This window comes from Corvus kubaryi, unplaced genomic scaffold (assembly GCF_017639235.1).
Source record: "Corvus kubaryi isolate FWS band 111438036 unplaced genomic scaffold, C.kubaryi_AGA036_p1.0 37341, whole genome shotgun sequence".
Lineage (NCBI taxonomy): Eukaryota > Metazoa > Chordata > Aves > Passeriformes > Corvidae > Corvus > Corvus kubaryi.
The window spans coordinates 8,121,376-8,265,554 of record NW_024581112.1 but is presented as its reverse complement, the minus strand read 5'-3'; the positions used below and the strand labels follow the sequence as shown (position 1 = coordinate 8,265,554).

Below are 144,179 nucleotides of genomic sequence, written 5' to 3'. Positions count from 1 at the left end.
TGCATTTCTCCTGTGGCAGCAAGGAAGTTAATGAACAAGCCACCCAACACAGTCTGCTTGGGATAACAACAGACTCAGGTGCTGAACTGCCTGGCAGATACTGCAAGGCCAAGTGCCAGTGAACACAGGAGCAAAGCAGAAGATGTGCCTGGTCACTGAGGGAAATGAACAAGGCCTAGACATGGTTGGGGGAAGCAGCCTGACTGAAAGCCATCAAAAACCAGGTGCTTTTATTAGCCTGCCAAGAAGCAGCTTGGTGAAAGCAATATGTAAAATGTAAATGTCAGTGAGCAACATGATCGATGGAGCTCTGTGAATAGCCTCTAAAGACCAAGCCTGATGTGCCAAAGAGTCTTTATTTGCAGAGATCAGTTCTCTCACCTGTCAGTGAGTAGGGAGGATGAGCTTTCCAAGTCCAGAAAATGACATGGTTCCTATCAAACCATTTTATTCTGTGCATCCTTAGGGTAAATCGTGCCTCTCAATGAGCATAGCACTGGTCTCAGAGAACTACAAGCACTACAGGAGAGCCCATTGGTCCTGCAGAGAAGATTGATAAGGATCACAACAAACAGAATTTTTCTTCCTGAAGCCTAAAAACTGGGAACAAGACACCAAGCACTAATGTAGGGCTTAAATCCTCCCTGGTTTCTCTCCTGGAAGAATGGGTTTTTGCAAGCTCAGTAATCTTCCTGTATCATGCTTGGTCCAAAAGCTGACAGATATTCTCTTGCTCTGACAAATAGATAGGAACAGCAGGCCACTGAGCCCTGTATTTTCCTTATTGTGCCTCAGCACAGGACTGACAGAAAAGAAATATCAGCATGGAGACTGCTCCATGCTCCATTCAGCCATGAGCCTCTCCACTGAGATTGCCAATGAGAGCGAATGTAGCGAGCTCCAAAGAGCTGTGGTTTTAGTGGTATGGGCACCTGTCCACTAGGAAGTGAGCTGAAACCTCCGACGCATTTCACAGGTCCCACCAGAGACCCATCAAACACTAATAACATTCAATCACTGCTAACCAAGGCTGATTTTGGACCAAATGCTTGGAAGCGAAATACTACCTGTCCCACCACCCGCCCCTGCCATAAGTCAATTATACATTGGAGTATTTGAAACCAATAAAACAGAGCTTTTTACTACATGTCATGGCTTTCTTTGGAAGGTATTGCAACCACAGTTGAGTTTGGAAACTCCACACATAGCTTATTTTATTTTCTTTAATGACTTTATACATATATATCTCGTTACCAACCTTTTTATCCACATGATGTTGCTAATTTTTTTTTTTAAATTGCAAAGAATATTTTGTTTCCTTGTTTCAGTCTGGCAATGAACTATATAATCTTGTTACTTATTTAGATGCATTTGCTCAGACAGCTTTCGTACTGCCCACAGTTAGAACCCACTCTAATTCAAACACCATCACTTATCACATTCCAACCCACTCAATACAGTGCAGTGGCAGAGATGTTGAGGTATCTGTTGAGAGGACCTAATGCCAGAGTCTGAGCTGCGGTTTGGTCCCATGCAGAGACCTGCACCAGCTCTAACGGTGTCCAGTCAGTTTGGTGGGCAGACAAATGCCACCAGATGCAGATCTCTTACACATGACCTATGGGTCACCAGGGATTTGTAGTGATACGGCCTAATCCAAAGTTAGTTTCGCACAGGGACAACCTGCTGTTGGGTTCAGCTGGCTTTGAAAGAGGCCCTTAGATGAACAAGGCAGATCTTGACTGGAGCTCTGTGTGGTGAATAACTTTATAAGTCTGATGTTTCCCAAAGAGAGAACATCTGTCAGCACCCCATTAACTCTGGAAAGAAGAAAAATTTCAAGACCAAAGACGAAAACTGTTGTTTTAGTTTCAGCTGCATTCATCAAATGAGGTATATCTACAATTTCAATGCTTCAGTGGGAAAGAGCAACAGTCCTTAGAAATGAAGGAAAGCAAAAAATAAGAGTGGCAATTTTTTTATTAAAAGAGGAAAGGGATGAAGGGTGAGGTGATAATTAAGTACAAAACAGTATCATGTGAAAGCACACTAAATAAAAAGATATTCTACCTCTGTCCTAGAGAGGTTAAAAACAAACAAGCACACAAACAAACACACAAACAAAATCAAGGGAAGCCATTTAGTGATTATAAGGAAACACAGTCCTTGAGGGACAGGGAATTGTTTCTCTGTGGCAACATGAGGACCAATTCCCACCCCAGGCTCTTCAGTGCTTCCTTTGCTTGACCCTCTTGCCTCCCTATCCCTTCACCTCCCCCTTCACCAGCCTCAGCCTGCCATCCCTCTGCTGCTGCTCTCCCCTCATCCTTTGCTGTCTTTTTGACTTTTTGCAGTTCCCTAGCAACAGCTGTTTGCAGCTGACAGGAAGAGCTGTGGACATTTTGCAGGCATATTAACGGGCAGGGCTCGGCCTCAGCTCACAGGTGATGGCTGACCCCAGCACCAGGGGACACACAGCAGCCCCAGGGCAACAATTTCTGCACCAGTCTCTGGTTATGACCTGAAACAGGGGGGCATCACTTAATTCTTAAGCTTCAATTGTTCTTCTTACTGGTTAACAGAAGGTTACTCAGTCTGTTTCATTGGAAACACTTATTCCCCCTTGCCAAACACTGGGCTTCACCCAATGGAAAAGCCTGTCAGACATCATCAGTGGCAATCCTGTGGTAGGGACATATGTATTCAAACACGGTACAGGCATCTTCATTCCTCTCATTAAAAACAGCAGCTCTGCTTTTCATGAGCTGGATGCTGCTCTGACCACCCTGCTGTCCAGCCCACCTCGCTGCTGGAGGCTGTTACCTCTCGGGCAGCACTGGGAAATGTGTGCTCACAGCTCAACTCTGAATGTGTTAGCCAGAGCCACCATGGGCTGCGTACGGGGACAGCCAGGGACCTGGACACGTGTCCCCTTCCACCCGCTCGGCTTCTCTGACAGCAAGGCTCTGTCACGGGGGAGGATGGGCAGCTGAGGGCAGCAGCATCACTGCAGTAGTTACTGGAGCTCAGCAAAAAGAGTGCTACCCTGTCATTATTATTGATGATGTTGTTACTATCACTGATAACTATTGTTATTAACTATTATTATTATTGTTATTGTTGTTGTAATCCCCTTTTAATTTGCCTCAAAGAAACCGAACTTGTGTTACTTGGTACAGCAGCCATTCCCTCACCACTCACAAACATCTCCTGTCAGAAATGCTGGAGCTACTCCGGGAAGTATGATAGAAGTTTTTAAACCACTTGATAAGGTGTTTTGAAAACTGGACTCCAAATCATTACACTGCAATAATTTAGTTACTCTGGAATGGACTAGTACACCAGCTAAATTTGTAAGGTGGGCGCGTACTTACATCAACCTATAATGCCAAGTGATCAAGGCATCTGAAAGAGCACCCAGAGTAGTTATTTCAGTGTAAAACAGAAGAAGAAAAGAGACAAGGTTTTCTCCATTACTCAACAAAACAAGTGGCAACATTTTTTATCACGCAGCCACTGATGTTTGAATTCTGTGATAGTGCCTCGATCAGAGGTTTTTTCCTCCTGATTATTTCCAAGCTTCTTAACTATCATGTTGAATAAAGGTGCAGAACTGTCTTGCATGATGGAAATTATATGTCTGGCTGTTGTGAATCTGACCTCATTCTCAGCCTTGTCTTTTTCCACAGTGGTCTTTTCTCTGTGCCTTCCTCATCCCTGGATGGGCAGGGGTTTGGCAGCCCAGCCAGCTGGTGCACCTTATGCATGAGACACACCAGTTACCCCACCTCCCACCACCTGGCACAGTGTCCACATCTCTTATTTTCCCTGTTCAGCACTCCTCGCAGTGTCCCTCGCTGGCACCCTGTGTGTCTGCCAGCCAGCTGTGTCCGGGGTTGGGGGTCCCATGGCAGGAGAGAGGCTGCAGCTTCCACAGCTGCTACAGGGAGTGTGATGTCTAATGCCCACGTGTGTTTTGGATAGGAGCAGACCTGCCCCTGCCCATCCCCAAGTGATCTGGCATACTACAGTGACTTAGACTGCTCTAAGGTAGGCAGCAGTATTAAGACAAAGCTTCATAAAGGATAACCAGGTGCCTTTTCTCTCCTAGCCTGCACACTGCCTTTGCTGCCCTCTCCATCAGCAGCAATCATCATTTGCACTTGTAACCCATTCTCCTTCCTCTACCATTTCCACCTTCCTAGCTCTGCCCCTGTGCCTCCATTTCTATGACAGCAATCTCTGCTGCCTGGAGGAGCTGTTTTGTAGAGTGGGATGGAATACAGCCGGATGATAGATGGGACAGAGGATACATGTGGGCAGAAGGCTGCTCAGGTAGAGAGAAGGGATTGTGGGGTTTAGGGAAGGTAGCAAACTGGAAATGGAGCCCACATACTCCAGGGAGTAAGAAAGGAATAAAGGGCATTGGGAGAGAACTGGCAAGAGAACTGCAGGAAAGGTGGCAGACCCTATCACCTATCTGTCATCTCCTATAAATCTGAAAATCCCACTGCCGGCCTCTCTTGTTCACACACCTCCTGAAATCTACTATCCTTTCCATCAGACTGATGACACCCAAAGTGCCACTGATCTTTCTCACCCTCCCCCACTTTTCAGCCTTTGGAACTGCCTTCCTTGCCTTTTTCCACTGAAGAAGAAAATCACTTTTCTTACCCAAAATGTGCTGGCAGCAGGAAAATTCTCTGAGGCTGGAAAACCTCGAGGTGCCGGGGTTGTGACCTGATGGCTGGGAGCTTACCTCCCAGCTTTTTATTTTTTTTAACACCAGCCTCACAGAAGCTGAGCTGTGCCTGCTCCCACACCTCTGCAGACAGCATCTCCCTCTCTGGTCCTACCACCAGCCACAGCTGAGACCTCTCTATAGGGGTGAAAACAAGCCCATGTCCTATGGCCATACATTTTTGCCTTTTTAATTTTTTTCTGGTCTCTGTTCTTCTGTAAATCTATGCTCTTTTTGTTCTTCAAGCATTTGTTTTTTTTGGCAATATTCATTTTTCATCTTATCTCCAGTCCTAAGCTTGTCTCTTTGTCAACCCAGCTTAGCACCAAACTAGTTAAGTCTAAATGCCCTCATTAGACTTGAAATGAGATAAGTGGTAGAGGACAGAAGTTTGCACTTCTCAGGTAACGTTTTACGCTCTGCATTGTCTCAGGTAGAGAACACTGCTTTATTTATACAAGCTTGTATTTTATAGCTTCTCTCCCAAATCGGAGGGAAAACTACTTTTGTTTCCAAAGAAATTCTTGTATTCTTAGAACTTGAATATGCCATTTGGGCCACATAAATGAATGTTGGCCAGATGTTTAATATCCTTGTTTCAATGTGTTTTGCTGACACTAAAAGAATAATGAATGTTCCTGCAGGACAGCTTGATGTAGATTAGGATACAACAAATGCATTTTGATTTTTGAGAGTGAAGAAACAGCAGAGACAAAAAAATGAATGAAACGTAAATTCTGTTCTTATTTTTCCTCTGTGAACTTCATATTTTATCCATAGATCTGAGTACAACATGCATTATGAGTTGACCAGCCATATACTGTAAAAACAAGGCAAATATACACCTCAAGCCAAATCACAATTAATGCCACATAAATCACCCCATATAATGGGTCTACAGAATCCGCTCCTCCTAGCTATACTCAGTGGATATCTTCAGCTGCCTTCCAGCAAGGCTGAATTTGGTGAGGTAAGTGACAATCTGGAGTGTTTATGTGTTCCACCTATTGAAAAGATGACACTACAAGGGATCAAATTTTGCTGTAATTTATATATCTTAAGATTCTCCAGGAGTTACTGGGTGTTTGTTGGTGTACCTGAAAGCAGCATTAAGCCTACGATTTATGGAAGCAGTTTAGTACAGCGATAAGCCTATCAGAGATTAACACACACACACAGAGTTTCTGCATTTTGTAAACTGCCATCAATCCCCTCTACTGCCACCAGAGAAGATAATATCTTCTTGTCTTCAATAAAATACACTCTTTCTAAATCTGGTACCAGAGATATTTATTCCTTGCACAGCTCAACCATATGAATAAAGAAGTCAGAACGACTAGATCAAGTCCAACACAAATCTGTTGGTATGCAGTGTATTTTATGTCATAAGGCATTTTTCAAGTTCCATGCTCAAATATGACATGAGACAACATATTGGGAACTTGGAATATGAAATCCTGGTTCTGTTAAAATCCTGGTGGTCTAGTCATGTCACTGCTTCCAAGAGAGTTTGTCTCTGGGCAAGCCTCAGTTGTATTAGTGCTGGTATCCTTTTGCAGAGCATGGACTTCAGATGAAACTGGGGGATGAACACTGGTGTACTTGAAATGTATTGTGCAGCTAGGGCTGGTCCCTAATGGTGTATTATGCTCTAACTATTCACCTCCTTCAGTCCTTAATGGCATTGCAAAAGGGAAGAAAATGGTCACAGTAATATAGAACAATAACCACCACCAAAAGCTGAGTTGTTGTCCAGTGTCAGACAGCAGTGCATTTGACCAGAGGAAAGGGCACTCAGCTATGAAATCAGGAAGCACTTTTCAATAAAACAGAAAAAAATAGCATTCTGATGAAGAACTTAAAATGAGCCTGGGACTGGACCAGGTGGCATGGTATGTGAGGCTTGTATGGCATCATTTGGAAGTTGAGAGATGTGAAATATTTTTTTAGCAGTTCCAATGGGACCAACTTTTCTGCAACTGGTGTTCCTTCTCTGTTCTGCAGTACCTCTTCTTTGGTTTATCTTCTATTTTTGGCAACTACTTCTTGTGAGGAACAACTCCTCTTTTTTCTAATAAGGTACTGCAGTATACATTATAATAAAGGCCTGATCTCTGCTACAACACAAAGATCATCCAGCAAATTATATAAAAGATAAATGGGTGAAGATGGAAGTCCCATCTCTGGAATGAGACATAGGGATCCAGTACCATTAAAAGCTGATGTCACTAAAAGTCTCTTTAGGAAAAGCCTCTGTTCCCTGAGGGTGGGATTTCCCTGTGTGGAAGTATATAAACCTAGAAGACTCTAGTCTCATCCTGCATTATGTAAGATTATATAAAACCAGCAACAGCAGAGGCAACCATTCTGTGTAGCCCAGAGTCCTCTCTCTGATAGGGGCCAAGAGTGGTGCCCTGGTAAGAGTAGAGAGCAGGGCCAGCATATAGCAACCCCTGCCCTGTATATTCTTCCAGTCTCAGCAAGTTTTGGCTTAAGAACTCCCTGTATAATACAGCAGCAGAGATGCATCAGGTAGCTTCTGATGTTTGCTTCTTCCAGGATTGTATTGGATTAGTTCTGAAACTCACATGAAGTTCCAGCATCCCTTAAATCCTGAGGAAAGGTACTCCAGAGCTTAACTGTGCATTACATAAAGGAGCTGTTTCTTCACTCCACTTTGAACCTGCCACCTGCCTGCCTTGAACATGTGCTGTGTGATTCCAGCACAGTATTTCTGGCCTCTCCTGCAAGCTGAGGCAGAGGAAATCATTATTTGCAGACTCAGCAGTGTTAGGTAGCGCACAGCAGCAGCAGAAAGCCACATAGGAGATGTTGTTATTTTCACACCACTCCTTTTGGGCTTTCAAGAACCCAAATACTCCTGGTCTTCTCGTCCATCTTATTGACTGGATCTGACTTTCTGGGTTTTGTGGATGGATATACATGATGGCAAGCCTTCTTGGCAAAAGGAATGTCCTGGCTATCCAAAAGGAATTTGAAGTCTGTTAGGATTTTCTTCTTTCCTCTGCTTCACAGTCATGTTTCATTTCACCAGTTAAAAGCCCTGATGTGACACAGGAGGTTATTCAAGGCCATCCCATGGCAGTGCAGCTGAGTAAAAAGTATGGTTTACAACCCCACTAGCAGCTGAGCATGCTAAATACACAACACTCTTGCCAGCATGAAGAAGCCATGTGGCTCCAGAAGCTATTTCACTGTAAAGACGATGGAATAGATTTTCCAAGCTGTGCACAAAACTGTGCAGTACAACCTCCTTCCTCCCTCTGAATCACACCGCAATGAGTGTAAAGTAACACAACAAGCACTTATAGAGCCTTCTGATTTTCTGATAAAGGCTGTTGGTATAAACCCCACATCCATTACATACTTTTTCAGACCAAGATACTGTTTATTGCACAAGGGCAAATGCAGGCTGGGGTCTGCCAGCACTGTGCCGGGCTTAAGGAGATGAGAGCTTTGGATTGTGCCCTCTCATGTCCTCTCATGCTCCTTGTCCCAGTACGGGCAGTCCCCTGCAGTTAAAACATCAGGCAACAGCAAAAACTGTGCACCCATCTAGCATTACACTCTTAATGGGCTTTGTTGACCCTCTCCCAAAATGATCTCCATTCCTCTCTGAAAGAAATTAGGCCTCTTCCCTTCTTCCTCCTGAACACCACCAAAAGGGGAAAGCACGCGTGGTAGTAAAAAAGTGTTGTTAAAGCACACTAGAGGTTCTAGCTGCTCTGGAATATCTGGGGAAATGTGTGAATATAGAACCAAAAATGACATTCTACAGGTTTCAAATATCACACACAGGATTGCTGCACAGAGAGTGAAAGAGGGTTGTATATTTGATGGCTGAAATACTGCCAGTCTCTCCCCCGCCACGAAACATGTTCATGATGCCTAGACATAAAGTTCAGTGTTTCATTCCATCTCAATAGGGATTTTATGACTAAAGTGTCGAGGATAAGAAAAGACCAATTTGTAGTTTTATTGATCAGGCTAAAGGTCAGGGGCAGACGTGTAGGTCATGGTGCTTCCTCTGAAGAGACACAGGACCAACAGCATACCTTCTGAAAGCTGAAGAATGAGGCAGGGAGGGGGAACTTACACTGATGAAACATGTCAGCTGAGATGTCAATCATCACCAGATTGGACAGGCTCAGAGATGGGAGGCCTCGCAACAACCACAGCTTTGCCCCCGAGCCTGCATGCTCTGGCAGAGGGGCCTGTGTATGTGTTTGCTGAGCTGTGATGTGGTGTATGGGCAAATGCCAGGATGCCATTTGATATAATAAAAACATAATTCATGCTGACAAAGTTTATGAGATCAGGTTTCCCAGTCCTAGCTGAACCACATAAAGCATATACTGTCACTACAGGCATTTTGGCTGAAACAGCAGGGGCTTCTGCTTCATGGAGATAGCCTGGAAGGTATTTGTCACCATGGCCCACTCTGGGCTGGCTGCAATAGTAGAATAACACAAAACTACATTGATTCATTGTCAGGAATTTAGTTTAGGCTTAAAATGCCATGGAGTGAAATGGTTTCCACAGCAATGTCAGTTTTTCTCCCCTACTTACATTAATTTTGTCCTCATTTGCTCCTGTGAATCACCATGGAAAGTGAGACTTGGTCTCTGCCGTATGTGCTGTCCCTGGTCTCTCTGTGTTATGCCTGAAGGGTAAAGCTGCTTGTGGCTGAGGCTGTGCTTGCTGTGCACAGCTTTCAGTAAAGATGGTTTAAGCTGACTTTTGTTCCTGCTGCTTCTGAACTATGCCAAGAAGTCATCTTCATGCCTCTGGAAGGTCCCACGCCTGTTCTCCCTGCTTACCCCACCAAGAGTAGCAATAGAAGGCGGCTTTCATACTTTCCTACCATTTAGGATAGATACATGCAGGCCAGGCAAACATTATTGTAAGTGACTTCATTTAGGTGTTGCTTTTCCTGACCTTATTTCTTCAGATGTAGTGTGTACAAAGAAAAAATGGGTGTTGTTTTATGGCAAATTCAATCTTCATGTACAAAGAAGAATGATTCCTAAGTCACGAGTGACAGGCTAACACAGCTAGGCTCTTTGAAGGGAAACAGAGAGCTAAACCCTTCCCTTTTGCTTCTTTTCCCTATAATATATTGAAGGCAAACTAAGACTGAAAATACGCAATGCTCCAAGTCCTGAAGAAGATTTATCACTGCATGTTCAAAACATCTTAGGTATTGGTCCCATCATCCAGACTGTAGGATGGCTTGATTAATATCCCACTACTTCACTAAATTTGTAATGAAGGGAACGATAGTGGTCATTTCTTAACATCTGATCCAGTCTTGTGGCAGGGAAGGTAAATGACAGCTGTGTCTGTGTACTAGTAACCATTTGAGCCCTGTTTTCTCTGAATTTGGAATTAACAGAGCCAGTTAAAGGCCCTGAGAAGTATAAATTTAGGAATTGTGTATGTTACACACCAGGTCTGTCAGGAACTAAGATGGTCTAGCATACACACTTGTACATGCTGAAATGGAGAAAAGGCCTACTTTCATTCACATTTTCTTATTCCAGATCTCGCACTGGCTGAATTTTTCTCTGCCTGTATCATCTTCATCCTGATGGTTTTTGAACTCCAGACAAAATATGGCTTTATCACACATATTCCTTCTAGCAATCTAATTCCTTACCCTTCTTTTCATGCTATATTTCTCTACCTGTTGATCAGCTGAGTAATGAAGTTCCATCATTGGTTCTGGCAATTTTGAGACCTGAGTTCCCATCTCTTGAGGCAGACAGTGGTGTAGCTAGTTCCATAGCTCGCTGCTACACAGCTTGGTGGCTTCTAGGTGCCTGCTGCACTATCAGTCAATTGGAGCTTTTTCTGGCCACAGCGATTTCATGACTGTGGTCAGCTGCAAGAGTCATAAAAACCTGGATGTCTTGTCTAAGAGCTCATTTTAAAGAAAGAGGTGCAGTCATGTGGTAACACAAAATCAAATAATAGTTATCTATTCCTCAGATGCAATCTTTATGCCTGGCAGACTTAAGAATCTGGTGTAACTCTTAGCACTCATCTCCCCCGATCCATACCTTTTCTCTGAAACGTGGAGCTGGAGAAATGTCCTACCCTCCCATAACAAGGATTGAACAGCCTAGGCTCTGTGTGTATTCAAATTATAGCCTCAGTGCTCCATTAGTGTGCATTTCTATCACCTTCACTACTTATATATTTGAATGTCTGGTAAATAGGTTGTTCTAGGAAAGAAGAAGAAAGGGTCATATTTACTCAGTGTAATAAGAAAATAGAAGAGGAGCAGAAAATTGAGAGCTGCCAGCAACTCTGCCCAGCATTTTGCAGCTGAGGGAGTTTGCATTTAACAGCCAAGCCTATTAGACCACATCAGATCTTCTAATTAGCTAACAGCAGACGGGGAGAGACATTCCCTGGGTGAAGCCAAACAGCAGCTACAGTGTCTGTGCTGTATCATATTGGGGAGTGACCCATCAGTGTGAGGGTCTGGGAGGACAATATCAAAGAAGGAGATCCTACACTGCAAATTGGTCAGACCATGGAGGAGATGGGGTAAGAGACAGAGATCATTAGAGGGAAAACACAAGGAAGGAAAGCAGGGGGTCAACAGGCATCAGTTTTATTTAGTTGAGCAGAGACAATAGAGTAGCCTCATGTACACAGGCAAAATTCTAGTCTCAGAAGCATCTTATTGGTATGGAGAAAGGCTCCTTTTGATCTCTGATGTATAATTGCTGGTTAAGGACACAATGAAATATTACAGAGAAATTGGGCAGAAAGATTTCAGCAGCCATATAATCAGGGACACAAGAGATCAGGATGAGATTTGGGAGAGTTGAAGGTGAGGGCAGAAGACAGTTTTGGGGCTAGGAGAAAAGAGAGTTACATAAGACAGTCAGGTCCAAAACTGGGGCCCTACTTGCACCTTTTAGGCAGAGTAGGTGTAAAGAGACTCTCAGAACTGAAACTGGAGATAATGTTTTGCTAGCCAGGACAGTGCATTTGAGATAAGGATGGTAAAAGAAAGGACATGATTCACTGTGAAGAGTAAGACATTGTAAATGAATTTCCTGTTTTCAACCTACTTTCAGGACATATGCTTCCACCACCAGGCCAACTCTCCAGGCTGGCACACAGATGAATGCAAAGCCTGACCTGTTCCCACACGACCTGCCATCACCTGTGCATTTTGTGAGGGCTTCTGGAGCCATTCCCCCTACTCATGCTGTGCAGTGCAACTCTTCCCCAGGGACCTGTGAACAAATTTGCCTGTGTGGGCACACATGGGAACAGTGCAAACGGATCTTCAGTGCAAGAGGCTTGGGTGGGCTAGTGACAACTTTTGCTACAAAGAGGATGTGTTACAACCCCAAGTGAAAGCAACTTCCATGTCTTGGTCTGTATCTTGGGGTAGGTCAATCCCACCTCATTAAAAAAAACCTAAAAAAACCCCCCAAAATAAAACAACAAAAAAACAAGCATTGGAACCCCCCCAAACCCAAGAAATAAATGCATGTAAGAGATTTTCCTCTTTTCAGTGGATGAAGGACAACTTCATCTCCTGAGGAAAAACCTGGTTCGTCCCCCAAGAGAAAGATAGCCCTCACCACAATATAAACCTGTAAAATGTAGACAAGCCACAAGGGTTGGCAATTACAGTTCCAATGCTTGTCCATCCCTTCAGTCAAGAAATTTTTCCTAATGACCAATCCAAACCTCCCCTAGTGCAGCTTGAGGCCATTTCCTCTTGTTCTGTCGCTTGTTACCTAGGAGAAGACACTGAGCCCCAGCTGGCTACAGCCTCCTTTCACGTAGTTGTAGGGAGCGATCAGGTCCCCCCGAGTCTCCTTTTCTCATGGCTAAACAACCTTAGCTGCCTCAGCTGTTTCTCAGCAGACCTGTGCTCCAGACCTTTCACCAGCTTCGCTGCCCTTCTCTGGACACGCTCCAGCACCTCAATGTCCTTCCTGTCGTGAGAGGCCCAGAAGTGGACACAGGACTCGAGGTGCGGCATCACCAGTACAGGGGAACAATCACCGCCCGAGTGCCGCCGGCCACACTACTACTGATCCAGGCCAGGATGCCCAGCTGGCCTTCTTGGCCACCTGGGCACTTTCCGGGCATGTCCCAGCCCCTGCTCCCCGCTGCAGCGTTGGGACGCGCCCGCTTCCCGAGGAAGCAAATGGGCTGCGGGGCCGGGCCGCAGCCGGCAGCGGCTCGGGGCTGGTTTCCATGGAGACCGCGGGGGGAGCCCTGGCGGAGGGGACATGGCTGCGGGGACGGGCGGGGGGAGCGATGCCGGCGAGGGGCGGCCGCCTTAACCCTTCGCTTGGGAGCGAGAGGCTTCCCCGCGGGCCCAGCGGGCCGTGAGGGAGCCCGGGGGCGCTGGGGCGGCTCTGGCTGCGGCTGGCACGGCTCGGCGGGACACAGCGGCTGGGCTGCGCCCACAGTGCAGGGCAGTGACAGCGTGTGCTGGGGAGGAAGGGGAGGATGAAGAGCACGTGGGGATACTGCTGTGCCCGGCTGTCGCTGTCATGGACGCCTGGCCGGGTGACTGCTCAGCAGAGCCATCCTCCGTGGAGATTTCGCGCAGCAGGCTCAGGGAAGGCACCAGCCATTGTCCCCGTTAAACATTTAGCAGTTTAACCCAGCGGCATCCTCTGGTGGGAGCGCTGACGGTGCCTGTGGTCCCCCTCCAGTGTTGGAATACAGGGTGTGGGAAGGTGGTTGGGGAGCTTGGGGCAGTGGGCAAAGCCCCAGCAGGGCTGCACATGCAAAGGGAACTGCCCCTGTGTGGGTACACGGGCCTGGGCTTCACACAGGAGAGAGTTGCACAGTTCAGAGTGGTGGTTATGAACAGAAAAGTGCTTGTCACCATGGTGACCAAGCAATGCCGCATCTTCCTGGGAGTGGAAAGCGCCAGTCCCAGAGCTTTGCTGTGTGAGACCAGTGGGTTAAATGCAGCTGGCTTCACCTTTTGAAGGCAGGGATCACAATCTCTGTTCGATTTGTATATATGCCTGTGATGCAAATTGGTTGGAATCAGCCTGATGCCAACCTAGGGACAATATGTGTACAAGAAGGACACCAGGAATGTGTGCTGGTGTCCACTGCAAGCTGTGTCTTACTGAAAGAGCCTTGCAAAAGTGGAGGCTGCAGCAGGGAATGCAGCAGGGCACAAGGGTGGAGGTGGCAAAGCTATTGTCTGCCTGGTACTTTGAATAGTAAACTCAGTTTTATCTGAAGGTTAAGATGTGTTGGTGTCATTGGGTAGGGGCTGGGACTCACCAAGTTTAGCTAAGGGTCTTCAGGCCTACAAAATGTTCAAAATTATGTTTTAGGTAGTTATAAATGCATCAGTATATACTTGCGTATCAATTTAACATAAATATTTTGAATGTTAAGCCCAAAAGCATCTGATCAAACTTTTTTTGGCTGGATGCTAGTTTGTTTTTTTTTCAATTTTTTGTGATGCATTCAAGTAACACTTTTAGCTATCCATCTTCAGACATACCAAGAGCTTTCCTGGTATTTTGGAATTTGGGGTTTGGTTGGGGTTTTTTGTTTGCTTTTTTTTTTTGTCTTTGGGTTTTTTTGTTTGTTTGTTTTGTTATGTGGTTTTTTTTTGTTTGTTTGGTCGGGGTTTTTTGTTTGTTTTTTTTCTGGGGGGAGGGTTTATTGGTTGATTGGTTGATTGGTTGGTTGGTTGGTTGGTTGATTGGCATTTTGGGATGGTTTTTTGTGGTTTGTTTGGGTTTTTTTTGATTTTGCTACCAGCCTCCCTTAATTTGATAAAAGTTATTACTGCTCCATGCAAATTTTGGTTCTTTTCAGGAAGGCCTAAATATTCATTCCAAAAGAAAAGTCTTTAAAAGCCCTTATCATTAGTGGCTCCCAAGAAGGTTTAAAGCAAACTCCCCTGCCCCTCTGGTACAATTCTCCATTACTACATGTCTCTCTAAGAAGAGGGTAGCTCCTGAACATGATCTAAGAGACTTGTCCAGTTATTCACTGGTTCTCATACATGGGAACTCAAAGGCTTTCAACCAGAAGGAGGGAAAACAAAAAACAAAACAAAACAAACCCCAAAACAGCAAAAGTGACAAGGACGGGAGGGAAGGAAGGAAGGAAGGAATTAGGAAGGAATTCGGAAGGAAAGGAAGGAAGGAAAGGAAGGAAAGGAAGGAAGGAAAGGAAGGAAGGAAAGGAAGGAAAGGAAGGAAAGGAAGGAAGGAAAATGAAGGAAGGAAAATGAAGGAGTGAATTCATCCTTATCTGCGTCTCCTTAGGATCATGGAGAATGAGGTTTGGCTGATGGAAGTAGTGGCAGATTCCTGAAGCATTCGGGGAGAATTTTGTTGCAGATGAGAGGGACTCTTGAGTCCAAGAACTGCTTGCACTTAAGAAGAAAATGCCCATTAGAGAGGTGAGAAACACCAGTCCCGTGTGAGCTCCTCACAGTGTGTTCAGCAGTGCTGTGTTGTGAGTATTTGAGCATGCCCCAGATGAGCTGGGATATCTGTTTGTTTCCAGGCAGAGGCATGATACCCAGAAGGAAATTAGCCATATTAGCAGAGGGTAACATTGAGGTTAATCTCCCCCATTTCTGAGCAGGATTCGCTGGGTCTCAAAGCACATGTGGCTATATTGTTTCCAGCTCTGTAGTTATTTGGGATACAACTGCCCATGACCAACTCTGGGAAAAGTAGGCAGTAGCTGCACGAGGTACTGAAGCACCACCAACCCTGCTGTCAGCTCTGCCAAAGCTGGGCTGGCAACACCCCTTACAGAAGGGCTGAGTTGTGTACCACATTCATGGCTGAGGCTACTGGTCTCTCAAAACACCCTTGTTGCCTCTATTTCCTTACTTCTGGAGTCTTGAGAGATTTAATTCCAGTTCCTTTCTGCCTTCTTTCCTTTCCCAATCCTTTTACTTTCTTTATCCTCTTCTTGCACAGGAATAGTGCAGAGCAAGTCTCCACATCAAAACTGAATTTTGCCTGCACTCCTCAGAATCCACCAGCCACCTCTGGCACTGCCTTGGGAGATCTCTGCTTGGTGTAGCCACATCATTTGAGACCACCCAGCTCAGGTATGTTTGCTATAGCTAAACCTGGCAGAAAGCCCTGCTCCCTGTCACCCTTCCTCCCTTCCCCTTCCCAGGACACTGTGGGAATGGCAGCTGCAGCAGAATTACCTGGCTGCTTTTCAGAGGAACGTATCCCAGAGCAAAGTGAGGCAGTGGCCTCAACCACTCAGTATAATTAAACTCAAGCATCATTTTTGTGTAGCCTGTGCCGTGGCAACCACAGCAGTTATTCCCATTCAGCTGGAAGGTTTAGAAGGCAGAGCCGTGGTATTTCACAAAAGATTCTCCTTGCAGGCAGGGCCTTAAACCATTTCATTGAATGAAATACACTCAAGAATCAAAGAGTGCCAGAAGGAGGGGAAGTGGGATGGAGAAAAATGCACAGGATAGGACCATACTATTTCTGGCTGTAGTTCAATAACAGTTCTTGAGGCAGCACCTGATATACTGTTAGGGTGAAAAAGGCTTTTTATACCTAGTGCTTTGGCATCCTGATAGCATCTCTGTTTTTTCTCTCATTCACTCTTGAGTTCCTTGGAGAGGCAATATACTGTCTTCCCTCTAGTTAAAGGGAGAAGGGGCTAATTGCATAGACAGGTCACTCTGTTTCTGCTGAAGGTGAAAAGCAAAGGGCTTGTTAATTCATGCACGCAGACAGGAGGATACAGCAGTGTACTGTTAGCCATTCCAGGTACCATCAGTAAGGCAGGGTGAAGCAGCTTGGCACAATGCATGCAGCACTTGCCAGAGCAAACCTCTGGGACAGGGTAGCAGAAAGAGTAATGCTGATAAAGAAAAGCCAATCAGAAAGGAAGGGAAAACCAGAATAAAAGACAGGGGGTCAGATTGATTGGTTGTGATATATGACCCTAAATTCTTCTAGCACCATTATGGGGAAGGAAATGGTGTGACCAGGGTATTTTTGCATCCCAGACATTCTGGACTCTTAACACACTCAACATACAAGCCAGGTAATGAAATTGCCAAGGACAGAGCAGAAAGTACAATCTGGGACATGGCAAAGGGACTGTGAGATCCTTTGCCACCCAGGATGGGCTCTAATGTATTATGCTGGAGGTCCTGGGACAGACAGCCAGAATGTGGGTTATGATTTGCTGAAGGGAGCAGCAGAACTGGAGAGCCTAGAGTTGGAGTTCCTGCAATCCAGGCTTGGACTTCTTCAGGTCTTAAGGTTTGAGTACTGCTGCCAATGAATGCAAAGGAAATTTGACAATCACCCTCAGCGAGTGAAAGAGAATATCACTTGAGTCTTACATGGTGCTTTCATCAAGAGATCTCATGTCTGTGTCGTTACTGATAGTTTTTTATGTCTTAGGAAACAGATATGTGGAAAAGGCAAGCAAAGTTGTCCAAATTTGCCCAGTAAACTGGTGGTAAAACAAATAGGAAACCTGCTGCCTCACTCTGCCAAACTGAGTTCACTTGTCACACACAAGGGAATGAAACATAAGGCTGCTGTCTTCCTCTCAGTCCTTCTGAGCTACAGCAGAAAGCTCTTTCTGAGGCTGTGGATACTGAGGTGTCCTGTGCCAGGATGGCAGATGCCTGCGCCGTGTGGGTCCCATGCCCTGTGAGGATCATTGTCCAGACAGCATGTCTCAGTTTGCAACTGGTCTGAAGTACTCCTTCCTCACGTGGAATGGCAAATGGTGGGGAGGTAACTAGATTGATCTCCCTTGTAGGCCTTTCCCTGGGACTCGGTACACAGGTTCCAGATGGTACAAAGCCCCTGCTGCTTGGATCTGCACAAAAACCTGTGTCTTCTTCAACCTATTTCACAACAGATTTGGCTCACTCTTGGTCGGTTGCTATTTGTACAAATTAAGCTGAGCTGCCAGGAACGTTTGCAAACAGTGAAAAGCAAAGTGGGATGCACAAAGCAAATCAAAATAGGTCTCAAATCTGGCAAAATGCCTGCAGGTGCTCATAACATTTGACTTACTCTAGCTCATGTATTACCCACCCACACACTCATTCATCCAGCTTTCCCCTGCCCTCACACCCACACACACTCACCCTTCACAGATTCATTCACCTTCTCTTCCTATGGTGGCCGGTGAACATATATTACAAGGGACAGAGAGTTTTCAGTAAGACAAGTCCCCAGTACCACAAGAACCACTTTATATTAGGGTGACCAGAAAGGCTTCTCGCAGGATGCGTGTTCTGTTATGTTAATCTGTCCCAGTTTGAATTCCCCAGTTGGCTGTTAGCCTCTACCCCCTCGTCACGCCCCCAGAGCTCCCCATTGGTCCCCGTTCCCTGGTCCCGCCTTTTCCCCGCCCCTGGATAAAACTGTGGGTTTTGGGGTCATGTTTGTATTTGCCTGTGCAACCTTCAGCGGTGTGGGAGCCATAAATGCTCCTGCTGGAACACACACAAATGCCCTTCTCGACTCTTTGCTACCGACTATAACACTGAACCCACCCATGTGTCTGTGGGGGCACGCGGGACCCCACGGAGCGGAGCTGGGCAGGGATGGTATTATCTTCCCCCCATTTCCTCTTCCAAACACAGTCATTCCCACAGACAAATATACCCTAGGCACACTCTTTGTTCCCCACATACAAGCACACACACATTTTTGAGTGCTGAGTGCAGTGACTGTAGGTGGTGTATATACATTCATATCGCAGATGATGCTGTAATCTTATACCTATGCTGTGAAAAAGCCTTTGGGATTAGTGAGCTGAGAGCTCTGATTGTTCTCACTTTCACGTAAAATACCTCTAATCCAGTTTATGGGGCGGACTGTTTCCATCCTTCCCTGAACTCTGCCATTGTTTTCTAGGGAATCTTTCTTTGTGTTCATTTTTGTCTTGCTCCACTTTGCCTCTTTCTCCCAATGCTTTTCCTTTTCCACGTTGCTGCCCCAGACTGCAGCGTTTCAGAGAGCTTGGCCATCCCTGTATCTCTCCATGACCTAACACTGGCCCTGATTACCTCACTGAGAGGATGAGCAGGGATGAGCAATGAGCCTGCCATGCAGTGTGGGGCACAGGGCAAGAAATCCTGCAAGGTATGGTGAGATCAGAGGCAGAGACGGTAAGTGGTGGGGTGGATCTTGCTGCCATCCGAGCAGCGCTGCGTCCGCCTGGCATCGAGCCTGCCTCTAATGGAATGTGACCCACCGCTGGGAATGAGCTCATCTGTAATCCACTTAATTGAGTTTTATGAGCAGGACTCTCACATCAGGGAGCCAGCCTGCCTTCTTCCTAGCACTCACCCTCCTTCACTTGCTGCCTGGGGAGGAGAAGGGGAGTGGGGGGTGTGTGTACTGCTCCACTGAGCTAGTGATTGTCTGGCTTCTGATTTACTGTCTGCCCTGAAGAATGAGCAGGGAGCTGGACAGACATGCTCTTCAAGACACCCACTGCCTCATGGTGTAATGTTGTTTGCTTCTGCTGCAGGATGCACAAATTTCCATGTGACTATTGGTAATGCTGTCAGGATTGCGGAGTCTTAAGTTTTCCCAGCATTTTGGTCTCTGTGCAAGTACTGGGTACTCAGAGGAGATGCTCTAATGTATGCATGAACCATCTTACCTGTGAGTCCAAGTGTAGTGGGGCAGAGTCACTCTGATCTCACTCCTGCTTTCAGTGTGCAGTGATCTAAGTGCTGTAGCTGTCAGGATCCTGTAAGAGCCTTTGTTTACACTGTAATGTCTTGCCATCTTTAGCATTTGCATCATCATTTGTTTGTACTATGTGCACTGGTCACATAAGAACCAGCTAACAGAGAAATCTGGCTGCTGTCTGCCAAGGGATTTGCAGGCTTGACTCTGTCTGGTGAAAGATGCAGCCTTTTCTCTTGGTGAAGCAGAACAAAGGGAGAAAGAGAAAGTGAGGGAGGGAGCCTTCTCCCCAAGGGAGTGTTACTCTCTTTGGAAAAGGCTAGTAGAGCCCCTCTGGCATGCAAAATTTGGGATATATTCCCTTCAGTGCTGGCATAAATGTCTATATTTGAGATAAGTACTGGCTACAACTACTGCTGCTTTTCTATCACTTCTGGTCTACTTTGTAGGAGAAGACTTTTTTCATGGTTTCAGATCAAGTGTTGCATACACATTGCAGAGCAGCAGCTCAGCAGTTCCACAAAGCTGTAACTTTAAGGAAAGTTCATGGCATATGGAAAGGGAAGTGTACTGACATGTTAACACAAAGGTTGTAACAGACCTGTGCTGGGCACAACAGTGTCACCACTGTGTATTGAGTGATTCCTCAGGTGTTCCTTAAAATCCCCAGACACTGAATTCATGGAAATACTTGATAATAAAAGATCTCATTTTTGTAAATGTGTGCTTTTCGTCTTCACGGTTGCAGACAATACTGAAAAATTGGACCAGAGGAAATCTGAGGATTCAAAACCCAGAGAGGAAATAAAAAAAATCCTTATTATATGGGATGTTTTTTGGTTGGTTGGTTTTGTTAGGTTTTTTTGGAATGGCATGTTTTTTAAACCAATCTCACAGAGAGGTGCAGTGACTTTCTATTGAAATCCCAATGCTGAGCTGCTCTAATGACTGTTCAGGATGGTTCATTTTAACTGTACTGCAGATGAAGTGCTTATTTTCTTCCCTTCTGCTTTCTGAAATTCAGGACTCCCTCAATTATAGAATCATAGAATCATTGAGTAGTTTATGTTGGAAGGGACCTTTAAAGGTCATCTAGTGCAATAAGCAGGGACATCTTCAACCCGATCAGTCTATTCAGAACCCAGTTCACGCTGAACCTGAATATGAGTTCACCCTGAACTCACCCTGAACCTTGAATATTTCCAGAGATGAGGCATCTACCACCTCTCTGGTCAACCTGTTCCACTATTTCACCACCCTCACTGCGACAAATTTCTTCCTTGTATCTAGTCTACCCTCTTGTAGTTTAAACCCATCACCCTTGTCCTGTCATAACGGGCCCTGCTAAAAAGTCTGTCCCCATTTTCTTACAAGCCCTCTTTAGGTACTGAAAAGCCTCAATAATGTCTTCCTGCAGCCTTCTCTTCTCCTGACTGAACAACCCCAACTGTCTCAGTCTTTCCTCATAGGAGAAGTGTTTCAGCCCTTGGATTGTTTTCATGACCATCCTCTGGACCTGCTCCATCAGGTCCATGTTTTTCCTGCACTGAGGACCCCACAGCTGGATGCAGAGCTCCAGGTGGGGTCTCATGAGAGCAGATCAGGGGGGTAGAATCACCTCCCTTGATCTGCTGGCCATGCTGCTTTTGAAGCAGCCCAGGATATTCTTGGCTCTCTGGCCTGAAAGCACACACTGCTGGCTCAGGTCCAGCCTCTGATTCACCATTACCTCCTTCTTGGCAGGGTTGCTCTCAATCCCTTCATTCCCCAGCCTGTATTGATACCCGGTTGCCCCGACCCAGGTGCTGGATATTGTACGTGTCTTTGTTTAACCTCCTGAGGTTCACATGGGCCCACTTCTCAAGCTTGGATGCATCGCATCCTTCGGGCATGTCAACCACACCACTCAGCTTGCTGTCATCTGCAAACTTGCTGCGGGTGCGCTTGATCCCCTGATTGTATTGATGAAGACATTATACAGTACTGGTCCCAGAACAGACCCCTGAGGGATACTACTTGTCACTGATCTTCACCTGGACGTGTGCTTGTGCTAGTAGTTGACTACTACCCTCTGGATGGGATTATCCAACCAGTTCCTCATCAGCTGTTGTTTTTCAAAGAAAGTCTTTTTGTCTCACAGTCACCTAGAATGTGAATCCAGCTGGGTCAGCAATTCTAGTGTCTTTCTTCTTTTTTTCCAGACTTTTGCAAAACAAGCACTGCAGGAATAAAACATTCTTCCAGTACCCAGCATCTCACTCTCGTATTTCCCCTATGTCCCAGCTCCACATACACATACGTGAGGAAGGGCTTTACTCACACACAAGGACTCTACTACTCTACTGCTACCAACGCAACAGATAAATTTGTTGGAAATTGCTGAAAGACTGGTATTCAGTTGGACAAACTTAGACAGAGACTGCCTTGGAGTCAACAAAGATACTTTTTTTTTCTTTCATACCGTTTACTTTAAAATCCGCAAACAGTCATCCCAGCATTATGTGAAGTCTCCAAATGGCCATGCAATCTGGATAGAGGTAACACTGTTCCAGTGAATCCAATCCTGGAAATATCTTGTCCCAACTTAAATACATTCTTCTGCCATGTCCTTTCACTGTGAAACTCCTGACATGATGTTCAATGCTATTTTATCCCTTGAGTAATACTTAGTTTCAAAAATGGCAGGAGACCCTTGGTATTGCCTCCGACTCTTTCTGTTTGTAGGATCTGCACAAAACATATGGTACATGGAGAAAGGAAGAGCTGTTAAAAGGATGAAAGCTGTTCCAGTAAATGTGGTAGTTAGGAGCCAGTGGAATATCTGTCATCGATGAAAGCAAAATATTTTAGGGTATTTGTACTTTATGGCACAAACATTTTTTAGAGAAGTTTGGTAAAAATAATTTTTTTGAGAAGTACACTGTCCAGGAAATTTCTGCTGTCATGTCTTGTAGCACTAGAAATGTCAAAGTTTCTGCAAAGATCTGCACAGTGTTTCACTCCGCTGCCACTTCAGTCCCCAAAAGAAACTTGTATATCATTTCCTACCTGTCCATAATAGCTGGGCTAAGAAACAACCTTCTCCACAGCATTTGCCTCATGTTTAGATGTTCAGGCAATAGCAGGAGATATCTTGTTTATCTGGAGAGAGGCAATCTTAAAGTAGCTGAGACTGAAATAATTGCTGCTCTTTCCTCTTTCTTCCCCCACTAAATACTCCCTTCCATGGTGATTTCCCAGGTTTGCTGGTGTGGCTGAGCTAAAAGCAGGAGACAGAGTGCTGAGAGGGGCTGTGCTATGCTGTGGAGGTCCATAAGGCATCAGCTGTGGAAGGTCGTGCATCTCTCCACTCTCAGTGATAAATACACAGCTTGGCTCTTCAGCCTCGCCCTCCCCCAGTGAGCTCTGCACATACATCTACAAAACACCCACTCACATGTATGCCTATAAACAAGCAAACAAATCATGCCACCTAAAAAAATTAATTGAACAATTCCTCCTACAGCCTGGGAAGGAAAAGAAGAGAAGAGTATGCTGTTTTTTTCTATTTCTGAAATATTGAAGAGCTACTTAACTACTATTGTGACAGAAAGGTAGATAACTAGGTTGATTACACAGTAAGAAAGGAAGAGGAAACTGTGGAAGACAGAAAGAGAGAGGAAGAAGCTTTGTGTTGTGTATCTGTCAGCTTGATTAGTGGCTTTCTCCTGAATCCTCAGTAGAGTGGCCTCCATGGGTCAATCTCATTAGAGATAAAAATGGAAGAGCTACAGGAGTCCACACTGAGCTTTACCTAGAAAGTTTGACAGCAGGGCCACTGCTTGGGTTTGGAGGAATAACAACAAGGTGAGGAGGTGACTGAGGTGGAGATGGCTGTGACAAAGTGACCACCGCTGACCAAGTGACCTGTGGAAATCTATTTGTTCAGGAAGGCACCAAAACCCAGGTTTGTTCCTAACAACAAATCAGTGGCAAGACACCTTGACAAGTAGATGCTGAGTGGACAATTTTCCAAATAAGCTGGCTAACTGTCCTAGGTTACAATGTAAGATGTGCCCGCAAGCATGTATTGTATCACCGTCTTCATGAGCTGTTAAAACCAGGTGGGGCAGTGCTCCCTGCCTTGTCCTGTTAATGGCCCATCAGTGCCTTATCTCATGACTCATCATTCCACTGTGAGATGCTCCACCCAGAGGGAGAAACCAAGCATCCCATCCTGGGATATAAACTGTGATTTTTGAAGACCACAGGCAGCCTTTCCCACTGGATTTCCAGAGGACAAGAGCTACATACCTACCACTGGACCTTCTGAGGAAGACCAGATCTTTCTACACAGGATCACCGCTGCAAGAGAACCACATCCATTCACTTCAGGAGGACTGCACCCACCACCTTATTGGACTGCTGCTGCTACCCTGACTAACAGGGTCAGGTCGTATCTGACTCTGTCAGTTTAAATCAGTTCTTTCCCTGCCTTGTTTTTTATATATATATATATAAGTAAAGAACTGTTATTCCTATTTCCCATATCTTTGCCTGAAAGCCCCCTGATTTCAAAATTACAATAATTCGGAGGGAAAGGGGGTTGCATCTGCCATTCCAAGGGAGGCTCCTGCCTTCCTTAGCAGACACCTGTCTTTCAAACCAAGATACTAACCCACAGGTGACATTTTCCTACAGGTCCTCAGAGAGTGCATCAAAGGTGATTCTAAGAAATGAATCTGTTCCACAATCAGCAAGCAAAGTTTGAAGGTCAGCAGCCCTCATGGGGCAGCGTGAGGCCTACAAAATTGTCTCAAGGAAAGACATCTAAATAGCATTCAAAAACATCAGGATCCTTAATCTCATGGTATTTGATATCACAAAGAAATTGTCAGGAAAGAGGAAAAAGTCGAGAGTTTCTTAGGGCAGCTGAACTAGTATCCCAGTTTATTTTCTAGGGAATATTTTCCATGCAGAAGATTATCAGGTGGCCATCACAGATATCAGGAAGGGAGTCAGGAAACTCATGTGCTGTATTTGGTCTGCAGTAGTTACATGCAACTGCACTGGGTTTCTCACTGTAGAAAGGGGCTGAGTGATGCTTGCCTACCTCAGGGGTGGAGTGACATTGGGTCCTGTTTGTTAAATGCTCTTTCATCCTCTAGTGCAACACAGAATACCAGTGCTGTGAACAGAGTTATAGATGGGATTGTGGACACTTGGCATCTGCCAAGTGGAGGCAAGGAGGGGAAGAGGCACATGAGGGTATGTGGTGTGTGGGAGAAGTTCGTAGTGCATCTGTTCCCACTCTACCAATTCTGTGGAGAGAAAGAATCTGACATTAGCTATAACTGCATGGATTTTGCAAGGTCTGTGGTAATATGAGCTTCCTGCAGTAGATTAGAGTCAATTTCTGTATTGTCAAAAGTGGTCATGTACTTTGGGTTTAGGTATTTTTGTCGTAGCTGAAGGCTGGTTGGCAGTGTCAGAAAACCACTGCTTCACACTTCCAATGGGATTACAACCTAAGAGGGCTAAACCACTGCTGGGCATGGAAGTTTCCTGTGACTTCTTCAGTGCTGCTTACAATGCACCTGTGCTACCTACAGGCGTGTCCCGGTTTGAGACAAATTCGGAGGAATGTCCGAATTTGAACGTCCTCTGATAGAAAGCAGGTTGCAGCCACCCCTCCTCCAGCAGGTTCTGGAAAGGAATATTCCTCGCAGGAAAGTGAAAGAGAAAAACCCCTATTTATTTAACAAACACACGGGAACAGAATAATGCTCAATAATAAAACCTCTCACTGTGGAGAGAACCTGGTAAAATTCGAAGTCCTTCTGTAGGTGTGGTTGTTCTCCCTCTGGAGCTGCGGTGTGGCCCCTCCAGGCTGTGGCCTGGGCCTCCCGGTGCTGGTGATCTGGACTGGAGCAGAACAGTCCAAGGAAAGTTCTTGCCTCAGCTAGCGAGCTGGCTAAACAGCAAAGAATTTTAACTCTCTTGTCTCTCTCCTGAGAAAAAGCCAAAAAACTTGGAAAAAAAAAAGGAAGGGTGCTTCCTCCACTCTTGCCACTGTAGAAGCATGCAGACGAGTAGCAGTGACCTTGGAGCACAAAACTGCTTTGAAAAGTTCGTCTGGCTTTTTTTTTCTTCTCTCACACCCAGTTTTAAAGACACAGAAAGGTACAGGAATCATGTCTGGACATAGAGCGACGATGGGGGATACAACATCATAAAGTCACCCCAAGACAAGGTGTCATAGCCAGGGGTACCACACTTCTACCCTCAAACTCTCTGAGATGCTCCTAAAATGGGATCCTGTGTCTATCCTGTTCTTTGCCGACATGCCTCCACTCCAGTTGCCTGTGATCCCAATTGGTCTTGGCTCAGCAGTCCTTCTGTTTGCAGCTGTGTGGCCTTGTGGTGATACAGGCAGTCAGTGTTCTCAACACAAGGTGTGGTTTATCAAAGCAGTATTGCAGGCCATTAAAGGAAAACCTTTCTTTTAGTCCCCTCTGGTAGTAGGACAGCTGCTTTTGCTTTTCCAGTCCTTCAGTGGATCAGGTTTTTTTGTAAGTTTGGGCTCCACAAAGGTATTTCCTTTCTCCTGTCTCCAAGGAACGGGTCTTAAAGCCATATTGATGCTTTGGTCCAAATTTTTATGCAAAATTCCCCTCATGATGTAGAAGTAACATTTTTCCAGGAATTATAGCAAGTTACTCTCTGTTAGGGACCCTAGTTGTGTTCACATAAGGTGCTTATTTAGAACTAAGACAATACCTCTGAAGCTGATTTACTGGTATTTGTTTAAAAATAACTCTTTCCTCTGCAGTTTTTCCTGCTCTATGGAGGTAATAAAAACCCTTGTAGCCCAACATGACTCTGTGAAAAAATTCCCAATTACATGCCATATAATATCCCTGATCAACTCCAAATCCTCCACTACATTTTCATTTTAATACTTTGTTCTGTTATGAGGTAATGTGGAGAAATCAAATGAGGATATGAAATTCAATTTTGCAGAGGTCCCCCCAAAATTGCCAGCCAATTACTCTGGCTCTGAATCAATAGCATGCAAGAGAAGTGCTCTGTGTTGCATCCTCTAATTCTTACTGTTGGCAATCTCCATTGTATAGAGAAGCTCGCAGAGGCAGACATTCATTTTAATATTCCCATTAGAACAATCCTGCTAATACAAGTGATTTAAGCACAGACTTTTGTTGTAGAAATAATAGCTTAAGTGGAGGTGGAACCTCCTCTATACATCTTTCTTTTTTTCCTTTGAAATCTCAGGGCCTACAGCATATTATATGTCACAGGAAATATCGGTGTAACTGCATATTGTAATTTGCTTGCAGCACGTATTTTGGAACGTATCAATGAAGTGTTTGACAATGATAACAATGCAGAAAAAAATCTTTTTTATGATCTAGCAGACTTTTTTTTAATCAAGCTGTTTAAGTCTCTTACTATTTGTTGGTGGTGTAATATCATAACAAGAAGCACTGTGTAACTAATGCTGCATCCAAAGTGAAAACATTGCTTAAAATGTCTCCTGGCTTGTAAAATAAAATCTTGCCAGAAAAGGCCTCTTTACCTAAGAGACAGGCATTTACGTGATCAAGGACTTCCCTCCACATCCTCCCATCTATGCAATCAGTTGTGTAGTTGTGAATGATGGAGTCTACAAATGGAAATGTCAGGCAGAGGGTGTTTATGCAATTTTGAAAATAATGTAGATACTGTAGTTGAATCTCAGAGAGATAAGATTACACTGTATGTGTCTGGTTTTGTGTCTGTGTGTATGAAAGAAAGAGCAAGAGGGAGATTACATTGTGTTAGAAAAAAAGAATGACAGTGTGTATTAGAGAGAGATAAAATTGTGTTTCAGGGCCTCTGTGTCAGAAAGATTTCATTGTGCAGGTGTGTGTGTAGCTGTCCTTATGTTGAAGAGAAGGTCTGTGTGTGTTTAGAGGGTGAGATGATGGTGTCTGTGCATTGTAGGCATGCAGAGTGTTAGAGAATGTGTGCATGTGTGTGTATGCACGTGAGCAAGAGGGCCTATACCGTGCATTAAACATTTAAGAAAGTCATACCGTGTAACTCTGTTGCAACTTTGTTTACAAAGGAAATCACTGTCAGAGTTTTATAAATGTTTTTCTGAAATTCTGAATTTCCTAGAGCATCTTACACTTTTTCACTCAAAGCAAATTTAAAAGTTCCTATTAAAGTATTTGTTGAAGAGGCAAAGCTGTATCTAGGGAAATAGGAATGATAAAATTCCATCTGAAGAAAAGTCAGTTGGAGTAAATGTTCATTTCATTGATGAACAGCACTTGGAGTAAACAGAAAAAACCAAAATTATCAGAACTTGCATTTTGCCCAAAGCAAATTTTAATGTCACTTGTTGGGTATTTAATGATAAATTCGTTCAAAACAGTAAGTAACCAAAAAACATGTTTCCTTGCAGGAAACATGAAAATGTAGTGGTGATTCAGAAGCTAGGAGTTGTGATATGTACCTGCATTTTTAAACAGAATGCATTCTATCCTTTTTCAAAATTAATTTGTGAATTTAAACTCCCGGATAAAAGCACTCTTTTTTTAATTTTATTTTTTTAATACAAAAAGTAGTCATGTGAATGGTGTATTTTTCTTTGCTGAGAAGAGGCAACATTTTGGATATGCTAGAGAAAAAGTGTGGCTGACACATATGATGGGGAATTAAGGTGTGCTGATGAGAAAAAATGGACTTCTACTATCTTCTCCTTCACTTGGACTTCCCCTGCATCTTGACAGCAATGCCTCTGCTTCCCTATATCTGAGTCATGGCCAGCTCTCAGCACCAGACACCCTCTGTGTGTACAGCTCTGCTGGGGGCACATGGCCCCTCTGGATGTGCCCACATTGTGTTCTGCTTCCATGGCCGAGGGCTGAGTCTGTGAGGCAGTGTGGCACTGGGACACACAAAGCAGAGCCCACTTTCTGTGGCCTGCACTTTAGTTGCTTTAGCTATTGTCACCTTACTCAGGAAAAAAGTTGAAGTGGACCACTGATAAATGTTAAAAAGGTTTAATCTCACCTTAGCTTCATCATTTAGGTGATTTAGGCTGCTTGTGTTGCTGTGGTTTTATACTGAATGCGTACATGTAAGAGGAGGTCTCCCTGATCTCTCCTGCTTACCATCCCCAAGGGGACTGGATACTCCAAACTACCTCACATAGTAAGTAGGTGAGAGCTGAGTGGTCAGGACTTGCTTCTGCTAATCTGAATGCAGCATCTGCATGTAGGCTGGTGTTCTCCACAATTGTGATTCATCTGCCCATCACTTCCATGTGATGGCAACCTTAGACAAAGCTGTTCGACTGCCAGGACTGTCACCACACGGGTTTGTAGAGAAGCATTTGGCATCCTTCACATCTGCTTCTAGCAAGGGGGAAGAAAATCTGCCTTGGAGTGGGTAGAGACCTTTCAGTCCTGCAAAGACCTGTGCAAGAGGCAGGAAGAAGGTGGTAGGGTGCACAAAGGATATTTATGTTCGGTCAGCAATGGTTCTTGTCTGCCTGGGATGGAGTCCAAACCTTAATGTTGGCAGCCTTTTACTATCAACAGCCATAAATCCACAAACTCCATGTTATTAATTGAGATCCCTTTGTGTTATTCTGTAGTGTCGGCCATTGACAGACACAGACTGGCAGGGAATCTGAATCATTTATTCAAAGGAACGAGCTGGTTTTATACACTTTTCCAAGGCACAGTATTTCCTTATATGGTAATCCTCACTACATGACCTATCCCGTGTTGCCACATCAGCAACACACTTTCCAGTTGTCCTATTATGGGATGATCACTTGCTGTTCACCCGTCTGTCAGCTCCCGGCAGGCCCCTCTCTGGAGGGGTCTCCCGTGTGACACCTCCTCCTCCCAGAGTCTGGTGGAGACAAGCCTCTCTGTGCTGCCATGTGCTTTTTTGTGCTGCCATGTGCCTCTGCAGGCAGGTTTTACAGCCCACAACCTAATTCTGTCTTATAATTACCCATACTGTAGGACCCTCATTGCAATTCAGCAATGGTTAACTTCTCTCCATAAGTTTTCCTTCTTGGTCTACAGCAATCTCAGTTCTGGCTGCAAGTTTGATGACAGGCTCAAGGCATGAAGAAGGGTGAGACTCTGAATACTGAAGAGAAGGAAGTGAAGACAGCTCTTTCATCTGTTTCAGCACTAACCCAAATGGAAGCCATCCTGCAGCCGTGCAGGGTAGCCATTAAACATCTGCGCCACTTTGTGCTGTCACATGTGAAACTTTCCCTATCTCTCATGCTCAAGTAAGATGATATGCAGACATCTACTCAAACAGTTAACCCTCTCTGTGCTCATTCCCCAAGAGAGCTAGGCTGTGTAATTCGGGACCATGCAGGTTTCAGTGGTCATGGAATGTGGGTCTGCTATGCTTAGACAACACCTGCACATCTTGTCTTGGTGGCCGTGTCTCTCTGTACAGTAACACCCAACACATCCTCCCCTTCATACTGTCATACACTTTGCTGCTTCTCTTGTGTCCTCTCATGTTTATGTGCACTGCCAGGTTTGCCACCTGTCAGCACCTTCTTGTGATTCTTCTTATGTTTTCTCCTTTTTTGCAAAGCCACAGCTCCTAGAGTCAGGTGGTTGCATGTAAGTGCTGACTGTCATTTAAAAAAGGATGCAGATTTGTAGCTTTTCTGGTTGTGGAAATGTTGTGCTATAATGGATTAAAAGAAACAAAATGAAAATACACACTCTTTCTTGTTTATTTGCTTGATTTTTATGTCAATTTAATGATTTTTTTTTGGGGTGCACAGCTCAGGTTTTTATTTACCCATTGTAGATTTTGGTACACCTTTGTATGCACATGTACCTTCTCAGCTGTATATATAAAAATACACACGCATTTGGTGTAGATATACATGTGTACACCCACACCTACCAACTGCACATATTCCCTTCTCACAGAAACCTTCTCTCCTACTCTGCCTTTCTTCCACACATTTCCCTTTCTGCAGTTTCTGTCCACCACCTTCCTCTGAGTTATGGAATCTCCACTATTGCTTGTACCGAGTAACCTTCTCCCCCGCTCTCCCTCCCTCCTCTCCTTCACTCCAGGAAAGCTCTTTCTGATTCTTTTTTCACCGATGTCTGGCATTTGTACCTCTGTAGACAGAGAATGGCAAGAAGACAGTGACGTGAGCAGACAGAATAACCGGGGAATAAAAAGGAGTTGGTTGAGAATCTGTAATTAGAAGCCCAATTTCCATTTCCTTCTCAGGCACTTTAGAATCCCTTTCAGGGGTTTCTTGACTGTCTCAAAATTGAATGTCATTGAGATTTTTTTTTCTTCTTCTTTTTTTTTTTTTTTATTTTGCATCCTCTTGTTTCCTTGGCAACAAGTTGGTGATGCAGGAGCTAGAAATGTGCTATGTCTCCGTGGAGATGTTGGCGTGGGTGTGCCATGGTGACATCCACAATGGACGCACAGCTCTGCCAATCCTACCCCACCCCTTGCAATAAGCACCATGGGCCCAAGCTCAGGGGTGACGCTTTTATTTTTAGCTCTACAGGTGTTAATGTGCTCTCTTTTCATGACGATGAGTCCAGACATCTCATTAGTTACATCAGCACAAATTGACTGACTAAAGGAGGGCTTTTAGGGCCAAGCCTTTAGGTTTGTATTCAGGAACTTCATAACTCGGAAGAAATTACACTCCTATCATGGACTGTACCCATTGCAATGATTTGAATCCTTCCCATTCTCTTGGGGAAGAAAGTTACCAGTCATCAATGAATAGGGCTGTGAATCAGAGTACCCACATTTAATTTTATTCTAAATGAAGTTGTTTCGCTCTTTCATACCTCAAGGGCTGTTCATTTGGAATGCAAGGAAGCAGCTATCACTCTTGGCCTGGGACACGAGAGATTAAATTTCACTGAGATGTTTAGCTGTGAGGTTCCAAGGCAACTTACTTGTATACTTCCATAAGACAAAACTGTCTCATCTGAAGAGTCTGTTGCTCAGATAGCTTAGCCTTCGTCTAGGGCTGCCCAAATGACTCAGTGTAATATTCTCACACCCTCTGGTCCAGCACACTCAACATCTTTACAATAGGTTTTTTTTACTGTGCATATATCCTGTTCAACCTTCTTAATTCTGTATTTTGTTTTCATCAGTGTTCTGGCTGCAGGCCAAGACCCAAGCTCTCCTTTGACATAACTCTTGATACATACAATAGTGGAGTAAGGGCTAGCCTCAATCGTATCAAATATCCAGGGGTCCTGCTGCTTTTCTTGTTTTATTTTCTAGGAGGCTTTATGACATCACACAGAAACTGTGATGTCAACAAGGAGCCTTCCGGGTAGGCTTTTGAGAGGTTGCTATGGATCTTGCTGCCAAAATGACTGTAACTTTATCCCAATGGGATTTGCAATGGGGCTCATCCATGCAGCAATAAAGCCAAGTATCAAATTCTTCTTGCCAGAAAGACCAATTAAAGGATTAAATGTGAAAAGCTAAAACCCATAACAACCATAGTGACAGGGTTTTCTTTTCCTTTTCAGACTGTAATCATCTTTGCAGCATGTTGTTCTGGGGTCAGCATCCTCAGGGATACATTGGTGCAGCAAATGATGGAAAGAAGCTGGAGAGGAAAACCAAAGTGAACCCAGCCAAGGGAAGATAAGCTTCTCTTCCAACCATGCCGGCAGATTTCTTTTGCCTTCTTTCCTACACTTAAAGTTTCGAGCATAGACTGAGTTTATTCATCTTCCAAGACGTGTGCTTGTTCAAAAGGTGTTTTATTGTGTGGAGCCAGAGGAAACATGAGGAACAATCAGGAACCAATGGCACATTAAGAAGATGTGTCATTGACACAGCTTGTCAATGAGAAGTGAATCCAGATTCCGTTTTTAAGGACATTATGTTCCAAGAGAGACACATAAATCTGACTAAAATGCCTTGTTCATTGAATCTGAATCCAGCATTTAGTCCTGACTGCCACTGAAATCCGGGTCAGATTTGCCTTTTTATTTGCGCTCGTGTTAACAGATGAAAGAAGCTGACACATCTGTCTCACACCAGCATTGTATCTAATGCTGGCTAAAGGAGGTCTCCTGCCTCAAGGAACCAGCAGCCCATAGGTGTGATCTGATAAGACGCAGAACACCATAACAGAGACACTTGCATTAAGCTTGGTGGGGGAAAAGGCTGCATGTTTGGCTGCATGTTTGCTGGGAATGGAAGTGATACAGCAGTGCCCACAGCCTAAAACCTATTATGTGATGAACTACCTGGAATAAACAGTAAAGGTAGTGGGAGCTGTTGCTGGAATACTCGGTAGAGGGATTGTGTCTAAATCGTGTGACTAAAACTAAATAGAGAGAAAGATGAGCTCAAAAACTTAGGCAGAGCAGTTCTATGGGACTTTCCTTTTTCTTTAGTCTCTTTTTTCCCCTAAATGCACTAGCAGAAAGTATCTGCAGTCTGCAGAAAATTTTAATTAAAACGCTGCAGTGTTTATGTTTCCAGCCCAATAACTGTTACTGATTTTTCAGGAAGAATCAAGTTTTTCCCCAAAGAAAAAACCCTCTTCTTCCTCCCCATCTCCCATCTCTGGAGCTGTGGGAATGAACTCTACACTTACTGGGAACACTGCAAAGAAGATCCTGCCAGCTCAGATTCTTCTCCATTTTGAGTAGCTGCAGGGAAATCTCAGAGCAGTTTTACCCATACCAAACAGCAATAGATTCCCCATGTCTTTTGAAAAGAGGGTATAACATGAAATAAAGTTCAGCCCAAATTCTTCTGGCACCTTTTTGTGCTGTGTCCTTCTTGCACTTGTTAGCACCCCTTAGTGCTAGGCACTGTGCGCACAGAACACATGAGAGACCTCACCCTATCTCGTGTCCCCCAGAGATTAGACAAGTATGCACCAAGTATGGGATTGCTTTTGATTTCTCGTCTCTTCCCCTTCTTCCCCTGACTGAGATTCAGCAGCTTCTGCAGTATAGCAAGTTCCTGTCAGCTGTCAGGGCACTAAAAAAAAGCTTTATCTTGTCTCCACAGCCCTGAATGACAGGGCTGGCAATAGGTGCACTTCAGCCAGGCAGCCACTCCTGCCATATGCTCTTCCAACCTCACTGCATGCTAACACAGCAATCTGTAGCCTGGCAGGTTTGCTGTTTTCCCTTGCAAGACGTACAAAAGGAGGCAACCCTGGTTCCTGTCTCCTCCTATTTCATTATCTTATTAGGCTGGATTGCAATCCAATTTTTTTACCCTCTTCCTCCAGCCTTGAGTGAGAGTCAGACCACCAGTCCAACACTGAGAATGAAAATCCTGCTAATTCTTTTAAACTAGAATTGACTGGAAAAAATGGCCTTGGGGCACACATCCTAAATTGAGTTGAAGCCATGCACCATGAAGTTAGACAGAAAAAAACCCAAACAACCAACCTATCTTCCTTTAGGGAGAGAGGACATTAGGTATTCACTCTTCAAGCATGCCAACTAATCCTCCTTATTCCACAAGGCTAATTTCAAAATAACATTTATATGGCATGGTTTGCTGGGGAGGGCACTGATGAATCAGTTAGCTGCCCTTTATAATAAACACAACTGCTTCCTAGACTGCTCTTTTCTACTGCCTTGTCTGCCAGTCATCTCTGTGCCACATGCTCCTTATTCAAAGGGCACCTGTTGAATAACCATGAAGCAAAGTTACAGAGCAGGGGCAATAAAAAGGGTGAAACACAAATACATAGTACAGTTTAAACCACTGTATTTCTATGGTCTTGCTGTAGGGACATGGGGATTCTGCTGAATGACTGTGCTGATGCTTGAATAATAAGCCTGTAATTTACTTGCATGGCTGTGAGACTGCTTCCTGCTGAGTAGGAAAGCCTAGAAGGGTGTTTTTAGCCCCAACAGTGCTGCAGCTCAGAGCAGTTCTTTGCTACCACAGGCATCACACACATCATGGTCTGAATGAGCCCTACACCACAGCATTTGGTTAAATATTGCTGGCCAGTAACAGCTGGGAAGTCCAGAAATTGCAGGAGGAATATGTTTGCAGCCAGCTGCTGTGGGAGTAGCTTCTGATGGGTCTGAAATGCTATTCATTGATTTGGAAACTCATCCGTGGAGCAACTTATATTAAAAGTGCACTACATTAGCAAAAAAACTTGCCCAACATGTTGGTGATTCTGCTGACTCAGAATGTCAGTCTGTCCCTGTCATGAGGAAACTTCAACTCACTATCTCATCCCACCCATGTCTGACAACGAGGCAGCAGTCACAAAGATAGCTCACCCTCCAAGAGTTTCATAAATATCATCTCTGGGTAGATGGCAGAGATTCAAATTAGGGAAACTCAAGTGTTACTCAGTCTCTTTAGCAGCTTGGGAATGACCATCTTTGGATAGACCAAACATCCATCTAGTTCACTCTCTTTATTCCGGAGCCAAAACTAGGGATGGAGAGAAGCAATAAAGAAACAGCAAAGATGCTTCTCCCAGACACTTTTCCTGCCTCTAAGAGTTTTCAGCTCTGATACTTTCTGAGGTAGAGAATGTCTGACTAATCAGCAGACATTTAATTCTGAGAGAGCCATGGCAAGTTCTGTTTCTTCCCTTATGGATAGGCCAAAAGAAATTATTCGGGGTTGCAGGAGTCAAACGAGAGACCCATGCAGTTTCAAGGAAGTGGCTGTGTCAGGAGGGTTTGTGAAAAGTACAGTAGAGGGGAAATTTCAAGACCATAGGGGTAGATTTGGGGATAATGTGTACCACAGGGTCACAGAATAAGAGTTTTTCCACATATGACTTCAAAAGAATCAGATTTGAGACATTTCAAAAAGTGTCTTCATCAGATGCAGTCATGTTAATTACCTTAACTGTGGATATGTTTGGCAGTGACTAATAACAAAGATGAACTATGATGTATTTCAAAGGGACTTGAATAAAGATCAGTGAGGATTTTGTTTTCTCCTTTAAGAATGTGGTAATTGAGAAACTGAAGTAAATTGATCAAGGTCCCAAAGTGTGTTAGGAGCAGTAAATATATCGCTGCTGTGAAAAACAGATATGGAACTATTTGAAATTGTAAAAGAAAGGAGTGAGTGCTTTCTAAACACTGCAGTGAACGTATATAGCTTTTAAATAATACGAACTCTGGGCTAAGCCTTAGAAAAATAGAGAGTGCTGTTGCCAGGGCATAAGTGTACACACATGGATAAAAGGTTGTTGTTGCTCAGCTTTATACATGTTCCTGTTAAAGAACTGTTTCCTGAAGTCTATGAAAATGTCCATTTGTTTCAGGAGATAATGTTGATTTACTTTAAGCTTTACTTAAGAGCAGTTGAACACCAGGACCAGAAGAAAGCAGCAGAGTCTATTAGGTCCTTGACTGGGATGACTGAGTAGAGAACAAAGTGTGCCTAAAGTCAATGATAGTGTAAGTGAATTGGATTCATTAGGATGTTGCAAAGAAGTTTGAAAAACTGAAAGCAAGTGGTTCTGCATCCAAATTTGAAATCCACTTGTAAACTAACGTTTATCAAGGCATCTTTTGGACAGTCTGAGGACTTCTAACTTTGATCCTTCTGTGGATTTATCTCCTAGGAAGAAGGATCTTAGAAAGACAGGATCCACAGCACATCCAAATATTTCCAGTGAATCAAAATAAACAAACAGGCAAAAACCCCCAGAAACCTAACTAAAGTAAGTGAAAAAACCCACAACAAAACAAAGCAAACAAACCCCCCATGGTTTTATGACTGGAATGCTTGGATAGACTTTACAGAAATGCACGATTGCATTGGATATAACGAAAAAATTTTAAATCTTCAGTAACGTTACTGAATTTTGCTTTTGGGGGTTGAAAAGCAGAGTGTGACTACCAAGTAGAATTTCTGTCCACTTAACAGCATTTCAGGAGAGGGTAGAAAGACTTACTATCTTGTATGCCTTTTAATAATGTCTTTGTAAAAAATTCTCACTATTAGGTGAAATGACATGTCCAGCACAAACAACTTTGATATGTAGATTACCTCCCTGCTACAAGAAAGACAGAAAGTATTGTACAATAGAATGTTGGAGGAAGTGACAGTAAAATAGGATTTAAGATCAGTTTTAATTCAATGAAGATAAAATAAATGCTTCTTAAATTTGTTGTGTGTAGAGGAATAGGGCTTTAATGCTGAGCATGACATAATTTTTCGAAGTACAAAACCATCCTTTAATTTTCCTGGGATGTGACACTTGTGTGCTTACACAGAAAGGACCTGTTATGTCCTAGGAAATGACGAGACAAATTTTGGGTCAGTGAGGTTGGACTGCATGTGAAGAAGATCTAATAGGAGCCTGCAGGAGTTTGATAAGATGGTAAAAAGGGAGATCTAGCAAAGTCCCGTTTTCACTGGGCACAGTATGATCAAAATTAAGTCAGACAGAGTAGCTCAGCATCCTTTGGGAGACCATTTTGACTTCTTGGATGACTAAACATACAAAGGAGGCAGCTTTTGCCAAAGATCTGAGAATTAATAACCTTCACTGGCTTCCAAGCAACAATATGAAATGAGCTCTGTGTTTCAGCAGCTTTCGTCTCCCTGTTGAGCTCAGTGTTAGCCTGTTAGTTCCCAGGGGTTGCAGGAAATGCTGGAAGACCTTGAGGGCATCACTATGCCTCAAGCCATGGCTTGGTGACTACTGAGCTTAAAGCAAGAATGAAAATGCCCATGATGCCATTTTAACATTTAACATTTTAACATTCCTTGTTAATGGCTGCAGCTAAGCAGGGAGGGGCCTGGCCTGTGTCATGTGCAACATGGAGATTATCTGACACTGTTCGGGTTTTGTGTTTCGTGTTGCCTGAGGACTCATTGTTTTGTTTTCCCTGTTTTATTTTTCTTTTAAGCTTTTAGCCTTAAGAAGGAAATGAATGACATATAGTTTTAGACAGAACTCAGTACTGTTCTTGAACAGAATCATAGAACATTTTGGATTGGAAGGGATCTTAAACATCATCTAGTTTCAAATTCATGACATGGACAGAGACATCTACTAGACCAAGTCGCTACAAGCTCCATCCAGCCTGGCCTTGAACACTTCCAGGGATGGGGCATCCACCAGTTCTTTGGCCAATGCCTTGCTGTGCCTCACCACCCGCACGGTAAAGAATTTCTTCCTAGTACCCTGTTACAGTGCAGATACTGCAACACGCATATCAATCAACGAGGCCCGTGGAAAGAAATATCTATGGACCGATTCTTGATAGATGTTTCAGAGATGTTTATTTCGCCAGCTGCATGGCCGGGGCTCTGCCGAGGAATGGCTGCTATCACCGGACCCGAGGGTCCTTGCCCGCGCAGGGGAACACAAAACAACCAATGGGGAACGAGGCTGACCAGGGGCAGGGAAACCCCGTGCCTCCCCCCCAGGGCCCCTCTCCCAGGGCTACATGGCGGGGGGGGAGGGACCCCAACATTTCACCCGTTCATTTTTAACAAAAAGAGATTTAAAACTTAACATTGGAAACAACTGGATAAACATAACAAGAACAGTTTCAAAACAAAACAAGCCACCCTCCTGAGTCTTTAAATGTCCAGACAGATTCTCTGGAACATCTTAAGGCTGACAGAAGGGAGACAGGACTCTCTGGGCATGTCTTTTGGGGAAACTGAGGCAGGAGATGGTTTAATTTCTTCCCTCCCCCTTTTCATCCTCCCCTCAGCATCGGAGAGGAGTTGTAGGGAAAGGGAATTGTATAAGGAAGCCATGGGGTGAAAAACAGATTAGGAATAAACTGGGGATGGGGTAAACTTAGGAAAGGGTTCATATTGGGTATAGGGTAAAAGGGGAAAGTAGGCTGTGGGTAGGGAAATTGCTGGGATGGATATTGTTTATAATTTTGTGCATAATGGCTGCCTTTGACTGGAATACCCCCAGGCCCAGTAACATTTGCTTCTTGTAGACCCTTCTTTCCTTGCACTATATCAAATTGTACAACTTCCCCATCTCCTACACTTTGCAGGTAATTTTTAGGGTTATTCCTTTTAATGGCAGTTCTATGGATGAATAAATCTTCCCCTGTATCATCTCATGTTATAAATCCATAGTTGTTTTTGACATTGTACCATTTCACAGTTCCTGTGATTTTCATTGCTACAACTTCTCCTATCATGTGCTTGTGTGTTTGTCGTGGCTGCTGGTCCCGCGTGGCTGCTGCCTCGCCAACTCCAATGTCTCGGCCGGGCCCCCACGTTGCGGCTGCTCCGCGCCCTCCGAGCGGCGCTGCTCTGGCGCGTGTCCGGGCTCTGCGCAGCCCCGCGTTGCCATCGCCGCCGGCCCTTGCCCACACGCCGCCCCTCTCGGTCGGGCGTTCACGGGGCTCGCTCCACCACGCGCTGTGTGGGGCCGGGCGGGCACGGCCGTGTTGCGCTGCTCCCGCTGCGCCTCGCTCTGCTGCTGACACTGCAGCTCGCGCCGCTCCACCCGTGCACGGGAACTGCCTCGCTGCTGCTCGCAGAGGGCTTGGTGCACGTGGCCTGGGCCGCACGGTCCCTGAGGCACGCTTCCCTTCGCCAGGACACAGCTGACATTGCTCAACAGTCTCGGTAATGAAATAATATTCACAAAAATATTCTTCCATCGGCATATATTTTGACTCAAAAATTAACTGTGTCCAAACAGTGTTCCAAAAGTCTTTGGTAAGAATTAAATCCCAAGAAACATAGAAAAAGTTCTTAAACAACCATGCCAGGAAATGTTTCAGTTCTTTTGAGCTTGAATTAAGCTAAAATTTACAAATCGCTGTTCAAGAATCTTTTCAAGTTTAAGATAAATGTTCATATGCAGCTCTGAGAGCCAAGAGTCTTTCCACGGTTCCTCCATAATTTAGAGAGAATATCCAAACCAAGGCGAGAAGAGAGAGATCTAGAGTGGTTTTTACTCACAAACTTTCTGTCCTTAGGGATTGGTGTCTTGCCCGCATTACCCACCATTTGTTACAGTGCAGATACTGCAACACGCATATCAATCAACAAGGCCCGTGGAAAGAAATATCTATGGACCGATTCTTGATAGATGTTTCAGAGATGTTTATTTCTCCAGCCGCATGGCCGGAGCTCTGCTGAGGAACTGCTCAATCATGGGACCCGAGGGTCCTTGCCCACGCACGGGAACACAAAACAACCAATGGGGAACGAGGCTGACCAGGGGCAGGGAAACCCCGTGTCTCCCCCCCAGGGCCCCTCTCCCAGGACTACGTGGCAGGGGGAGGGCCCCAACAGTACTCAGTGCAAACCTACTCAGTTTGAAGCCACTCCCCCTTGTCCCGTCACTACATGTCCTTGTTAAAAGTCCCTCCCCATCTTTCTTGCAGGCTCCCTTCAAGTACTGGAAGGCCACAATTAGGTCACCCTCACGCTTTCTCTTCTCCAGGCTGAACAATCTCAGCTCTCTCATCCTGCCTTGAAGTAGAGATGTTCCATCCCTCCAACCATATTGGTGACCCTGTCTGGACTTGTTCCAAGGATCAATGTCCCTCCTGTGCCGAGGACCCCAAAGCTGGGTGCAATACTGCAGGTGAGAGCAGAGTTAAGGGGTAGAATCCCCTCTCTTGCCCTGCTGGCCATGCTGCTTTGGATGCAGCCCAGGCAATGCCAATGTTATTTTTGAACTGTGACTAACTTTGGGAAAGCTGGACATATATAATTTGCTTTTCTAACTTTATAAAGACTTACACAGATCCCTGACTTGAAAAGAACTCTAAAATGAGAAAGCTCAGAATTACACTTCCCAAAGCAGATAAAATTGTATTCTCTTGTACGTGTTCTTAACAATAGAACCTTTCAATATATGATGATATGATACAGATAAGATTGTCAAACTCTCCATCATTTACTACGGAACACTGTTCATATTTGAGCTTAGCTTTCATAACAAATAGAGAATGAACTTCTTTTTCCTCCTCTCTAGCTGAATAAATTAGGGCAACAAGGAAGTATTACCCTTCAAATTTTATAGCATATGATATTAAAATAAATTTTAACTTGACCCCACTGAGATGAACACACATGAGAAGACCATCAAGGTCAGCATGCTTATCTTCTCTGATGTAGGCAGTAAACGAATGCCTTTTTCCTCCTTTCTCCCTCGAGCTGAAGGAGACCTTTCCACCTCCACTGAGCCCTCCATCTGCTGTGTCATTACCAGAGCAGGCATAAAGGTCTCTGTGTGCTTGACTGTGGGTCCTCATCACCTCCCTTGCTGCTTCCTGCTGCCTTCTGCAGGCTAAGAAACCCTCTCTGGCCTCTACTTGTGTCAGGTTGTGCCTCAGCTACTGGACAGAGGGGACTGACAGCTGTGAGTGGCAACTACACCAGGGACGAGATGAGTGAATTGTGCATGCAGGTGGTAGGGCAAAGAAAGGGGGGTTGCAGGTGGGAAACAAGACTGGCTTCTCTAGCATGTCACAGTGCCAGGTGTGCATGAGATATGGCACTTTGTTGTATAAAACAGTTCTGTCAGCTAGTGAGTGGGAATGCTTTGAGAAATTAGGCTGCCCCTCTCCAGAAAGTTTCTCCTTGCCACCATAATAGCTTGGGGAAGGAGCTAATCTCTCAGATTTACACAGAAAACTCACCATTGTGCTTGGAGCAACTCCTAAACCTCCAGAAAATCACAGTCCAGAAACACAGCTCTGTGTCCTGTAGAGCTGAGCTAAAATAGGGCCTTTTGCTGTAATGCAGTTTCCATGCACGGGGCAGCAGATTTGGATTCCCGCCTGCACAGACGTGGACTCTTAATAAAATTCCATCTGTGTTTCCTGCCCTCTGGGGTGAATTCCTTTGGCTAACAGTGAGGTCTTGGAAAAGAAATAATAATTGCTGTACCAGGGCACTCCTAAGAAGGTTGGGTATGGTGTGCGTCTTGTAATGTAGAACTCTTTTAATGCATGCATACAGAACACAGCTCTGATGCTGCTGGATGATAATCTATGGGAATTTTAGTTAAGAATTTCCATTCTCCACTATTGATGATTTTAGCAATGAAATGGAGCACTTTTTAGCATGTAAGAGTGTTTCAGTCCCAACCTAAAATTCATATAGATTTGATACTGAATGCATCAAAATCACTATGGGCCTATCTCCCACTTGTAACAGCATTCTAATTAAAGGGAACTGTAACAAAATTTTAGCTGTGGTGAGACTGAACTAGGACCCATTCCCTGTCCAAGCCCTGTGCTCTGCATTTTGTACTGGGGTGCTCTTCCACTTTAATTAGATGCAGTGAGTTTTGTGTTGAGGATCCTACTGCAAGGGAGCAATCCTCTGCAGATACCATGTCTACCTGGCAGACTGAGGGATGTGGACTTTCCTCTCAGTGGGTATTTTGTGGCTAAACGAAATGAAGTCAAGGCAAGGAGAGAGTCTTTTTAGAGCCTTAAAGGCAAGTGGATGTTTACAGTTTTCCTGCTCATTTAATTCGTGGTAAATCTTTGTTATTCTAACTCTCCCATGTGCAGCTGTGGGTAAGTGAAAGGGTCCTGTGAGCTCACTCCACCGTTTCTCCAATACAAATACTTCCTACGTTTTTTAACAGTCTCTGATTTGGAGTTTGCTGCTGTGATCCTGATCAATGGCCTGGTCACCATATGCCTGTGAGTGAAGCATGACCATGGTTAGAAATTTTTAACGCCCTTTCCTGAAAGGCTAAGGCAGATTTGGCCTGTTGGATGTTCTTCATCTCTGGAAACTTCACAGCTGACACTGGAGTGCCAGTTAAGGGCATAGGAAAGTCTTCTTCAGCTTTTTTCCTTCTCATTCAATCCCTGTCAGGGTCCAGGGTACCCCATGTACCTTCCCTCATGAAGGCTGTTTCAGCTCAAGTCAACTCTTTTGCTGGAAAGAAGAAAGAGTCTGGTCAGCTGAGGGGACAGCACAGGAGAATGAGCCTGTTCCTGCCCACTTTCCTTCCCAGTGCTGAAGCATCCAGGTTATCATCCCCAACGTGGCATCAATGAGGGGTGTTGTGGGCACATGCAGAGCAGGACCAGGTGGTCCAAAGAAGGCTCAGGAAATTGTACCTCACACCATAATACTGTCATGCCATCATACTGGTATCACTGGGCATCTCCCATATTCACCCCTGCAGTGTCAGGGGAATGGCAATATATCACCGGAAGAAGCCAGGAGGGGAGTAGAACAGAACTGAGGGTGGACTCTTCTTCCCCAGTCGTGTGTGCAGGCAGTGTGTAGGACTCACCCCTCAGCCCTCTCAGCCCCATCACACCCCGCAGCACGGAACAGCGCAGACAGCCCCACGTGGCACTGTGAGATGGTGAGCCTGGATGCTGACAGCAACTTGTCACAGCATGGCAGGACTTAAAAAGGGTGGAGCCAGCCAGGGTAAATTGGCCCATTCTGAGCTCCTTGGTGACACCGATTCTCATTCAAAGCTTGCTTTTCTGAGCCTGTGCTACAGCAGGAGGGACTGTGTACAACAGCACATGTTGAAGGGTCCCTGGAGAAGAAGAAAGGGGCTTCCTGGGTCATCCTGTCTCACATTTGGTTTGGCTTGTAAAGTATCACGTTCCCCCATGGCAGACTACAACTGCACAGAATAATAGCTGATAGGTTGACTGCTTTCTGTGATGACATTTTTCTTTTTGACAGACAAGCAGATGAAATTTCATTTTATTGAAGAGTTACAGTTTCAGCACTAAGCTGTGCTGGGATTTAACTGTTATGTTTGTATTTTTGATGATTCTGAAGCTCAGTAATAATTAACATTGACCCAGGGGTTGTACAGACCATTCTTTGTGCATGTTAAAATTATTCTACCCTTGCTTGTAGCCAGGTATTCCAGTTTGTATACACCACACAATTTACAGAAAACACCTTTTTTCTAAAATGATGAAAACAGGGAAATTATTGAGGCAATTTCTTACTATGTGTGATATTTTAAAGTCAGGTGTCTTCAGTGCTGTGAGCCCAGCTGTGCAGGCATGGGAAGAAAAATGGAACTCACGGGGAATAAATGCAGAGCACCTGTGCACATCTCTGTGACTGGCTTGATGGCAACAGGTGCTAATGTCACGTGAATTCAGTATCATGCAGGATAAGTAACCCAGCAGTCATTAAAGACACTGAAGGAATTAGAGCATTCCTGGACTGGTGTTTTCTGAAGCCTTCTCTGCAAGAGTAAGTGGCATTGTGGCTTTTGAAAATCATGGCTTTAAAGCCTCTTACTTCAGTCTTAGGTCAAAATAAACTAAGCTCTCCCTTTCTAATATTAATAATTCAGGATTAACTGAAATCCAAGGTAAATTGATATAAGTGATCCTTATACTGAAAAATGGGTACTCCTCCAAGGAGATTCATGACTATGTCTAAGTCATTTAGAAAAGGAGTTTGGTTGTAGTGTTGCACTGCACTGTTTTTTGTCACTAAGACACAGATGACTGAAAGTGAGGCCAAATGAGACCAAAGCTGCAAAGCTACTGAGGAGACTGCAAATGCAAGTGGTCCCATGGTGGGATTTTCAGGAATGCCTATTCAAATGAGGATACCAAAAACTCTTTATAAAATTGGCTTTTTTCCCTCTAGCATGAAAGTTGGCTAACAAAAGGCAAGGCTACCACTATATGTGGAACATATGAATAGAGAGAAAACCCAGTCTATCTCCCAATGAAAGCAAGTTGCTCACTTTAGAGCTGTTTTTACTGAAGCTTTAAATATCCCTAGTAACGGGACTTTCACAGTACTTCTCTCAAAGAGACGCCTCTTCAGTTTAGTATGGTTACCACTGGGACAGCCCTTCTAGGCAAACTGTTTCCTTCTTGGTTTCATTTAGTTTTGTTTGGCCAGGGAATCAACCTGATTACAGTCCCAGGAGCAGGTCGGAACTATGTGCTTCTTCAAAATGAAACTGAATCTGATCTCTTGAACCTAAATTAGCAGCTGGACTGAAGATGCTTTTTCTTTCAACTTATAGGGACCTCAAGCTGCTGGGGTAACCTTGCAGCAGAACTCAATAGACTTAAAAAGCACGGTTTTGTGTCTCTTACTCCACCCAACTTATTTTGTAATAGCCACTAATATGTCTCGTTACTTTGAAATGATCTTTACCCTTTTAAATTAAAGATGTGACTTTGAATAAAAGGAGTCACCTTAATAATTACTTTATATGAACCATACCCTCCTTCAGGGTGAAGCAACATGCAGCATACACCAGAGTGTATATATCACTCCAAATGATTTCCTTCTAGAGGGTTATAGCTTTTGAAAATATCACACTTATCTACCTCCTTAGCTGTCATTCAGTCAAGTCTTACAGATAAAGCTTTTTAAATCTATGGTCATTGTTCACCCCCTTCTTGTAGCTCCCTTCCCTGGTCCCCCATTCATGTTATTCTTTGGAACTGCTCTTCCTTTTAGTTGTGTAGATTCAAAAGCCAAGGTCAAAGGGGCCTTTCAGGGCATGTCTATACTGCATGATGCAGTGTTATCCTGCAGCTCCGAAGGAGTGCTGAATGAGCCAGAGTTGGAAGTGCCCTGGAGAGACAAAAGTGTCATTTGGATGAAAGCATCCCATCTTGACTTGGGCACTTAAAGAGATGGAGATTCACCTGTTCTTCTTCCCTTAACTTCTGCTTCTGATTTTCATTGATTCCCTGGCTAAAGTCTGTGCCTTTATTTCCCTCTCATTCTCTTTGGCCTTTTCATTGCTGTGGACTTGTCCCTTCTTCCTTCTGTGTTTCAAAATAATTTACGTTACAGCTTCAAGTGAAAACAGCTGAAATGGCAGGGCAAGGGAAGCTGGGATATGATTTTCAAAACCATATAATTTGCTGAAGAATTTAAAAGTCCAACTTTTAAATATACTAAAAGGGTCCTGATTTGAAAGACAGCAGTGTTAGGAACTGACCTGCCCTGAAAATTCGGGTCTTAATTTATGGCTCTTCTATGTAACAAAATTAATTCAGAGGAAACTCGGATGTGAGTCTACAGTGGACTGGCCACTCACCACTAAGTCTATAAGTTTGGGGAACATATTAAGGAGATGTTGTCTGTGTGCCAAAAATTATTTGTGATAAGCTGGAGCATACAGTGCTCGTGGGCTGGGTATGTAGAGAGCTGGCTCTGCCTTTGGCTGTGACTGATGGTGGTGAGCAACTGCCCCGTGTGAACACAAGAAAATGGCCTGACCCTCACCAACTGCACCAGCACAGTTCTGCTGCCAGCCTGCTCCTCCTTCAGGTGGGTGTCTGGGAAAGATGGGGGCTGGGAAGGCTTTCCTCGTCAGGGCTCCCTAGCACTCGGAGGTTCCCTAAAAAGGCCTTGTCAGTGGGAAGAAAAAAAGCTTCTAAAACACTTCTGAAGCGTGATTTGTCTGACCTAGTTTAGGCTCCTACTTTAGGATGATCTGAGTCACACCCTCAAAGTTCCCATTTCTCTTCATTGTCACCAAAGGGAGACCCAGTTGAAGCTCTCAGACATGTTTTACCAGGGGACCCCCATCTCCCAATGGCATGGGGAACAGCCGTGTGGGTTGGCAAGTGCCCGCAAGCTCATGACACACTCTCTTCATCGTGGAGATGAACCCTCAGCAGCACTGGGGCCAGGGCAGAGGCTCCTAAGTCCCACAGGTGTAATTCAAACTGCCAGTGCACTGCTCCTCAGTGCCTTGGCATGGCATTGCCAGCAGTGACGTATGTCACAGAGATCCTTTCCTCAAATATGATGTCCACTGCTTTCTACTACTCCACTTCTTACCTCTCTTCTTTTATGATTGCACAGTTTGCCTTCTTCTCTCTGCATGCATTTTCTGAAGCTGAATCTGATTTTCATTACTTAATCCTTTGGTCTGCTTCTGTGTCAGCTGGTACTTGCAACTCTTCCCAGTTTAGTATCTTCTCTGAATGTCATTACCATCTCATTACTTCCCTTTTCTAGTCTGTAACCCAGGACCAACACTGATACCTTCTTGACCCCAAAAGGCACTTCCCTTAAACTGCATACAGATGTAGAGAGCTAGCTAGATTTTTTTTGAAATGCTGTTTGCTTTTCTTAAAATAAATGGTGTACTGGGAACTGCAGTGATATCATAGCAACAGGATGTGATTATGTAGGAGTCTGTACTGAGGGGTATTCCAAAAACTATATCTATATACATATGCATTTATTTGTATAAGCATGCACACATGCATGAATATTTGTGTTAATAATGTAATTAGATGTAATTAAAGAACAAAGACCTTAGTAATAACCTCAGACAATTTTTTTCTCTTTTACAGGCAGTTTTACATTAAAAATAAATTAGAAGTAACTCCATGGTGTGGCAGAGAAGCTGATGTAGTGACATTAGTGCTAAATAGAGAACAGCATCTGACTGTGCCTCCCAGACTCAGTAAGTGAAATAAGCTAAATTTGAATTTCGGTAGATGAAATCCTAAAAATCCAGCAATTAAAAAAAAAAAATATTTTTAACACACTCAACATTGTCACACTTTGGTTTCACTGTCGTCTGGGATATTTTTTCACAATGACAGATACAGCTATCCAGCTCGTGTATATTCTGAGAAAACACAGCGTTATAACTTTCCAGACGCGCGCTTGGGAGCGAGCGCATGTGCGCATTAATGCTCGCTGGGGCTCCTGCATCGCCATGATCTCCTGCGCATGCAGACCCATGCACTCCCGCTCCCACACGTGCACGGGGGCTGCCTCCGGGTGTGAACACGCACATCTGCCTCGCAATAGTTCACAGCAATTTGCAGGCAGAGATCAATAGGTGTGGGAATTACTTGGACGCGGAAATTACTTGAGATCTATACGGAAGGGAAAGGGATGATTTCTGTGGGTTTGGAAGGTATTCTGCTTTAAAAAAAAAAAAAAAAAAAAAAGAAAGTATCGCAGGAGTATCATTTTCTGTGCCTGTGGAAGGTCTGTGGGATGGACTGAGGGAACAAGGGAGAAAGTTGTCCCGTTCCGTGCTGCAGGACATCACTATTCAGGGTTTATGCCTGCACATACAGGGAAGGCAGCACGTGCATATATGTTTGCGAGTGTGCTGGGCAGAGGGGTTTCCAACAGCCATTTTAACATATTTACCAGCTCCCGTTTAGCTCGCAGCTCCCACCTACGGTACTTCACCTGTCCGTGAATATACTGCCTGCCGTGGCAGTACCTCCATTCCCTCTTCTCCCCTCCGTGCCCACCCCACCCCACGCTTTCTTCGCGCATAAATCCCACTCCTGGCCGTGGCCGGGGGCTTCGGCTGCTCCCGTGGGAATAGGGCTGGGGGCTCCCCAGCCGCCCGGTGCCTCCCAGACACACTCCAGCCCACCCCACCCCTCCGCAGCCCGCAGTGTCCCCTCTCCCCTGTCGCCTCTGTACAGTGGGAAAGTCGTTGGGTAATTGGGTCCAGATTGAAGATTTTAATTATTCATGAGGCTGGCGAGGGACTTGGGGGGGGGTGGGGGTGGCTGCCGGTGTGGGGGTGGGGTGGGGAGGTGACGAGTCAGGGAGAGCTGGTGAACAATTCTGGGAAGGGTAGGGAGGGAGGCAGGGAGAGGCAGCGTGTGCATGTGTGATGAGCAATAGCTGTGGACCTTCCAGTTGCTGCTAACTGCCCTGGTGTGTGTGTGTGTGCGCGTGTGCTCGTGTGTGTATGTGTGTGTGAGCGAGAGAGAGAGGGAGAGAGAGAGGGAGGGAGGGAGGGAGGGAGTGGAGAGGGTGGGGGGGAGAGATAAGAGAGAGAAGAGGAAAAGGAGAGAGGAGAAGGAAGGAAGAAGAAGGAAGGAAGGGGACAATACGATCATGCTGTGCTGTATGAGAAGAACAAAACAGGTAGAGCTTAAGATTTTTGTATTTCTTTCTGTTAAGAATTCTCCCAGGCTGCTGGGTGTCCGTGGGGTGCGTGTCTGCCTGAGTGTGTGAGGGGCTGGGGTAGGGGCTGGGGTAAGGGGAGGAAATTTCAGCTGCTTTCAGCAGACGTCTCTTTTGCAATTCTTTAGCATCTTGCGACTGAAGGTTCTTTTCACACCCTGCAACGTGACTGTTTTGCCTTTACGGGGCTGGTGATGTGGGGAAGGGGGGTGGCCTACATGTACATTTGGGGGAGCTACCAGAATCCCCCCTCTATTCTTCTTCTTCTTATTTTTTTTTTTTTTTTAATAGGGGCAGTTATATTGCCTAGGATTTTCTGTCTGTGGTTCTGAGGGTGTGGATGGGGCGGGGGGGGGGGGGGGGAGGGGGGGGGGGGGGTTGCGGCTGGCAGGAAATGTGATGAGATCTGGCTCTACCTTGGAGATAAAGGAAGCAATTCTTCATCTTATGCCAAAAAAGAACGGATGCCCAGTGAGCCTTGATCCCTGGGCAGAACGCTCTCAATTGCTCCCGTTTCTGATGAATGGGAGATGCTTTATGTGCCTGTGCTGTGAGGTGGCTCGGAGGACAGGTGTATTCATTTTTTTGTGTTACAACAACCTGAGCAAGAATTAGCCTGAAGGAATTTTTTTTTTTTAACCTATTCTATAGTGAAAAATCCAATTAATTAATAACAAAAGCATTAGCCTAAGGAGGGGGAGAGTCACCCTCTTTGCAATACCCTTCATAGTACAACCAGTTAGACAACTGTGCACCAGCTGGTAAAGAGACAGAGGACCACGCCTCTGTTAGCTCCGAACTCGGGTGGGATAGAGAAGCTCACGGTGTGAACCTGTTGGAAACCCGTTCATTTTCTTTCCTGGTAGCGCCCGGCTTTTGCTATAAGGGAATTGGGATGATGAGAAGGTTTGGGTGGTGGCTAGTGTTCAGTGTCAGAATTTTTGTGTCCAAAATGATAATGAAATTAGGAAAAAAAAGCTACTTAGATCATTTCCCTCTCACCCTTCCCCCTTTTATTTTGTGTGAAAGCCCAAACCTGCTCCTGATTAAGAAAGCCTGTTTTGGCTGAATCTCTTGGACTTCCTCGGGAGGATGCTGGATTTATGCAGTTGGAACTTTGAGGCAGGAACTGACCCTAGATATCTTTGTAAGACATTATAGAAACTTCCAAGAATTACGGATTTGTAGGAGCTCTGGTCCTTGTTCTGAGCACAAAACTCAGTCTTTAGGCACAGCACCATTCTGGTTACTTTCTTTATATATGCATACATTTCTGTGTCTTTTACAACGTAGCACTGCAGTATTCTGTTCACACGCTGACGTGAGTAACTACAGCACAGTGTTGAAAGAAGATTCAGGTTAAAGTGTGTTTCTGAATGGGGATGTGTGTGTTAGCAAACGAAGGAGAAATTTGTAGAATAATGGGGAGGGGCAAGTGATTGGGATAGAAAGAGACCCTGCGTCATCCTGTGTTTTTCCTCATGCAGGTTTTTCAAATGCTGTGCAATTAATGATATGCTCACTAAAATCTGGAAGGAGGGGGTGAAGGCTGGGGAGGGGGGAACACATTGCAGTCAGACAGCAGAGCTCGTTCTGGTGGCAAATACGGGATGAAAAGAGCAGAGGAGGAGAAGAAAGGCAGACGGAGGCAAAGTGACAGAGCAGTGGGTGGAGGTGCACTGCAAATTTTAAAATAAAGTAGGCGCTCTGGGGTTCTTTGGAGTCCGAAGAGAGCTACTGGGGAAGAGGGATCATTCTGCCCATACCGTCGCGGGTTGGGCATTAAAGCTCCCGAATGACGTTCTGATGTACCTGCTCTTTACATCCGTCTGGGTTTACTCCTGTCGTTGTGTATTCTGTGGTGTTTAGCGATGCGTGGCATGCGGGTACCTTGCTCGCACAGAGCCCTCTGTCCCCGCTCCCACACGAATCCACCGCATGGTACACACCCCTTTGCGCGTGCACGAGCAGCTCGCAGCCCCGCTCTGCGCGCCCTCGCGTCCGTACTACACGGATACGCACGGGCACACCGTGCGCTCGCTGCACATGCTTTCCTGAGCCTCACGCAGCCACACAACCCGATTGTGTCTGCCCGAGCGTATTCGTGGGTATTGCTGGGCTCGGAGCCCAGCTGCTGCCCCTGTACCTGAATACACACCGCAATTGCCAAACTGGCAACACAGCAGCTTGCTCGGGAAAGCTGATGATACACCAGAGAAAGCTCTGATTGGGAGAAGAAAAAGACCTCAGTTTTCAGCTTGTGCTCTTCCTCTGTCCCCACCCAGACTCTTCACAGAGAGAAAAAGACGGAATGGGTTTTTCAGCACTGGCAGGAGTTTTCTTCCCAAAATAAAAACAGCTCTCCTCAAATTATTTTTCAGGGGAAGTCCCTGGTGTCCCACCTTTCTGGCAGCTAAAGAGCAAAACGTTGAAATTACAGGCTTGGGCGTGGAAGAAATCTCTTCACATTTGTGTCTAGGTGTGCCTGTGTGTGTCTGTCCTCCCACCCCTCAGACACAAATATGTTCACACACTCATACCTTGCAGATTATTCTTTCTTGTGGGTGCGATGCCAGTGTGAAGAGTGAAGTATTTGACTGACTGACTGTGCCCGCCCATGAGAGATGTAGATAGCTAAGTGTTGTCATTTCTGCCTACAGCTGACTGCAGCTCTGAATCTGAGCCCACAAAATATTCAGCTGAAAGGTAGTATAACTGAAAGGCTGGGTCGAGCTATATCTGAAAAACTGAACTCAACCCTTACTGCCACTGAGAGATGCAGTCAGTAACACGCAGGGCTGGGCAGTGAGATAGGTGGCTAGAAATGCAAGTGTTGCATGCACTGCATTCTAGAACAGATGGACGTTATGGGGCTATGTGCTCGGTATTGGATTGCATGAGTGATTAAACAATAACCCGCAAGCAGGTTTCCCACTTGTGGGTGAGATGAGTCTCATTCATCACCAGCCATAGACGATGGCTTCCCTCCCATTCCGTCTTCTCCTCCTCACCCCAGCGCCAGAGAGCCAGCGGCTGCAAAGGTTTAAACCTGCCACACCCAGCAAATCAAAGGAGGGAGAGGGGAGAAGAGGCAGTCTGCGTTTCTTCCCCCTTCCACACGAGCAGCATGAATAAACAGGGCTGTACCTCTAAAGATGCAGTTTAATGCAATTGGAAAAGGCAAAAGCATTAGGGAACAGTTCTAGCAATTACAGCCAGCCGGCGAAGTGGCTTGTCATTCCAGGAACTGCAGAGGTGTACAAGAAGGAGGAAATGGAGAAAAAGAGAGAGAGGAAGATGCATGCAGAGTTAAGGTTTTCTTGCCTCAGGATATTAAAATGTCTCAGGATTCATTTAGAATAACTTAATTATACTGCACAATTCAGATGCTTCAAAACTTGCAAGGCGTGGTCTTACCTTTAAACACTGCCGTGGACAGAGGAAAAGGGGTATTTTAAAGGAGCCATACCTCTCCTCCCACCACTTGCCAGCATGGTGTAAATCACCACAGACTACTGACTTCAGGGCAGAGGCACTTCGTGTGCACCAAGGGAGAGTCTAGCCACTGCCTCTGCCTTTCTGAGAGACACTGAGCAGCTTCTCTGCTTCTTCCAGTAAACAATTGTGCCATGGAAGTTTAATTACTCCAGGTCCTTACTATTTCTCTTCCTGGGGCAATACCCCTGAGATTTCTACTGAGCAGGGTATCTCCAGAGAAACATCCCTCCCATCACCCTGTCCTCCACTGCCTTTGCTAACTATTAGAGACATTGATTTCTCCTAGATCATGTAATGTTCTTAATGGCACAGACAAGCCCCCCCCTCCTAGGGAACTAATTGCAGGCAGAGATTCCAGTGGGAGAAGGACAGCCGTAGTGCTTAGTGGGAAAGAAACCGGTCTGTGGATCCGAATTGTCTGTAGCCGCTTGCTCCTGAATCGAAGTCCCAGCAAAAACCAGTCAGGCAGTACCTGCTGGTATACAGAAGCATCCCTGTCTAGACGGCTGCAGTGAATCTTCTGTGTGACCATGCCAGGCTGGGGACACGTGTGCAGCCCAAGGAACCAACATGTATTATCTGAGGACTTGTCCTGGCCCAGTGCTGGGGCTGCCTGGATGATCTCAGAGCTGTTACTGCCTCAGGGTAAGGAAGTGAGCTGTAGCTCACAGACTCTGCCCATGCCATGCTGAGAGGGTGGTCTTGGGGATGAGGATGAGAGGGACTCCTCCTTTTGTCATGTGGCTTTGACTGACTACAGGGAGAAAGTGCAAAGAGTTTTCACCTCAAATTCACTCTAATTTCAGGCCAGCTGTCCTGGACCTTGAGATTAGCTCAGTTGGTTAGAGCATGGTGCTGTTACCACCAAGGTTGTGGGATCAATCCCTGGGTGGTCCATTCACTTAAGAGCTGGACTTGATGATCCTTGTGGATCCCTTTCGACTCAGAATATTATCTGGTTCGGGTTCCGTGATGCCATCCCAGGATCCAGTACCCGTCCTGCACAGACATTATATTTCCCTCTCCTCATTTCCCAGAGAGCAGGAATTTCTCACTGCTGGCAGCTGCCAAGTTGCAATGCCTTCTTGGGCAGGTGAACCAGGCCCATTGCCCCTTGCAAGATGAAGGCAGGCTGATAGTCTTGCATGATGCAAACAAAGGGTGTGTATTCCTGCTTGGATTTGCTGTGCTTGTGCTGTGAGGCGTGTGCTCCTCATAGTGACTCGTGTGCTCCATGTGCTGTCCACAGCAGAGGACATGGGGCAGAAGTGGTTTCTGCCTGATCTCTAGCAAGCAGACAAGTATCTGCTGAGGGATCGGTGCATTAACCGGTAAAACAGCAGCTATAGCCTGAAGGTTGCCTCTGCTTTTGGCTGAGATAATTTGAAACAAAAGCACCAGAATCACAGAATATTCTGAGTTGGAAGGGACCCACAAAGACCACTGAGTCCAACTTTTAAGTGAATAGTCCCTGTAGGATTGAACCCACAACCTTGGTGTTATTAGCACCATGCTCTATAAATGGAGGCCTCTGCATGGCTGTGGAAGGCTGGTGGTGCATTGCTGACTGCCATTTGCTCAGTGCATGCACTGCTGGCCCATGCCTCCTTCCTTCTGTACAACTCTCCCATTGTCCTTTTCCTGAACATAAATGACTTGTGATTACTTTGTTGTTTTGGGCTTCCTCCCTACACTGGGAGGGCTTTATTTGGATTTCAGAATGAACAATAACTCTGATGACAGTGCCAGGCTAAAGGCACCTGAGGATGAGAAACCTTTTGATGGCAGGTTTCTTTTTTGATGCCCTTTGGAAGTCACTGTGTGCTTCCCCTGTTTGCTGTGAATCTGACAAGTCTCATAGGTAGATTTGGCAGCAGTCCTTACCTGTCTGCATCTAAGTTTTGAAATCCCAGTAATCAGTGTTGTAAAGAAACAATCATAACCCTGTAGCTCTACACAGAGGAATGTCGGGTTGATAAGAGGAGGTTGGTGATCCAGAAAGGTGTGGTGGAAGGTACAAATGCTTGCTGGTAGAATATCTTGCTGTGGGAGTACCAGAGCAGGTATCCAGATGAAACACCTTTCAACATCTGAAGTCCAAAATCAAAGTCTGGAATCCATCCATGTTCATTTAATCTATAATTCCAAGATCCTCCTGAGCACACCAGGAGGGGACATGTAACCTCAGAGCTCTGATGGCCTCATGTGGAGAAGGTGTTTATATTTCCTTAGGGCTCTCTCTATCACCTGCTGAGTGTGTGTGTAAAACTTGATGGCTTTTCATGGTTGTGAGCACCCCAGGACAGTATATAGGAATTGGTTTAAGGAGAGCTGGTTTCTCTTTCTGGCAGGGCTATTAACCTGCTTTCTGACTTGATCTAAGCGTACATTCTCTGACTGTTATGGCCATCTCTGCAAGATGCTTCTTTAATTTGGAAACTAAACAATTAGTGTGGGGAAAAAAAAAGGATTCAGAAGCCCTCAAGTGAGAGATGCTTTAGACAGGCAAAGCTCTGCTTTATCCATCCTCAGTCACTCCTGCAGTGCTAGGATGTTTATTAGCCCCTTGAGTTCCTTTAACACAAACCATTGATTTTCTTCCCAGACGCAGGCTTTATTATAATGGACCAGAGCCTGAGAGTACGGCTACAACTTAGTTTTCTCCCCACTATTCACCAGAGTGGTAGCTCCTCCCTGACCAGCACAGTGATCCAGCCTACAATATGTGTGTGGGGTGAAGGAATAGTGTAATGAAAATAGTGATTTGTTTTTAATACAGCAAAAGGAATTTGTGCTCTTGGAGTTACACTGATCCTGCTGTCTCCACCTGTTACTCATGCTGTCCCTTCTCCCCATCTGTTCTGCTCCTTGACTTCCCCCTGCTCCCTTGACCATGCAGTCCTCCTGCCACTCCTTCTCTCCCCTAGCTGGGTCCCAGCCCTCTGTTATGCTGTGTTTCTTGGGGACTCCTGCTGGCAGCATCAGCCACTACTGCCAGGGTCTGGCTCCCTTCACCCTTCCTGGCACCAGTATCCGAAGGAAAACTGGGTTCCTTCTTTGTGCTCCAGTTGCTTTTGTATCTGCTCCAGTTCTCCACTTGGGCAGGAGTTGCAGCTGCTACAAATGAGCATCCCTAGACAGAGACAGCAAAGTGGTGCATCTTCACCTCTCACCTTGCTGTTGGCATAGGTAGAAGGTTGCCCAGCCCCACTGGCAGCTGGGAAGGCTATGCAACAGAAGCAATGCAGTACAAACTAATGTCAGCATTCCTGCTTTCCTGATGGTTCATGCTCCTTCCAGGCTTGTCCCTTGGCTTCTAATGCCACTGTTGGGTGGCAGGCTGTGCTCCAGCTGTATTGTTGGCCCAAGACAGAATGTCCTGAACCTGCCAACCAGGGTTGGTTGGCATTTATGTCTCAAAAGGGAGGCCAGGATGTACTTACAGTCTCTTAAATTATGACCAATAAATGTCAGTCCCGTTCATTACTCGTCTTGCAAAGGAAGTTTCTTGAATTAATTCCAGCCGTAATCACAGTATATCTCTATTTATAGAAAGCTGGGACATCTCACAATATTTAGGCATTCTCTCTGGAGGATACACCTTTCTGTAAGAGCTGGTAATTAGTAAAGCTAAAAGGCTCCAAAAGAATATCACTTACTTGGTTTGAATGCCCTTAAAATTCAGGGGTGCAGGGGAGTGTGTTTGGATCTGGACCCCTTCTCATAATCACCTAGAAGTGCTACTGTGCTCTCAGGAACTTCAGTTTTTTTATTAATTTGGATCATTTCTAGTAATTGGTAATGTACAGAATAATTTTCAGTTTTGATTACCCTTATAATTGTTAAGACTATTATCAATTAGCATTCAGTTCATCAGACTATTGAGTGGAGTCTAATCCATTTATTTTATTAATAGTATCCAATGACCTTATAAATCTGCAATGTTAAGTACTCCAGGGTGTGCAGGTTGGGCACCATGGTACTGTGCTGTACTCTTTTGCAGAAGAGGCCAGTCATTTATATTAATTCAGATTGAAATCATCAGGATGTAAACCACAATGGTTTTAATCTGACCATTGTTCTCCTTGTATCATTCCACCTTCTGTCTGCCCGCAGCTTTAGGAGTAAGGCATTCAGTGGTGGATTTATAAATAATTTAACAAAAAGTCACCTAGGTTTGGAAGGGTAGACATATAGAAACAAGTGTCAGTTGCTGATTTGCTGACAGTAAAATTGCAGCCATTTGGTTTCATGTGAGAGTGAAATCACCTGCTGAGCAAATGCAAGGAGGGCATCACCTGCTCCTTTGTGCCTGAGAAGAGTGGTGAAGCTGGGACACAGTACAGGAATGATGGGGAACTGAGGCAAGGGGGCTTTTAGAAGCTGGACCAAAGTTTACCCCCAGCAGGGATGCTTCACTGTCTTCCCTAGAACTGGGGACACCTTTCACCTTACCTAGTGTTAAAATTTTAATTCTTGGCTTGTTATGTTGGAGAAGTCAGACCGGCATGTTGCAACAACCTGGATGCACAGGCTGAGATGATTCTGTCAGAATGGAGGCTTTGCCTGATCAACGGTGAAAAACTGTGGCTTTAACCCTTCCTGCTGTTTGCATTTCCAGTGGAAAACCCAGAAGAATTTCAAGGCCTGCATAGAATTTTGAGGACTGACAACCAGAACAGAAAATTGATGTTTAATATTGACTGTTAAAATTGCAGTCAAAATCATGATAGGGATGCAACCAGTCCTGCCTAAAGCACATCACTGGCAAATGGCCTTTCCCTTGTATCCTAAATTCCACTCAGAATACCAGCTAGAAGAGATAAAACCCTAAGGAAAGGACAAATGGAGCAAGGAAAAAAAGATCTCCCCCCAAAATAACTGAAGAACTGAAGCCAGCTGAAATCTCCATGAAGTAAACAGAAGTTGGATAACTTCAGAGAGTAGTTAGCAGAGTTAATATGTGAAACAGTACTTGAAGCTCGCTCTTATATGGTAAAACTGGATATGCAGCAAAAAGAACCCTCCATTATGATGCTAGTGCACAAGATTCTGTAGAAGACAAAAAAAAAAGACAAATTAGTGAAAAATGACCCCCAATGACTCATAGGAACTTCTAGCAAATCTTCTTTTAAAGCTCAGTTAATTCTTACTTATATTCATTGTTTTCTTCCTTTCAGTGGTATGGTTCCACAAATCAGGAAGAGATACTATGAGACAATGCCTTATCTTGTAGAATTTCATTACTCTTTCATCAGGGTGTGACTGTCAAGAGGAGTCTGAAATGTATCACAGTATTTTACCATTGTTCTGAACTGAGAAATAAGGGATTGTTCTAAACTGAACTATGTTCTTAGAGGTGTCTGTCATAGGCTGTAGAACTTTAGAGCTTCCTTCCTTTCTAACTGTGGAGGTGCCTAAAGCCCTCAGATAATTACACTTAAAACTGTAAAGTCCCCGTCACATTAAAAGGCTGCATACTGGCATGCCTAGATGATCCTTAGTTTTATAACCCTCAATCAGCTCAATACACAGACAAATAAAATATTAATTGAGCCAAGCAGGAGAGTGAAATAATATCATCCTGACCCTCTCTGTTTATGATGCTCATGGAGAGGAGGGAAGAGCTGTGGTTGAAGCTTTACATCAAGCATTGTCAATAAGGCCAAAGTATTTTATGCCCATTTTACATATCTTCAGTAACATGATCAGCTGCAAGCTGATGGTTAAGACAGTTAACAGGAGCCACAAAGGAGGAAGATCAGGATCTAGGAAAAGGGCAGGACAAGTCAGGATGTACTGATGTAAGATCGTTCTTTCAAGTCATCCTGGCTTATTTACAAAGGTGAAGGAAATAATCTCTGAACCATAAGCTTTGAATGCTTTGAAGACTCATGAGGGCTGGATGAGGTGTCAGAAGGCTGAAAACAAGCAGAAGATAAGAAATTGCAGACTACCTGGTTTAACTTCATTCCTGGGGAAAAAAAAAAAAGGTGGAAATAATCAAATAAAGGAGATTATTAGGAGCCAGCACAGATCTGTCAAGAACAGATCACGTCAAACTAATTTAGCTTTCTTCTGTAACAAGCCTTGTGGATACAGAGGAAGTAGTTGTCATACCTTGTCATTTGTAAGGATTTTGACATTATCTCACAGTCTTTTATCATAAATGAAGCAAAGAAACATGTTCCAAAGGAAAGCATTACAGCAGGGATGCAGAACTGGTGTAGATAATTTTACTCAATGAGCAATTCTCACTGATTTCCTGTTGCAACGGAAGACTATTGAGCAGGTTGCCACAAGCTTCTGCTGTGGCCTGCTAGTGCTTCATATTTTCATTAAATACATTGTACTTTATATTACAATTTTAACCTGGATAGCTGTCTGGAGGAAGTGTTTTATAAAATCTGCAGATGGCATAGACCAGGTATAGGCTGGGGGAAACAGCTATAATTCAAGAAAAGCTTGTCAAACCAGCGACCTGGTTTGAACAGCATCAGAGTGAATGTGAAGTGCTCTCTCTGGGAATGATTCATAAATTGCAGCCAGTTGTGCATGGGAGACCACAGGCTGTCCTTCAGGAGGGAAGACAGGGTCTCTAGAGGTCCACAAGTTCAGTCTTAGTCTAGAACATTGTCCTGTTGCCAGGAAGGGAAACAGCATCCTACCAGGCTGTGCAAGTGGGAGCACAGGCTGCAGACACATCTCAGAAGCCTTCAGCTCTGATGTGCACATTTAGGACTCAGCTGAAATGTCCTGCCTTAGTCTCATACTGCACTCTAAGGAGGTATGGTCCAGCGAGAGGATGTGCAGACTGGGATAGTGAGAATTGCTTGAGGTCAAAGGAGAAAAGACTGAAATAATTTGGGTTGTTTGATCTAAGAGGAATAAGGCCAGAAGTGGTCCAGATGCTAGTCTAGCAAGCACAAGAAAATAGGAGTAATCTGTTCTTCCTGCCCCTGATGTATAAAACTAGGAGTAATGGTCTTTAATGGGATGTCCAAAAAGATTGTGATGCACTGGGATATATTGAGTAAACTGTGGAAGCTCCAGTCACTGAAGGGCTGTAAGAAGTACCTCTGGACCAGAGGATGGACTAAATGGTCTCTTGTGCTCTTCCAACACTATTTCATATGATTATTATAAAATATTCACCAAATCAGAAACTGGACCCAGCCTGTCCTCTTGCAGATGTGTGCTTAAGCAGTAGGATATAAAGTGATATTTACTTCTGTATGCTCTCTGTCTCTGGCCTGATGCTTATTTAATTCTTCCATGAGAAAAGCCAAGGAGCTTAAGGAAGAAAAGCTGGGAGCAGCTTGCTCTAAAAAGTCATTTGTCGGAGGGAGGTAAGGGTTGAGATCTTTTCAGGTACAGTAGAGAGTTGAATCAACATCTTCAAAAATTTAGGGAAGCTAGTGTGTCCACTGAGATAGTGAACAAATACCTATCTACTGCACGCTGTCAGAGAGGAACTAGAGTTGTTTCATTCAGTGCAGAGACTCTGGGTTTGGAATCCAAACCGGAAGGTACCTCCCCAATAACCAGAGAAAGGTGTCTAAACCCAGACTGTTTAGATGTCACTCTGTCTTCAGCATTTGTTATAGGCAGGTTCAAAACTTGGTGTGTTATGGTACTGAGGTGCCCAGTTCTACCCATATTTTCTAGTGGATTTAAGACTATGGCATCAGCAAGACATCTCACCTTCTTCCTAGACTTAGCTCCAACATCCATCTCCTGAACCCAGACATCTGCTGGAACTCCACACTGAAGTGCCCTTTTCATCATCTTCATAAGAGAATTATTACAAGGGTTTATCAAATGGTGGCTTCTTCTACCTGCCTGACATGAATTGTCTCAAAGCATTTCTATGGCAGTCACTCAGAAATTGCCAACCGGAGTGCTGTACTCCTACTAGAAGTCACCTTCAGTGCTTAATCCCCTCTGCTGCCATTATGATGTGTCCTAGTGGTTGCTGAGAATACAGAATAAAACATACTGAGATAGAATATTCACCTTCACTGGATGTATTCTCTTGCAGGAGAAGAGCTAGTGCTGCATGGGAATACAGAAGAACTAAAGCTGATCTGTGGTATCTTCCAATATCTCATGCTAAATCCATACAACCCTTAGGAAGATATCCTTTGTTTATTCCTAAGTTTTTTCCCAACACAAGAGGGGGAACAAGACACCCTGCCTATAGTCAGGATTACCCAACTTCTGGCAGATGAGATAAATTGCGATAGTCAAAGACAATCTTTTCATCTACATTAAACTTTATTGAGCTTTTCCTGTTTGGACAAGAATTTTCTTGGTAGGGGTCTTCTTCAAATAGGCACTGTGGTTTTTTAATTTATTTGTCTGTTGAGATTAGAGGAATAAAGCTTTGAAAGTGCAAAGAATTTTGCAACCATTTAATAGGTAACAGTTGCACCTTTATAATACAAAGGAGAATGTTATGATTTCAAATGACATTTCCTATTTTCTCCCTTTTTAGTTTACATTTTAAAAAGAAGATTAAACACCTTTATTAAGCATACATTTAGTTTTCAAAGTCAAACACTTAGAATGCAGAAAATTAATTAAAAGGGTTGCCTATCCATCTTTAATTTGTCTTCTCTCATGAATAGACATAAAAATGTGGCTCTTAATTATAAGATCAAACACTAGTGCCTTTTTTTTCCAAAGGATCCCTGTCTCATTCAGTGCATGGAATGGAATATACTTCGGGACTGAATGAGTTTTGCCATAAACGAAGCTGATTTCTATAGGTCTCCTGTTTCATTTACTGCCAGTGATGAAAGTTATGTATTGAATTGGGCAGGGGGCTGTTCAAAACCAGCAGAATGGTCTCATATTTTGGCAATTGAATACTGCCCTGAAGAATTAGGCTTTTTCCTGCCTTTTGTCACAAGTTCCTCTGTGATATGAAAAGACCACATAAATGAGGTTTTCCATGGGTGGCCACTAATTGGTGTGTTCTCATTTTCTGGGTTCTCAGTTTGAGACACCTGGGGTCTGACTTGCAGAAGTGCAGAGCTGTTATTGTACGGAGGTTTGCTGTCAACACACACAGAGCTGGGGAAATACTAATCCAAGGCGTCACAAATTAGGGACCCAAAATTCATCGTTGCTCTGGCCATTTTGACCTTAGCTGCTTTTTGTTTGATTTTAGTGTCTGCAAAATAGAGATAACAACCCTACCTATCTCTGTGGCTCCATGGCTACCTATCCATTAAGGCTCGTGAAGCAATCAGATATTCTGGCAAAATAGCACCACAGAAAAAGACCATGAGGAAATCAGTATTCAGTGATGGGTTTGAGTGGTGTGCGGCAAATAAGGCACTTTGGTGTGCTTGAAATTAGGATAACAGGAAAATACTGAATTGCTACCCACTCTGTGAGCTCGTCTGTCCTTTGTAGTCGCTGAGGTGGGGGGGACACTTTCAAGGAAAAAAGATACAATAAAGACTATTGAAAGGCATCTGTGCAAGGAAGTCAAAGTGGGGTTTCAGAGGTAATCTCCATTTTACATTTTCCTCTTCCACTTTTAACGTGTGCCCAGAAAGATGCTTGTAAGGCAGGCTTTTTATGTAATACATGAGTCACATTACTTTTGACTTGTGCCTGTGAATGATGGGTTGCAAAATAATTGGGAAAAAATGGGCCAAAGGTGTTATCACTGAAACTAGTACTACACTTTTCATTGATGCTGGAGGATGTCAGCTTAGATCCTTAACAAACCAATCCTGGAACACTCTTGTTATTATTCCATTTGTATGTGAGGAAACTGAGGCACAGAAGAAAGTGGAATAATCTGCTGCAGTAATTCTGTCTGTTTTCTCTGTAGACAACCAACAGATTTTAAACTAGCATTCACATTCCTTGTGAATGAATTAATGTAGAAAGGACAGAAGAAAGATAGGTTTGTTCCTCCCTTCTTCCCCTCCCTTCTCCTCACCTGGAATAAGTAGTTTGATTAATGAAAATAATTTGTTTGCTTTATTTGCCAGTTGTTTTTTATTTGTGTCTGCGGGACATGTATCTGCCTGTGGGACTCTGTGGGAGGATCTCGTAAGGAAGAACTGACCATGAAGTAGTGGAAGCAAGCAGGTCTGTGCTATCCTAGGTCTTGTATTCTGAGCTTGTGCTGTGCTCATGAAGTTCAGGCTCTTGGTTGCTGCCCTGGAGGATCTCCAGGTGGGGAGGGTGTGCTTGCAACAGGGTCTGGATCATAAGCTCCACAGGAGGATGGGCTTAAGAAAGAGATCAGAGCCTTCAAACTGCGCTTAACAGGGAGCCTAAGAAGAGGCAAGAACCTTGGTGGTACACTGTCATACACTTTTATTGATGAGACCCTTCTCCGTACTCTGAATATGCTGTTGCTATTGTGGACACCATGAATATTTGCATTGCCTTTCTTAAATCTCTGGTGTATAAGATGGGAGACAATTTTCTGGTCAGGCACAGGTGGGGAGTTTTTCCTGACGTGGTTATATGTGCTGGCTGTTGCTGAGCTGTTGTGTTGCCTCCTAAGTGTCTATGTCCATGAATTATCCCCAGAAGAAAATTTACTTCTCCAAGACGTGCACAAAGCAGCCTAACATGCTCAAGGGAGAGTTTTTCTTAGGAGAGACTGAAATGGAAATACAGAAGTCCCAGTACAAAAATTCATTAATCTTGGGGGGGGGGGGGGAGCAACTCTTGGGCGCTGTGTAAGCATGGAAGAAGAGTAATGACTATGTCTGTTGTCCTGAAATGTGCCAGCATGGCATTACACTGTAAACACACCAAATCTAATCCCTGGTCATGGTTTGAAGCCTATGCCTTATGAGGACACCTTGTCTTTTATTTGAGGACCTTCTGCTGAGATTTCCTCTGTGGTAGCTTAAGAGACTGTCCTCCTGCTCCTCTGGAGTTAAATCTCTGTCTGCCAGGACTGGTGCAAAGCTGATAGTCAGGACAGAGTGATCAGAAGAGAGATTTCATGCAGGCAGTGTTGGTGGCCAAAAGAGACGTTCTTGTTGGCAGGTCTGGAGGAAGGACACTGTCCCTCTGCCACTTCACAATGGAAGTGGAGAGGCTGTCAGTGTAGGGAAGAAAGCGACCTTGTTGCCAAGTGAAAATGTGGTTGTCTCTCTGGGCCAAACCTGATGCATGTTTTCCAGGAAGGCAGTGGAAATGTAGATCTTCTGTTAGCTTTTGTGAGATGGTGGGGATTTTATGGTCCCTGCTACTCCCAAAGCAGATGGGATTTTGGTCTAACTTTGCAGCAACCCTTGTGGAAATATGCACTGCCTCAGCCCAGGAATGGAGGGGGTGGCAGAAAACGCACCGGACTAGGTCAGGAGATAATTTTAGTGGAAATATCTGTGACCATGGGGCTTCACTGGCTTCTTATCCCTCTAGAAGGAGAAGAACTGACCACAGCAGATAATACTGTACCTTGTATTACAACTTCCACCTGCTCTGGAACTTCATGAAGGGGCTTTACCAAACTAAGGTCAGCCGTCCCATCTCACAAAGTGCAGTAAGGGCCCCATTGGCAGGGCTTGCTTGCTTCTCTTCTGTGGTTTTGACCTGTCCCTGCAGAGGGCAAAATGTGCTTCTTGTTGCTCTGCTTTGCTAAATCCATCCAGTTCCATCTTTCACGTACGATTCATTTTCTCTCAGCTTCACACAGTATGGTATCATCGATGCTGATATCCCCAACCTGGAATTTTTCAATTTGTCTTGGGTACTTGCCTCTAAGCTCTTCTTGCTGTCAGGTGCAGCAGACAGCAGAGGATGCTGAATACCTCTAAGGGGTACCATACAAAGCAATTCTGCTGTTTGGAAATCCATCTGTGAAAGCTGAGCAGCACAGAAATGCCTGGAGAAGTTAATCAGAATTGGAAATAGGCACAGTTTTTAAAGAAAACACAAGCTTCAAGTACTGTGATGTAAGCAGGAGGTCATTTTACTGCCAGTGGCAGTGAAATAGTGCTCAGTTATACAGAGCATGGAAAGTGCTAAACAGGATTTCTGCCATTCCTTTGCTCCACTTTTATCAACGCCCTGTGCTTCTGCCCTGCAGCAGCCCTGCTATTCCAGCTCTGATATTCCAGGGTAGCTCTGGAGCTGACAAAAACTAGGCAAGGGTATAGCTGATACTTTGAACAAAGTAATTCTCTGTTCAGTAGCTTTTTTGTACATATTAAATGATTAAATCTTCAGGGGGCTTTTCCCTGATGCACTAATTGTGCATTCATTAAGTTGCCAGATAAGATGTACTTTCTATTAATTTATTTTTTGCTAAGAAAAACTCTTCATTTTCCACTGATAATCCTGCCTCACCTAATTCAAGGATGGACAACCTGTGGCTTTGGACCCAGAGGTAGCTACTGAGCGATTGACATATAACTCCCACAATGGAATCACAGAATCATTTAGGTTGCAAAAGACCTTTAGGATCATCGAGTCCAGCCTTTGTCCAATCAGCACCTTGTCAACTAAACCATGGCACTGAGTGCCACATCCAGTTATTTCTTGAACACCTCCAGGGGTGGTGACTCCACCACCTTTCTGGACACCCCATTTCAATGCGTGGCATCCCCTTCTGTGAAAAAATTCCTCCTCACGTCAAACCTGAACCTCCCCTGGCGCAGCTTGGGGTTATGGATATATATTGTATTACTGCCAGCACACTGCTGATGTTAGGACTGCTTTTTTATCAGTATCTCCATGTAGGAAGAAGTTCCCAGGGTCTTCTGAGGCCACTAGCTTCCTACAAGCACTGGGACTCAGCTGGGCACCCAGCCTTATCCCATCCTACACTGGATGCTGGCACCCTGGGGAGCCATTGCTTGTTTCTGCCTGGGAGCTGCTTGTTGAAAAAGCCCTCACCTTGCCTAAGGTACTGGATAGGAGGTTGACACCTCTTGGAAATTGAAAGTTGTTTTGGGTTTTTTGTAAGATACTGATGAAGCCAAGAGGTTTGAGCTCCCATGATGTAGTTGATTACATTTTAAAAAGTGAAATTTGGGTAAGAGTTGCATTATCCCACATTATTGGGAGCGGAAATAGACTTCAGCAGCAATACGAGCTAATATATGTGTGATAAAGACCACAGAGAAACTGTGTTAGAAGAAAGTTATTAAAGATGCTAAAGCAAGTATAAAAAAAATAAACCAACACTGGAAATGTAGTTGCCTGTGCAACCTCAGTATGGTCTCCTCTTGTGAATGCATTTCAGTACACTTCTAATAACAGGAACACATTTTTCTTTTCAGGGATTCTGACTGCATTCAGGTCACAGAATGGAGAGTGCTCACTTAATGAGCAGTTATTCAATATTTTGAATTCTCATAATAAGTCAGTGTGTGATCCCACATAATATTCAAACCTTGTTCTGAAATCAGAAATACTAATTTTCTCCTGAGCTGTCTTGTGATTCTGAGCACATCCCTAACATCATTTAGTAAATCTTTGCAACAGCCATGTGAGATAACTGAGTATTTTTTCTCCATTTTTTCAGGTGGACAGCTGAGGCACAAAGAGTTTGGTCAGCAGGATGCCCTAGTTTTATGTCCTGAATTTCAGAAACAGGGCCTGACCTTTATTCATAGTTTTTGTTTTCAATTGCACATCTCTGAAAGCATCTCCCATTACTGTCAGCTGCAGCTCTGAGTGCTCGGCACTGCTCCAAATCAGACTCAAGGTGTTTGAAGTCAGCTACTCAGAGATGCAGAACTTGTCAATAGGAATGACCCCATGATAAGCATGGGCCAAGGTCACCGAGGAATCAGCAGCAAAGGTGGGGCAGGGGTGTAGGACAGCCATCTGTCAGCTGCCCCTGGGATCCTCTGTTCTCCTTTGCCAAACTTTTCCCTCCTGCATTTTAACTTTCCGACTTCCAACTGCAAAAACTAGGACCAAGATTTTAGTGTAATCCCTTTATACCCCAGAGTTTCCTAAGCTCCAAATATCCAGATTTCCTACTAACGCTTTAAGTCTTCTTTAAGCTACTTTGTTTTACTTTGCAATCTCGCAGCAGATATTTACAAGCCTTTTTCCAAACAGTGGAAGGGTGGTATTAGGTAATTTACAGAAGTGTCCTAACAAATAAGATTTATATAGGCAGGAGCCTAGTAGGATTTTCAGAGAGCCTTGGTGTCTAATTTGCACTGGTTTCAATAGGATTAAGGCAATGAGGTATTTGTTAAGATCCCAGCATTCCTTCCTTAAAACCTGGCCCTTTAATTCTTCTTTCAGCCAAGTTTATAGGGAACCACTAAAGCTAAAGCATAGAAATGTATACTAAAATGTTAATAATTCATGGTAAAGTTCTGTGAGAGTACAATCTGTAAAGCAGGCGTCTTGGGGGAACGTGTTATATTTTCTTCAGGCTTCAAAATAATTGCTTCTGCAACCAAAGGAAATTACATGTAGAAAGTTTTTTCTCTGCTTTGCACTGAAATCAAAGTCTTAGTCACCTGAAAGCCCCAATAGGTGCAATTCTACATGAGTGTCCTCAGATATTCTAAGAATCAGGCAGATTCCAAAACCTTGGTGTCTGGTTTGAGAGAGTACAGAAAGTGATTGTACATTCATAATGCATTCTTTCTGGAAAGGATCAAATGAGTCTCATTGAATTTAATCTGTTTGAAAGTATTCTCTATCTAGGGTTCATTTCTGATTTAATTTCAGAAGGATTTAGTGAATTCATTATGCAAACTGACAGGCAGTGTATTTGTTGCAATTTGCTCACTTACTCCACTATGTTTATCCATATGTGTGTGTTTGTGACATGCAGTTTGTGATAGTTGTACAACGTGATTTCCCCTCTCTGACTGGGAAGGAAGGGAAAAAAAGAGTTCCCCCCCCCAAAAAAAACCCAAAACCAAAACCCACCACACTCCTGGGCTAAAATTTTAGATAGATAATCATTCACTGTAATGCAATTTGCATGATTTGTGCCTATTTTCCTGACTGAGGGACCAGTTAATCTGAACAGTATAGTACAATAAATGACATGGCCTGGCCACATAATGTAGACATTTGCCTACCATAATCTGGGTTGTTTGAGCAGACCTACGATTTGCTTGACTCTAAAGGTGTGCCTTATGAAGGACTTGGTATTTTTATTGTTAACAGGTCAGTAAATTGATCTGGCAAGAACCAACCTTGTCCTGTGATTTCCTGAAGAAACAGAATTATGTCTTTCTACCAAGAAATAGCACTATATTTTAGGTGGTGCTAGGAGAAAACAAGCTGGCTGCTGTAGTATCTGAATTGTTTTTCTCTGTAAACCAGGGTGCTCCCTATGCCCTTTCGACACACTCTCATTGTCTTGTCTGCCATTGCTTGTTTCATTGCTTCCTTTCCCACACCACAAGGGAGATCCATCCATAGGATGTAGAAATAATAATGGTTGTCAGCATTATAAATCCTTATGCGTTTCGGTTTTTCTTAGAGTGGGCACCTCTTCCTTCATGTGGAAGGAAGGACGATAGGAGTCCTGATGGAAACTCTTGGAAACCACCAAAGAGGGTTTGACATTCTTCCACTCCCTCTTACTTTTCCTGGCTGCTCCAGCTGCTTGACATCCTCAGAAAACTCATAAATGTGCTGAATAGCATTAGAGGGGAGCTGACAGGAAATGGAGCAGTCAGGACAGTGTTTACCAACCTGTGTGGATTGCTAACTATCTATAGGACATGGCCATTCAGAAGTTCCTTTAAGCTATTTTTTTCCTTTCTTTTTCCCCAAATCCTTAGCTATTTTCAGCTCCACCTATTTTAATGGCTGTAGCTTTTCCTCCTGCCTTTGGGAGTCTGATCCACACATTGGTTTATTTTGAGCTATATTGCTAATTACTATTTTTGTAAGTATAGTGTTTCATTATTCATTAAAGCTGGGGAGACATTTTAGTAATTTCTCCGTAGAACAAATGTAATTTAGTAATCAAGTAAGATATCTGGTTAGAGCTTAAGAGGGCTAGGAGGAGTGATCTGACAAAGAAGGATGGTATGACAAGTGAGAGCTATTGATATGTGGAGGGGTGTTACTAAGAAAGCAGAAACAAACTAAAGCATAGACAAGATACAGGGGGCTGGCTGAAACTCTGGGAGCAATTCTTTAGTTCAGCAAAGGAATAAACTGCCAGAGGAACCCAGAAAGCCATTTTTGGAGCAAATGTCCAAATACTGGTCAAAACCACTCCTGCAGGGTGGATGAACAAAATCAGCCCTGCTGCACTGTACAGGGAGGGTCTAGAGGACCCTGGAGATTTTCAGTTATTTCCTCTTTAGTGTGTGACAAAGCTGGTCAGTGTGAACTGGCCCTTACTAAGAGAAGAGGAAACACTGCCCATTTTCTGGTATTGGATCATCTGTGCAAACTTCTCAGTGCTTTCTGTCTGGTTTTGCATGGGTTCCTGAGGGAAGAAGGTTCCTATTCCAGAAACCCATACATCCTTCTGAGGAAGAAAACCGTATTTCCATATCAAACCTGCAGCAGAGTAGAAAGAAGTGGAAGTAGCTCTGTGCACTCTGCCTTCCCAGCCATCCTAGGAGTCCTTACCAGGGTCCCTTTTCCCTCAGCTTCTCTGCCAGGGGGTCACTAAGTAAAGTCCCCCACAGGCTGGGCTTCAGGGGTGTCTGGATGTAGAGTACAGTTCTGCTACAGATGTACCACACGCAGAGTCATCCAAACTGTGTGCCTGGGGAAGAGACGTTACAATATGCAGTGCTTTGAGGCTACTGACACGCTTCTTGATTGAAGAATGGAAAAAACCTAGAAGACCTGATGACCAACATATTAAATACCTATTGAAGCCCTATTTTAATAACAACTTTAAAATGGGAAGCCCAGGGGGTGAAAGAATTGAAATAAATAACAGTTGTCCTGCAGCAAGAAGATCAGGAGAAGATCTGGATGACTATTTGAATGTGGCTGTGATATACTAGCCCTTGTAAGTGGTGGATCCAAAGACTTGTGGCTTTTTCCCTCGCACATCTATTCAGCATGTTCCCTTTGGCTGGGGGTCTTTATAGCACTAAAGTAGCAGGGTCCACAAAGGGTTTTTTGCAGCAGGCACTGCAGGCTTGCCTCCCCCTTCCCCCTTTTCAATAGGGTTGAATACAGTAAAGGAGCAAAGTAGGAAATAAAATGGCTCAAAGCCACATGTGCATTTCCCATAGCTCAGTGCCAGGGTCTAGAAAAAGTGACTAAGCCCTGGGGCTACTGAGTCTCATGTTCAGGATCTTCCCAGTCAAAACCATGCCTGTACTCTGGTGACAATCTTACCTGAAGAGGGGAGAGGGGTGCCACTCAGGAGTGACAGTTGCAATCACAGGCCTGATTCATCAGTTTTACAGACCTTGGGAAGCACTGGAGTTACACAAACTGGGCAGCCAAGCCCAGATTGTTGGGTGAAAGAAGCTGTGTCATACACGTCCCCTCTGGAGACTTTTTCAGGTTCTGGCAGACACTTAAGCCCCCTTTCAGGATGTTCTCATCCTCCACTGACAGGAGGAAGTAGGTAAGATAACTTAAATATTAAATATTGCACAATACTTTACTGAGTTACACACCGTGCATTTGAGGTTCTTGCAGCACTACAAATACTAATTTAATTATGTTCAGAGTCCTTCTGGAACTTAACAATGTTTCCAGTGGAGCAGCAGACCACAGAGGTCTTGTAAAAATTATCCCTAATAAAATGTCATTGGAATCAATGAAATGAAACTCCACTTTCATCATCTGACATTGCTTTTGGCACTGGACTTCAAATAAGATTTTCGTACAACCATTTGTTAATAAGTTGTACAAACTTTGGGATAGAAGGAATAGAAAAAGATGGTCTGGGTCTTCTCACTCTTTTCTGTAAGTCAGCAGTATACAAGAGCTCTTAGTGGGACCAGTGACCTGTCTCCTGTATTTGGTATCTAAAGAGTAACTCTTCCTGTTCTCACCTGTACTGGTGCCTAAGCAGGGAGGAGATACGGATCTCTCTCCTTCTTTCTCTGTTTGTACTGTAAACACATATGAGAAATGAAAACTAAATGTAGACCAAGAATAATTTCCCATAAGGTTTTCTATAAGGTCCCTGACATCCAAGGCATGGAGTTGCTGTGAAGAATTCAGATAAGAGGAGTCCATGTCTTACCTACTGCTTGTGTTGAATTCATACACAGGCTGTCACGACAGTCCTATCAGACACCTTGTAGAAGATCTGTGGGGCAAATGTCAACACCAGTGGTACAACTGAAGTAAAGGTGGGTGGAGACAATGGCCAGGGCAAGCCAGAGGATGCAATCTCTGGGTCAGTCAAGCCCTAATGGGCATGAAGATCCACAACACAAATTAATAAACTGAGCATCCATGAAGATCAGATCCATCACTCAACACCCTCATTCTCTGCCTTCCAGAACACCCTGTCCTAGTGAAGTTGAGGCTGGTGTTAACAGGGTCAGGAAATCCCATGAAGGGATACCCCAGTAGGGCTAATCCTGACTGGTAAGGAGAGGCCATGCCAGTGAGACCTGTTGAATCCATCAGAACCAGAAGCTGAGAAAAAGCCAGCTGCCCCAGTGAGAAGATAGAGTCTATACCAGTAGGTAGAAGCCTTTGCAATGGATTGCTGTGGTAATGGGGATACAATATCATGGTGGACACTGAGTTCAGCTCTGCAGTGGGGTTGTGGGATTGGTCTATTTGGAACAAAAGCTGAACAGGCTATGAGAGAGGATGTCTTAGGCAGAGCTGTTTTAAAGGCAGTTTATCAAATTGCATAGATCTGCAACTCTGATTTTTTGGGTTTTGCTAAGAGCAGCTCTGATGACTTGAAAGATTGTATGGTGCTCCTCAGGGAATGGGGAAGCTGTTGGCTAAATGTGATGCTTGAGTCTAGGCTCTTGTTCAAGACTTGAAAAACAAAAGGCAAAGGTCTGACCAGGAGGTTAACAGAACAGTAAGAAGGGCAATACTTACTTTACCGGCCTTGCAAGATCCCAGTCAAGAATCCCGGTTGCTGCCTTCTTCAGCTCACCCTATAATTTCAGCTGGGATATACACCTTTGTCCCTCCTGAAGTTTAATTGCTGTGTGTGACTGAAGGCACAGGTGGCAGCCACAGGGTTTCACCCCAGCCATAGCTGCAGTTCAGGAGGAGAAACACCTTTTCTTCTTTGTGAAGGTGCTAGGTATAAAGCAGTGGTGGTGGCACAAAGGGCCAGTCCTGCCTGACTAACCTAGAGGTTTTCTCTGAGGGAGTGACTACACCAATGAATAGGGGAAGGGCTCCAGATGTCGCCATCTGGACTTCTGCAAGGCCTTCAACATGATTCCCAATGACATCCTTCTCTCTAAACTGGGGAGAGAGATTTGACGGGAGGACTCTTTGGTGGGTGAGGAATTGGTTGGACAGTTGCCTCCAGAGGGTAGCGGTCAACAACTTGGAGTCCCTGTAGACACTGATGACAAGTGGTGACCTTTAGGGGTCCATATGGGGACCAGTGCTATTTAATGTCTTCCTCAGTGACATAGACAGTGCACCATCAGCATGTTTGCAGATCGACAGGCCTGAAGGATGGGATGCCTTGTGTTCCTATGGAGGAAGCAGGACATAAGCTGCTGCTTCCTGTGGAAGTCATTCTGGAAACCCTGCATAAGCCTGGACTCTGGGGAATCTCAGCAGCTGTCTGCCCAAGATCTCAGGGGAGCAAGCCTGAGCAGTAAATTAGCCTCTGTGCCCTGGGTGCAGCTAGATCAGAAGCAAATGTGTCCAGCTTTCATGGGGGCAGGCACTCTGAGCCACTAGAGGCTAATAACAATTCCCTGAAAAATTTTGTGGAGTCCAAAACTAAGCAAGCGAGGAGAAAAAAAAGAAAGTGAGAGACAAAAGGTAGGAACGGAGAGACATTGGTAATTCTGTGTTTCATTACCTGCTCATGGTCAGCAGACCATGGATTCAGAGTCTGAAGGTGCTACTTCAAAATAATCCACAGAGCAGCAACCATCCTTGCCCAATCTGCCCCAAACACAACCAAGCAAACCACACAGTTGGAGCTTAAAAAGATAAAATTTCTCTTTAGTCCAGTGGCATGCAAGCTTGCATTTCTATCTAAGCACATCTGCATCAAAAATCGGCTGTTCTTTGAATGGACTTTTCTAATCAAAGCATAGTTCAAGGGAAATTTTTCACCTGATTCTTTTGCTGAATTTCTTCAGTGTGGGCTGTTTTGGGAATACATTTACACGGTCAGCTTGGATACCTTCCTGCTTCCTTTCTAGGCTTTGATCCCTTGATCTGAACGCCTGCTGACTGGTTCCTTCTGGAGTGACACAAATATTTCCCTCCAGAAAGGAGACTAGACACAACTGACAGTACAGTATGCACCAGCATCCAACCTCAAGCAAGAACATAGATGCTGATTGTGCCAAACACTCAAGACCTTCGACACAGTCCCCACAGACCTTGTGCCGTGGAGCGCCCTCATGCACTTAGGCCACACCCCAGGGTATACACACACCCTTGGCATGAACTATAGAAGCACCACCTTAGCAAGTTCCACCCCAGTCCTGTCTCTGAGACTCTGGGTGCTTTAAATTGAAAGATGAGTGAGTGCAGCCTGTGCCCCACAATCACCAAAGTGCTCCACAGAGCCCAGAACAGACCCAAGGCAAGTGTTTTTCCCTGTGAGCTTCTCTGCTCCGGAGATCATGAACACCATCCTGAACATCATCCACTTTCATCCCCTTCAGGGGCAAGGCTCTACTGTCTTTCACCCAGCCTGCAAAGGCAACGTAAGCAGTACTGAGTGCCTTTTTCCATCTAACTTCTGGAGCTGTTGGAGCTTCAGGGTGGTAGAGGATTGACCACCAGCTTGAGAGAAACAAGGTGACAAACAGAAGGGAAGTCACAGAACAGGAGGGGAGAGTATGGATTTATTAAGAAGGCTCACTAGAAATATCTAAATAGGTCTAGCTTAGATTATCTTCTACCTCTCTTTTCAGTCACTGTACACGAGTGAATAACACCCAACCATCTGCCTGTTATTTTCTTATTTTAATCTAGGCACCAGAAAATAGAGGGGAAGTTTCCTACATGTGAGAGAATCTTGTAGAGGAAAGGGTGGCAACTCCATTGTTAGAGGATTTGAAACTGGAGAGCTGAAACCCTGCTAGTTACACCCTGGGGAACAATCCTGCTTAGGCCTTCAGAGGGATGAATTAACCTTTTCTTTCTCAAGGGTGTTTTACCCACCATCACCGAAGTCATCCTGGGAAAATAAAGGAACTCTATTTGTTTCCTCACCTTGAAGACAGGTTGTGCTGACAGGTGCCATCCTCTAGCCAGGTGTCTTCACACCATTTAACTGGGTTAAAAAAAGCTGTTCTATGTGCTAAATTGCTTCCTCACTTCACAAGGCGTGAAAGCCTTTTCTCCCTTTCACGTGTCCGTGCTCCACTCCTTCTGGGGAGACAGCTGGTCTTTTTTTTTAATACATTCTGCTCCTTAAATGCCATCTCTGAGACAAATCAGGTCATGTGGAGCCAGGCCCATGAAAAACACTGAGGACTCAATCCTGGGAAATCACTGGGAGCTTAAATTTCTGTGAGTCTAGGCCCAAGTGACCTTGAGTAACATCAGTATGAACATACATTGAGTTCTAGTCGAGAACAGAGCATGGGCTGAGAGGCATCTTAACCCCACAAATAGCACAGGTGTTTGGGTGATTCAGCACTAGTTCACCTAAACAGCTGAAGGAAAAGTTTCCACACATACTTTAGCACAGGTGTCATGAGACAGGAATGACTTTTGGCCTTTGTTCTTTGCGTGGAGAACACAGTTGTTGGGGTTTTTTTGTTGGTTTTTTTCCTAATATAATAATAATAATAATAATCAGGTATCATATTTCCCTTGGGTGAAATGGGTGAAGTGGGTTATTGATCCATAGTGGTTCTATGGATGTCCAGGCTCTGGACAGTATTGATGCTTTGTCTGGTGAAAGGTGTGTGAGTCCTAAATCTGGGCTTCCAGCACGCAGATTTCAGAATACTGGGAGATGGCCACGTGTATTGAAGGGCTCTGGGATTTGGTGTCACGTTTAAGAGGAGCTCCTAACTAGGGATAGAAAGCAGCAGGGTACCAGGGTGACGGCTGAGCTCATAGCATGGCTATAGCATACAGCAGCCTGATCCTAGGATGAACATTAAGGTGGGTGATACATGCCATATATTGGAGGGCAGAGAAACACCAGGAAAAGGAGAGCTAGAGAGAGAGGCAGAGGAAGCTGTGTAATATTCAAACACCTTTCAGTGAAACAGTAAGTTCTTTCTTGGTCTCTCCATCCCAGCATTCAAAATACAAAACTATGTGATTACTTTTCCAAGGAGAGGCAATGAGGTGTGCCATGAGAGACAAGTGAACTAACAGCAAGCAAGGACCAAAGCACTCAGTCCTCTCCTTTCTTTGCCAATATGTGGCTGAAAACATGTGGAATATCTAGAAAACACCTAGCTTCTCCATTTCTCCTTTCCTGAAAGACCAGCGTAGGAGACATTTAAAAGGGTCTGGAGGTTGTACTAATACTTCCTTAATTCTTTGCCATAATTTGACCCCTCTGTAAGCTGTGAGTTTGAAGATGGAAGTTGCAAAAGTGGCCAGAGATTAGAAATCTTCTTGTCATGGCTCCAGGAAATTTCTACATTCCTAGTACCTAAGAGCTAACCTCTGCCCCATCTGTGTCTTAAACATTAATTTCTTGTCTCCTGCTCTCTCAGCTACGTGATAGCAGGGAAAGTCTCACTTACAGGAACAGTCTGCCTGGGAAGGGATGTCCTAGAAACCTGGAGGTGTGGCAGACAAGCAGATGGGGATGGTGAGAGGATCATCCCTCTAGGACTAGAAAGATGCTGTGGGTTGTGTAGATAGAGACATAAAAGTGTGTTTCATAAAGGCAAAGCTTTACACACTGGCTTCCTTGGGTATGTGAGGACGGTCTGAATAAAAAAATGGACTTGTTTGACTATGTTGTGTTATATGTCCATTTAGCTCTGCATCCACCTGCCTCAGTTATGTCCTGCCATTACAGCATCCATGATTTGTTTAACACTCAATGAAACAGAGCACATTTGCTCTGTGTAAAATGGCAATACATTGCATGTAACCTAACAGTATCGTGAATATGTCAGTATTAGGTATTAGTATGAGTTTGCTTTACACATAAATGTGTAAATGAAGGGGAGGGAGCAATGGAATACTAATATCTGAAACCAATCTCTACCAGACCTGATGCCTGGCTGGGAGCTCTAGATTCCATGCAAACACTAGTAATAATAGCCACTTTATTCTAGCCACAATACTACAGCCAAGATGTCATGAACGCTTGGGAGATACATAAGACAGACAGATTTCTTGTTTTCCACTGAGATGGTTTTGAATGCATCCTGGCAGGGCTGACTCACCCTTTTAGCTTTCCAAGGAAGACAAATTGCTTTCCAGGAGCTTCTGCTGTATACAGGTTATTTTTGAGTGCTTCCTTAATTAAGGTTTATCTGCTGTGCACATAATCCACAGGTGAAAAGCCCTTGGGGCTTTTTTTTTTTGTGTGAACAGAAGTTTTCCCCTGAACAACTTGTTTCTCACCCAACCCATTGTTATACAACATGTACCACATACTTTATGGATACCATGTCCTACCCCAGAAGTACCTGCAGGCCAGTAGCCTGAAAAAAAAGTGCTTTCAAATGCCTGGGATGCTTTACTGGGGAAGGACTGAATAGAAACAGGATTCCTGAGGGCCACAGTTGGCAAAGACAAACTATTAGTACATTTCTTTCATCCACAATCTTGAACTCCACCTCTGCCCCAGTCTCATGTTTCTTATCTTTTGTATTTGAAATTATGCTGAAAGCACCCTACTGGAAATACATTTTGCAGTTGCACAATTTGGGATCTGGCAAGGACTCAAATGGATGTCACCCCAGCTGGGAGAAGAAGACAATGATGTCACTGGAATAAGGGAGCCTTTTAGCTTTGCCATGCTGTAGGTGCAGGTGAGAGGTTTTGGTCTGACCTCCCTGGAGAGATGTGCTCTCCCATCCCCTGCCAGGCTGACTGGCAGTCACAGCTCTCTGTGAGGGCTTCTGTCAAAATAGCACAAGAGCTGACCCTGTGGCTCCCTGTGCCCTGGACTCTGGCTAGCAGAGGGAAGGAGATAAACCTTTACAGGGCTGCATAGCTCAGGTAACAGGACAGCTCCTCTGGAGTCGGAGAGCCGGGCGTGCAGTAGTCCAATACCTGTAATAGCCATCTTGGTTGGTGTAGGAGGTATGTGGGATGAAAGAGCAACAAGGCCAGTGGCAAGAAAGGTCTCCCTTCAGTCAATGTTTTTCATCTTGTCCAGGGATTAACAATTTTGTCACATTCACTAATGGTTTTGCAGGAATCAGGCATGGGGACTGGACCCTTAGGGCCTTGTAGTTATGTCTAAATTGTCCTTCCAGTCTCCCAGTCTTGCTGCTTCTCCTTGGGGAGAAGGAGTCAAAGCTACAGCATCTAAGTGTAATACAGTGCTGTTACCAGTCTATCTTCATGTTGCTGTGGCTACAGTGTAAATGCTGGCATACCCAAGATCTCCTTAAACCAGATAGTTCAGGTATTAGCAGTTAGGTTGCCACAGCAACACAGTACTTACTGCAAGCTGCAAAACTTGTCTAAGGAACAGGATGGATGAGCCTGTGTGGAGCTCTGCACTACCCTGGCAAGTTAAACATACTTCCAATTTGTTTCCACCTCCTTGTGCTGAAGTAGGCTGAAAAGCTTCCCCCAGATGCTGAAAAACAGTGTTGAGTTAGCTGTGCAAGACACACATGAGTGGTGGCAGCCTGCTGGTGCCTACATTGTCTTTACACATAACCATCACCTGCTCTCTGACAAGCTGAGACAAACATGAAAGCCCATTTTCCATCCTGCGTCATTTAATGCACTTGGGGAAGTGTAGACATAATGCTCAGCTGTGCCCCTGTGATTGGTGCAGCAACCATTTTGTCCCTGGGCAAAAAAATTGGAGCACAAAAATTCCTTCTGCAGAATTCTGTGTATTAATGCCATTTACATATTCATTCACAGCCTTTCTCACTCCCTACATAAGCATCCTGGCACTTAGTGTTCCTCCCATCTCACTTCCTGCTGTATACGGACCCATCCACATCCCTGCACAGATGTGTGGGGTGGCTCTTCTCCTTGATGGTTTGGGGCTGCTCACTCCTTGGCCACCATACCCACTTAAAGAATGATGGGCACCAGTGCTAGGGTGAGGGATCACTGGGGACCCAGTGGGACATAGTGGGTACCACCCATGGCATGGCAGTGGATGCGCGACTGGTTCCCTGGCCAAGCATCGCTTCCACAGGTGTGCTCGACCCACTCTTGTGCTGTGGAAATGATCATTTCCAGTCTCCCACATTCCCAGGGAGTGTGGCTGCTGTGGCCACTCTTCTTTCCCCCTCTCCACAGGCACGATGTTTCCAGTGGCATATCTGCATGTTGCAGTGGCTTCTTCTCCCTTCTTTCTGCCACACTTTTACTGAATGTCCCCTCTCTCTGCTCTTCTGGTCAGAAGCCTTTCCCCAGATGGCACATCGCAGTTTCAATGGCCAAAGGAGTGGTTCTCTCTTCCTACCCAGGAGTAAATGCTTCTATCTTTCCCAGTCAGCTTGTTTCCTTTGTTTTGTGACCTGAGCCAGTGATGGAAACCAGGTGCAGACAGCAAAGAGACCAGTGGCTCTGCTTCCAAGTAGGTCTTTTGAATGCTTCCCAATGGGACTATTAATAGAACAGTGTCCTTTCATCAATATGCAGCTGAGCTGTTACTTGCCCAAGGGCTGCTAAATTATTGGGGTGAAGTGTGATCTGTCCTGTAGATGCAGTGAAGGTTTATAAGCTGAGCATTATCTCTCTGCAGCAGACCAGCGTGAGGCACAGGCTCTGTTTTGGTCCCATTTAAGACATTAATTCACAATTTAAGTCTAAAAAACATGGGGAATGCCTGTTCTTTGTTATAAGGCTGAATTCCCCCCAATAGTCAGAGAAATAATGGTAGTCTGCTGAAATTGGAAAGAGTGATATTAATCTGCCTATTAATCCTTCAGTGAAACCATGAGTGGAGAGCAAAGGCAAAGCGCTCGGAGCGCTGGCAGGCAGGGCGTTCGTGCGGAGTACATCCTGTGAATATCTGTGTGCGTCTGACAGCATGGAACTGCAGTGGGGCGGGCAGCAATCCTATTCTCTGTTGGCAATCCCGAGCCAAAAAGCCATAAAAGACAAAGCACTTGGTGTCATTAGAGTCACACACCTGTGAAACAAGGTGTCATTAAAAAGAAACACCATCTTGAAGGCAGAGGTGGATTTGGAAGGACTGTGAAAATCCCCCTCGGGAGAGTGTTTTGAAAATGAGTGGGGGAAAAAATTGGTGTATTTCAAAATGAATAGGAAAATAAATCTTGGGAATAGAGACAACCCAGCTGGTGCAAGCCTTTCTACGCAGCCAAGATGCTCTCAGCATTGCTGATGGAGATGATGAGGTGCTTTAAATTCCTTTTACAAACCTCTGGCTGGAGGTTTGGCTGGAGACCTATGTCTGTCCAGCCTTGGGATGAAATTAGGGCCACCTGGCTCCAAACCCACACCAAATGGAAAGGCTGTTTTGAAACTTGTCACTGGTTAGCAGGAGGGGAAGGTGGGACATTCTCAATAAAATTAAAGCTTCTGCTACACCTGAGGAAATCTTAACTTACCTCCCTCTTTTCTCCTCTGCCCTCCTCCCTTGCTCTTCTTCAAAGGTTGAAAAAAATGAGGACGGAGACCAAAAGATTGAGCAAGATGGCATCAAACCAGAAGATAAAGCTCATAAGGCAGCCACCAAAATCCAGGCCAGCTTCCGCGGACACATAACAAGGAAAAAGCTCAAGGGGGAGAAGAAGGGAGATGCCCCAGCATCTGAGACTGATGCTGCCGACAAGAACGAGGAAGGCCCTGCTGGCGGAGCGGCCGAGAACAAAGAAAGCGAGGCTCCTGCTGCCACAGAAGCAGCCGCCGCTGACAGTGCCCAGCAGGAGGAGGGCAGCAAAGACAGCAGCGCGCCAGCAGAGGAGAAAAAAGGAGACGGAGCCGCTGACACGGGCTCAGAGCAGCCAGCCCCACAGGCTGCCACTCCTGCTGCCTCCTCAGAGGAAAAGCCCGCTGCTGCCGCTGCCCCCGAAAGGGAAAGTGCCACTAAAGCTTCCACTGATAACTCGCCGTCCTTGAAGGCTGACGAAGCCCAAGACAAAGAGGAGCCTAAACAAGCCGACGTGCCTGCTGCTGACACCACTGCCACCACCACCCCTGCCGCAGAGGATGCTACTGCCAAGGCAACAGCGCAACCCCAAATGGAGACAGTGGAGAGCAGCCAAACCGAAGAGAAGACAGGTGAGTGAATGCCTCACTAGGGAATGGGCCTCTCCAGAAATGGACACCTCCCCTGGGCCCCTGGGAGCAAGAGCTGGTGTGGGGATTAGATCAAGAGTTAACAAGGGAATCCCCTTGCTAGCTTTTAGGGGTGGGGGAGATTTATTTCTTGCTTAACACCCTCTTTCCTGCTTCGAATCAGCTTTTTGAAATACTGCAGCTCCTGCTGAGGTTCCTGTTCCTCTAGATGGAGGTGCCATCAGCCCTTTTGTCCATGGTGGCAGGAGAGTGTCTGCCAGCTGGGAGGCTTGAAGGGAGAGCTCTCCAAGATCTGCATGCGCTAAAGATAGTGATGAACCTTCTCAGTCACACTAGCACAGACAGCTCCAGTGGAGCAACTTGAGCAGCTCACTGGAGGCTTCCAAATTTAGCTGAAAATCTTACAAGACAAAAGCTCTCTCATACTGCAGGAGACCTTGCTGATGGGATGGTCATGGAGTCAAAAGGGTCTTTCTTCCATCTGCTTGTGTGTGGATGAGATTCTTAGTACAACCACATCCTAGTCAGGAACATCTTTTTATCAGCAGTGCTTATAGTTTCATCCACACCTATCCTTGTAGGGTCTCTGCTTGGAGTACCCCATGACAGCCAAGCTTGCATGAAGCTTTTAGATGTGTAAGCTGATTCAAATGTGGATAGTAAGAGAATCAGGTAGGGAAAGGAAAGATTAAGAGCCCTGACAGCTCAGTGAGTGAGGACAGAAGAGAGGGTTGAATACCAAAAGTCTCTCTAAGAGGTGTTTTCAATTCCTTGCTGTTGACCGAGTGCAAGTCTGCTTAACCAGTTCCCCTGAGAAGGGGTGAAGAGTCTTGAAAGGCAAAAGTGGAGATTTTTTGACAAACATATAATGTTTAAAAATCATAAAGAAGAACTGATTTTAAATTGTGATACTGAGCTGAGTAGAAAATGCATCAAAGACATGAGGATATTTTTCTCTCTTGTTCTTTACCTTTCTTGTTTTATCAAAGAAATAGAACATAAACAAAAAAAAGGTAACATTGGAGGTAGATTCCAAATGAAATTCAATTAAGAGGCAGTACCAAGCAAAACTGGCCTCCACATTCATGAAATACTCGGTTGTACAGGGCATTCTGCATTCATTAGCTTGTTGGGGAAAAATGTTGCCCATCACCTTGATGTTCATAAACAGCCTGATGTAAATGTTAGAGAGCCTCAGCACCCAGTGTTCTACTTACTGATGTTCCTCCATAATTTCATTTGGTCCACTACTTCTCCTTCACAAATTGCAACTCCCACTCTTTAATTAGGCTTCCAAGCTTCATAGCTAACCTGGGCCTTCAGGCAACTCTATTCCTGCTCAACAAAGTGGACAGATAGGGAAGAACAGATATCCAAAAGTACAGATTAAATATTGGGAGAGGAACTCATGCAGGACATTTGTGATTTAAGGTTTAGGCAAGGAGAGCAGCCTTAAAGAGCGTGAGTCTAAACTGATTGTACTCAGCTACAAAGGGTTCCTGGTTTTACTCCTGCTTATTTAGAAGTTTCTAGAAATAAGCCTTGCAGTTGTATTGTCCATGTTTGCTTTTTGTTGTCCAGGTCTCCAGCCATTTGTTCTTACTTTATATGATGAGTTGAGTGGCAACATGAATGTCATGTGATTAGTGGGATATAATTTGCTATGTTGCATGCTGTACTTGTGTCGGTTTTATACTTAGGCAAAGGTATAAACATCAATGGCAAGAACAGGACAGGATGAATCAGTGTTTTGGGGTCCTCTGTACATAGGATAATGAATGCTAATTCCCTGTTATTTAAGACTTGGGGTGCCTTATTCCTAAAAGCAAGAATGATTCTGCTTTGAATTGACATTCCATTTTTATTCAGATTAATCTGCTGTAATGGATAGAGGTAGGGAATTCATAGTAGCAAGCTATTTGATTTTAATTTTCATTTCATTTTACCTGTTTTGAGTCGTCACTCATGAAAGAATGGTTTATTTCTATGCAATATTCCAAATAATTTTCAGGTATCTTCCCCAGGCTCTTGTTGGTTTTAACATCATTTGAAGTGGCCAACCATTCATGGCCACATCATTTGAAGTGGCCATTTAAAATGCACGATTTAATATGCATTTGCACATGATACTATTACTTATGTAAATATCTAACCAACAGAGGCAGCTGGAAAATCTGCAGTCAAATATATGTATTTAAAAATGAGTTTTCAGTGATCAAGTGTTCAAGACCAGTATGTGCATCCATTTATACTTATTCAGTATGCATGCAGTAACACTCAAGCTTACCAATGTTTGCAGAAAGCAAACATGGAAGGTGTGTGGCCAGAGTCAAGCTGATAGCCTCTTTAAAATATTAATGAATATAGATTTTTCTTGAATTCCAATTCCAGTATGATATCAGCCTTCCAGTCACAAACCTGAACAGCTGGCTAAGTGCCCCAGGAGTCATCCAAGAAAGAAATGCAAAAAAGATTAAAGAGGTCTCCTTGTCCATCTCTCTGAGGATTCCGGGCTGTGCTTTGCAATACACTCTATAGCACAATGTCCACAATAGTAGGAGGCTGCTTCCTTCTTAAAGAATATTCCTCTGAAGAGCATCTTCACATTACGAAAGTACCCACAGACAGGAAATATTTCCTGACAGAAAGCCTGTGTTTTCTTTTTGCCATCTTCATCCTATTACTCTCTCTTACATCTTTAAACCTCTCTGTCTCTCTTGGTACTTACTCTTTCCATAGACTTAAACACATTTGCCAGATCCCGACCTTTCTCCCAGTCATCCCCCAGCAAACACAGCACTGGTGGTTGCTGGCATGGCTGTGATGGTCATTCATGAAAGAGGGGACATCTGCCACTTCAGTTCTTCTCCAGCCCAGGGACAGATCCTCTTTCAGCTTCATCAGTCCCCTTGGCCTTCAAAGGTCACCTCTTATCATTTCTGTGATCGAAGACCATCACAGTAGTGTGCAGTGTCAGGCTGCCAAAAATAAATCAAATTGGCTCCTGGCCAGTGTCATTGGTTGGCTGGTTGCCATGGCTTGCTTGGCTGCTACTACCCTGAGGCTTGCCGACCATGCTACTTTGGGGTGGTGATGTTCATCTACCTTGAAATTTACTACAATGGCTGTATTGTGCTATCTGTGCATACCTTCCCTGGTGCAAGCACAAGCAAAAGGCAGGGGCATTTAATTTATACCCAGGAGAGATTTTTGCCTTTATCTATGGGCAGGACAGAAAAAGACAGGAAGTGGGGAAAGGAATAACTAACCAGATAAAGACAAGTGCACAGATTTTAATGTTTAATATTTCTGGAGTGCAGGAGAGACAGAGTGGTTCTCTGAACCAGTCAGTTGTTCCCCTGACAGCCCTCGCCACTCCTTGTTACTCAGTTCCACAAGCTCTATCTGTCTGTTGGTAATGGCTTAGGAAACAGCTTCAGACAACTGTCCTGCATCCAATAGCATCCAATTGGTCTGGAACCCCAAGCATTCCCAGTTGTACAGTAGGGCAGTTCTTAAGCAATTCTCTGTGTAGATGGAAAAAAGAGATGACTTCCAACCTGGATAAGGCATGAAATGAGTCAGTGGGCTTTGTTCAGTGGCAATGAAGGATTGATGTAAAAAGAACAATCTCTCAAACCTCTTCATGTATTTTGGTGGATGACAAGAATGCCAAGAAGTTGTCTTCTCATCTGAGCATCCTTGTCAAGACTCAAGTTTATAGGTTTTCTTCTTATGATCCAGCTTTTGCCTCTTTGGTGTTGGTATTATGCTTAGAGAGGCTCCCTTAGATGCCAACCTACTCAACAGGACAAAATTCAAAAGCGATTGGGGGGAATTTATACATCACATATGGATGAGGAAGTGAGACTCATTCTAATCTTGGCTTCATTGGCTTAAATCCAGAGAGTCTCCATGAAAGTTACTGGAAAGAGTCTGTTAATGCAGTTTTGAAATGAGATCAGCATCCAGCACAGCAGACTATGGAAGAAGATGGGCTATAATGTCTTCCCAGGGAGGAGAGGAGGTGAATGTCACACAATGTTAGACTCCATTTGTACTTACACAAGTTTTCAAATCTCACCTCCAAATTTGGTTGGCTCTCACATCAAAGCACTCTCAGATTGTCAGGTAAGAATACAAAGCCCAGAATGTGAAAGAGTAAATTGTGCCTAAGGAAACAAATGGATCTTCTTTTGTTGGGAAATAGAGAATGCTTTTTTGTGCTTGATGAAATAGCTTTACAATGGAGCAGCTTCACAGCTGAAATGAAAAATCAGCCAGGTGATAAGTGCTTTGCATGTAAGCGGGTCAGCAGTTCCCCCAGGGCCCTGTATCCTGCAAGCAAGGAGCACTGGGAGGCAACATCTTCCCTTCCTCAGAGGGAGCAAGTCCCTGTGGAACCTTTTTCATGGTTTACAGTTGAATTAGTTCTTTGTTTTCAGTTCAGTCCCCATATTGATGAAAGGACAATACTTGCTGCACTTTGGGAGCACTGGCTATATAAAGATTTGGAAAGGGAGACTGTCTATTGTCTTGTACCAGCCAGAACATGCAGCCTGCACTATGCAAGAGGACTGCAGCTGTGTGACTTGGAATTTCAGTCTTGGCCCAGGAGTAGCTGGCATGAGGCAGAACAACCTCACTGCCATTCCTGTTTCAAGGGAGCTTATCTCTGCTGCTACACCTGGCAGCCAAGGAAAGCAATGCAAATACAGTAGTCTTCCCATGACTGCCCCAGAGGGAGCAACTCTAAGCATACATGACAGCATTTTCTTGTCTGTAGTACTGCTCCAGCAACAAAATAAAACTATAAATGCAGTTTAGGTTACCTGATGGATGCTGATGTATGAAGTATGTGTCTAGTCCTCAGTTGCTCTGAAATTTTTAATCTTTGTATTGTGTCTACATAAAACATCTAAACATGTAAACATCTCATAGGTATTTCATAGCTGGGTTTGCATTGGTGCAAATCGCCTTGTGAGGGGCAGGGTGAGAAAAGTGGAATGCCACAATTTTCCTGCACGCAACCTGACACAGGTGCAGGATTTCCTCCTCTATTGCAGTGAAATACTGTCTCTTGTCCCGTGTGTGCCTCAGGTCTGCTGTTCCCTGATGAGATGCAGCTTGCCCTGTAGAGGTGGGACCTGCACTAGTGGGCCAGTGGTGAAGCAGTACTTGACCCCTTTTAATAAAATCATAGGTGACATTAAGCATATTTCCTGATGACAAGGTGTGGGCTGACTCTGTAAAAGGCCTCTTGAGGAGAGCAGGGTAACCACTCCTTCATGCCTAAGGGGTACCAGTTCTTTTGGGACCTCAGTAAGAAAACATGGATACTCAAGGCTGGTTGACTGGCTTATTTTGTGAAGGCTGCAAATTATAGGAAAGGTGACAGCAGTCTTTCACCCTTTCTGGTGTTGGCAGCTACAGCTGTTGCTCTTCCAAACCACATAGAGGTGACATTGTTTAAGGCAGTGCCTGCCAGTGTCACAGTGTGTGCCATGTTGTACAGTGATCGCTCACGCTAACACATGGCTCTCTACAGACAAGACCAATGCTTGAACTCCACCTAGATTTTGCTCTAAGTCACTCTCATTACAATGTTTTCCACAGTGGCCCACTGCATCTGCATTCAGATCATGTTCAGAAAATGCTCTGTGGGAGGAAGGCTTTCTGTTATAAATGATGAACAAAATTTCTGCTGAGAAGGGCTCAAATAGCAGACCTGTGGGCAGTCTGGACAGACAGACAATGGAATTTAAGTGTAGACTGTTTGCTGTAGCTGCCAGAAGTGCTCTGCACCACTGCCAGTGTCATCTCTTTACTCTAGGATCAAGTAGGCTGGACTTTTCAGATGGATATAAGCTTGCAGAGTATCAGCTGGGATTTGCAGCTCCAGGGAACTGAAATTTAAAATTAGAAGTACTGACTCTGTGGTATGGATGACTGCCACGTGCAGGGGAAAAGGATTTGGAAGGTTCACCAGGTCAGAACAGTCAGATTAGTTAGACATTCCTCAAGAGCTATATAATAGGTGCATTAAGACTGGATTATCAATGTCAGTGCAGTGATCACTTCCAATCTCTGTGGAAATTTCATGGACTCTGGTGAGGTGAAGCTGTACTCACAAGGATCCGTGCAAATAATTGGTAGAGGAACATAGAAATTGCCAAGCCAGGCCAGAGCTACTATCTATTTATTGTACTTGCAGTGGCTAGCACAAAGCACTGCTATGGGCAGATCTAGGGTAAGCTGCTTCTCTACTACTGGGACTCATCCCTGTCTTCGACTGTCTAAGATTTAGTTTACCAGGTAAAGCATGATGTATTCTCTCTTTTGATGCTAATTAGCTGCGGTGTTATATGGCATATATGTAGATATATGTGTGTGTGTGTGTATGCACACAAAATATCTGATTGACGAGGCATCAACAGCTTTCCCAACTCCAACCAACCGTACAATGGCCATAAAGTTTGGTGACAAATTGGCCACCATTGCCTTAAATATCTTTCTGTACTTGTGCTATATCACAGAAATAGCAAAAGCTTGTGATAGCCCTACTTCATGCCTTTGATTGTGAGTATAGCGTCATACAGTATGCATTTATGCACAGAGGGCATAGCATCATAGCCCTTGCTGTTCATCTCTTTCTTGAAGAAAACACAAGCAGTGCTTTCAACTGCTTTTTATATGAAATTATTCCCATAATTTTTAGGAACTCTGTTGCTTTTCTCTGCACTCCCTTTAAATTTGCAAATCTATTTTATGGGATGGAATGACAGAGTGTCTTCACATCAGTCCAAAAAAAGGCTGTAATTTTATACACATATTTCCAGAAAGGCATTATTTCTTCTCTTTTGTTCCTCATCCCAGTCCTTACGCACACCAGCCTCTTCACTTTTTGCAGACAGCTACCCAATGAGCACTGATGACTGCAATGACTCTTTTTGTAAAGACACTACTGAAATATTTTATTTAGCCTTATGATGGTCTGTGAGACAGGACAGTGGCCAAGAGAACCAAGGAAAATGTAAGCAGTGACAGAAGGCTTACAAGTCAAGCCAATGGCATCAGCTCTGTGGGGTAGTTTCCACCTCCAGTTCTGAACCGCCAATAGACCTGTGGAAGACCATATTACACAGGCTCAATTTGAACAGGTCTCTAGGCATAGTATTTCTCAAGACTACATTCATGCTGCAAGCTTGATTTAAAGAAGGGCTTCCTCATTTCTTAGCTTTCCACTCTGGATATCTTTCAGGCAGAAAATAGATAAGATATTAAAATAATGTGTGTGGGAAGCCCAGAGGATGGGGAGTACTGCTATTGTCTGCTTTGCTATTCTTTGAAGAAGAGTCCAGTCTGGTTTTGCAGGTTACTAGAACTGTGACTTCTTTCCTAGTCCTGTATTCCCTGCCAAAAGCTCCCTTTACATATCCTTTAGCTCTAATCGCCTGTACCATGTAAAGAGCCTTGGTTATATCATCACCAAATGGGAATTTCATCTGTGCAAATGTTTCTCTTTTCTTTCTGTGTCCTTAGCTACATCAGTGTCAGCATGGGACACTGGAACAGAGAGGAAAATCTCAGCTGAAGCCCTGGCAGTCAGGAGTCCACCTTGGACACCTGCCCTTAGCCAGGCTGTGGTGTACTCAGGAAAAGAACCATGGAAAGCTGGACAGGGTCCAGAGATGAAAAGGAAAATGCTGTTTCCCTAATGACCAGAAAAGTGAGACTCAATGCTTCATGCAAATAAGTCTTAAATAAAGGTCATAAGGTCCCAATTATCCAGTGTTCAAAGAATGAGAGATTTCCCAGCTGTACCTCGAGGCAATAGCAAATGAGTCCTCTTTTCATTATGAAAGAAAGCAGAAGGTGGAAAACACTATTCAACCTCTCCATCTTCCCTCAGCAAAACACAGTAATTGGTAATGCTAATAATGATAACCGGACATTACCTGTAACCTACAGAGCTTAATGAAGAAGAAAATCTCTCTGACATTTGGAAGAGCATCCAAATCCCAGTGCTGAAGTGGGTGCAGTGGTACAGAACCATAGCTGATAATGCATTTCAGGTACAGGTAAAGAGATAGGAGAGTAGGAACAAGAACTCTGGCCATTGTGCAGGAGCATTCCCCAGTGCTGCTGACCTTGACAAAACTGTCTTAGCAGCTGTGAAAAATGTTTCAAAGATTTTACTTGATAACCACTTGAAGAGATGGAAGACAGAATAAAGTAAAAGTAATTTAAAGTTGGGGCAGTAGCAAGTACTTTTAAAAACCTCTTTAATGTTCTTAAAAGCTTGGGGCATACATTGATTTGGAAATGACACAAGCCTCTAACAGGGAGGTGTGAATGCAAGCTTGTGTGGACTAAGTCCATAATTGTCTAGTTTTCAAATGAATATGGGACTCCATTCCCTAACTGGATGTGGACTTAGAAAAAAGAAAGAGTATGTGTTCCAGTTTAGACATTCCGTGTTATCTATCCTGCTTCTGTAAGACTAGGATTTCACCCGTGATTTCAGCCTTAATGTCACAAGCAATTCAGAATAACCTCCAGTCATCTGGGCTGAAACAAGGGATACGCCACAGGAGACCAAACCCTGTGACTGGGTCTGCCCCTCTTCAGAAATATTTGCGAGTTGAAGGAGTCTGCCTTAATCTTAGATCTGCTTACAAATGGTATCTATGTTTCGCCCCCTGGAAGGCACTCAGCACAGTGTTGTAACATTGGTCCTCTGCTTTCCCTGTTGTCAGAAGGGATGGAAATCCCCCACATTCAGGGGATCTGATCAGAGGGCTGCTGTGAGTTTATCTTTGGTAAGGCTGCTGCAGTTCATAGGAGCAGCTATTCTGTCCTGCTCTTTGTCTTCATTCACCGTCCCTTATTCAAGTAGTACACCAGGGATGCAGGTGGTGAAAGAAAGTAACTTCTTTATTGCCAAACAGTGAGGAGACATGAGTGTCACCTTGATCTTGGAACTCTGTACCACCCCTGTTCAGTCCTGCACTGTCCCATGGATCAGCTCCTTACGGTCAGCATGGACTTTCAGGGTGCTGCAGGTTTGCAAGCAGTGGCACTGATGGGTGTTAGGAAGAAGCTTCAGCAGTGCAAACAGGTTTGGCACCTGCCTTTAAGCTTGTCTTGGGCGTTGAAGGTATGTTTACCCAAAGCCATCCCAGCACTATTGCCCAGCCTTTGTTGGGAGACTTACCAGTGTGGCCAAGCATGGTGCCTATTTGGACTAAACTTGACCTCTTGTCCATGACACAACCTCTCCCAAAGACAGCTGAGGCCCACCAGGCAGGCAGGGGAAAGAAATGCACAGCACTGCTGCTGTGCAGCAGACTTTGGTCTCCAGAGACATTGACCCAGCACTGTTCACTGCACTCAATGAAGAGACAGAAGACGAGAAAGAAAATGGTTTTCTGTGCCTCAAGATAGAAACCTTTTTCATTGCTGCAGCCAAATGACTATGAGAAAAATGGATGGAATCACTGATTTTTACATCAGGGAAGAAGGAGAAGATTCCAGCCACTCCTAACGGATGTAGCATGCAACTGCTTCTTGGCCTCATTTCTAGCAAAACACAGAGACATGGTTCTCCCAAAGAGAGGAGTTAAGCCTAAGTGCAGTTTAAACCACAACCATTCAGAGCTTCTGAGTCCTGCTGGACTGGAATTGTTCTGTGATAATCTTTTTTCCATTAAAGGATCCTTTAATTATTCAAACCCAAACATAATATATACCACTACCACGAATTATGGGATTTGTAGATTAAAGTAGTAAGAAAACCTTTGCCTGCTTTTAAAGTAGCTAGCATGTGAGGGTCAGGTCCTCCTTGAGTGGGACAGAAGACAGGGTGGGCCTTATGCCAGGAAGCTGAAATCCAGTGAGCTTTGCAAGCAAGCCATTGGGCTGCTGGAAAAATTTTCCCCTGATCCCTCCTGCTGGAGCTATTCCACTTTGTATAAATTATTTATTGTTTGCTGGAGCCAGGATGTGGCATTTGGTCTCCCCTATTCCAGATGAGTGCCCTCACCACTGGTCTACAGGGTCAATGTTTTCCTCTGGCCCAATAAATGTTTAATGGTTTATGGAAGTGGAACAGCTCCAGCAGGAGAGGAAGAGTAAGAGAGACGTGTTCATTCACATGGATACCTTACAACATCACTCTGTGACCAGCAGGCAGGACCCGAGCCAAGGACCTTTACAGCAAATAAAATCAGCGGGAGGAGACAATAAGAGCACAGAATGGTGGGGTGCCACTTCCTATGCCTCAGTGCAATTTCAGAGCAATTTCAGAGCAGCTCAGGCCTGATGAGTTCATGCCTCCTATCAGGCCCTCTTCTTCTTATGACCACCACTGTCAAAATGATGGTGCTCAAGCCAAAATTTTGGGCTGCTCCACCTTGGTCAAAAACTTACAAACTCTGCACGTGGAAGCTGTGGTAACTGTGGGCCTCCACAGACCTGTGCAGAGCTGGGCTTCAGGGCAGACTTTGGCTGCACACGTGATAGTGGAGGAGCAGCTACTGCTTGGCCCCACAGCTGAGTAAGGGCCAAGGAAAATGACCTTTAATGAGGAAGAGGAGCCTTGTCATTGCAGACTATCTTAGCAAAGGGCTGTCTTAGCTCCCTATAAGGGTACTTTTTTCCACTATAGTGGGCAGTACTGAGGAGCTGTTGACAACCCAGACATTCCCGCTGCTCTAGAGTGGGAGTGCATCCTGGCCATGGCACAGCTGGCTGTGCATGGGGCATGGGGCTGCCTGGCTATGGCCCTAGGTGGTCTCCCCAGCATTTGCAGCTGTCCCACCGAGTGCCCTCATGCCTCACGTCACGGCCGAATTCATTATCTGCCTGATGGAATTGTTGTTGTGAAAAGCTGATTAAACCGAGATGGCTACTGTGGGACAGCTGCATCGGTTCGCTCAGTGCAGCACTCAGAGAGTTCAGAGACTCGATAGTCCCTCTCCAACTGGGAGAAATGGCTCTAAAAATTGTTTAAAAAAAAAATAAAACAGAGCTTGCCAAATCTGAATTAAAATCAGAATTACTGATGCAAGCTGCTGCCACCTTCACAGAGAAGACTGGTGCTGGCAGTAAGAGCGCTCATGAGAGGTTTTCCAGGCAGCTCCTTCCTTCCTTCCTGCTGTACAGCTTGGCTCTGAAAATGGCTCGGGGCTGACCTACACCCCCTTTCCCCTGGAGCTCACCACTTACTGGACAAGCATCACCACGCCTCTGGTCACAGAGATTTCTTGGGGCAGCAGGGACGACGACACAGCCCAACCTCTCACCTTAAGTCAACCCAGGAGAATCTGGCCTTTGTATGATCTGGGGAAAGTGTCCAGATGCCCACCCAGTTTTGCAGGACAAGTGCTGTGGCTGCTTATCTTTCCATCCTTGGAAAAGCAGTTTTTAAGCAGTCCCAGGCAAGGGATTTTAAGAAGAGGGGAGAACTGCTCTGCACCAGCAATGCCATGGTGATGTCTCGAAGTGGGGTTTTTCCCACAAGTGTTTATAGTTCAAAATCCCTCTTCCTGTGTCTGGGCTCTCAAGCCTTCTCCTGATGAAATGAAAAGCAAAGGCTACCAGGAGTTTTCCTGGGTACAGCATGAAGCCTGAACCACCTTCTAGAGAGCAGTGCGTGTGTTTCAGTGCTCATCCTGCACAAAACACATTGGGATTCTATGGGTGTGCACCAGCTGTGCGTTTGAGAAATATTAGTAATTTCTTTGATGCAAAGAGATGACATCGTTGATGTTGCAACTGCTGGGGACAGTTATCAAGAAGATGGCTGTGGAAAGCCTGACAACTGGCATTTAATTAATTTTAGCATCCAATTTGCAGAGCCTTCGTGTATGATGATGGACGGAAACAAACTAATGATCTCTAAATGAAATTTCTCCTTCATGTAAACTCGAAATGGGAGGATGGCAAAGGGAAGAAAAAGAGACATTTTATATCCTCTCCTTGATTGTAATTCCCTGCCTTCAGCTAGATCAATATCATTTCTGCTGGAGATGGAGGCTGCCTCTGGTTTCCATGGCAATGTGGTTGTTGGAGGCTTGCAGGCTCCATGAATCCCCAATTTATCAGTCTTCTAGGCTTTAATAATGGAGACCAGCAGTCAGGCAGCTTATGAATGGCACATGTCTTTTGGGCTGGGGGAAGGGAGGCGGGCATGTGGTTTGTAGTAAGGGCTGCAGCAATTTGTTTTCCTGCCACTGACAGCTGAAGGGGGAGGAGTATGAGGGGAGGAGCAGCACATTAATTCTGGATGCACTGAAGGAATTTCTAGACCATTTTGCTGCAATTACAGAAGATTTCCTCCTTTAGTTTCTTTTCCCTAGGCAGTTTTGCCGGGGAAGGGGAGGAGAACAGCTTCACAGCCAGTCCTGTGTGAGGAGGTGGGAGCTGTAGATGACAACCCAAAGGTTCTACCACTCTGCACGTTTCCTTCTTCTTCTTAACCCTCTTTATTTCAGGATCAGCAGTGCATGAATGCCAGCAGTCTGCCACAGTTTCAGGTTCATTTTTATCCCCCTACTGATCCTGCCACCATTGCCAGGCTGCTCAGCAGAGCTGTGAGATGGGCAGACCTCTGAGGACCTGATCTGTCTGTCAGGCTTCTGTCACTTGCTGTGCTGTTCTCTGTGCATCTGCTTGGCCTCTCCAAATTCAAACCTCTGTCCCCAAAGTACTGTAAGCTTCATTCCCTGAATTAATTACTTTGCTAGGAATGTCCTGGCTATAGAACAATCACTATCTGTCACTTCAATGAGGTTCAATTGGCCTATATCTATTCAGGGTATTTCCATTTCTTCTTATCTTTCCTCTGATTTCTCCCCTATAATCTCACAGGGCAGTTGCTCTAAAGAAGCTAAAGAATAAATGGATGGGTGTCAGAAAGACCTTGTTCTTCTGTCCCCTCACATGCCCTATATTTCTAAACCATCCTCCAGAACTTAACCAGCAAGGGAGAAATGATGGGTGGCACAAAAGAATGTTGCATGAGATGGGGACATCATGATTTCCAACACGTGCCAAAAGCAGCTGTCAACTGTTACATTCCACAGCTGGAAGGAAATTAAAATCTCTATATTCAAGCTCTTTGAATCATAAGGTATTTAAGGAATTAAAGAGTACCCTTTCTGGTCTGCAGGACCTATGTGAAATCAACAGGGGCAGAGGAGAAGAAGAGTAAAGAACAATTTATGGGTACTTTTTTCTAAGGTTTTTCTCAGCTGAAGAAATGAACGCAGGAGATAGAGGGCAGCTGAGCACCTGATTGTTCATCAGATCAACTCTGATCCAGCTGATGGCTGGGGATACCCTGCACGAGTCACTTCCCATTTCTGCCCTTCAAGCTCCCTGGCTGTGAAGACCATGGAACCTTGGTAGAGGTCTGTTAAGGTCACAACACCTCTGAGGTCACAGCACCTTTGATGCTGTTTGGTAGGAGGCCACTCAATGCCAGTGTAAAATATCTGCCTCCAAGGCACTCTCATCCCGAAAAAGCTCTTTTACTTTGCCTTTGACCACTGTACTGCAGAGTGTCCCACCTGCCCACCACGGTCTGGTGCAGCAAAGCATCCCCACAGAAGCACCGTGAAAGATCGCACTGCTGCCAGGTGGGAGCACTCTGTCCTCCCTGGAGCTGCCTTTGCTTGTAGCTGTGGCAGTGCCCAAGGGATGGGCCTTGCTAAAGGATATCTTGCTGTCTGAAAACCTCACCACTCTGGTAGGCTTCTTCCAGTTCCAGCTGGAGTGAAGTTGCCCAGTTATGGGTACGGTATACAGGAAGTTTGGGACAAAAGTGCTGGTAATAGGCAGCAGTAAATGAACAGTCAGCAGTAGGCATGTTGTTTTTCTCAGCCTCCATGTCTGGCTGCATCCATGGATATGGGAAAGAAGCAGAAGTGGAAGAAAGAAGGAGAGCTGCTTCTTTCCCATTATCCAGGATGGAAGAATATTTGCAAAGGTAGGTGCAACAGGATAACACCTCACATTCACAAGGAACATCCTCCCTTTTCTCTCCCCACCCTCTTCCTCCATCACTCCCATTTCTCTGGAGACCTCAGTGCTCCCTCCCTCAGCCAAAGTTGGGGAGTTTCCGTGGCAACCTGGCAGCTGGTGTCTAGACACTGTGAAAAATGGTTTGCAATGGAGCTGTAAGCCTGACTCCCCTTTCCACTGCCGCACACCCTGAGCGTCTCTCCCACCATTCCCTCCCTTCCCATCTACTGCACACATGGATGCCAATGTGGGCTTGGATTTCCATGGTGGTGCTGGAGGAAGAAAGGCATGGGGTGGGATGAGAAGGAGTGGAAATCCCTAAGCCACTGGCTCTTGAGCCTGACAAAGCACAGAGGCAGCTGGGGCGACAGAACTGGGTCTGGCTGTGCTCTGAAGGTTTAGAAGGATCAGAAAAAGAGGCAGCTGTCCAAGCTTGGACCGAAGTTACCAACCATGGGACTTACAGAAGTTGCTTTTTTTTCTCACTGCTGGGGCAACCGAACCATTCTTACATGGTTCTGGAAAAAGATGAGGGGGTACAGGAATAGGAGGCCCAAGCTACCATGTATGGGGCCATGTTCACCTCTTTAGTTCAAGCTTAACAGGCTGACTTGCTTGCTTCTTTCCAGTAGTTACTGGGCAACTTCCCTGAACCTCCTTGCTTGCACTCGGGACATTCCTCCCCACCACCTTGTTACAGGGTGTGCCAAGGGTTTGCAGATCTCCCATGTGCCATGTGCTCACAAGGATGCCCAGGGCTCACAGGAATCAGTACCATGGGTCTGTCTGTACAGACTGAGGGATTCACCAGGGATTTGGGAGAAATCGTACAAGCCGATACCCTGGACCAGACACAACCACTTACCTGAAATACCCAATTCCTTCATTTCTCAATGTTTAGCTGGGGCAGCATAAGTCTACCAGTTTTTAGAAGCAGCAAGTTGGGAGGGTGGAGGATTTTAGCTCTGCATATGACACATCATAGGGCTGACTGCAATGGGCTAACATGGACCAGAGACAGAACTGTGTAAGCAACAGCTCTGAACCTGAAGTGTGTCTTGTTTCAGCAGTCTCAGACCTACCATCGTCTGCCTGGAATAGACTTCTGGCTGGCTAGAAGGACAGATGGATCGGGACAGATGAATCAAGCTGTGAAGCCTGGATCCAAATCTGGATCCAAATGTCATTACAACTAGGAGATGCTCAGGGCAGGGATTTTAAATGAGGCTTTCAAGTGCTCCTTACCTTCAAAAAGAAAAAAATTCTAAGTAGCGTCTCTGGGTCATATGAGATCTCCTGATAAGAGGGCAGGAAAGCCCAGATTAATATTTAGGAGTAGAGTGACAACCGGATGAGGAACAGGTTTTCCGTTCCATCTCTGCCCGAGCTGTAGCTGGCAAAGGACAGAGAAAGGAGGAAGCACGACAAATGCTAGAGAGAGCAGTGTCTGAGTAGATCTGGGCAGTACTTCAGCATGAATGCACAGGAGAGTTCTAGCTGCACAATCAATATTAGCAATAATTATGCAAACAGTGAGAAAGCAGCAAAAGCAAAATCTCTGCATCTGTATTAGAATCTCAGAGTGTTGTGCAATTTCTCTTCTCTTGGCATTGGCTGTGGTAATTTAAAGATCTGCAGTGGAACAGAGACAAAAAGGAAAACAAAACCCAAGCCACCAGCCACAAAAGAAATGATCATCAGAGAGGTTGCTTCTACTGTGGTCATAAGCTGATGTCTGCTCTGATTTAATTAATCTTGGCAAGTCAGATAGGAGCTGGGCAGGTCCCAAGAGAGAGCGTTTTACCCGGAAATCCACTCAACCTAATTTCACTAATGTAGGGCAGTGGAGAGACTTGGAGAGGAGCCTGCACACTCAGCCATTAGAGCACGGTGTAGAAAAGGCAGCTGGAAGTACCACCATCCAGCAGAACTGCTGCTTGCGTGCCTGCTTCAGCTTCACAGAAACCAGAGCTGCATATGTTCCAGGCGTTTGCTCCCCAGCAGGGCTCGCAGACATGACTCTCACCCTTCCCAGGAAATAAATGGAGTGCTGAGGAGCAGGAGCTCTCTTTGACCCTATTGCAGCAAGGCTCTATGTCTCACTTCCATATTGTAACTCTTCCATGGGTAAGGCTGTTGCCCAGCTGGTGCCAGGTGGAGCTGTAGGTATGAAGCCTCTCTTTGACACAGGCCCTTCAGCAGGGAAGCAAACACACATCGGCCTCTCCCACCGTGCAGCTCTACCCCTTAAACAATTCCGCAGCAATGGCTTAAGGTTTGTCCAAGGCTGCCCAAAAGGTTTCTCAACTTGACTGCACCATCCAGAGTGCTAAATGGAAGTGAAACAGTGGCAGCTCAGCTCACAGATGCCTGTCTCTTTGGCAAAATTATCCTATGGTATAAGATGATCTGGACTGCAGCATAGATTTCCAAAGGCTGAAATAAAAAAAGCAAACTAAAGTCTCAAAGCTAGAAGGGTGGGACTACAGGACTGGAGTGACCACGAACAGTGCAAGTGATGACTGGTGCCCATTAAAAGAACTGTAAGGGTGGGGATTGCAAGCACAAACTAGGTTGGCTTTGTTGTTGGTTTGAGGTGATTTTTTTGGCTTTCTGACCTAGCCATTCTTGCTTTTTCCTTCAGGACTGAATTTGGTTTTGGCCCCCCCTCAAGCTTTTTTTTGCTTTATATTACAGCTCTGCCTCCCCTCCTGTTTTCTTTCCTCCACTCTCATTTTGTGAGTTTCTTTTTGCTTTGTAGCTGGAGGGCCCTAGAATAAATGTGAATGTCTCCACCTTGGCTTGCTGCAGGTGTAGATATTCCCAGACTGAAACTTGTCCTAAAGTAGGCATCTAAATAAGACAAGTTAATAGAGCCTTAGAAATGTCCTATTTATTTCCACTAATTAGGAAGGAAGGAGACGGTGAAAAGATCAGCTGCAGATGTCTCTCTGTAGATGTCTGGAGTTTGGTGAGATGTCCATCTACTCTGACTTCAGCTTTCTCATTTCATGATGTCACCACATGCACATTGATGCTGCCCCAGTCCAGGTCCACCTGATGAAACAGCTCACTGCTTCCTGCTTGTTCTGTCCCTTGCAAGTGGACATAGGGGGCTCTGATCGTGCAGGAGGAGATCTCACAGTGCTGGCATGTTCGGAAGGGAGGCAGCTTTAAACAGGTGGAAGTTTGGCTACCCAGGATAAAATGCTTTTGTTCCTCAAGCAGGGGATGGCTGCAATTCTCAACCACTTTTTATCACCTTTGCAACAAAGAGCAAAGTGAATGTAAAATGCCAAAACTGCAGTTCTGTCTGTATAATGCTATCTGTCCACTATAAACCCACAGGTGCGATAGCCCAGAGTTCAAAAAACTGGAAAATCAAGGCTAGTATTGGGTAAAAAGCAATGTAAGAAATACTCTCTCTGATGTATGGAATCCTCAGGATAGCTATCTACTCATCTCCCTGGAAATACCTTGCCCTCCTTTGCTGGGACACTGAAAACAAGGCTGGAGAAAGCCCAGAGAACATACTGCAGAAATAGCCTGCACCAAACAAACTGGTGAGTCAGATAAACTGTCTCACCTCTCCTCTGAATTAGAAACTGCTGTTAACTGGCCCTGATGTCACTGGGGCTCTGATGCACTGCTCCCACAGTGCAGAGAGAATCCTCTTCTTTTTACTGCTGTGGTTTAGCAGTGCCACAGCTTCAAATTTATTTTTTTGTGCTGAATTCTTTTTCCTTCATGATATTGCTTCTTGCTAAAGTTCATTATTACATAATAACACCAGGTTGCTTCTTTTCCCTCATCCCAAAGACCGATGAAACACTGCTAAAGCTGCTAGGAAATAAGACATAACAGGGTGTAGCAGTACACAGAATGTTTCCCCTTACTGCTTCAATATCATGCAAGAGAAAAGAGGGAGAGTGATTCACTGAATTTTGTGTGATAATTCTTATTCAAAAAGCTGGACTTCTTGTTTATACTTGGATATGCACAGTCCAGCATTTGGGTTGTAGGATTCCTCTCCGTTGATTGAATATGTGATGAAGTGACCTTAAATTGTTCCTGCTGTTCCATGACCCCACTTAGTCCAGCCTATTTCATCCATGACAGAAATCAGCGCTGTCTCTGGCCTGCTTCAGCAGAGAGTCATCGGCCTGCCACTATCTGCTCCCCAGAGAACATTAATGGGGACAGTGAGGCACCTCTGTGCAGCTCCTCTGCCAGCCAGGGATCTCTAGGCGCCATGGGCACTCCCTGGAAATTAGATTTGCCACTGCGGTGAGCTAACAGGGAATAAAACACGGCAGAAAATTGTGTTTCAACTTGCCTGCTTATCCTAAGCGCAAGGACAGCATGGGAACACTGTGAGCTAACCAGCATCACTGAGGTTGCCAGCTCTCCCACTTCGGGTGTGAGCAGATTTCCTGCCCATCCCTCCTGGAGTGCTGTCAAGAGCCCATCACTGTAGGAGCTGGACCCCACTTTCAGCTGGTGATTAACAGGGCATCTGTGTGACTCGGTAGCACAGCAGATGTGCAGGACTCCCCAGTGTCTGTCTGTCCCTGTGCTTGCAGTGTTATGGGCCCGTCTGGTGTGCTGTCTTGAGGGGGCTGTGGGACTGCCAGCTAAAACCCGTGCATATTTTTGGTAGGAAGACACAAAAAGTTTCAAACACAATGAAAAACAGTGTCAGGATTTGTGCTCCTGAAGCCACATTACCCTTTCACTCCTTACTAGGATCTGTCAGAGCCTCGTAAGAAACCAGACTTTGCTGCTGGCTAACAATAGTCTTTTCACTCAAGTTTAGGAGTAGATGGTTGCACACTGGGATTCTACTCTCAGCTTCATCATTCAACGTGTCTCCTGCTATGAATGCCTTAAAGAGCAGCATTAAAGAGACTCTCCTCCCTCCCAGTGATCAAGTCATTCAGGAAAATTTTAAAAAGTAGGCCAAGATTTTCCTCCCAATGGCACTTGTTACAATCCTATTTTAATCAGTAGCCTGTTTTGTCTCTGGTCTGTGGTGGTAGCTGTACCAGATACAGATGGAGTCCTTGAATAGCTGGATGGAGTCCTGCTTAGCTGTTCAGTATCAAGGGAAGGAAAGTCCACAGATGTTTTTGCTGACAGGGGTTTTGCAATGCAGTGGCTGTGGCCATGGGGATGTTCTCACAGAAATTTTTTTCTTTTGGGAAATCAGCAGTCGGTTGACTAAGATAAAAAGTATTTGAAGGTCCAGAAGCAGATCCTTTAATGAAGATGATTCCAAATGGGAAGTTGCACACAACTTAAAGGTGATTCATAAGGAAGTGGTGCTTAGGAACATATTTAAAACCCAGGCTAAAGAGCTGAGGGAGAGGGAAGCAGGAATGTAGCACCTACTGCCAGTATTGGAAGCAAATACAAGTCTGCCATCTGATGGCATCAAATGGACCAGGCCAAAATGCATGAATGGTGTCAGTAAGGAAACTTTCACATCCCAAATAGCATCCTCACTAAACGTGGGTATGAGGGTGCTAATCCTCACAAACTAAACACTGGTAAGTGAACATCCGCATTGTCAGACTGACGGCACAGGCCCTGGTGTGATTTTTGTGTACACCAAATAGCTTTGCTTCAGACAGGTCCCAGACACAGCTACCCTCTTCTGGAGAAGAAGAGAGTTTATCCATATGGACATAAGCTGTGTGGTGCCAGCTGGCCCTGGGGCAGTCCCTGGCCCATTATATTTACTGGTACAACGTACTTTGATAGCCCATCAGAGAAGCCAGGAACTGTGCAGGGAGCCCAGAGTGCTCTCTGAATGACCACTGTGGTTATAGTGATGCTACAGAGGTATGTTGAGTGCCATCACTGAGGTATATGTCATACCAATGACATGTGGTCTGTCCCACACCACCCAGCCCTTCAGCACTTGTTTCTTTTCCTTGTTCTTTATCCCAAGTCTGGATTGCTGCTTGCTTGACCTCTCCATGGGGTGTATGGGCGTGGGAGCCAGTGAGAAAAAGGGGAGATGGCAAGGGAGCAGGCCAGTCACTACAGTGCACTAAGACCCTTTTCATTATTTTGTCTTACAGCCCTGCAGCCACCTTTTACAGGACACCACCTTGTCCTGTAAAAAGCAATCCAAACAGTGCAGGGATTGTTTCTGAAAGAGGCTGGGGACATGTTACTGTACCCTGATGAGAGCTGGGCAGTAGAAGCTCAGAGACAATTAAATCCATCCTGCTGCAATGAAGGAGGCATGGGCTAGATGAACACAGAAGTGAGATCACTCCAGCTTGAGGGGCATTGTTTTTGTTTGCCTTGTTCCTCCTGGCTGCCTCTGCCTTCCCCTGGATTCTGATCCTCTGTCTAGTTCATTGTGGGATAGCTCCTAGCATTAGTTTTTTTCTCATGTGAATGATGTGTCAGAACAAGGTGTCTGCCTGACAGGCAGACCCAGCCTCCAGTTGTACTCACTGCTTCCCCCAGGGCAGCTTTGCTTCTGAGAGACCAGAAAACTAGAGAGATGTGGCAGCCTCTGGTGAAGACTCCCATTCTTGAAGGCTAGAGATATTTCTCTAGATCTCTGTTCAGTGTGAGAGAAGTTTCAGTTACAAGTTATAAAATTTTTCCCTCTGGGTCTTGCAGGCTTCAAGTGTATATAGAGGGGTTTTTTTTTGTGACCTCATTAAGTCTCAGCTGGGAGGATCCATAGTGGTAATTGGGGGACAAAAATTCAGCAGTGGTTGGTACCATCAGTGGGTTCTGTAAAAGGCTCTGTGATCTAGTTGATAAGCCAAGAGTCTAATCAGTGCCCCTAATGAAATGACAGTGGTGGTCTGGCACATCAGCAGTGAGCAGGGCAGCTCCTTCCAGTGGCACATGCTTTCTGGCTGAAGGTGTTTTGTGAGAGCTACATATTTGCCTGCTGGACTGAACCTTAGCATATTCTTTCCAAGCTACAGAAATTCCAGGGACTTTAAGCCCTGGGTCACTTTTGGGACCGACAAGCCTGAAGTCATGCAGTCCATCAGGCTGTGTGCGCGTGCAGGATGCTCTAGATCATGGCTGACTAACGCTGGACCATCTCTTTCCCCACTAGATGCTGTAGAAGAAACCAAACCTACTGAAAGTGCCCAGCAGGAAGAGGTGAAAGAAGAAGAGAGCAAGGCGGACCAAGAAAATGCCTGAACATTAAGAAATGACTCCCCATTGCCCCTCCCTCCCTCCCCCTATCCTCTATCCTTCCTTCCCACCCCAATCTCGATCTCCCCCCTTCCTGCTCACATCTGTGAGCCTGTCTGTCCCTCTCCCATTACCACTTAAACCCTTTTTCTCTCTGTGTGGCAAACATTTAAAGAAAAAAAAAAAAGCAGGAAAAATCCCAGTCAAACAGTGTGGCTTAAACATTTCTTTGTTTCTTGGTGTTGTTATGGCAAGTTTTTGGTAATGATGATCCAATCATTTTGGGAAAATTCTTGCACTGTATCAGAGTTCTTTGACCTGGCGCGTGCGTGTGTCTGTCTGCCCACTGCGAGCGCTCTCTCTCTCTCTCCTCTCTCTCTTCTCCAAGTGTGTGTGTGTGCAATGTTACGTTCATCCGAGGAGTCCAGACTTAACGAGTGAGTTAAAACAAAAGAGGGGGGAAAAAAGGTTCTTTTCTTCCTTTTTCAATGTGATGGAATGAACAAAAGAAAAAACAAAGGACCAAACACAGCAAACAAATGAACAAAAAGAATACTAAACCCCAGTTTGTTTTCAGAACTAAAAGAACAACAACTAAAAAATGTGCCAATTAGCATAATGCTTGGCTCCAGGCTCCTTTTTCAAACTGAACAATAATTATAATAAATGAGAATAATTATCATTAATACCACCGTGTCGCATTTCTATGCTGCCGTACATCCTGCTGGCCTGTGGTCTTTGGTGGGCCACTTCTTGCGTGGCCCAGCAATGCTCCTTGGCCACCAGTCAGTAACCGACTGCTCTCCTTGGCACTACTGAGGGGATTTTTAGGGGGAGCAGGCTTGGATTTGGGGTGAGATGTTAGCACTGAATAACAAAAATAATGAAAGTAGCAAAATCAGTTTTAGGAAAGAACGAAATAAGCATCCCTCTAGGAGACCTCTAGGCCCCGATTTGGAGAACTGTGGTGACCTTGGAGGTATGAGCCGGCAGAGGGACAAGCTTGATCCATGCCAAAGGTCTAACCCCTGCCAAGGGGTGTGCCAAGGGCCACGAGGGGACAGGGCCCTGGGACCTGAGCTTCTCCCCACAATAGGATGATGCTCACCCCATTGGGCTGGAGTTGAAGTCCCTGGGTAGCATAGCATGGTCCCCCAAAAGTGTTCTGTTTGGCAAAATAAATTGGGCCAATGCATTGAATAAATAGGCACACAGGCAGGATGAGGCCTGGTGGCATAGGAGCAAGTTGGCAGCACTTTGAGAAATACCTCATTCCTGCTCCCCACAGAGCCCCAGGGTGGCTCACCCAGCTCTAATGAGGGCCAAGGCTTTCAGCTGTCATTTATGGCTCTGGGCAGAGCACCACCTCCTGAATCTCCACCACTGCTACCCATAGGTTGTGGGCTGTTCCGCGGTGCCTCCCAGCCTGTCCCAGTGGAGGACTGACAGACGCCAAACCCAGAGCCTGTACAGCCACCTGGGTCTGCTGCTGTCATTGTGAGCTGTGAGAGTGAACAGTTAAAATATATTTAGTAATATCTGGGCTTTCATAAAAGCCCAGTCATTGGCTATTACTGCTCTTTCACTGCCCTGATTATTACCGTGTGCTTTCCCAGCAGCTCCTGCATGCTTTCCTGGCTGCATTGGCAGTGACAGCCAGAGTACCCTGCAGCATTACTGTACAATGGTGCAGGAGCAGGATTAAACTGTCCTCACAGCAGGAACACCAAAAGGTGGGAGTGATGACAGCTACAGCGTCCTTTGGTGGCCAATGCTTCTTGGAGTGGCAGCCCCATGGCCTTTGGAGGGCTGGCTGGCACTCCTTTGTTCTCCTCCATCTCTTTGTTGGAAATAGGGAGAAAAGATGAACAGTGTCTCCTCAGGAATGATCACTTCGAACGTAGACTGCTCACTGGAAGTGCCATCAAAACATGTCAGGATTCATTTCCATGTGCTTCCTGGCATTCTGTAGAAATAAGAGAGAGAGAGACAGGGAGGTGGTTTTTTTTTAAAAAGAGGGAAAGAGAGAGTGGGAGAGAGATTGGACAAAGATTTTTAAAAACAGGGATTAGAGAGATGAGGGGGGGAAAGATTTTCGAGTGGATAGATGGATGATAGGGAGAGAGAGGGGAGTATAGCTAGAGAAAGAAAGATTAGAGTGAACAAGATGAGAGAGAGACAGGAAGAAATTAGATAATATGGAGCAATAGATGATTGGTAGAGATAGTGAAACGTAGATAGCTGAAGTAGATTAGACAGACTAAATAGGTAGAAAGATGGGCTGACTGACAGATAGGTATTGTGTCATACTTCATAAATGATATATATGCTAATATTCCCATGTCATGATGGGTGGTAAACCCTGAGACACCTTCCAGCCTGACCTCAATTCAGCAAATGTAGCGCAGACATCAGGCATTGCTTGGACCGTATGTCAGGTCTCACCACCCCACCCGTGCCTGCTATGGATGCAGCTGGGTATGGATGGTGTTTGGGAGGGAGAGAGCTCTGAGGGACACGGGGGCTGAGGCGTAGGGAGGAGAGGTGTACACTATGTTTGCTGTTCGTAGCACACAAGGGGCCCAGCCCAGCGCAGACACTGCAGACACCCCGTGTCTCTAGCACCGAGCTGAGAGAACTGAGGTTCAGCTCTCAGGATTTGTGGGAGAGGTGTTTGGGAGGAGGCAGAAAGGAGGGAGCACGGTTTTTGTTTGGCCTTATCTCCTGTCATGACCATTTTAAAAGGTTTTCTGTCTTGCCTGTTCCTGCAAAGACCATGTGGTCTCCCTGCTCTTCTGATTTCAGACCCCAAACTTTTCATCTTGCCTCCACTTTGCTATTACTATTTTTAACTTTATAAGGAAAAGAAAACTGCCTCTCATGTCTTCCTGGACATAGGCCTTCCTCCCTCCTCAAAAAATGAAACAACTTTCTCTCCCCAGGGACGTTTTATCTTTGTATTTTGCATGTTGCCTCCCCCTTGGCTGATGGTTGGGGCATCGCGCATGTTTTGTCACCGTTTGTAAGAACATACTTTGCCATGTTGCTTAGAGAACAAAGGGTTGGGTTTTGTGTTTTGGTTTTTTTCCCCCCACAAAGAGAACGGGGTATGTGGTTACCAACTGCAAACCTAAATAATTTAAATACTAATTCCTCTCCCTTGGTTGCAGTTTAAAATTACTGGCTGTAACCAAGCACCCCCTATCTTTATTATTGTGCCGTGTCCTGATCCTGCCAGAGAGTCAGGGCAAAGAGAGTGTGAGAGAGAGCACAGAGACAAACCCAGCCTTGAGCAGGCAGTGGTTTAATGTGTAATACACAAGATTTGTATAGGAAGCTGGGCTGTCTTCAGGGTACAGGAAGAGAGCAGAGAATAGCATTTGGATTTCCTTGAGTTGCCTCTTCAGCCAGATTTTCAAAGGCTAAAAGGAAACAGTATAAAGGATGTAGCATGGGACGGAAACTGGAAAGAGAACAAGGGTATTTGAGGAATGGTTTTTCTAGCAAGACATCAAGTGAGCTGAAAGCAGCAGAAGAGGCAGGAGGTCCCAGAAGTAAAGAGTGGGGCAAAGAGTAATCAGCAGAGTAGTTGAAGCTTTTCTACTACTGCTGCTGTGACAACCAACAGGAATTCCCCAGGGAGTATGTGTCTATTCTCTCTCCCTGAAGAGGATATAGCTTTGCCTGGAGGTGTGTGTGGTTGTTACTTTATGTAAGAAAAGGGCAGGGCATATCAGAGTGACTCACACTGGGAATATGGTGCCTGACCTCACCGTGCAGTGCTGTGGAAATTCAGGGTCTTAGAGGGGCTTTTTCCATGCCCCCGTAGTAAGATATGCTAGTGACCCACAGCTATCCTGAATGCTCATACCAGCTGTAGGGCAGCTCTTGACATTTCACTACTACATTTCGCTAGACTAAGCCGTGAAAAAGTGAAAAGAATTCCAACATAAACTCCCCATCAATGCAGTAGATCGTTCTCATGAATTTGGTCTGCTTTGCAATGCTTGTGGCATTCTGTCTGCACTGATAGCAGATGAAACCCCACAACCCTTGCAATAGTTGCCTCAGCCAAGGAGCTTCTCCATGAACCACATTCCAAAGGGAGGGGAAGGGCATCCTGCTGAGATCCCTTCAGACCCAGTGTTTTCCAATCCTAAACCCTAATGCAGCCCCATGAGAGGCCTTAGCCAGAAGGAACTCACCTGTGGTGACCACATAAACACCATTGCTTGGGAAACTCTAGATGAAAGAAATGGCCATGACTGACGGAGAGGGGTTTAGGAAAAAAAAGAAAAGAAAAAAGGAAGAGGGAGTTCATACCAACCTCCTCACAGGAGTTATTTCTTTTTTCCTGTGGTCTTCAAACAGCAGGCTAGCACTTGTGACTTTTCATACTGAAGGTCTGGTGCTTGTCATAGGCGTCTTAGGAAGGAAGTGGAGTGGCTGTGGTTTGCAGAGGTGGAGGGAAGGGTTTGAATGAATGTTTCTGTGGTTCCTCTTGGCTAAGGAGTCCGCTCGGTGGTCACCTGCAGCTCAGTGACGCCAGAGGTGGCGTTGGGGGTCCTCTTCCAGGCCTGTGCTCAGATTCCCTGCTTTTCTGCATTGCCACATTAGCACTTTCACTGGATATTTAGAGCACCTCAGGACTGGTTCTCCTCTCGCTCACACTGGGGTAACTCAGGAGTCGCTCCACTGGAACCAGTGGTGTTAATCTGGTGTGAAAATAATGCGAGAGGAGGATTCAACTCCTCGGGGGGGGGGGGATTTTCCAGGTCCCCGAGGGGGAAAAAAAATCAATGGGAGTTACATGTCTAACTGCCACTTGTGCCTGTGAAAGTCTGCCCCTTATCTACCTATATGTATATAGGGTACAGTTTTCAGAATAACCTAAGTGACACGGGCACTTGAGAGCACACATTTCACTGGCTTTCAAAGAGACGCAAGTTCCTAAGGCCCAGATGCTGAATGATGTCCCAGCTCCTCTCTGCAGTGCATTTGGGGGTCTCAGGCCTGAAATTCTCCAGTCATTTCCCAAAATGGAACTGAAGATCATGAGTCATTTAGGTGGTCCTGAAAGCACTACCCTCTATCCATTTTTCAGGGTGTTGATCTCAGGTCATGTGCGAGCCTGCATTCTTACCTACAATGCTTTATTACTACATTCTTCTGTTGAGCAATACTTGGAAGAAGAGGTGGAGGTCGAGATTTGCAGAACAGGCTAGTGACCCCAGTGGCTCACATCTGGAGTGCCCAACTTGAGAGACACCTCACTGGGGTCCAAGCCACGGGTCCCCTGTATGCTCTGAATATCAAGATTCATGTATTACACACCCAGAACCACTGGTCACTTCTAAAAAAAGAAATCCCAGCCTGAGACCTAGACTACTCTCACAAAAGAAAATCCCAGGTGAACTGTTCACCCAATAGCTTGGTTTTTCTGCTCATGCCTGTTCCCAATGAATAAAACAAATCCCTGTGCATCACCTAAGCCCTATTTTGAGGAGTTCCACTGGCATACAGCTGAAGTAACACAGTAATAAATCGGGGCCTGAAGAAGGTGGCTACAGCCTAGAGAGTATCAAGAACTGTGACGTGTCTGGAAGCTAATAAGAGCAGAACTTGACGATTAGAGCGGCCCATTTCCGATGCTCTTGTGTGAGGATCTGGAAAGAGTCTCTCACTCATTGTACTTGTGCATTATGAATGTGTCCATCTGCAGAGATCTAATGTACACATATGTCCTGAATATTGTCCTAAGGTTGCAAGCTTCAAAAATGAGCAGAAAACATTCCCGAGAAGTGAGAATAATACAGATGTCTGTATTTGAAAAATTGGTTCAAATAAAGTCTCTCACTTATAGATACGTGTAGTTGTGTGCAATTATTTGCTCCTGGAATAGAAATTTCTCCCTTGTGTAGGACTTTGATGCTTTTACAAAAAAATCTCATTTCATTCTCCCTTGACCTTCTCAGTCAAGTCCTACTACCATGGAAAAAAATGCTTTCTACTTATTCTTTCTGGGTAAAAAGCTATCTTAAATTGAAATGGTGAAGTAAAAGGCCTGGTATGTTTTTATTGTGCTTAATATCCATTGAGGTAGAATATCTAACTGGCCTGATGGAAGATGTGGTCTCCTGTGCAAAAGTCCTGGGTTTTTATATAACATGACACAGACATCCCCACAGAGACTCTGACCCAGGAAAGGCTGGCCTGTGGCTGTCTGGGCACTGCCTGGAAACTGGGCTGAACTGAGAAGCACTGTGATTGGGCACCACAGAGCTGCAAAATATCCAAAGCCATGTCTGAGCCTGGGATGTTTCGAGTCAGGGAATCTGCTTGGGTGTAGAAATGGGAGTGGGGGTCACCAATGGCTGGACCTCTGGGGATCATTCAGTCCAACCCCTCCAACCCTCAGCCAAGCCAGGGTCACCTAGAGCAGGTGGCACAGGAACTTGTCAAAGTGGGGTCTGAATATCTCCAGAGAGGGAGAGTCCACGACCTCCCTGGGAAGCTGTTCCAGTGCTCTGCCACCCTCCATGGAAAGAAGTTAGGCAACCTTGTGCAAGCTTATCTAAAGGTATCAAATTCCTCATCAGATTTAAATCTTCAGTAGTTCCCTGGGAAATGCCAGAAGTTTTTGAGATAGAAATATATATTTCAGCAGTTAAGAAGCCCCTCCATTATTTCCCTCAGTATCAAGTTTGTGCCAACCACAATGAAATATGAACAGAGCAGGAATTGCTGCCCAAGCTGTGCTAGGCTTCTGACTTAATCCTTAGCTGTATCTGTCAGCAGCTCAAGAGCAGAGCTGAAATCAAGCATTTTTGTCACATCTATTCATCCCAGGAAGCTTTGCAACCACTGTTTAGAAATCACTTGCAACTCATCTATGAAATACAGCAGCTGGCTTAGCAAGGGCCCAGGAAAATTCCTGATGAGGCTCCAAGGAGCTGCCTGGGAAACAGAGCAGACCTCAGCACCTCACATGGGTTCTGGACAAAGTGCCAATTTACAAATGACACAATTAGATGTCTGTATTCTTGTGTGTAATCATCAGTTGCCTCGTGGCTTCTCCAAAAAAGGCGTGGACTACATCTTGTGTGCAAACAAATATTAAGCATTCAAAATCAAGTGGTTTCAATTAGCCACATCACTCGATTGCAGGGATCAGCCCTGGCAGATTGGCTTTGCTTCTGTGGGGCAAAATACCTCTAAAGGGACACTCAAGGACCTCTCTCCAAGTAAGTGGTTGTCTTGAGGCAGCAAAGCTGCCTTGCACTCTTTTCTCTCCACCTGTTAGAGGGCGAGGGCAGGAGCTGAACTGTTGGCCCAGGGCACGTGTGTCAGCTGAAGCTCAGCCTAATGTAAATCTCCACGTGAGACTTTCTAACCAGGCACACAAAGCTTGCCCTGCCTGATTCCAGAGTCACATTCTTGCCACTGCAAGAAGAAATAAGCTTTCTGCCTGAATTGTAGAAAATGATCCATGACTCACCTTGGGCGTTCAACCTCCCCAAGTTGCCCAGGTGAACTCCCTTTGGGTATCTTGCCACATGCATGGACTACCCCAGCAAACTTTCCCCATTTCTGAGTGAGCAATGTGTTTCCCATCCTTTGGTGGTCTCCTGGCTCAGCCCACTCTGGGCTGGGGGAGACCTCCTCTCCTTGGGGAAATTGCAAGGGGAACTTCAGGTTTTCCTGGTTTTTGACAATGCCAACAGCTTCACTGCTCTACTGAGGTCACAGGCAAAAGACCATTGTTTCTCACAGAATCACTCAAATGTGTAAGTCTGCTTTCCTTACCCCAGCAGGGAATATGAAGCACCCTGTAACAGACATTTACAGTCTCCCAATCTGCAGCACTTAGCCCTTTTTTACCATTGTATACAGAGCTGGCATCAAGTCTGAACAGGGTTATTCCCTTGTTGAAGATGAGCAGAAAAAGTGAAAGGAAATGGTGCATTTCTGTACCTAAGATCACTTTTGTTTATTAAAAATGAAATTATTTTTCTCCATGAAGGGCCACTTTTATATATTGAAGAGGAAATAATTTTCCTCTAGCTTGGCATGAAATGGTGAACATTAATAGTAAGAGAGGCTAGGAAGTGAAAGCCCATTTCTCTCAGAGGAACACCACTGACTCTGTGGCTGAGAGGCAGGGTTTGCAGAGAGGTGGTAGCTTGTACAAAACAGACTGGGGCACTTGGGCCTCTGCAAATGCATCAGCCTACAACCCAAACTACAACCTGGGTACAGGTAGAAAGGCACTGCTTAATTTAATTATGGTAGTTGATTAAGCAAGTTATGAGTAAAATGTAATAAGCACTTTGGGAGCAATGGGTGGATGCTAAGCCAAGAGAGAGAAGATTTGTGGTGAGAGAGAGGAAGGGTGGTACAGGTCATCGGTGGCTGGATAACAAGGAAGGGTTAATTGGGGTGAACTGAAAACAGCTGGTGAGGCCTTTCTCTGCTGAGCCCATAATTATGCTTTTCTTATCTTGAGACAGTCATCTTCTGAAGGGTTTTGTGGCCATCCTTAGGACCCTGACCCAGAGAGGGAAAAAAGTTTCTCTCACTGGAGGTGAAGTCTAATGTAGAGGGTTCTGTTTTCCCCCTCTACACCGGGTGTGCCTGTCCTTGGCCATTTATCTGTGTACAGTCTGTGGCTTAAATTTCAATGAAGCCTCATTCAACGCCTGTCTGTGCAGCAGCTCATTGTTTAAGTGCAGAGACGATTTCATTGTGGGTGCTGTGGGGCAGAGGCTCCTTCCTTGTATTTGCCCAGGGCCTGAGTCTTTCCTTCTTTGGTCTCTTTCCTTTTGAGGCAGACCTGAGTGATTTAGGCAAAACAGAGTGAAAGCTAAGAAGCTGCCACACTTCCTGGTGGCCTAAGGGGGTGCTGGTGGCTAACAGCAGAGACACTTCAGCCTCTGGATGTGGAAGACCAATGTTCCTGGAAACCATGGAGAAGATATCTGTGAGGCGCAGCTCCGTGAGTGATGACAGGTCACCTTCTTTAGAAGTCACTTAAAGACCAGAAGACAATTCCTGTTGGAATGCCAACACCCAGCAAAGGGGTAAGCAGTTCCTGCACTCTGGCACTTTGGCTTCCTTGACCCCACCGCTTCTTGGTAGCAGAGAGACAGGAGACCTACAGCTGTGGGTTGTCTCCCTCAGGCTCCTCTCCATGCATGACAGCCAAGCCTGGTGCCAGACACCCCACAGGGCACATTTGGCAGTCAGGGCTGGAAGAACAGGGTGCAATGCAGGGTGCACAGTCTGGAAAGACCTCACATGCTGACTGGTCCCTAGGAAAAAGCCAAAGGCCTCAGGGGCATCGCCATCCCATCTCACATCCCAGGGAAGGGTTCTGCTCACCCCAGGACATGGGCTGTGGCAGGATGCTGATGGCTGGGGAGGGCTGGCTCTGCCTGGCCATGGCCTCTGGGCTGTTGGCACACACTGCTTCCGGCCCCTCGCCGGCGCACAGACCATTAATAAGACTTTCCAGCCTGTCACTTCCACGCTGAATCCTTTGAAAGCCGTGCTCCTCTGGGCCCATTAGAGGGAGGAACCGTCTCTGTTGAAACATATGGGGCTGTCAGGCTCTGTCTGTTGCTCTGACAGCTGCCGCCTCTCTGGCTCTTTGCTGATGGGGGGGCAGCAGCTGTCTGGAGGAGGCAGTGATCAGGATGGGGGCTTGGGAAGGGGCTGGGGGAAGATAGCAGGTGAGCTGGGAAGGATGCTGGTAAACAGTGTGCTGCTAGCTGGTGGGCTGCTGTAGGATATTGGGATGCTGGGCAGCTCAGGGGGAGTCCCTCATGCTGTGAGTGTGATAGGGGAAAGAGATACATCTGGGGACAACTGGGTGGTGAACATTGCAGGGGTGTGTAGGGGCAGGCTGAGGCAGCAGGTGACGTGGCTGACAGAGTTGTTTGGACTTGTCTGGGAAAGGAGAGGATGGCAGCAGTGTTGGGTGACTATGGGGAAGCTGCAGAAGGGAGACTTTGGAAAGTATCATGCGGTCACACGGCGCGGGAGTTTCTCATTAAGCAGCACACCCGCCCCCCAGCTCCATTTGCAGAGCCTGAACAGGATTTAATGGAGTCCCTTGACTTTTTCCTCTGAAATATTCATAGGTTTTAGCAGTCCATTTCATGCTCACCTCCTTCTCCATTAACGAGCATCGAAGAGGGACTGGGTGGAAAGTAGGCTGCTGTGGAGCCAGGGAGCCAGAAAAAGGGACCTGTGCCTCTGACCAGGGACTTCTGGGAAGCCATCCATTCCTGGGCTGCTCCATGGCCCTCTCACTAGGTCTGCAAAATGACTGGAAATGAGCCCTGGGCAGCATGCACAGGGAGGTGATTAATAGTGGGAAAGGAAGGAAACCAATTAAGCAGAGTGTGCTGTCTGGAGCTGCTGCCCCCACCCCTCTCACACAGATACACCCATGTCTGTCTCCCTGCCTGTCTTCATAATGTGCAAGTCCAAGAGCTCTGTAAGAATCTCACAGGCTGACAAAAATGCCTGGAGGCAATTAGTTTCCTCCTTGCTTTAGCACTAATGCTGTGCTAGGATACAGGGAAAGTCCAGAGCTTCTGTGAGGCAGCACAGAAGCAGAGAAGTTGGATTACGAATGCCCTGTCTGCAGTACTGGGCACAGCAAGGATCCTGCTGGGAAGTGTGGAGAAAGGGTGAAATAAATAGTGCCATTGCACTCTGGTGTATGAAATGGCCCAAAAGATCGGGGCAGCTGGGATCTCAGAGCATTTTCCAGACCTGTTAGCTTCTAAACCAGGGCTCTAATAGTCTAACTAACTGGTATGTCCCCACCAAAATCTAGAACCAAGTATCTCTAAGATTCTAGGAAAAGGTGTCCCTGCTCATGGCAGGGAGGTTGGGGTGGTGGTGGTGGTGTTTGGAACTAGATGATCTTTAAGGTCCCTTCCATCCCAAAACATTCTATGATTCTATGATTTTGGGGGTAGGGAGAGGTGCAACTCTCACAGGGTTTGACTCTGCTCCAGAGTCAAACCTTTTTTGCAGCAGTCACGCTCCTAAAAGCATGCAGTTTAAAGCCCTAAGTAATTTTTTATCGAGGACTCCATGGACAACAGTAGGACCTGGATAGTGCTCTAGGAAAACAGAGTGGTCCTCCACCAGTGCTATCACTGCAAGAGGTACAAGAGATGCTCAACAGTGGGCTTCCAAGTTCACTTGGCTTCTCTCTGCATTATTGCTTTGATGAACAAAAAGAGCAAAATTTGCATGCTGATGAGTTGTTCGCTCTGGCTGACAGAGACAGAAAACAGGATTATAAATGTACCATTTCCTGTGGTTCCTCCCCGCTGGATTAAAAACCAAAACAAAGTCACAGATGCAACAACACCTATTTATTCTTGCTCTCAAAACACTCACTAGTCAGGCTGCTTGCTTCCCCTTCCCTCCATACACCCATACACGCGTGCTTGCGTGTGTCCTGGGAATCAGATGTTTATGCAAGTATTTGCAGGATGTTCCACATCTCCCTGAAATGATAATCAGCATGCCCAGAATCAGCTTAATTACAAAGCATTCAGCATACACCCACAGGCTCTTCCAGGGCAGCTCCACGCAGCATCTCCATGAATGAGTCTGCATGTTTTTTCCTCCGCTGCCAAACACGGCTCCTTATCAAGAGCTCGGGCCCTCACATCTGAGCTGCTGGGTTTTCTGGTTATTTATTTTTTACCAGGAAGGAAGAGAGAAGTTTGTAAAGCAGCAGCAGGGCATGAGCAGACACTGAGAGTGATGCCTTAGGTCTTAACTTTGATATTTTTCAAATCCTATACTGCCTAGTGTGTAACTCTGAAAGGAGGGGGCAAGCTTGGGGAAACTACATCATTAACTGAAGCTTTAATTGGAGAATTAACCCTGATATGTAAATGAACAAAACCTATAAAAGTGTGAAGAACTCATGACCTGTCGACCATCTTGGGGTCCATCTTGGGGCAGCATCCTCTGGCGCCCCAGGGGGTACCTTTGAAGGCCTTTCAAATAAATACCTACCTTTATTCCCATACTCCTGTCTAGTCTCTGTTTTAGGTGGCCTCTCAAGGCATCAAGAGTGTCTCAGGGTGGGACTTGGCTACCTCTGATTTTTTGCAGCAGTCTCTCCATGCAGGATAGAGACGTGAATGATCCCAGTTTTAACTGGGCCAGATCAGAGATTTAAACATGCCGAGTCCATAGTCGGGCAATTTCTCTCTTTAGAAAAGACAAAAATCAAGAATCTAAGTACCAAGAGGTGTGGAAGTCTGAAGTTTTGCCATGCATGGGTTGCACCCTGGCACATCTGGATCCTCAGCAGATAAGCACTTTCTAGAGAAGCAAGGACTGCTTGGTTTAGGCAGTCAGAAAACACAATTCTGAGGTAAGAAAAGAAAGCACTTTCTGAGGCAGCAAAGTGCACCTCCTGTAAGAAAGAGCATTATTCATGGCTCTTCAAACCTTTTCTAAAGGATCTCCTGGACTGAGGCTGTGGGCATCTACAAAGATCATGGCCACGTCTTGGCTTTTAGTCAGTGCACTTACTATCAGCCCCACAGCAAACAATCCCTCATGTAACCTCTCAGGTCATTTCACAGAGGTGCTAAGCACAGGTGGAAGAAAGATTCAGGCTTCCCCTTATCACTCTGTAGTTACTCTTTGTGAGCCTGACAAGGTCTGGACTGTTCAGAAAACCGTGGCTGACTTTATTTCCTTCCCTGTGGCATTGCACTAGCAAAACCCACGTGATGACGATGATCCTATCACAGTGTTATACACACTGGAAGCATTTAGGGCTATGAAGGTCACACTTCACTAATTTACTGCCTTTTTGTGGAGCCTGGGGACCATAGAGCCCAGAACAGGGAACCCTTTTCTGCCTCTACTGTGCTTGTCATCACATGGCAAGGAGTCTCCATTTAAAATACAAATCCTGGTGTCAGAGAGACATAATCAAACCAGCACTTTGGTCTGAAGCAAGGGGGGAGTTCCCAAACACAGGTTCACTTCTCCACCAGGGCATGATTACACAAGGAGATGTGACTTCTCCTCTCTGTTCATAAAGGAAAATTTAAACCATTTTGCCCAGTCTTCCATATGCCAATTCACTAGCTATTCAAGAGTGTTTGTATGAACAGGCCTTTGCTCACACAGGCACTTGGCTGTTGGTTGCTATCACAAGTGAATAGGATGCTCCAGCAGCATTTCGGTGCCCAGTAGTTGGCCCAGGTAGCTGATCACGTTTGGTGTCAGTATTGCCAAGACTTAAGGACTGTCTTATGTTGCTGGTGCTGCCTCCAGGCCTCAGAAGTCTGCCAGCCTCAGCATCACAGCATTTCTATCACCCTGCACCCAGGAGCTGTCAGTACTCTTATCAGCGTTATCTGCACAACCCCTGGAGCGCCGTAGGAAGGATAGTTATGACAACAGAGAGCTGTGAAGGCTTAGACCCTCCAGACATGTCGTGGTACTTTCCTCCTGGTTGGGCAGCAGGACTCAGCCGCTTGCCCAGGGGCGTGGGAAGAGGCTGTGACAGAACACACAACTGAGCCAATCTCTCAGGATTTCGGGCAGATCAGATCAGTAGCTGCTCTGCCCCGAAGTATTTATTCTGCAGGGAAGGCGGTGGGAATAAAACATACCTTAAAGCCTTGTTAAAAATACACGCCATGAAGACAGCTCCCCTCTCAGGCTAAAACTGTCTCCAGGGACGATCTCTGGGGAATGCCTGTGTAAGCAAAACACCCACCAGGGAGAAGGTTTCTCAGGGGGTGTGTCTGTAGGTGAGCGCTCCGCTAAGTGGAATGCCTGGGGAGAGCACGTTCCCGCATGATGTGCTGCCTGCCTCTGCCTTTCCCTAAATAGCGCATCCTGTCTTTGCGGCTCGGAATACGCTTGTCACAGAAAAGTCCGCACACGTAGGGTAGGACTTTCTTTTAGTTCATAGCCAGCCAGCTTGTAAAATCAGATTTTAAGCTAGAAACACCTTTTGAGCTAAGTCAGCTGCTTGTGAGTAGCTGCTCGGTGCCAGCTGAGCTGTGCCCAGAGCCTTTGCACTGCACATGGGCACAGCCAGTCACCCCTTATGCTTCTGCTAATATCCAGGTTTAAATGCCACTGTCATTCAACTGGCAATACAGTGACACAGCCACCTGCGCCGGGCAGCCTTGCCATGTGGTGACACAGGAGCTGGTGTAATAGGGAAGGAAAACAAGGATTTTAGGAGGCCTTGACATAGGGAAGGCAAAGCACTACTGAATCAGTGACTGGGGGTGCACCCCTTGCTCCCTGCTGGGGAATAGGGGAGTCAGGGGCAGCAGCAGGTTTTGGAGATGGGGCAGCCAGAGAGCCCTGCAGCCTGCATGGCAGTCACAGCAAAGCATCCCTGTGCTGCTCAGAACAGCTCAGCCCTGCTTTCTCCTGCTGCTGAGACTGCTGGAGGGGAAAATTAGATTTGCCTTTTGTTCAGCCAGCCTCACAGAAAGCCTCGCTCAGTGGCTGGGTGAAGAGCAGAACCTGCTCATGGTGCCTGCACTTGAGTATTGGCTCAGCTGAGAGGGACCCCAGGAGCTGAACCTCTTCCTCTCACAGCTGGCTCTGAGAGTTCATGCTGGGGTAGAGTCTCCATGCCACAGAGACATCAGCCTCCCCCAACAGCTATGCCTGCTGCTCTGCTTGTGATGGAGAAAGCCATTAAGGATGGCAGAGATCTGTGGGACCTGTGCTTTGCTAAAGGAGGCTCAGGACCCATGGTGCATGTGTGTACTTACTCAGCTGACTGCGGATGCCTCCCAGATATGCCCTGTTGTTGTCCCAGTTTCATCCCACCAGAGAGTATCATGGCACATCCTGACAGCAGGCAGCTAAAGGAGGAGGCAGAGTGCCCTCCTCTTCTCCTCACATTAACCATATTCTGTTCTGGCTGGTCACCCCAAAGGCAGCTCCAGTAACATTTTCTGTCTGAAAGGCACTGATGCTGGAGCAGCATTTAAATTTATGTTCCCATAAAATATTTTTTCCATAAAGCATTTTTTTCATAAGCCATAGGACAGATTGGAATCTGACACGTTCAGCTGTCGCTGGATGAAGGGAAGAGCAGAAGTGACAGGAAATTTTTAGGAGAACTATATTAAACTCTGTGTAGGATTTTGATTTAGTAGTAACAGTAAAATGAAATTTCAGCTGATATTCCATTATCCTGTTTGCAGTGCACTCTAATAGCATCTCCATTCATAAAACAGTTCAGCTCCTGTCCTTTGGTGTTGATCTATTTGTTTTGCTCTAGAGCAGTTTCCAACACACAATGAATTTGTCTTCCTGCATACTTGTGTATTCAGGAAAGGGACAACACCTTTCCAGGCTGCCAGCCTTGTATTTGTGTGTTGGATCCTGAGAATGGAACCTCTCAAAAGCACATTTCATATGGGTGACCCTCTGCAAATGTCTTTGTGGACACTTGGCCAGATGTATTTGTTCCCCCATCTTCTGGACTAGTGGGGTGCAGTGTGAGCAGATAGGCAATGAAAAGAGAGAAAATACAAAAAGCTGGGCTAGGAAGAGGGCAGGGGCTCAGGAGGCAAACACATTTTCTGTTTCCACCTGACCAGGTGCCAGTGACCCATTACAAGTGCGTGACTTGCCTGGTTTTGCAGAAATCACGGTATGCAGCCTCACTGGAGGCTTGCAATGCCTCTCCCACTAAGCCTGGCTTGAACTGGAAATCTTTTGTTCTTTTTGGCTCTACCCTCACTCACAGAAGTCAGGCTGTGCAGCCGGCATCCAGGCAACTGTGAAGCATCTGCAGATACAAAAGCAGAGGTGCCATGTCCTCACTGCACTCATTCCTGAAAATTTCATCCCTTCTTTTTGGAATTTATAATAATGGGCCTCACTTTTTACTGACATTTTCTTAGGAACTCTGCAAGGTGAAGGCAAAGCACTACCAAATCCCAAGGGTATAATTTTACCCCTGCTTTCTGGTGGCATTATAGATAAATCACCCTTTAGAGTGAGTTCAGCCCTATTTGTCTCCCTTCTCCACGCCCTTCCTATCAGATACTGGAACGCCTCAGCCTCCTTCCCTGTCTCCCAGCTCTTGCAAGATGTGCAGCTTCTTGCAGGAAGCCTCTCTACACCAGCGTTAAGTTACTAAGCAGCCGAGATAAAAGGTTCCCACCTTCATAAATAATCCATGTGGGCCAAATGGCTTGTGCTTGCTCGACAAACTCATGCATGAGAAACAGAAAGGGAAGAGACAAGCACTAACCCAGCAAGGAAAATAACCACCTCACGCCAATAAAGGTGGAAAGGAGATTCAGAGAAGCAAGAGAACAAGAGTAAAAAACAAGGAGATGAGCACCATCAAATACTTATTTTGTCTTTATTCACAAAGTGTCTGGAGACTGGTTTTGATTTAGCTAATTTACTCATTACAAGGAAGTTACCAGAGCTGCCTGGTACCTGCCAGCCCCTGGGTGACACTCAGCCCACACCTCTGATGGGTTTGCCCATGGTCATTTGCTGGCGTTGGAGGGATGTAGATGTGCAACCAGCATCAGAGGGACTGGTGAGCCCAGCATCAGTGGTCCCACTGCAAACACAGGGTGTGCAGCCCAGCAGTCACAGCCCAGGCAGCCTTTCTCAAGGGCTGCTGTACAAAGGGCAGCTCAGCTAAATGGGCTGTCCTGCAAATTAAGTTTCTGGGTAAGTTTGCCATTATAGAACAGCAGGACTTCAAGCTTCCAGAGCAGATGCCACACCTGTCCTTTGCTTCTCTGGCACCTGTCAAACACAGAGGCCCATCACTATGTGACAGGGGTGAATCCCTTCTGTTTGACAGGTTCTATGTCTAATAACTCTGCCTTGGGAGAGGAGCTCACTAGCCAGCACAGCAGACCCATTGGTGTTGGTATATCAATGTCCTTGAAGAAGGTGTCTGTGCCAAGAATCAGAATTGCACAGTAATGACAGTAACCTTTTCAGATGACAGAGCTGATGGTGAGCACAAATAGTGTCCCTGTGCTCTTTCTCTTAGGATGATCCAAAGACATTGGTAACGTGCAGATAAGGCAAAAAATACCCATTTGTGCCTGATTCACCACTGAGAAACCTCTCACTCCGAGCTGGTGCCAAACTTTTAAAGGGAGGCTTAATCCAGGGCAATGAGTCAGGTCTGGCACAGTTAGCTCAGGAGGTGTCAATAAGGACTTTAGGCAGGTACAAGTCCACCTCTGCTGTTTGTAAGCACTGGACAGAAACTGCTGCCACAGGGAGAGTGCCAGGCTGTAGACTTGCCACTCCCTAAATTACTGCATTCCTTCGACTGAACACAAGACCTGGGCCTGGCTGTCAAGCCTTGTTCCTTGTTCACAGGTGACCCTGGAGTCGGTACCAGATGCAGAAGGATGCATGGAGCAGTGCACAGGCTCCCTCCTCATGACACGCACCTCTTCCTGTCCTTGACAAGCTTTTGTCCTATGATTATGAAACAACCACATGTCACAGCCACAAAGCAAGAGAATGCAATGGCATCCCCAGTGCTTTGGAGATGAACAGAGTTCAGCAATTCATTTATTTAAATTGCCCAACTGACTGAGGAAGGGGACTATTCCCTCTGGTATACAAGCACAAACCGTCTCACACAGCCATTCTCCTTGTGTCCCAAGCCAAACCTCCCTGACCTTAGCTGTGATCAGGCCATCCCAGTTTCTTAGACTGTTTTGTGAAGCTGAACACAACAGATTTTGGCCACTGGAGTAGTGATGAGTTCCTGCTCCTTCAATGCAGTAAAAAACTGCTGCAGACACAAATTTAAAAAAGTGGGAGAGAGGATAGCATCAAAGCAAATTCATGCTCCTGCTCTAACTGTTTTCTCAGCTCTAGGATTTAATAAGAACAAGGGGGATCACTAAAAGGGATGAAAGGAGAGCTCCCAGAGTACAGACAGTGACCAAAGGAGTGAGTGAGTGAGTGAGTGAGTACACTGGATTCCTTGGGAGATAAAGTTTCATTGCTATGGAATCAATCTTCTGAGCTTCTCTTTGCAATTTTGTCTCATCTGGTGCCTCTCGAAATCAGTTTCCATTTGTCTGTCTGGTGCTAATTTTCCCTCATTTGCTGCATTGAAGCCATCATTAGAGGCACAGAGTGCCTGCAGTGCCTTTTTTCCCCCTTTCTTCAGTCACTCTCCTTAATATCTCTTGGTTTGTTAGCTCAGCTATCACTCAGTGGCAATCAGATGCTGCTGGTCTGATCTATCTGCCTCTGGGTGCCCCATCCCTCCAGTTCCCAAGGACACATTGCTGCCTGGGGTAGTTGCCTGGGGCAAGGGCCAGGGAGGTGCTTTAGAGCAATTGCCAACTTTTATCTGCAAGTTTTACAGCCCTTTCTGAGAGATGTTTGATATCTTTCTTGATTTCCATTTCAATTAGCTAATGGAAGTAACAGATAGAAGAGGAAGGGTTTGGACAGCATTGAAAATGTCCTCTGAGCTTCTGGTCTTTGCCCTCAAGGTGATTCAGGGTTTGTTTGGAGTCAGAAGCTGGCTCTCAGCTGTTGGCTTACAAAGAGTGCTACCTCTGCCCCCAGGAAGTGGATCTGTCCCTGCAGCCAGCAGCACAAATCCTCATGTCTGTTCCATATCCCTCTGGTGCTCGAGCACTCCAAGAGGTGCATCTCCCTAGGGACATGCCCCACCACAACATCCTCAAGCAGACGGCAGCCCCAGACCTTGCTTGCACACCCGTTCCTCCCGCTTGCTGCCAGATCACTTGGCAGTGAAAAGCCTGGCTGGGCTCTGGTGCACGATCTGCCCCACTAAGAGAGCACACACTGCGGGATGTGCTGGGTACGGGGGCCGTGTCAGCTGCAGCCCCATCCTGCAGCGTGGGAGGCTTGCCCTGGTGCCTGTCAGCAGCTCTGCTGTGCCAACAGCTGCCCCAGAAAAGCAGCTGAGCAGAAGAGCCCGGCACCACTAGCAGCAAGAGCAGATTGCTCCGGAGCGTGGCACGGTGCTCATCCCTGCTGTGTGCTGTGGTGGAAACGGCAGCGCTGCTCCTGCTCTGCCTCAGCCGCAGCCAGAGAGGCCGCACACCCACAGAGGTACCAGGGCGCTGTCACCAGCAGCTGCCTCCAGCAATGAACCTCTGCACATCTTCACTCCTGGGCCATGGGAAGAGCTCTGATCAGTGGCAGGAGGCTGTGCTGGAGGTGTGCGAGGCTCTGTGGTGGCAGGAATTTCAGGCTGAGTAAAGGATCGTTCATGGAAAGATGTGGTGGGCCCACCCCTCCCTTCACTAGACAGACAACCAACACACAAGCATTGGTGCTGGGAAGGGGGTGGTCTTGGCTCTGTTAGCCAAACCAGTAAAGTCAGCAGCCAGTGAGACGATCTGGGAGAGGTTTTACATGGCTGGAAGTTCTCAGGCCACTCTACAAATGGGTGATGGACCCCCAGGCAGGCAAGGCAGCCTTTATTTGAGCAGGCTTCCCAAACCACATTTCAAAGAGGATGCATAGTCTTAGCTCAAGCTTGCCAGCAGCTCGTGGGTGCTCTGGATGGCTGTTCAGTGCCTGTTTTCCACAACCTTTGCCAACTGAAGCCACTTCAAGTGAACAATATATTCCCTACAGGAATGCAGGGCCAGGACTGGAAGCCAGGTGCACTGTGAGGGACTGAAGCCCTGATGGATTCCTGCGCTTGTGTCAAGCGCCTCACTGACCCTCTGTCTGTGTGGCATCCTCAAGAGGCTCAGATCCAGGAGTGATTTCTCCATCTGGGAGGACTGCATTGCAAAATAGGTTGCAAGCTAACAAAACAGCCTGGGAGGCTGGGCTCCAAGAGATGGAAAACCCAGATTCACATGCTGAGCTGGCAGAAGAAGGTGGGATCACCCACTTCTACCAGTGACAGCTCCACAAACTCTCCCCCTGCTAGGACTGCATCCTGTCAACACAGGTATCAGGGGACTGCAACCTTAGAATCCTGGATAAAAACATTAGCACCCAAAGATGGGGCAGCAGCAGATCAATGCCGAGGTGTGATTTCTAAACCAAGCGTAAAGGATGCCTTGCTGCCCTCCAGCTCTGTAAAAATTTTGGAGTAGCTTTCAACTGGCAGAGTAACATTGTTCCTGGTCAGCTTTTTTTAATCATTTGTAATATTTCAAAAGACCTAAAATCAGATTTATCATCCAGGTTATTGGAGGGTATGACAAGTCTATTATGCGTTTCAATTAGTGCCTTCCTCCTTGTGGTAATGGTTCAAACATTTCTTCTTCTAGTTTCCTGGCCAATGCACCACTTTTAGGCTGAACTGGAAAGGTGACACTTTTGAAGAGGAAGCAGTAAATGTTCTCCAAACCATATGCTCTGAAAGTATTAAATACCAGAAAGTATTGTGTAAAGCTCATACTCTCCAACGTGTTCTCAAGTTTTTACAGATACCACACCTGCCATGTGTGGACAGAGTTCGTAAGACAGAAAACAGACCAGTAAAAAGGTGTTAGGTGCAGATATTTCTCTGGAAAGCAAAGCAATTTCCAGCTTTCAGATGAAAGCTCAGTTTGTTCTCAGTCAGTTTGCAGATGACACTAAGTGTGGCGATGTTGATCTGCTGGAGAGTAGGAAGCTCTGCAGAGGGATTCTGGTCGGGCTGGATTGCTGGGCTGAGAGCAACAGTAGGAGATTGTGAGTCCTGCCCTTCAGTCACAACAACCCCATGCAGTGAAACAGGCCTGGGGAAGAGTGCTGGAAAGCTGTCCAGCAGAAAAGGATGTGGGGGTGCTGGTTGACAGTGGCTGAACATGAGCCCAGGTGGCCAAGAAGGCCAATGGCATCCTGGCCTGTGTCAGCAATAGTGTGGCCAGAAGGATCAGGGCAGTGACTGTCCCTCTGTACTGGGCACTGGTGAGGCTGCACCTCAGGTTCTGGTGTTTTATCCATCACAGTTTGCCTCTCTAAATCCAGCTCTTTGCCCATTCTGACAATGTGTGCTTTGACAATGTGTGTGACTGGCAAAACCCAGTCTTGGCTGAATTGCAAGATTTTTTTATGGACACACGTTTTCCCATAGCCTTTGAGTACCATAACCCTTAACTAATTTCCAACTGCAATTTAGCTGTGTTTGAACATAGTTCAAATTCCTCAGTGAGAAAAGATGAAGAACACAGTCTCCAGAATATCTCATCACTTTCCTTTTCTGGAAATTTTGACTTATGGTAAGTGCTAGGAATTCAGATCATCATTTACTGGTAGGTCTGTATCACTGCTAGTGATTTCCTATGTTCCTTTTGCAGTGAGAATGTGGTGCATCTAATAACTGCCCATACAGATACAAAAAGCTTTTCATGGTGGTAAAAGCAGGAATTAATGTTAATGAGTGTGCTGTTAGCAAGGAGTACTATTGGTGTTAGGCTCACGCCTCACCAAATGCAAAACTTGTTTGTTAAGCAGATGCCAGTGTTAACAGCCAAATTCTCTTCCCATGGATAACTTAGTGTTAGTTAAATGTACCATTAAAAATGACCATTTAAAATGTTAATGAAAGGAGGGGTTGTACTTGCCAGGGTTTATCTTGTCTTCTTTTTAGCCTCAGCTTTAAGGTGGTAGAGGTAGAAAAGCAAAGACAGCTTTTCCAAGAGTGTTCAGAACACACACACTGGAAGAGGTGAAGCCCTGGTAGTGCTGGTGTCATTCATGTACAGCACCACAAACCCGGCCTGTTTCCACCTCAGTGACCAGCCAGTAAAGCTCAGTACTGACCTTAGCATTCATAGAGCACAGTGGTACCCCTGCCCTGGCACTCTGGCCACCAACTCTGCTGTGATCCTCCATGCTGCACTTCCTGGCTCTCCCAGCACCGTGGAAAGGAACGATGGTGATGGAGGAGGGTTCATATCCCATTGCTTCTCTTTGGTCTCACATAGCAAAGGTGTGGTAAGTGCTACTCGCGTTCATGTTCACCGTCCTGCTTGCACCTCGTGCTCAGTGATGCACCTCTGCTTAGCCCACTGTTTGTGCTGAGCTTCTGACAGCTCCACTTTTATTTAATTTCATGCCATTTAAGAAACAAGTCTGTACTCTACTGGAAACCAGGCTTACATCGTCCTATGTGTTATGCTCCAGAAACAAAATTAGGTATAACTTTTCATAGAATATACCCCTGTTTTGTATGCAGGTCTCGAGTCTCTGCCCCAGTGAACTGTAAATAGGCAACAGGAGAGACAGTGGAAGGTGACAGAGGGGCAGTGAAGGCACCATATAGGTGTGAACAGAGCAAAACCAGAAATACGAAGGCCTGGTTTTCTTGCTCTAGCAGTGACCGAGGATGAGACCACCTTTCAGAGCTCCCTTTCAGAGCTGCAGCCAGGCTCTCCTGCAGCCCAAGCTGAGCCTGACCATGTGCAGCCTCGTGCTGCTGCCCTGGTGCTGGGTGCAAGCACACGCTGCCCTGTGCAGTAGCACAGTTAGCTGTGTCCCTGGGGGACACCAGGAAGTAGAGATTCTCGCACTGGGAGAAGGACAGTGATGCCAGGCTGTGAGAGACAGGTGGCACTTACATGCTGAAGAGAGCCCCCATTGTGGTTATTTGGCTGTAGATGTCCGGGGTTTTCCAAAGCTCACATTTAAAATGCCCAGGTGCTGCTTTCTCCTTCGACCAGGTTTTTCCTGCATCTTGGTTTCTTCACCCCTTTGGCTGGTTTTCCTTGTAAAATTGCCCAGACTACTCTGCTGCCCTCTCCCTCCTGCTCCCTTCTAACCTATTCCTTTCATGCCTGCTTGTGCCCATGGTACAGGACTCCTGCCCCTCTCCCCCTTGTCCCAGCTGCCCTCATTCCAAGCCCCATGACCTCTCCATTCCCTTGCTTCCCCACTCCCTCCTTGTCATAATGCCTGGCCTTTCCAGTGCTGCATCCTGCTGTTTTCTGGCCAGCATTTCCTGCCTCTTTCTCCACCACCCTCCTTCTCTCTGTCCACCATCTCCACCATCATGCTGTCTTTTGGTGCTCATGTCCTGTGCTTGCCTAAGCAGCTCAGCCTCAACCGATTCCATCCATCAGCTTCCTTGTTTTTCCCCTCCTGGGACTGCAGCCTTGATCCCAAACTTTATCTGCACACACACATACAATCATGCAATTTACCTAATTAAAAAAACCCCAAAACAAACAAGAAGCTGAAGGCAAATGCTGACTTCAGGGCTGTGCACTGCAGTTTTGCCTATGGCACTTCTCCTCTCCTCCTGGCAGCCCCATTTCACATCTGTTTCCAGCCAGCCTGCTCTCTTCATCCCCAGGCACTGCACTGCAGGGGCCGGACTGCTTGGGGTGACACAGCACCCTCAGTCCCAGGCCACTGGCCCCTGCCCCACTTGCAGTCCTGTACCACCCTGCCCCTCCAAGGAAGGTGAGGGAAGGGGTAGCCTGGCCCACATTCCCCCTGTAGGCTGGCAAGTCATCACTAGACATGATCAGAGAGGAGACAAGCCAGAGTATGCAAGGAAGGGAGGGGAAATGAAGAAACATTACCTCCTTTTCACGTTTATTTAATTTTTGTATTTTTTTGTATTTTTTTTAAGATCACAGAAGAGCAGAGCATTCATACATGTAAAGAAACAGAAACGAGATAACAGAAGTTAAATACATTGAGAAAAGAAAAAATAAAAAGCTTTTTTTTTTGTTTATCACTGGGTTTTGTTCATTTGTTTGTTGAGTTGTTTAGTGTTTTTGATCGGTTCTTTTACACACACACTTGCGCTTTTAAAACTTTCTTTCACAGAGCTAGTTTCAAAACCAAAACAATGGCAAAAAATAAAATGGCCATTTTCTCGTTTCGTTAAAGAGAAGTTCAGCTCATGTCTACAGTGCTGGGGAAAAATAGATATAAAGATATAGATATATATATATATTTATATGTATATAACACTGTTAATGAGGAGAGTTCTAACCACCCCACCGTGTAGCAAGAAGAAGGGACTGGCCTTCATTCTCAAGGTCTAGAGGATGAATCTTGGCTCCAGCTGGGAAGGCTGAATGATTTTGGGAGGTGACAGTGGCACCGCGGAGGCAGGTTCCTGCTCTGTGCCCCCTCCTCCCTTTCCTGGCACACACGTGTGCTGCCGCAGGCACAGGCATGCACACGCCTTCTCCTGGCTTCCTCAGGAGGTCACCACGTAGCTGTGTGTCACAGACAGAGCCACCGCTAGCAGCAGGTGGCTGAGTGCCCGCCTGGCTGAGTGTGATGGAGAGCGCGGGGAAGGAGAGCGCCCCACGAGCACTCCTGTAGCATGTGCAAGGTGGAGCTCACGGGGTGTGCGTATGCGCCTGTGCGTGGCCGAGTGGGGAGCAAATGTCACAGTTCTGGAGAAGGACAGCCTCATTGGGATGTGCTCTCCTCACTGGCTGGCTCCTAGGTAAGTCTTGCTCCTCGTTTCCACCCATGACCCCTCTGTTACGTACAGAAACATCCATACGCCTTTCCTCAGGACACGGCTGGAGCCACCGCGATGTCACACTGCTTTACTCGCTGAGGCTCATTTTTCTGCATGGTGAGCATGCCCTGGGAGGCCAGGAGGGAGCTCCTGATGCACCATGAGGACAGGCAGGGAAAGAAGGGCCCTCCTGGGATGAAATCTCTGCCCCTTTCCCAGCTGTGCTGCCCAAGGAGCCCTGCTGCTCAATGCAGCCCCCACCACCCGTGCTGCAGTCATGTCCCCTGTAACTGCTCCTTCCTTCTCTGCTGCCTGGGCACTTCTACAAGGCTTGCAGGGCAGTCTGAGTTGCTGTGGCACCAGCTAACCCAAGCCTGCAGCAAGTGAAGGACCCTTTGCTTCCCACCTGCCTGGGCTAATCAGAAGAACTGTTCCTCTTGCCCAAGCCCTGCCTTGGCAGGTCTCCTCACCTCACCCCATCACACTGACGGACAGAGGGCCATACCAATATACTCTCACCAAGATGAGTTCTGCTCCCCTGTTACGGCAAGTGAACCAACAAGCAAGCACCATATATTGCCCTAATGGGAGCCAACCATTAGGCAAAATTTTGGGGGCTGTGGGAGCTGCCCGATCATTGTTCTAGCAAGTTACAAGAAGGAAAAGTGAAAGAGGTTTTAATGGTGTGACACAGCTCTTAGTCAGCAGAGTCATGCAATTAAAAAAAATCATCTTCTGGGCATCCCACTGGATATGAAGCCACTCTAAGATTAGCGTTGAGAGGCCATGGTCTCCTCGCTGATGAACCTGAGAGTTCTGCGCATGGACGATGGACAGCACTCATCCCTACCCTTTTCCACCGGCATCACATCTTGGAAATTACCATCCAGTTTCTCCATCACTTCCCTGCCTCAAGTTTTGCTCTTCCCATAGGACAGTTTGCTCCCGGCATCCCTAACTCAAGAAGTTTTGTGTCCTTGAGTCAGAGAAGCAGTAAGATTGTGCACCATCAGGAGAGCGAGAGAGAGAGAGACGGAGAAAGAGAGAGAACTGCTCACCCCCCAGGCACCTCCTCTGTCATACTGTCTTGGTCAGCCATCCCCCATGTCAGTTGCTACATCACATCAAGCACCATGATGATTTGGGCTGCAGGTCAGTGTGCTTGGAGGAGAGGAAGCAGAGGTGTGAGGGGTTGGGAGGAGATGAGGTGTTTCCCTGTGCCCATAGATTCCCTCACCAGGGAAGGGCGAAGTGATGAAACACTGCACAACAATTGAGCTGAAATATCAACCTGCTGGTAGGGCTGTGAAGGACTCTAGCATAACTCCTCTGACTTCCCAGATCCTCTTGTTTCATCAGGACTCGCTGCTGCTCCCCCAAATTCCTTCCAGATGTGTAGCTTCCACTCAGCCTGGAGGCCACATGGCTTTTGATGGTGGCTTTGTCCATGCTGTGTGCTTGGACTTTCAAAATGGGGTTGCTCAGACAGGTGGCCTGGGGGCATGGTCTGGATGCACCTGGAGCTGAGAAGCTGGTGGGGCTTGGATGTTCTTTGACCAAAAGTGGGGTAAGCAGCAGTGCACGCGCGATCTGCCCAAGTGGTGAACAGTCAGTGGCGTGAGAAAGATGTGCAGACAAAGACTAACTCTCGACACAATGCATGTCACCAATGAAATCTCCATGAATGGCACATTCACATGCACTCGGGGCTAGCATGGGGCGACACAACTTCACTGGTGAAGAAAGCGGGTACGGGGGAGGAGGAGAGGGTGCATCACTGAGCAACGAGCCCGCAAGTGCAGGGCTGCAAACAAACAGAAATGAACACAACTGCCAAGATACAGGTGTCGGCTGGAGCATCCCACGTTGCCCTTCCCAGCCGTTCAGAGACAGGTGTTTGCTTCGTTTTCCATCTGACCAGGCACACGCTCCAAGCGACATGCTACAATCATGCATGGAGTTCATGTGGCTCGGGGTGGCTGCATTTCCCCTGTCCAGTTCCTTTCAGAAAGACTTGCCTTCACCCCTCCTCTCAGTCATCCGAAAAGGGTTAGAAATCTGCTAGTGATTATGGGGCCATATATGAAATCTAAGTTTTTGTTCCTCTGCTTGGACATTACCAGACATCTCATATAACTCTTGTAATATTTACAAACCAGTAGAAGAAGTACAATTTTTTTTCCATTTTGTTCATATCTTTTTATAACACTAAATGTTAAATCTTCATCAATCAAACACAATTACACTGACAAGCTCGAGGAACTGGTGTCCCATTCCAAACTCCCATCTTCCCTGGTCCCCAACCAGCTGAGAGGCAGCAGGAAGCAAGAACACAGCTTTTTGGGAGGTGATGGGAAAGACAGCAATGTAAACAGGGAGAAGAGATGATGAGGAGAAACAGTTTCAGAGAGAAGGGCCTGAGACATGAGGAAACCCATTGCAACATCTCCGTCAGAGGGTGGAGGGAGAAAGAATGGGAAAAAGCATAGGACCTTGCCTTTGTTTCCTATATTCATCTGGGCTCACCTCTTGACAGGTGCTCTGAGCGATCCCTGCTTGAGTTCAGGAGAAATGGGGGGATTTTTGCAGCACCCTGTGAGGCACACTACAGCTCACAGGATTAGATTCTTAGAGAAAATCAAGCTCCAACCTACCCAGGACTTCCCCCAGCCCTGCTAGGAACAGACATTGCCAGGAGTGGGGTTCCCAGCACTGCTGCAGACAACAGGCATACTTGGTGTTGGTGGCTTTTCTCAGAGAGGTCTGCAATTAACTGGCTTTCACTGTTTCACAGCCAGGCAACAGAGGCAAAGACCTGCCCAGGGCCTGCAAGAAAGACCAGATCCCAGCACTGGGGCTGGGGCCGTTTCCCCCATTAATGAGCAAGTGGCTTTAAAAAATGGATGCCCTGCTTTTGACATTTAAAGAAAACATCCCCTCAAAACTCCTTCAGATGTGACAGAAACAGATGTGACATAATGAGGTGCCGAGACTTGATGACCACAACCACACCATAGGGGTCTGATGTGTGTGACCCCAGTGCCTAGGAGCGACCCCACAGTGACAAAAACACATGCAGAGGGTGCTACCGTAGCAACCAGGTTGACATCAAAGAACCTAAAGTGGGCTTGACTCAGCCCTGAGGAACAGCCTGTCACAGCAAGGCACTGCGGGCTCCCCACCTTTATCAACAAGCCCGTGCCAATAAACCCTGGCATAGGTATAGCCCCGAGCAAGAGCAGTGTGGTGTTTTCCCTCATGCCAGTGTGCTGGAAAGGGTGCAGGTCCCAGACCTGGTTTCTGGGACCAGCTGACGGCTGTACCAGGGGAAAGAGGAGCCCTGTTGCAGCAGAAACTCTGGACTTGTTACTAAGACGGAATTACATGGCCCTCCTGAAGGTTAGGCACGAGGACTGGGATGTCTGAATGCTCTGAAGAATACATTTTTTCCTGGGCTGACACACACCAGTCTCCAAAGGAGATGCCCAAGTCCCATCAACGACTGCCCTTTCTTGGAGGAAAGGGAGCCATCCCTGGATGCCTTGGGTGGATTTCAAGCACCAGTTGCCCACTTGCAACTTGCACTCTCTTGCAGGTATGGCTTCTGGGTCTGGAGGAGCATAAATTACCACCATCCAATCCCACAGCAGCTCTACACCAACTCTTACAATGCCAAAACTTCAGCCTTTCACGTCTCTCTTCAATAAATTTCCTTGCTCTTTGGCTGCCTGGGAGGAGCCCTTGACTGCCTGCTTAATTGCGTGCCTGCTGCTTCCTGGAAGAGCTGAGCTCAGCAGCGAGGGGACAGCGCCAGCAGTGCCGCAGTAAGGCGAGAGCACCACGCTGAGCGCAGGGAGAAACCTCACCGGACTGTGCCCCACCCACGCAAAGGGGGGGCCGGGCTCGCAGGCAGCAATTCCCGCTTTGCTTCCCGGCAGGGGAGCACCTGGCGGGTATTCCCTCCCGCACACTGCAAGGCCAAGCTGTTTCCCCCTTGCCTGCATGTGAGCACGGCTGCCAAGCGTGCTGCCACTTGCCCCAGTGCCCAGGGCAAAGACAGAGGAGCAAACTGGCTGCTGCTTGAAAGCTCAGTGGCTGAGCACCTGTAAAGCACTCTGCTGTCGTGGCATGGTAACTCCATTTGTGTGGGCTAAATCAAGCTCTTCCCTGCACATCCCTCTCTCCAAAAAAGGCCTACCTGATAAACCCTGCATTTTATCAACTTTACTGCTGGTGGATACTATGGCTCGTGACTGGCCAGGGGACACAGGAGTCTTCTCCCCTCTGCCCCGACCCACACACAGGCACTGCAGCCCCTGCTCACTCTGGCTCCTGCAGCAGACCTTGTGCTGTTGTGGTAAATCCAGCCACCACCCAGCATTTTATCAGTCCTGTTTCTCACAACCTTCTCTCCCCTCCTCACTTGGGAGCCACTAAAGCATCTCTTGCTGGCACCTCTGTATGTGATTCTGCTGTGGGAAGTGCAATGGCGAGCGAGAGTGCTCTCCAGCAAGACCAGCACCTTTGAGATAAGAGAAGAGCAGGGAAAATTGTGCTGCCTGCTTCTTTGCTGCACCACTTTAAGCTCCTTCTTTGTAAGCCCAGGATTTTGGACCTGATATTTATTTCTTACATTCACAGGTCCCGGACATTTTCTGACCCAATTTCTTTGAAATGTGGAATTTGCAGTGAGTTTTGTAATAGCAGTGGTGTCCAGCACACACACATGCACATATACACACACACTCACCCTTACACAGCCTACATTTCCTTTTATACCAGGGAGGACAGTAAGAACAAAACCAACAAGGCAACAAAAAAGGGTATTGGCTCTATTTTTACATGATTACCAAAATGGTTAGGAATGCCAGATTGTGGTTTTCATGTTGAGGTATCATTCCTACACACGCTATACCTAAAAGGAGTGGCTGCTTGGTGATGTCCAAGGTCTCATCACTCACATCCCACCAGCCCAGCCGCCCATCCCCAGGAGGAATGGTGGCCGCACTCTTCAGTCCATAGGTTGTGGGCCAGTCCTGGTTTCTTCTGCTTGCTTGGACAATTGCAGGAGTGCACACCCCCATGCGCGTGCGCGAGCACTCATGCATGGCACAGGCTGCTATGCTGGTACTTGGAGGCTGAGAGCCAAACAGGTTGGAGGTGGGAGAGGAAAAAAGCCTAGACAAGGGTGCAGACTGACTCTTGCAAACAAGGTGGCCAGAAGACAAAAAGCCAGTGAGGACACAGGAGAGGGGACACCATGTGAACCTTTGTTGCAGCTGCCCTGCTCTCCTCATCTCACTTCTCTGCCTAAGGGATCTCTCTGCATCTTGTCTCACACTTACAAGGCAGGACATTATCTACAGCAGGATGAGCATATGTACACATGGACTGTTCGTTTTGCATGCTTAGAGAGAGCAAGAGAAAGAGAGAGAGTGAAGACAGAGCAAGAGCCACACATGCATGCACGCACGCACACAGGCATACACAGGAGAAAGAGAAAGACACCTGGTTGAACTGGGGGGGGGGAAGAGGATTTAAAAAAAAAAAAACCAAAAAAGAAAAGTAGGCTTTCAGTAGAGTTGACGCAGCCTTAGTTCAGGCTAGTGAGGGCGATGTTGCATGAAGGAGGGGACAGGAAAGAAGGTGTTTAACAAGGGCTGGGTGCACATGAGCGCAGGGTGAAGTGAAGAGAGGAAGGGGTTCTTCACAGGACACCAGTGTGCAGAGAGCTTCAGGTGACTTGCTCTGGTTTGTGGCTTTCTTTTTTTTTTTCTTTTCTCTTTTTTTTTTTTTTTTTAAATTTGTTTTTAAAAGTATGAACTGGCTGAGCATTAGCTCACAAAAATGACCCAGGGCATCCAAAAAGTTAAATGGCTATAGACACCGAAGCAAAGACCTCTTTCTGCAAAAGAAAGAAAGAGGAGGAAGGAAGGAAGGAAAGTGAGGGAGTATGGAAAAGAGGAAGGAGGAGAGAAAAGAAAAGGGATCTTCTGTTTGATTGGCTTTGCAGGTTTTGTTGGATTGTTTACATTGCAGCATCCTCCGGCGACACGGTCCTTGCTGGTGCCCCATTCTCCCCTTGCTTTGTATTGCCTCCTAGGCAGTCGATGACTTGACAGCTGGCTTTTCAGGTTTTGGATTAAATGTTGCTGAGTCTTCTTTGCTGTAATTTTTCCTCTCCCCCCTCTTCGCTCCTGAACACACAAAAGTTGTGAAAGAAACAGTCGTCTCTCTCTCTCCCCCCCCTCTTTTTTCTCTCTCCCCTCTCTTCGCTCTGTCTCCTGTATAACGCGTTTTGTTTTGTGTGTTGTTGTTGTTGTGTTGTTTTTTTAATTATTATTAATATTATTATTTTTAATTCTGATTTGTATTAACATTTGCTGAGTAGGCAGAGCAGGGATGCTGCCAGAAGCCACAGTGGGACGGCCAAACTCATGGAGCCGTTGTCTACTCTCCCTGTGCCGGGTCCTGCAGGGTGCGAGAAGGGAGAGAAAAGAAGACAAGATTACACAAGGCTGGGTGAGGTGGGGGTGACACAGGAACACAGCACTTCAGTCCCATGCTGCTCCTGCAGTGCTGGGTTTGGGCTTCAGGGCACAGCTGCCTTCCCACCCTGGTGAGCCTCCCTCCAGCCCAGCTACAGGCTGCTGCCTGCCAGCTCGTCAGCATCCTCCTTCCCTCTGCTTACACTCCAATGGCATGTGGCTCTCCCTAAACAACACTCAGGCTGGAGGAGCAGGGCCTGGAGCATGCAGGAAGGTTCAACCCTGGCTACTGACCACATCCAAACCCCTGCTGTGCCTCCAGCTGGGAGCTGCTGGCCTTCCAGCGCAGGGATATGGTTCACACCTTTGCAGATGCAGCCCCTGGTCACCACCCCCACACCTGCCCGCTCCACCACCTTCTCAGTGCCAGGACTCGTTGTAATTCTGTGCAGTGGCCAGTGCCTGTCTGCAGGCAGACACCAGCTCTACAGGAGCTGATTCATCACAGTGGTCCGATCAATAAAACATGGGCCCAACCAGCAGACACCTCCCTTCCCTGCCAGGGGCTGCACCGTAATTATTTGTGTCTGAACTGGGGTGGAGGAAGGCTTTGCTGTTGCACTTACAGCCCTGTGGCATGACACCTATGGGGTGAGGGTGCAGGGTGTGCCAGGGAGGTTGATTTTTCGTAAGGGTGGGAAATGAAGCTGCACGTGTGTGCGTGCGCATCCACAGGCTCCGTCAGAGGGGGCAGGGAGGAGCGCACTGCTGCAGCAACAAATAATGCAGCCTCGCTCCAGGAATATTAAGTGCTAACACTCCTGACATCTTCTCATTCATCCTCTCATTTACGGGTTCCCTTTCCTGGATGGCTTTAACGGCAGTGATGCTGTTTTAAATTCACCCTGCAATCCCAAGCCTCGGCAGCCTGTCTTTAGAACTGGTCAGGGAGGTGTACATGGCTGTGGTTCTGTAAATGCATGCTCACCATGTATGTGTGCACATAAAGTACTCGTATACATGTGCATGCATGCACCTGTACGTGGACATATATACACATACGTGTGTGTCTATGCAATGTTTTACACAGAAGGTGTGCAGGAAGATGCTGAAGAGTGGAGGTGGAGATGAGTTTTTATGTTGGAACTGATCCTGCTGTGGAAGAAAGAAGTCATGCTAACTACCAAGAAAAGCTGTTTCTGATGGCAGAGGGGAGCCAAAAAAAAATTTTATAAAAGGCCCTGTTCAAGAGAACTCCATGAGACTGAAGTACAACTGCTCCCTCACAGCCTGCAGAGGCGAAGAGCCCCACTCTCCTGGGTGGAGTTCAGGTGCCACAGGCTTGCTCAGCAGCACGGTCTCTATTAAACTTGAGCTGGTAACTAAAAGGCAGCAAATCAAAGAAGGATGTCTCCAGAGTCCCTCAAATTCCACTGCATTTTCATTTGTCTGATTTCTTCCTAATGTAGCTGATCACTTACTAGAGTAGTTGTTTGTGCCCCAGTTCTGTTCTTTCATTATTAAGTATGTGCTGATTTGTGTGGAAAATTTATATTCCATCTATGGCTTCTTTTTCAGCTAGCCCACGTGCATCTTTTGTGGCTTGTCACACAAATCCTACTACACTGGTTTTTTTTACTCTTTTTATTTCCTCCTCTATGCTCAGGAACAAGTTTCAGTTCAGCTACTACCCCTACCTCACCTATGTTTCAGAAAAAGCATCTCTCACAGTCAAATAACTGTGGGGAAGCTCTTTGGGACCATTTGCATCCCTTTTTGGCACAAAACATGACTCCTCTGGCACAGCAAATAAACAAGAGCACACCAGGCAGGGTGTGTTCCCTACAAAAATGTTCAGCCACCACATTTTTACTATTTGGCTTCGATACTATTTGTCTTAACTCATACATGGACATGTACATAACACACACGTGGCAACCATCCTCCTCTTTGCCACTTTTCTAGGGTGCCCACGCAACCAGAGCAAAGGCATGTGCACCAATGGTGGCATGCAATGCACAGGCAAGGGGATATTTGGCTTTGGCTGGGTACCTCTGCCTCAATACATCGAAATGCACAGATCAGAGTTTGTGAGCTTGGTGGGGACTGGGGGCAGAGGCATGGTATGGTGTGGTAGTGATGTGGTGAAGAGATGAGCCTCTGCAATATCTAGGTATAAGAGAGGACACACAAAGACAGGTGGTGTGATGGAAGACTTGGGAGAGGGTCACACCAGCTTCTGTTCTGCTTGAGCTTGTGTGTCTAAGTTTGAGGGCATCTGACAAGCCAAAACTCCCATCTCCAGAGATGAAAAATAATGTGTTACATGTTCTCATGGCTGCCTGTGTGTCCCAGTCAGATGGTGGGGCTGGCTACAGAAACCTCTCCACGTGCAGTCCTGATCACCTTCTGTGCCACACCACAGGCTAACCCCAGCAGCTGTTCTCACCAGCAGGCTGTGCAGGTGTTGGGCAGTGTGTTAGGCTGACTGGGAGGACTGGGATCCAGTGTGGTCTCTGCACATAACCCTGGGGGCCACATGGAATCTCTGGGTTTGACAGCACAGCTAGCTAGAGTACATGCCACGGGTGCTACATTTCCTGTCACAAGTACTGAAAACTCCGGGAAGGTCATAGTTCTATCACAAAATAATGTCTTGGGGGACAACAACTGCTCAAGCGTAATAAGAAAGAGAGTGAAAATGCTGGAAGAAAATAAAATATTTGTCTTTGAGCGAAATTTTGTGCAGGAAATAGCATCCATTTTCAATTCATTCTATCACTGTCACCCTTCCTTCCCAGCCACACCTCAGGCTGTGCCAGCCCATGTTTGCATGATGACCTCTCCATGTGCGTGCATGAGCAGCTGCTGCTGTGGGCACCGAGGAACCCATACGGCCACGGGTGAGCGCCCACGCTGGGGGCAGCGCCGGCCTCCACAGCGGCCACGGTGTGCTGCAGAACCCGCACACCCCACCCCTGCACACTGCCCTCCGCAGGCGCGCCCACCCCCAGCGTGCACGCGTGGACAGGCACGCGTGGGCACAGCTCCCCCAGGCGTGCACACGCACGCCGCAGACGCCAAGCCCCTGAGCGCACAGACTCCCCGCAATCCCCCATCCCTGCAGCCCCCAGGGCACAGACCCCTGGCAATCCCCCCGCCCTGTAGTCCCCTCACCGTGCCCGCACATCCCCTCGCCATCCCTGTCCCGCAGCCCCCATGTCACAGGCCCCTCGCCATCCCCCACATCCCCTCGCCATCCCGCACATCCGCTCGCCATTCCGCACATCCGCTCGCCATCCCCCACATCCCCTCGCTGTGCCCGCGCATCCGCTCGCCATCCCGCATATCCCCTCGCCATCCCGCACATCCGCTCGCCATCCCGCACATCCCCTCGCGGTGCCCGCACATCCGCTCGCCATCCCGCACATCCCCTCGCCACCCCGGTCCCGCATCAGCAGCGGTGCGGTCTCCGGCGCCCTCTGGCGGCCGCCGCGCGGAGCCGCCCCCGAGCTCTGCCCGGTGGAGCCCCCCCAGAAACCCCCCCGGCCACCCGGCTGCCCTCCCCTGCTCCCTCTCCGCTGGCACCGGGGGCTTCGAGGCTGTCCCTGTGGTCTCCCGCTTCGGTACCCTTGAGCCTGTGCTCTGGGAATTTGCTGTAATATCCCGGGCTATTCATCCCCCGGCAATTGGACAGCCCTGCCAAATCTGTGACCACGGAACAGCTTTGAAAGGGGTGCTCTTCCACCACAGACAGGAGAGGAAATTGGATTTCCGATGCTGATGAGTTAATATGAATATCTGGCAGCATTTCACAGCTAAACCCCTAAGGGACCCTAGACCCTAAATGCTGACCGAGTCAGATCCCATTAAGCAAATCAAGAAGGAGCAGACTGAAAATTGGCAAGGCTAGAACAACTGCACTGCTCTTCCTTGCTCCAAATGTGAGACATTTCGATACCTGGTGCAGAGGCAGGTGGAGCCCTGCCATGGTGCCTAATTGTGCTGCAACAGCTTCATGGGCACTGTATCCTATGTTTCCAAGGCTTTATCGGTGTCACACGTTCAGCCTGGGTGATCTGCATTGGTGCCATGCCACAAGGTAGCCTTGGCCAAGATTTAGAGAGCTGTAGCTCTCACAAGGTGAAGGGGACCATGTGCAGCCCCATCCCACCCCTGTCCCCAAGGCAGTGTAACCCTGGCTGCATCCTTGAATTTAACGATGGGAAAAACAGAGCCGTGCCACTGTGACCTCACTGGTCCCGCCCACCTGCCTGTGTGCAACAGCCCAGAATACCAGCCTGGCACAGAGAGGCTCCAGGAGCCTTTTCCTAACGCTTCTGGGAGAACTTCCACATACTCCTGAGGGAGGATGCAGAAGGGGTGGCAAGGCCCTTCAGTTTGGGATGCCAGCAATCTCCCCTAGTGCCTAGCACTCCTGCAGGCCAACCCTTCCACGCAGCATGAGGCAGAACAGTTGCTGCATGCCCTCACGTCCAGAGGGCTGCAAGGCAGCCTAGCCCAGGGTTCACTAGACAGGAGTGGTGACAGGTGCTACTGTACCCGACTTGACATGGCACAGCTGTAGTGCTTGTGCATGTGATGGTTCAAGAACTGCACCTACTCCTGTGAAGAGTGTAGGAAAAGAACAGTGAGAAGGATGGGGGGGCTTGGATTAGATGGCAGAGGAAGATGGGAAAAGCTGCTTACATTCAGAGCAAACCACAGCCAGATTGTAAAGCCAAGAGCTGCTTTCATCCTCATAAACAGCCTGAGGAAAACACAAGAAAAGATCTTTGCTGGGTCAGTCCAAGGGTCTTGTCTAACCTTCAGTCCTGTCCTCTGTGGGTGCTGGGTGGGGGCCAGCCAGCAGCACATGGCAAGCATGATATCATACTGGCTTGCCTCCTGTGCTTCAGAGTCATTATGAGCCAGCAGAAGCTGAACCCCTTTGAGATTAACTTCTTCTACCATGAACTTGTCTGGTCACTTCTGGACTGCCTGAAGACTTCCATATCCACAGCCCACTCAGCTCTTTAAGAAGCACAGCTGCAGTCAGCTGCCAGCAATGACATTGTGGCCCCACATTAAATTCGGGTGCTATGTTGTCCTGTGACTCTAGGACCTCAACATTAAGAGGTGGCCTGGCACACCTGCTGCTACTAATTGCTCCCTGAACTGTCTAGATTAAAACGGTCTCAGTCACTCCTTGCTCTGCAGCCTCCTCTGCTGACTATGGGAGAGCCAGGCAAAGGAAACTGCTCAGTGTGGGAAGAATTAGCTGGGGGGGGTTGTTCAGCTCTTCCTAGGAAAGGGAGAGATGAACTTTTTTGTCAAGAAAACTTGCAAGACACCCAGCCTCAGCAGCAGTGTCCGAGGTCAGAAGGCTGTCCCTGCACAGGCCCTACCTCATGGCTGGTGTTGGCCTCTGAAAGCCTGCAGTGCCCACTGGGGTCTGCGTGAGGAGGTGAAAAAACGTAAGTTTGTCTGGGCAGAGGCACAGGAAAAGGCTGCTGTGATGAGAGAGATAAGAAGGGAGTAATGTGGACTGAGGTGATAGGATGAGCACTTGTACCAATGCTGGGCTACAGCACAGGAAATGATACGATGGAAGATCTTCAATTGAAATGGCAATACAGGAATGCTCAGCTCAAGACATGGAAGAGGGCAAGAGGAAGAGATGTCAGCCAGGGTGAGGATGGGGAAACGTAGGACTTTATGTAAGCATGAAGGTTAGGTAAGTAATGAGAACAGGTCCTGGGAAAAGGGGAGATAAAGAGAGGAAATTAGGTCCTGACCTGCCACAGGAAAGCAGGGATGAGGGAGACAGGTAGAGGGGAGTGATGGTGCTTATGGGAAGAGGACATTAGTACCAGGACAGCAAAGGCAGGCAGCCAGTACCAGCCCAGGCTCAGAATTGCAGGGGAAAAGTGGGGTTTCCAGCAGAGCTGTTTAGGTACGGATGTGGCGCCCAGTGAAGCTCAGACGCCAACAAGCAGGTGCAAAAAAGGGCACGAGCAGCAGCAGGTGAAGGTGTGGCATCATGCGGGGCTGCAGTGCTTGTACGTCCTGTCTGTCAGCCTCGCTCGGCCGGCCGCTCGCTGCGGGTACCCCCGTCCCTCTGTCCCCGCCCGGACGCCGCCGCCGAGGCGCCGCTCCTTCCCCGCGAGGTGGCAGCCGAAGGACGCCGAACCCGCCTCGCCATCCCAGGCAGCCTAGGGGCTGGGAACTCTGGGAGCATGGGAAACTCTGGGAATAACACCCGGGGCTGGCCGAGTCTGCGCACCCGCCCGGGAGAACCCCGGGTCCCGCCTGGCAGCGCTCCCCGGGAACACGCTGAGGAAAGGGAGCCAGCTCTGCGCGCTCCGAGCCACCGCCGCTGAGCCAGCCACGGATGGCCGCACGCATGTGGCACGGAACCTGGTCCCCACCGGCCCGCACCTTTCTACCACCACTATGCACCTGCATTCTCGGCAAAACCTCTTTAGAAGACACAAAAAGCAGGACATCTGCCCACTACGGCAGCAGAAACCGAGGGTGTAGGGGGTGGGGGTGAAGTTTCTAACCCACTCTACTTATTCCACTTATTCTTATGATGGGCCCCCAGCATAAAAATGGACCTGCTGCAGTGAGTCCAGAGAAGGGCCATGGAGGTTCTCAGAGGGCTGGAGCACCTCTCCTATTGAAGACAGGCTGAGAGAGTCAGAGTTGTTCAGCCTTGAGAAGAGAAGGCTCCACGAGACCTCACTGTGGTCTTCCAGTACCTAAAAGGGGCTGACAAGAGCGGGAGAAGGGCTTTTTATAAAGGCGTGTAGTGATGACAATGACTAATGGTCTTACGTTGAAAGAGGGTAGATTTAAATTGTACATAAGGAAGAAGTTCTTCACTAGGAGAGTGGTGAGACATTCGCAGAAACTCTGGATATCCCATTCCTGGAAGTGTTCAGTGCCAGATTGGATGGGATTTGAGCACCCTGGTCTAGTGGAAGGTGCCCCTGCGCATTGCAGGGGATTTGAAACTAGATGGCCTTTAAGGTCCCTTCCAACCCAAGCCATCCTATTATTCTACTTCCTCCACACAGATACTCCCCCTTGTGTCTCCTCACTCCCTCCAGCTCCTTTTTGTAACACCAACAACACCCTTGAAGGGACCCATTAGAGAGGGGGATGGAGACTGTGCCATGACATGTAAGCCTTGCTCAAGAAGCAAATGAGGCAGGATGTGTAAGTAAAGTCACAAGATTACCAGAGGCATGCCTCCAAATGCATGCACCATGATCATCACCAGCAGAAACTGAACCTGTTACTTTCAAGATTCCCAACACAGACCTTTAAAAAGGATCATTTGAGATGCAAGCAGAAAGCAGATACATTCCTGAGGGAAAAAAAATCATCCACTCATCTACATGTTTCACATCCACATTTGCCAATCTCATCATCTGAGTAAACCAAAATGAAGGCAGGAGAAGAGACAGCTGGTGCCAATTTTTCTCTTATTTACATTAACAAGACTCCAGGGCTTGACATATCTGCAGTTTGCTGATGGAAGAGAGCCCACAGAGAAGGTTCAAAGGCCATCAGAGAGCTCCTGGCTCTTGATTTGCTTTGGGGAATCTGCCCTTGGGATCCTGCCAGAGAGTGCAAGGTAAAATCTGGTGTTAGAGGGCAATTGGTCCCCATGAGTTTCTGAATGTAAGAGAAGCCAGAAAGCAGCATGGGATGGGCTAGGAGAACTTGTCTGTGATGGGAAGAAAGGAGTGATGGTAAACCAAGTATAGCCAGCCTGCTGTTTCTCCAGGTGCTGCCCACCCTGAGCAGCTCTGGGCTCCATGTTGTTGATAGGCTGACTCTACTTAAAGTGAAGGCTGGATTTCTGCTTCTTGAGCAAAAAATAGGACCAAAAATGGATGGGGTGGCGGGGGGCAGGGGAAGAAAACACCCCACTTCTAAAGGAGAAGGCACAAGGGAAAGAGGATGTGCACCATGCAGGTGTCTCTGTCATCTCACTCCCTGGGGCCTGTGGGGGTCTTAGGGTTTACACTTGCCAGCTGCTCTGCAGGAAGCAATTTTTCCTAGTCTGTTGACTCTCTTGCCAGGGCTTCGGAAGATGAAATCTTTATTATCATGAAGGCTTAAAAGGGAGGAATACTGTTAATTCCATTTTCAAGGTCATACTTTGAAAGTTATTAATTTCTTTCTTCCAGGGCTTTGCACTCTACTCTGAGGCTTTAGGGATTACCAGCTTCTACTTACTAGGGTTCATTTGGGGCTTTTTTTTTCTTACTTCTTTCCTGTTCCTCCCCCCTCCTTTTAGAAGAAGACACTTCTCTTTCCTTCCCTGTTCTCAGTGTCGAAGCTATTTTGCTCATTGCCTGCTCATTCCCCATTGTCACTACCAGTTCTGCTCCTGTAATTAAAACTTGACTGTGACTGCAGTGGCAGTAGGCTGGCTTTCCTAGAGGTGCAAGTACCACTGTGCAAACTGGGGAGGATGCCCTCCAGCAACTCTCCAACAAGATTAAGGAAATGTCTCTGGTGTCTATCAATCTTTGCACTTGGTTTAATGTATTCCAGAATTTGCTCATGCTTTTTTAGCACTGAACAGTTCTTCCCCATGTTTTGGAGCTCATTCATGGTGTACTAAGTACTCATCTATCATACCTCATGTCTTAGAGGAATGAAGATTCATTCTGTAATGCAGCTCACCCATCCTTCCCTAAGGTCTGAAGAATATCCCTGAAATTGTATTTCTCAGTGTCTTTCTGAGAAGGTCGTGGTGTTCAAGAGCTGTCTGCTTACACCATTTACCCTGGAGCTGCTTTACAGTAATCCTAGTCTAAAATTGAATTGTTATCCTGACCAGTGAGGTTGGTGGTGGCTAGAAGACCACCTTTGTTTCAAGGTTACACAGATCTTTCATCATCAGATCTGTCCTGTGTGTATAAAAAGTTTCAATGTTTTCTCATAGCTGAAGAAATTGTTATCCCACCCTTTTCATTTCCCTAGCAACTGGAGATTTATTTTTAAAAAAACCACCCAGCCCCCAAATCCCACCTTCCCCAGCAACTGATACAAAATCAGATATTTAAAACTGTATTGTCTTCAAATCACACATTAAAGGCTCTCATTCTACAAGCAAAACATCCAAAAAACCACATAGCACAGACTTTTTCAGGAGTCATTATGGGGAAGATCTGACTTTTTCTGCTTTTTACTTTCCTAGGATAAAGCAATCCCTCTCCTTCTCACCTCTCAAGCACTTGTGTAGGGCACAGCAGACCAAAGGTGATGCCAGCACATAACCCAGTGTCTCAATAGAAGACAAACAGCATAGCTCCCCTCACCCAGAGCACACACAGCCCTCGGAAGCAGGTTTGCTAATTGGAGGCTCTGGAACCTCTTGAAAAATTAATATTTTCATCAGTTTCATGTCTGTCTGTTTACTCACTTCATCCCTGCTATGGTTTTCTACAAGCTTTACTGGATATGTGGCATGGGAAAGATATGAGTGGCTGTGGACAGAAATGAAGAGGCAGGGGACATACATAGGGGTGACTGGAGCAGAAAAATAACTAAATTGGGGTGGAGAGTGACCAGTGTGCTTGAGGTTGCTCTGGTACTGAAATGCAGTCCTACTGCAGCCTCTGCCCTTCCTATCTTTCTCTAGTATCTGCAGAAGAGTATCCTCCCAGCCTGCCCTTGAGTCTTCTTAGAGATATCACTCTCAGTGTTTCAGTGAGTTAGAGATGTCATGACAGTCAAGCTGGGCCCATGGGCTGGTGTATGTCTCTGAAGTGTGAGGTCTAAGTAAATAGTACCTTGTGTTCCCTGTAGTTCTCATCAAAATATGGAAGTGTCCATGTGTGTGCAGTTCCAGAGTGAGGCTCCTGGTCACCTTAACACCCTAGCAGTGCAAGCATGGCTTTAATTCCCAGGCCTGGGAAAAACCGGAGCAGAAAGCCATCATGGCTTCCCACAGCCCATTCCCAGAGCAGTGTTAAAAAGGGAAAGTTATTGTAGCTTACACAGGCAGCTGAGCTGGCCTTCAGCTGGATGAGTTGGAGCAAGGGGAAAGAGGCAGGAAGCTACTCCTGTTCCTCATTAGATGTTCCAGGGTGCCTGGAGATTGCTCGGTGCCTGTGGGCTGTGCCTCTGAGCACAGGGTGGGTACGGTGACGTGGCTGGGGAGCGTCCCCATGGGTCAGTGTGCCTGTGTAGCTGCAACACCTACCGTAGGGGCTGCCTGACCGGGCCCTGCTGAAGCCATGCTGCTTAGAGCACATCCTTCTCCAGGGCCTGACCCCATCTCCCATCCATGCATGCACTCCCCAGGCAGCAGGGGGACATGCAGGCGATGCTGGGGAAGGGCCAGGCACATTGCTCCTTGCTCACCTTGCCACGAGGCCTCTCCCTTTGGCAGGGGAGCTCTGCTGACAGACCTGCTCGCCCATGGGAGCGAAGGCCTTCCAGGACTGCTCTGCTTTTTCTGTGAGCCTGATGTCTTTGGAATGGTTGGGTTTTTTCCCCATGCACACCCTCCCTCCCAAATCCCACACCTCCCTTCTCCTTTCTGGTTGTTTTTGTTTTTAGAGAGAGCGCTTAGACAGCTGTATTAATCATGCAAGCCCAGCCATGTGTAATGTGCTTTATCAACAGCAGAGCAGACACTGAATGGCAACCGGTTCACAAGCGGGCCCAGTGCACTGCCTGAGCTGGGAAGATAAACCTGCAGCTTCCCAAACCAACTTACCGTCATGGGTTAGTGAATGGAGAGACTGTTCACTTGGGACAATAACCAGAGGGGAGGCCAGCTTGTTGGGCAAATTCTTGAGTGGTTTACACTGGAAATGGAAGGGCGAAGAGGAGGAGGAGGAGGAGGAAGGTGGAAATTACTCTTTGGTCATTTTTTCACAGGGATTGGAGGAATTTTTGTGTGTGTGTAGGGATTAAATCAAGGCAACAGTGGCAGTTTTTCATCCTCCTCTTTGCTGCCCTCTGCAGTTCCAGCCAGCCTGTCTGGCAGCTCAACACAAGAAGGAGAGCAAGAGGGAGAGAGCAAGGATTGAAGTACACCTGCTGTGCAGTGGGAATAGGTTGCCTTCAATGTCTCCAAAGGAGGAAGTTCAGTTGATGACTTCAGAAGCTCATATAACATACAGATGGTATCAGGCTATGAATGTCCTCTGGGCTGGGGATATCTGGCTCAGGAGGGTTAGAGCCTGCCCCAGCTCTGTTCTGCAGGGTAATCTGTCCATGCTACAGCAGTAACACTATCACTGTGCCTATCAGACAACTGATTTTTCATGGCTGTCACTCTTCCATGGGTTTGTTTCTAATCTCTGCAGTGCAGTTATGTGTTTTCTCCCCCACTGGATCCACTCAAGCTCCACTCTCCCACCTGACTGCTGTGCCCTGACCTCTGTTCTGCAGGGCTGTTCTGCATGCATGCAAAGCCACACCGGTGACTGCATAGACCTTGAAACATCTTCCTTACCCCACTGCAAGGACTCAGATTGGAGGAATATCTTTCTGGGACTTCCAGTCTCAGTTCCCATCCTCTGCTGCTGATCTTCACTCACTGGATTCTCCACAACACTGTACTATGCAAATATATACAACCCAAGGCTCATTTTGGAATACATCAGTCTAAATTAAAATAATGAACAGAAAGTACAGAAACAGATCAGGCAGTAAAGCCATTTCTCTTTCTTTTCCCCTGTGTCTCTCTTTTTTCTCTAACAAAGCTTTCTTTTCTCTACACTTTTTTTTTTTTTTTTGGGAGGGGTGGGAAGAAGCAGATTGGCTTTTAATTTTTTTTAAGCAATCTCGACAAACAGAAGCTGTCTGTTGCTATTCAGCAAAACCCACCAAGCAGTGTTGGTAGCTTGGCATGAATTCTTGGCATGTCTCTTTTCCCCAAGATGCTGTTTCTGTCTACAGCCATACTGCCTCCTTTTGGAAGACACTATCATCACCTCTGACTTTGGTATTACTCACTTTAAACCACAGAGTCAAAATAAGCTACAGTGCCATCCCTTGCCTCGTACCTATGAAATAGCAAGAAGCAATTACTATGATGTTGGCTGCCTGCCTTCACCCTGCCTTGTCCTTCCTGTTCACTTGGCCTGAAAGCCCCACAGGCTTGGCACCCAGTGCAGTCCCAGCCCTCAGTGCCTGCAGCCCTGGCAGGGACTTGCACTGACCCTGAGCAGCAAGAGAAGCTTGGTCTGTCTGAGCATCCATCCTGCAGGGCCAATCCCTTCTGCACTCAGAAATGGACAGTGAGCTCTTTGGAAAATTGGCATGGATACCACCCGTGGGAAGTAAGGAGAACTGTGAGTTGTGCTTCCCACCCAGGCCAAGGGCGTGATCAGCTGACAATGCCCAGGGCTCAGGCAGCTTTCAGGGAAGCGAGGCATACCCTGAGTAGTCAGGCACACATCACTGTGGAGTGACCAGTACAGCTGAAGTATGTTCCTTGAATGCCTTACGATTTATGGGAATACCAGACTTGACATGGCTCCAAATATGCCCTCATGTGCTTGGTGCCTATGGCCATTATTTTTTTCTGCTTGTTATTTTTTCTCCATTTCTCTGTCAAGATCACAAAAAGACAAGATTGTCTATCTGGGCCTGTTTATGCTATGGCTTCCCCAGCTCTGCCAACCAGTTTGTCTCAAAGACCTGAAGGCCTGGATTTTCAC

At 46.2% G+C, this 144,179-nt stretch overlaps 2 protein-coding genes across 4 annotated transcripts in view; one reads left to right on the top strand and one right to left on the bottom strand.

The window, feature by feature from the left end:
* The first annotated feature begins 48,000 nt into the window (after nucleotides 1–48,000).
* Nucleotides 48,001–101,216, top strand: GAP43 (growth associated protein 43). The gene is made up of 3 exons (XM_042031782.1): nucleotides 48,001–48,309; nucleotides 78,678–79,305; nucleotides 100,448–101,216. The coding sequence occupies exons 1-3, from the start codon at nucleotides 48,280–48,282 to the stop codon at nucleotides 100,534–100,536; spliced, it is 747 nt and encodes a 248-aa protein (XP_041887716.1). The 5' UTR covers nucleotides 48,001–48,279; the 3' UTR covers nucleotides 100,537–101,216.
* A 23,070-nt stretch (nucleotides 101,217–124,286) lies between these two features.
* LOC121666325 (limbic system associated membrane protein) overlaps nucleotides 124,287–144,179 on the bottom strand; it is a 1,004,233-nt gene continuing 984,340 nt past the window's right edge. For all 3 annotated transcript variants that reach the window (XM_042031779.1, XM_042031778.1, XM_042031780.1), the window contains one exon: nucleotides 124,287–131,458. In XM_042031779.1, the coding sequence (XP_041887713.1) occupies nucleotides 131,361–131,458 (98 nt within the window). In that variant the 3' untranslated portion in view covers nucleotides 124,287–131,360. The remainder of the gene's footprint in view (nucleotides 131,459–144,179) is intronic.

Coding starts and splice junctions, on each gene's coding strand:
- GAP43 (XM_042031782.1), top strand. CDS start 48,280: ATGCTGTGCTGTATGAGAAGAACAAAACAG. Junction 48,310..78,677: donor GTATGAGAAGAACAAAACAG/GTAGAGCTTAAG, acceptor TCTTCTTCAAAG/GTTGAAAAAAATGAGGACGG. Junction 79,306..100,447: donor CCAAACCGAAGAGAAGACAG/GTGAGTGAATGC, acceptor TTTCCCCACTAG/ATGCTGTAGAAGAAACCAAA.